This window comes from Pantherophis guttatus, chromosome 2, assembly GCF_059756535.1.
Source record: "Pantherophis guttatus breed Tessera chromosome 2, ASM5975653v1, whole genome shotgun sequence".
NCBI lineage: Eukaryota > Metazoa > Chordata > Lepidosauria > Squamata > Colubridae > Pantherophis > Pantherophis guttatus.
Genome location: NC_142064.1, coordinates 279,218,851 through 279,363,029, shown reverse-complemented (window position 1 = coordinate 279,363,029; position 144,179 = coordinate 279,218,851). Strand labels below are relative to the sequence as shown.

Here is a 144,179-nt window from a genome sequence, read left to right as displayed (position 1 = left end):
GAGAGAGAAAGAGCGAGAGGGAGAGACAGACAGGTGCTATCCTGCACTGCTGTTGTTGTCCTATCATTGGGGCAGATGGATTCAATCATGAATGAATATCTTTCCTGCAGTACAAGGGCAGAATCTGGACTCAAGGCAGTAATGAATGCATCTCTACAGTCTAACCGGGATGTTAATGTTAATCCAGATTAGACTGTAGAGATGCATTCATTACTTTTGCAGAATCTTCTCCTCACTGTCCCTGCTCAGGATGTCCCAATGGGATTCAAACTCTGTTAGAGATGGTGCTTGTTTTCCTTAACAATTCTGAACTGCCTAATTCTTTTTCATGTCGGTGATAATGGTTGTGTGTTTGTTTTTGCTTGTTCACTCTCCAGGGGGTTGTGCAAAAATTGTTTTTTCATGAGACTCAAGAGCAACCGGAGGTCAAATCTTGCATCAGAAGATCTGGCTGTATAAGATAAGGCAGAGAATCTGGGCAGGCAAAGATAGGCCACCGCTGTGACACCTTCAATCATGAAGGTAAGAAAAGGCACTGAAACTTCATTGTTATGAAAGCTTTGGGGTTGTTTTTTTTTTAGGGATTTTTCTAGGGTTCAAGAGAAGAAACCACAACATATGAATCAGGTATGCCCAGAAATGCATTTCTTCTTATAGTCTTACTATGGCTTCTGAGGCCCCATGCGGTCAATGGGGGGCTCAAAGACAAATGTTCTCTACGTTTGGGGAAGGACGAATTAAATCCACGGAATCATTACAGGCCAGGAAGTCATCTGTTAAGCGGCATCATCTCTACAGCAGAAACTCAGCATTCAGCGTTCAAGTTCCTCAGCTTTCCCTCTGCTAAAGTTTCCAAGTAAGTCACTGAGTGCTTCGTGGTGTTGATTTCTCCACCCCTTGCCAATTTCTAAAAACTGCAGTTCTCCTTAAAAGATTGTCCTCTTTGGGGGCGGGGGGGGGGCATTTGAATGGGTGATTGTTCTGGTTTCTCTCCATGAGAAGTCATTGGGATTCTTTTGCTCGATGGTAACTGATGGAGCTTCTTCTGAAGTGCAAACTTCAGTGAGATGACAAAGAAGCACAACATCTTCCTGCCATCATGTTAAGAAAATCATCTCTCGATCACATAGGTAGTCAGGCAAGGCATTTTCATTCCCCACTCTCTACCCTCCACCATGGCTATCACTTAGGATGGCAAGATTAGCTTTGAAAACAGGGAATAGAATAGAATAACAGAGTGGGATGGAACCCTGGAGGTCTTCTAGTCCAACCCCTTGCTTAGGCAGGAAACCCTACACCACTTCAGACAAATGGTTATCCAACATCTTCTTAAAAACTTCCAGTGTTGGAACATTCACAACTTCTGGAGGCAAGTTGTTCCACCAATTAATTGTCAGGAAATTTCTCCTTAGTTTTACGTTGCTTCTCTCCTTGATTAGTTTTCACCCATTGCTTCTTGTTCTACCCTCAGGTGCTTTGGAGAAAAGCTTGACCCCCTCTTCTTTGTGGCAGCCCCTGAGATATTAGAACACTGCTATTGTGTCACCCCGAGTCCTTCTTTTAATTAAACTAGACATGTCCAGTTCCTGCAACTGTTATTCATATGTTTTAGCCTACAGTCCCCTAATCATCTTTGTAGAAGATGTTGGAAAGGAGAAGAAGGGAGAAGGAGATGTGTTGACGGATGTGTTTAAATTTAAATTAGAGCAGATGTCTTCTCTCTTGCCACAAAGCATGGCTTAACTCAAATGATGTTTATTTCCATGAGAAATACCTAGTGGATTTTCCAAATACGAGAGACATTGATGTTCTTAGAGGAACAGATCACTAGAGAAAGAGAAAACAAACAAAGTCTCAAGAATGTTCTCACAGCACATTTGTGTAATTCCTTCATTTCATTTAGAGCAAATAGGACCCACTGCCTCACTTCCTTGGAAAAAGGAACATGTCTCAAGAACTGTATCTGATTTACAACAAACTTTGGCCCCTCCTCTCCTCTCTCTCTCCTTCCATCCCCATGCAAGTTTCTTTATGTCCTTGGGGAAAAAAAGTCAACCCAAAAAAAGTTCCAGTTTGAATTTGAGCATGGAGACAAAATTTTTGATAGCTCCTTTTATATGGTATATACAGGTAAGGGATGCGGTGGCTCAGTGGCTAAGACCCTGAGCTTGTCGATCAAAAGGTTGGCAGTTCAGTGGTTCAAATCCCTAGTGCCGCGTAACAAGGTGAGCTCCTGTTACTTGTCTCAGCTTCTGTCAACCAAGCAGTTCGAAAGCACGTAAAAAATGCAAGTAGAAAAATAGGGACCACCTTTGGTGGGAAGGTAACAGTGTTCCATGTGCCTTTGGTATTTACTCATGCCGTCCACATGACCACGGAGACGTCTTCGGACAGCGCTGGCTCTTCGGCTTTGAAACGGAGATAAGCACTGCCCCCTAGAGTCAGGAACGACTAGCACATATGTGTGAGGTGGAACCTTTACTTTTACCTTTATATGGTATAACCTTTGGAAGGGCTGTACAGTTAGGGTCATTTAATTTATTGATGTTATGTGGCATACATATATTGGAAATCTGAGTTTTATGTGCTTGTGATAGAATTTATTTATTTATTGTTTATTTATTGGTTCGATTTATATGCCGCCCTTCTCCTGGAGATTCAGGGCGGTTTACAATGTATTAAGCAATAGCCTTCATACTTTTGTATATACCTGCTTAGTAGGGCTTTCGGCCCCCCCTAAGCGGTGTTCTTTTTTATACAAAGTCAGCTTATTGCCCCCACAATCCAGGTCCTCATTTTACCTACCTCGAAAGGATGGAAGGCTGAGTCAACCTTGAGCCTGGTGAGATTTGAACTTGCAGTAATTGCAGGCAGCTGGTGTTACTTAACAGCACTTTAGTCTGCTGTGCCACCAAGGCTCTTGCAATGAAACAGGGATGTCCTTTTTAAAAAAATTTTTTTTATTGTTATAACATAAAATGACATTACAAGACATACTACATTTATATATACACTCTCTTAACAGCTATTTCGTGATGATCTTCTTCTAATATTTACATTTCCCCCTTTTCCCTTTATACTATTTCAGTTTCTTCTTGTCCCCTTCTCTTTTAATTACAGTATATTTCTCAAAACTCATATTAACTTTGTATTTTCTATACATTGACATTTTTGTTCTTTCCTTTTTGACAATTCACCCTTATTTTTCTTCTCCATTATTCCTATTCTCCAGCCCCGTATACCATTTGTGCCAGATTATATAATATTCCGTGCCCTCTTTTTCTTTAAGGTCTTTTGTTCATTTATCCACCTCGACACACTCTAAGATTTTGTTAATCAACTATTCTTCTGTTGGTATATTTTCTTTTTTCCAATTTTGTGTGTATACTATACGGGCAGCTGTTATAATATGTAAGATCAAATATATTATTTCCTTGGTGTATTTTTCAGTAAATATCCCTAATAAGAATGTCTCTGGTTTTCCGCTCATAGGTTGTTCTATTATTTTCTCTAGTCATTCTTTAATCTTAGCCCAAAACTTCTTTGCTACTGGACATGTCCACCAAAGATGGTAATATGTTCCGTAGCTCTTGTTACATTTCCAGCACACTGGAGATTTACTCGGAAACATCTTTGCAAGTCTAGCTGGTGGTAGATGCCATCTATGAAACATCTTCAACTGGTTTTCCTTGTATGCCATGGACATTGTTAATTTTGTATTTATTTGCCACATTTTTTTCCCATTTCTCCAATTCTATTGTGTGATTAAAGTTTTTTGCCCATTTAATCATTGCATCTTTAACTATTTCTTCTTCCATATTATATCGCAACAAAAATTTGTATATTCTATTAATTAATTTCTCTTCCATCCCTTGTATAATTTTGTCCAATTCAGTTTGTTCAGTCTTTATCACATTTAATTTTGTGTCTTCTATATATTTCGACCGAATTTGCGTATATGTCCACCAATCGATTTCTCCGTTTAGATCTTGTTCCAATTCCTGTTTTGATTTCAGATTTCCTTGTTCTTTTAATATATCTTATTATCTTGTTCCACTCGGTTAAATTTGGATGTTTTAATGTTTCTGTAGGTGAAATCCAAATTGGTATTTTTGTGTAATGTTGTTTTTTTTATCTTGATCCAAATTTGTAGCAATGCGTTCCTTAGTATGTGTCTTCTAAAGTAACCATGTGTTTTGTATTTTTCGTCCCAAAGGAATGCATGCCATCACACTTGCAAATCATGCCCTTCAATCACTAATGTTCTTTTGTCCCTTAACTCCATCCACTCTTTCAGCCACATTATACAAGATGCTTGATAATATATTTCCCATTCTGGGAGTGCTCTTCCTCTTCTATCTTTTGTGTCATGCAATGTTTTTAATCTAATTCTCGGTCTTTTTCCTTGCCATATAAATTCGGTAATTTTTCTATTTAATGTTTCAAAGAAAGTTTTCTCTAATTTTACTGGTATCACTTGGAAGAGAAATAGTATTCTGGGCAAAATATTCATTTTGATCGTGGCGATCCTTCCCATAAATGAAATTTGTAAATTTTTCCAATTATCTAAATCTTTTTAAATTTGCAGTAATAATTTGTCATAGTTCTCTTCCTTAATTGAGGAGCATCTTGCAGTGAGCCAAATCCCTAAGTATTTTATTTTCTTGGTTATTTGAATTAACAAAAATAAATCCAAATTATTAACCAAAAATCTTACAAAGAAACAAGAGAATGAATTAGAATGCAGTACAAAATTTCAAGAAACAGGGATGTCTTTCAAGTGATTTTTTTTTCTGTTCTGCTTCAAAATTCCAGAATTTGGTCATTTGCCCAGATCATTTGAATGATGAGAAAAGTCATCATTTGTTAGGAACATTTACCAAGATCAACAACCAATGGCAACCATGCCTTAGCTTTAATCAATGGATAAATGTTAGCTTTGCATGGAAGAGGAAGGGGCATTTTAAAAAGTGGAAGAGATACAATCATGTTCTTGACTGTGATATGATGCACATCTATTGACAGGAAAGGATACAAACAACAGTGGAAAATTCTGTCCTTCCTTTTTGCCATTCAGGAGATCCACCAGGATCCCCATTTCTTACCCAACCTCACCCTGGGCTACACTATCAATGACAATTATTTCCATGGAAGAATCACCTCAGATGCCTTGCTAGACTTGCTTTCGACTGGGGAAGCCAATGTTCCCAACTATAGATGTGCAAAGGAGAGAAATATATTGGCTGTCCTCGAAGGGGATGTAGTTGACACTTCCACCCATATTTCAACCCTACTGAGCCATTACAAAATCCCTCAGGTGTGTTTCCTGTGCTTCTGTATGTGTTTGTGCTTAGCAGCTTCTCAGTTTAAATCCACTTATAGTTTTCGCTACAAAATTGAAGGGTTGTTTCTACCTAAAATGTCACACAATCGGGAAGAATTGAAAGCAGCCACTTCTCTCACCATCACTAACCAAGGAGAGAAGCAAGTAAAACTAAGGAGAAATTTCGTATTGGTGAGAGCAATCAATCAATGGAAGAGCTTGCCTTCAGATGTTGTGGGTGCTCTATCACTGAGACTTTCAAAAAGATATTGGACAATGTTTGTCTGAAATGGTATAGGATCTCCTGCTTGAGCAGAGGGTTGGACTAGAAGTCCTGAAAGGACCCTTTCAATACTACTCTGTGCCTACCAACTCGAGCTACTAATATTCAAACACATTTCATTATTTGGTGTTTTATGTTCTATCACAGCCACAGCCTAGATTAGGAGCCAATGCTGGGAATGTTTGAAGGAAAAATCCTACATCAAGGCTCATGCAGAAGGTGTGAGGGATATGAACTGGTCCTAAAGGAAGGCAAGTTGTGTGTAAGGGTAGTTCGTCTGATTTGATCCAAAGTTTACTTTATTTTATTTATTTATTTAGCTTGTCAAATATGTACAAGATAACAGGTATAAGTATAAACATGGGCATGAACACAAGAAATGAGTACAAATAAATGGGGACAGTAGGACAGGGACGGTAGGCACACTGGTGCGCTTATGCACGCCCCTTTTATGGACCTCTTCGGAATGGGGTGACGTCCATGGTAGACAGTTTAACTTTGAAGCTGTGGGGGTTTGAGGATGTAACAACAGAGTCAGGAAGAGCATTCCAGGCGTTGACCACTCTGTTGCTGAAGTCGCATTTTCTGCAGTCGGGTTTGGAGCGGTTTACCTTGAATTTGTATCTATTGTTTGCCAGTGTATTATTGAGGTTGAAGCTGAAGTAGTCATTGACAGGTAGGACATTGTAGTAGACAATTTTGTGTACTACGCTTAGGTCAGACCGTAGGCGGCATAGTTACAGGTTGTCCAAGCCCAAAATTTCGAGCCTGGTGGCATAAGGGATTCTATTGTGAACAGAGGCGTGGAGGACTCTTCTCCTGAAATACCTCTGGACCCACTCAAAAATGTTTGTTGTTTTCTTTTCAGGTCAGTTATGCTTTTGCTTCACAAGTCCTGAGTGATAAAAAACACTTTCCTTTTTTCTACCAAGTGCTCCCCAGGGAAGGCATCCAATATCCAGGGATTATCAAAGTTCTCTTGCATTTTAAGTGGACGTTGATAGGACTTGTTGCTCCAGCTTCTGAGAATGGAGAGAGATTCACAAGAACATTGACTCCTATGCTTACAAAGAGCAGCATTTGTATTGCTTTTTCATTAGGTACCTCCTTTTCTTTCAAGGACTTTGAGAAGACCATTGGCCAGTTGAACAAATGGAAAAAAGTCAACGTTTTTGTTTGTTATGTACATACAGGTTTCTTCCTTGGACAAATATTCTTCTTTCAATTAATGATGCAAATGTTTCTCGAGCTTGAGGTTGGCAAAATCTGGATCACCACAGCTTTATGGGATTTTAGCCTGGAGTTAAAGTCTCAGCAGTACCTCCCCTCCCTCTATGGATTTTTATCCTTCTTTATCCACAGGCATAAGTGGGCAATAGATGACAAATTTCCACTCCTTTACTCTTCCATTCTGAAATTTGTAGATGAAGGCTTTCATTGTTTATACTCAAAGCCATCTGGGTCTGTGAAAGGATGGACAAGGTGCTGTGAAAAAGGAGATTTGAGGATCCCTTCCCCAAAAGTTTATCAAAAAATCCTGTCTCTTGATGGTTATCACATTTACAGCACCCTTTGGGCCGTGGCACATGCCATAAATGCGGCTTATTCCTCCAGCTCTATCAGGAGTGTGAGGAACAGAAATTACCAGTTGGAAGGTCAACTGCTTCAGCCTTGGCAGGTATTCACCATTCTACATTTCTTTTAAATGAGAAACAAATCATTACATCCATACCATGAACGGCTTTCTCCAAGAATTAGTTTATTTTAAGCATGCTAGAAAAGCAACAGGGAGATGAAACAGGAAGACTTAGATGAAGGAAAAGAAGGGGAACTCATCAGATTTGCAGATGACACTAAGCTAGCAAGAATAGCCAAACCCCCAGAAGACAAGCTCAGAATCCAAAAAGATCTCGACAGACTTGAACAATGAGCCCTATCCAACATAGTGAGGTTTAATGTGAAGAAAAGCAAAGTTTTACACATAGGCAGGAAAAAACAAAGGTACAAGTACAGATTAGGTGAAACCTGGCTCGAAAATAGTATTTGTGAGAGAGATCTTGGAGTCCTAGTGGATGATCACTTAAGTATGAGCCCTCATTGTGTGGCAGCAGCCAAAAAAGTTAAAACAATCCTTGGTTGTATAAACAGAGGCATTGAATCAAAATCGCATGAAGAATTAGTACTGCTTTATAAATCCTTAGAAAGACCACACCTGGAATACTGCATCCAGTTTTGGTCACCGCATTGCAAAAAAAGATGTTGAAACTTTTGAAAAAGTGCAGAGAAGAGCAGCTAAGATGATTCAGGGTCTGGAGATTAAAACACACGAAGAACATTTGCAGGAGCTGCATTAGCTAGTTTAGAGAAAAGAAGGATTGGGGTGACATGACAGCAGCATTTTGGTATTTGATAGGCTGCCATAAAGAAGAGGGCATCAACTTATTTTCCACGCCCCTTACAGACCTCTTAGGAATGGGGTGAGGTCAAAATTAGGTTAAAATTTTGGGAGTTTTGGGATGAAACCACAGAGTCAGGTAGTGCATTCCAGGCATTGACCACTCTGTTGCTGAAGTCATATTTTCTGCAATCGAGTTTGAGTGGCTCGCTTTAAGTTTGTATCTATTGTGTGCTCATGTATTGTTGTGGTTGAAGCTGAAGTGGTCATTGACAGGTAGGACATTGTAGCAGATAATTTTATGAGCTATGCTTAGGTCATACTGAAGGCGGTGTAGTTCTAAGTTTTCTAAGCCCAGAATTTCAAGTCTGGTGGCATAAGGTATTTTGTTGCAAGCAGAGGAGTGGAGGACTCTTCTTGTGAAACATTTCTGGACACGTTCAATTGTATTAATGTCCGATATGCAGTGCGGACATTACAGCTCATCTATTCCAGACAGATGAGCTGTATTTGAGAATTGGTCTAGCAAATGTTTTGTATGCTCTTGTTAGTAGTGTGATATTACTGGAGAAGCTACGCAAGATTAGGTTTACAACTCTTAATGCCTTTTGGGTGATGTTGTTACAGTGGGCTTTGGCACGTAGACCATTATATATGAGTACTCCAAGGTCCTTGACAGAGTGAGGGTCATCTACAAGGTTGTGTCCACTCACCTTGTATTTTGTGTTCTGGTTCTTTTTGTCAATGTGTAAGACAGTTCATTTGTTGGTTGAGATTTGGAGTTGCCAATTGTTTGACCATTCCAATACAAAATCAAGATCTTTTTGAAGGGTAGCAGCATTATCTTTAAGAAGCTGGGTTAAGAAGCTGCTTTATAAGGGAGGCCATTAGAGGGCGTGTCTCTCTCTCTCTCTCTCTCTCTCTCTCTCTCTCTCTCTCTCTCTCTCTCTCTCTCTCTCTCTTTCTCTCTCCTCATGTTCTATCTCCTTGTATTTTCTCTCAGTGTATGCTTCCTGTTATAGTTGGAGATTGATTGATTGCCTGGCCTTGCTTAGCACAGGTATGTATATTGTATATAACTTGTAGATAAAGCACTGTTTGAAAAACCTCTGTGTACTGTATTTTGTTCCTGGGTTGTCTCAAAATAGCAGTCACACTGTGCACACTCTGACACATTTCAAACCAAAAAAAGAAAAGAAGTCGAGTTGCCATGAGTCAACCTCCAGATGACTCTACCTGGATGACTGTGAATCTTTATTAACATTCTCTTTTATTGTTGCTCTTCATTCTGCAGTTTTCTCTTCCTTTTCCCTTCTAGCTCCATCCATTCCTGCAAAGCCCTCAGTTTCACAATGGTTCCATGGATGGAGTCTATTTGGATGAAAACAGAGAACTGGCAGCTGACTTGGATATCATGAGCTGGATTATGTTCCGCAACAAGTCCTTCTTCAAACTGAAACTAGGGGATCTAGGGAGACAAGGATCCCCAGATCTCAAGTTTACTCTGGATCAGGATGGTTTTGCACAACTGAAACGGCTCAAGAAGGTAGGAAAAATGGGTCTCTTCCATTTCACGGACTCTAAAAGTTTCAAATTCTGTAATGAACTCTTTGTGCTCTTGAGTACCGAGTGATGGCACCAAATTATTGATTTTTCAAGAGAAAGGATTTTTCATTAGCTCTTCTAGTAAATTGTACAGAAGAAATATGATATTCAAAATCAAGATTCCTTTGACCCTAAAATTGTTGCTTCATCAGGAAAGCACCAGTAAGTTCCCTGGAAGTTCATATATTACAAATAGATAGTGGACATAGTTCCTAAAAACTTGAAGTCTAAAATCAGAATTGAAGAAATTCATGATCTTAATTAGGGCTTTTGGGGGGCGGGGCTTATATAGGGTGCACGTGTAAAAATCAAGCTAGGACTTACTTTCGGGGTAGGTCATGTTTTCAGGGGAATACAAGACATGATGAAAATTCTTTCATTTTACAACATATAGACAGATTTAACCATAGTTTCATTGGGAAAATGTGACCATCCTAGACCAAGGTAAGTCCAAAAATGCCAGGGAATTTCTAGAAGCCTGGCACTCTGACAAATCAGCCATCAATAGGCACATGAACATTAACAACATCTATAACAGGGGTGAAATCCAGCAGGTTCTGACACTTCTGGAGAACCGGTAGCAGAAATTTTGAGTAGTTTGGAGAACTGGCAAATACCACCTCCCGCTGGTCCCAGAGTGGGGTGGGAAAGGAGTTTTTGCAATATCCTTCCCCCAGGAGTGGGGAGAGAATGGAGATTTTGTAGTATCCTTCCCCTGCCACGCCCAAGAAGCCACACCAACTCGATGTCAGTCACAGCAGGGTGCCACCCCACCAAACCACGCCCACAGAACTGATAGTAAAAAAAATTGAATTTCACCACTGATCTATAGACTATGCAAAAGAGACAATCAACCAGTCCAAAAGACTGGTGGCACTTCTCCAATAGTAATCAACACTCAGATCAGCATAGATTAACTCCAAGGTTAACTTCAGACCAACAATCAAGTAAGCAATACCCTAATCTAGAAACTGCCAAAGAGCCATCAGTAAACAGCCCAACCAAAGAATCTCTAAGATCGCCCCCCCCACCCAGACAGCCAAGGCACCAGAATATAAACTGACAACAAACAGCATCCCTTACCAGCACTGATGATGTAATCTAGTTTGGGTAATGAAATGTCTGCAAGGAAACAAGCAAGCTCAGAGAGCACCAGAGCTACAAATATTCTCCTTTATGAATCAGAAAATCAAGTGTTGAAATGGGCTATTGAGGTTTTCAAGTGGCTACTCAATCCTGGAATTCAAAATTGTACAACCATCCCTTCTCAATATAAACTAGGTTCAACCCAAAGCAGAAGATTGACTTTAATTTTTCATATATAGACGAAATCTCATTCGTCATCTTCAGATTGGTGTTTTCGGCTTCGTGCTTCTAGGAGCAAACTATTGCTCCTAGAAGCACGAAGCTCCTAGAAGCATGAAGCTGAAAACACCAGCCTGAAGATGACGAATGAGACTTCGTCGAAACATCGCCAAGACACTTCCAATTTTATGTGGGAGAAAACCCAAATAACCAAAGACCTACATACAAACACCCGCGAAAACCTCAGAAAACATACACACACACAAACACACACACACACACACACACACACACAAATATCTGATTCAGAACACACCTCCGCCCAATCAGAACACAGCCAAGCTCCCACCCAATCAGTTCACACCCCCACTGGCAGTTAAAAGGAAGAAACAGCTGCGATCACACACTTTGCTCCTAGAAGCACGAAGCCGAGAACACCAGCCTGAAGATGACGAATGAGACTTCATCGAAACGTTGCCAAGAAACCTCCAACTTTACACGGGAGAAAACCCGAATAACCAAAGACCTACATACAAACCTCAGAAAACAAATATATATATATATATATATATATATATATATATATATATATATATATATATATATATATATATATATATATATATGTAGGTCTTTGGTTATATATATGTGTGTGTGTGTGTGTGTGTGTGTGTATAAAATTCTGTTTTTGTAGGTCTTTATGTGTATTTTTCTCTCAGCCAGGTTTTTCCTACGTAAATCAAGATCTTTATATATATGAATATATATATGAATTTAGACCTATATATCAAGTTTATATTTCGTTGATAAAGAAATACAGGGAGACTAGTATAGATCTATTTCAAGTTATTTAGCTCTCATCAGCTAGCCATACCCTTACTTGGATTCGAAGTTGGGCTGCCTGCATGTTAGGCAGTTGTATTAACCTCTGAGCCACAAGTTCTCCCCCCGTCATCAGCTTGAGCCAGGGGAGAGATTGTGTTTTTCTATCAAGGCACCTGATCTACCCCAACTTGTGGGAGGGAGCATACTCAATGCGACTGCTTGAGGGCTCCTGGATCTATCTGAAGAAGCCCCTGCAGTTTTCTGGATGAGATTACAGAAGTGGTTTGCCATTGCGTCTTCCTAAGAGCTAAGAAAAAATGATTGGGTAAAAATTATCCCTAAGGCAGGACTAGAAGTCACAATCTCCCACTTTCTAATCAGATGTCTTCACCATAACATCAAACTCGTTCTTGTTCTCTTTCCATATATTACTCTTGACATGTTTCTCCTTTAATGTTCTTACTTTTTTTGCATAGGGCCTCCTTCCTTCCAGGTGTGTGGAAAGTTGTCAACCTGGATTCGCTAAGGCGACTCAGGAAGGAGAACCCATCTGCTGTTACCTCTGCCGTCCCTGTGCAGAAGGAACCATCTCCACTCAGGAAGGTGAGTGAAAACACCTTTGGAGGAAACCAGATGTTTTGGAAGGGTATTTCTAACCTTAAGTCTTTCAGAGTCAGTACAGAAAATACATCCTTTGCCTCCATTGCATGTTTAATGCCCCATGCTACAAATGAAACAGGGCTGACATTTTTTTGTGTATCCTACGACACAATACTGTTTAGGCAAGTTATCCATTTTGGGATTGTTATATTTAATGACATCATGGAGGGCCTTATTTTACCAAAATTGTTTTCACCCAGCTTGGACAATCTGGGGTCCAGTTTCCTTGCCTCCTAGTAAGCATCCAAAGTAGATCTTTGTCAGAACCACCCCTGTAGCTGGCAAGGGTGTTTGTGTGTGTGTGTGTGCAATTTTACAATATCCACATCCATTTCACTACTTCAGTTGTGCAAGTAGAATCTTTAGAACTTCCTCTAATGCAGGTGTCGAGCCTCGGTTGGGTCTCGCCATCACTAGGGAGGACGACGAGGAGGGGGCAAGCTGTTGGACTCTCCGGGGGCGTGTCATCAGCTGTTTGAGAAGTCTTTACCACCCGCACACAAAACGAAGCAAACTCTTTCATCGGAGATGGGGGGGGCATGGTGTTTGCAGATGACGCTGCCTTGTGCTGTAACAGAGGCGCGCTCCTCCTACAGGCCAGCTTGAGGAAGGAGGGATGATATTGACTGTTTGATTGTTAATTGATTTATTGTGCTCCTCCTTCAGGCCAGCTAGGGGAAGGAGGGGTGATGTTAACTGTTTAATTGCCACTTGATTTATTGCTGAGTATATAAAAGGCGCTACACTGCGATTGCGTGTAGCGCTAACTTTAAACCTTGTTTCCGGCTTGTGCCTTTCTCCTGCCTGTGTTTGCTGTGCTGAACCTAATTAAAGGATTGCAACTGCTTTATTCCGTTCTGGTGTTGGCTTGTTTCCAGTGCAGTTGGGTGGACTGGCCGAGAGCAGGGCTGTCAAACTAGCAGCCTGTGAGCCAGATACATCACGTGCTGGACAATCCCACCCCCAGTTTAGCGAAGGGGGAAAAAAAGTTACAATATGTCATATGACGATAACGTGATGCTGCGAATTTGACACCCGTGCTCTAATGAAAGCAGGTCCTCTGCTCAGAGACTGTGAAGGTTCTTTGCTCTCCAAGGACTGGACATAGCAGAGTTTAGCAAATCTGTGTACCAGTGGTGGTATTCAGCTGGTTCTATCTGGATTGGGCAAACCAGTAACGGCGGCTGCGGGAGGCTCTGCCCACCTGCCCGGATGTAATCACATCCCATTTTTGAGGCTCTGCGCATGCGCAGAGGTGGTGCGTGCGAGCAAAGTGTGCGCTTGTGTGCTTGTGCATAAAACTAATTTCTCCTTAGTTCTAAGTTGCTTCTCTTCTTGATCAGTTTCCACCCATTGCTTCTTGTCCTACCTTCAAGCGCTTTGGAGAATAGCTTGATTCCCTTTTCTTTGTGGCAGCCCCTGAGATACTGGAACACTGCTCTCATGTCTCCCCAGTCCTTCTTTTCATTAAACTAGCCATATCCAGTTCCTGCAATGGTTCTTTATCTATTTTAGCCTCCAGCCCCCTCATCATCTTTGTTGCTCTTCTTTGCACTCTTCCTGCAGGTTAAGCTTAAAGGCTGCTCTGATGCAAAGCAAGCAAATGTCAACCCCAATTTCAATCCCTTGCAAGGACATCATCACTTTATCCCAATGATATTGCCTCTTAGGGCACAAGTGTCAAACTGGTGGCTGGATGCATCACATGCAAGCCACACCCACCCTGGCTCTGCATAGGCAAAAACGTCATGATACATTACATGATGTCAAGTGACGTGATCACTTGACATCATGTTTGACACCCGTGTCTTAGGGAGATTTATTCCATCTTGTGTAAACCACTTTTAATGTTAATGTTATTGTTAATGTTAATGTTAATGAGCCTTGGTACTACAGTGGTTTAAAGCACCCTGTTATTAACACAGCTGCCTGCAATTTACTGCTGGTTCGAATCTCTCCAAGGCTCAAGGTTGACTCAGCCTTCCATCCTTTCTAAGGTAGGTTAAATGAGGACCCAGTTTGTGGGGGCAATAAGCTGACTTTGTATAAATATACAAAAGTATGAAGGCTATTGCTTAACGCACTGTAAGCCACCCTGAGTCTCCGGAGAAGGGCGGCATATAAATCAAATTAAAAAAAAAAAATGTTAATTTTCCTATTTTGATGGCTCTAAGCCAGGGGTCAGCAACCTGCAGCTCCAGAGCCACATGAGGCTCTTTGGGCCCTCTGCTGTGGCTCCCTGTCAGGTGATCGCACCACTGGCTGACCCCTCACCCTCCCCTCCCAATCACTCCTTGCCTGACTTGAGAAGGTAAGGGCGACTGTGGGGGATGGGAGAAGCGGCCAGGGCAGAGACAGAGAGATACAGAGAGAGGGGGAGAGAGAGAGACATAGAGAGATATAGAGAAAGAGGGAGGGAGGGGAGAGAGAGGTATGTCAAAAGGATTTTGTGGTTCCTGGTGTTTTTTAACAACTGGTCCTCTGCCCTAATGACCGGCTGGGTAGACGTGACTAGAGGGTCATGTGACTGGTGGAAGTGAGTGACATTGAGTTGGCCAAGCCCACCCAGGTTTTGTGGCTCCCGGTGTTTTCTTTTCTGTGGGAAACGGGTCCAAATGGCTCTTTTGAGTATTTAAGGTTGCAGATCCCTGCTCTAAGCCAAACAAGAGTAAGCAATAAAGGGTATATCCTTTTTTTTTTTCAGATGCAGAAAAATGCACGAGGTGTCCAGAAGATCAGTATCCAAATCAGGAACAAATCCAATGTATCCACAAGGTCACCACATATCTGTCCTATGAAGAAACATTGGGGATCATTTTGATTTCCTTTACCCTATTCCTCTCCTTCATTACCTGTGTAATATTAGCCATCTTCATTAAACATCTAGAAACTCCAATAGTCAAGGCCAATAACCGTGACCTCTCCTATATTATCCTTTTGTCCCTCCTTCTTTCTTTCTTAACCTCCTTCCTCTTCATTGGTCCTCCAAGGAAAACAACATGCCTTCTCCGACAGTCAGTCTTCAGCATCATCTTCTCAGTTGCTGTCTCTTGTGTCTTGGCCAAAACGATCATGGTGGTGCTGGCCTTCTTGGCTACAAAGCCAGGAAACAAAATGAGAAGATGGCTTGGGAAGAGCTTGGCCAACTGCATCATCCTTTCTTGTTCCAGTGTCCAAGTTGCCATCTGTATTTTTTGGCTGTGGAATTCTCCACCCTTCCCTGACTCTGATATGCACTCTCAGCATGGAGAGATCACATTACAATGCAATGAAGGATCTGTTGCCATGTTTTATATTGCTCTTGGCTACATGGGCTTCTTGTCTGTCATCTGCTTCACGGTAGCTTTCATGGCCAAGAACCTCCCTGGAGCCTTCAATGAAGCCAAGCTGATCACTTTCAGCATGCTGGTCTTCTGCAGTGTCTGGATCTCCTTTGTGCCCACCTATCTCAGTACCAAGGGGAAGTACATGGTGGCTGTGCAGGTCTTCTCCATTTTGGCCTCCAGCGCTGGTCTTCTGGGCTGTATCTTCATCCCTAAGTGCTACATTATTTTATTAAGACCAGATCTGAACACAAAGGAACATCTAATGATAAAAGTAAAATAGAAAGAAATATTCTAATAAATCTTTCTTCAAGGAGAGTCCTCTTGTATCTTGGACACAAAGGATCAAGTCAAAGTGTTGTCAAAGGATCATCTCTTCCCCTGTGTTGATCCATTAGACCATTTTAACTATTATCTATGTGGTTAAGACACAATTTTATTTAACTAATTTTACTCCCAACAGGAGTCATCTCATGAGATTTGCAGAGTGAGATTGATAAAGCACATTAGAATATTCAGAACGGAGACTATCCAATCCTATATTATGTCAGATTATTCATAAACTGGCAGAGACGTGGTACAAGATCAGCCAATGAAGAGGAATAACCACTAGGTCAGCCAATTGGGAGCTGAGAGAGACTGGAGCCAGGGCATGTCTTAGTCTGCAGTTTCTGAATGTGTGCAGAGAATTGAAACTGAAACTGAGCAGTCTGTCTGAGCTTGTCTGCTCTGCTGAAATGAAACTAACTGATCTCTCTACTTGCTACCACATTGAAAGAACTCTGCTATTGGTATTGTACATTTATCTTCATGAATTGTTATGTATATAAAGAAGTTAATGAATCCGTCTGCATCAGTCTGCCTGTGTGTGCTTTCTGGATTTGATTTTTGCAACAAACTCTGATATATTACAAGTTATTTTATTATTACAAGAACCAGACAACTCTCCAGAGACTCAAAAAAACTCCCTATCTCAAACCTGTCAGAAACCTGTCATTCCTCTATTAACTATTAATTCCCTTTGGGATTCTAAGATGGGGTTGTTCCTTAAAAGGCCATCTTCTTCCCACTGCCCTTCTTTTATCTCTTTGGCAGAGGGGCCATTGCCATTATGGTCCCTCTGCCAATATCCTATCCATTGTAATTTCTACATAAAGCCATAGGGTTACATCATCAGTCACCATGGGTCGAGGTATCATCAGTATGCAAATGATACTCAATTTTATATCTCCACCTGTGGTGACCCATGTGATGGCTTTAGTTTAAAGCCTCCTTTGTGAGGTGCAGTCCATCTCTTGCTAGAAGCCCTTCATGTAGGTAGTGCAACCCATAGTTTAGAAAGCCAAAGTTCTCATAATGGCACTATCCTTTGAGCCAATTATTTACTTCTAAAGTCTTGTTGGGATTGGTAGTTGTAAAAATCAAACAAATTTTTTTAAAAAGCCGTTAGTAGACACATAGACCTAAAACACATTTACACACCATTCAAAAGAGACAAACAAACAAACAAAGCACACTGTCAAGTTTCCGAAAGATGCGCTAATTAATTCATGAGCCATGTTCCAAACTTCAAAGGAAATATAGTCATTTATTAGGAGCACCATTCCGGCAATACTGGGATGCAGTTAGGACTGATCCTGCGTAGATTTACGTTCCCCTATGACCCTGTCTCTCCCCTCCTCTCTGGCCATGTCATAAATCACATTCTCCAATTAACCACTTTGGCTGGCTGTGAACCCTAACACCCTCCTTCTGATTGCGGTCAGGAAGAATGTATGGAATTCATTTCAGTTCTCCCTCCCTCCTACTCATGGCAACTTGAAAGCTTTGCAAGTTGACACACACCTTTTTCCAGCAACCAATACTCAGATAAGCAAGGATTAACATCAGTCAAAAAATTCAGCAGGAAACAAGATCTTAATCAAAGAATTTATTTTAATTTATTTTAATTTTTAATTAATTTTAATTTTGATAAATTAATTAATTAAAATCAATGCCCCCCCCTGAGGTCAACCACAGCCCTGATGCGGCCCTCAATGAAATTAATTTTGATACCCCTGATGTAAAGGAATGTAAGAAATGTTCTTGGAGGACAGAACCACATCCAAGGGTTTTAGCTCAAGCCAAGAAACTGATTTGAGCTATTTTGCCAGTGGTTTTATGTTGAAGACAAATGAATTGAGCTTTGAGCCCCATAGAAACTCATACTTAAGGGGTTTAATTTGGTCTTTACTTCCCCACAACCAATGGCTGCCTCTGCCCCCCTCAAGAATTATGAGCACCAATCTTCAAAGGTAATCCAGAAGGAAATCATGATTGATGGTTTTAAAAGCCCTTAAAAGATCAAAAAAATACCACGAGTGTCACACTTCACTATTCTGATCCAACCACTGGCAGTCTTAATCCAAGGCCCAAATTCCACTTAGAAAACACCCAAACATTCAACTTCATCCAGGGCTTTCCGTAGCTGACATGGAGAGACTTCTTATTGCAAAGTAAGTTAGCTGTTAGGCTTGCATTTGGAATATTTCACGGCAAGGCCATCGTCCTGATGTTGTATGGGACTGAGATCTGTGAGTGGGAAGAGTAGGTTATTTACCTGATTGGAAGTAGTCCAAAAAAACTTTATAATGAAGATTTTGGGACTCCCCAGGGAAGTCCTGATGCTTATGTAGGTATGGTTTCCTTTCATCACTATTATTTATTTATTTTATTTTATTTTATTTTATTTTATTTTATTTTATTTTATTATTTTATTTTATTTTATTTTATTTTATTTTATTTTATTTTATTTTATTTTATTTTATTTTATTTTATTTTATTTTATTTTATTTCTATACCGCCCTTCTCCTGCGGGACTCAGGGTGGTGTATAGCCAAGATAAAACATTGCATATAAAATTTAAAAACAATTTAAAAAACAATTAAATAAATTCGGCCCAAGATATTAAAAACAACCCAATTAAAACCAAATTCAATTTAAAACTGAGAGGATGGGATCAAGCCAGCCTGGCTAGATGGAATAGGTGTGTTTTCAGGGCCCGATGAAAAATCCGGAGGTCTGATATCGTGCGTATCTCAGGGTGTAGGTCATTCCAGAGGGCGGGTGCTGCCACAGAGAAGGCTCTCCTCCTGCAGGTCACCAGCCGACACTGTCTGGCCGACGGCACCCTGAGGAGGCCCTCTCTGTGCGAGTGAACTGGTCGGTGGGAGGCTATTGGTGGCAGAAGGCGGTCTCGCAGATACCCCAGCCCTAAGCCATGGAGTGCTTTAAAGGTGGTCACCAACACCTTGAAGCGCACCCGGAAGACCACAGGAAGCCAGTGCAGCTCGCACAGGAGAGGTGTCATATGTGAGTGCCCCGTCGCTCCCATAATCCCTTGCGCGGCCGCATTCTGGACTAACTGTAGCCTCCAGGTGGCACCCCAAGGGGAGCCCCATGTAGAGAGCATTGCAGTAGTCCAGGCGGGAAGTGACGAGTGCTTGAGTGACCGTGCGTAGGGAGTCCCGATCCAGAAAAGGGCGCAATGTATTAGAGCATACATTGTGTTGTTCAGCACAAGAAGCCTTCAAGATGTATCTTCCCAAACTTTATTTTCTCCATTTTACAGCTGGGAATCAATGGACCAAACCCAACCTTCTTTGCGGGAACTCTGGTATTGGAAAAGGGAAGCCCTTAGGGACAAGCTTTTTGAAAGAGATGCCAATAAAGTTGCTACTATAGTATAGTACAATACAACCACTCAAATGTACATGTTGGTTTCAACAAAATAGCTCTACCTGCACTGGGTTAATATGAACAGTGGCCAATTGCCACATCATTTGCTTGCAGATGGAAAGGAGATTTTGGTCATTATCCACTATTTCCTCCACTGGCCCATTTATGATGGGATCAATGCCTACGTATTGAAGGTAGGTGAATTCAAGCACTTCGATTTTGAATACTTTAATTATTTTCTTGCAGATATACTTTCAACTGTTCATTCCAAGGTTCCTATTTTTGCTTTGTTGCCGTTTAAATTTTAAAATATTTAAATTCGTTTTTTAAAAGGTTTTTTTATTTTTTAAAACATGAAACATAAAATACATCTTTTTAGAGCAAGGATTTGATCCGGTATAAAGTAAATACAATTACTCATATTCCCTCAACCAATTTTGTTCCAAATTTTGTCCATTTATCTCTTTAAAAAAAAAAGAAAAAAAAAGAAAAAGAGATCTTATTCTAAACATTTAAATTTTAAACAATTTACTATATCACCCTAAATTCTAAACCATTATTTCCAACTAGACATCATTCCAAATTTTTGTCATTTTAACAATCAATATTTCATATATATTCCTCATTTCTAAGACCCATTGCATCGAGTCTATATTGTACCTTTTTTAAATGGCAATTAGTATCCATAATCTTGACAAAGAATATTTTCCTCCTCTCTTAATTGTTTCTAAATCAATCAACATTTCCATCTAAAATTCATCACTCCCAAAATACTTTATTTTAAAGTCTAATATTTAACCGATTCATAATTTAAATAGCTATTTCCCAACAGTGTTTTCCGCTACTTCTATCTCTATTTATTTAACTGGTTCACAGTTTGGCTTAACTATTCTCCAGTATTGTCTCCTCCACTTCCTCTTGAGTTTATTTTTTGGCTGGTTCACATCTTAATCAGTTGCTTTCCAGCGATGCTTTCCTCCACTCCTAACCTTACTTATTTGAGCTTGTTCACAGTATAATTTTAACTGCATACCAACGTTATCTCCTTCAATCCTCCTAAATCTATTATGAAACTGGTTCACAACTCAAATAGTTGCTTCCCAGCAATGCTTTCCTCAAAATATTTAAATTCTTTATCATAGTACTGGCTTTATTTTGTTTCAACCTCTTTGTATATAACCTACTTTTTATTATTGTATTGCATTGTATTTTCTGCTATGCTACATTGTTATGACTTCTGTCTACAACAATCAAACCTATTTACATGGAGAAAATAGTGTTTTTGGGATGTTACAATCAGTATAACCATTATTAGTTTCAGTAATCCATATAATTGCTTCAATTTTTTTAAAAATTATATTTAAATTTATATATATATTATTTATAAGTATAAACTAAACAGAAAAATGAAATGCTTCAATTTTGGAGAAACTAGAAAACTGCTCATTGCAATCTGCCCAATGGCAGGGTCTTTCCACACATTCATACACACCTGTGTAATTATTTATATGCTCAGCAGCAAAAAGAGAGAGAAAAAAAAAGGGGAGGGGAGGATTCTAGTAATTGCAAGTGATGGTCTGTTTTTCTGCTAACTTGAAAAAAAGGATTTGGTGGTTTCCTTGTTTGTTTAAGAAACACTACATTATAAAACATATACCTAAAAATTATTTCATTTTTTTCTTTTGACATCAAATGTTCTTTTGTGTTCAAGTCTGGTTTTAGTAAAATAATGTAACATTTTGGGATAAAGATGAAGCCTAGCAAGCTAGAAGTGGAGGCCAAGATGGAGAGACCTGCACAGCCATCATGTATTTCCCCTTGGTGCTCAGGTAGGCAGGCACAAAGGATACCCAGACACTGCAGAAGACCAGCATGCTGAAGGTGATCGGCTTGGCTTCGTTATGGTTATCCACAAATCTAAATCCTTTGGTTCCTGTTTCATAACCCATAAATCTCAATCTCCTTGACACCTTTTATCCCTTATGTCTCAATTGTTTTGGTATGAGCACATCTGCCGTTATTCCAAAAATGTGTAAGTGAGCTATTTGAGGTTTTTTATTATACATTACCTCGTAAGGTATTTTATCCAATATGCTAGACCAAGATCTATTAAGTGTATAATTTGAATATATAAGTGCTTTGGCCCAAAATGTTTGTCCTAGTCCTGCGTCATCTAAAACGCATCTCATCATTGTCTGTAGGGTGTAATTTCTACGTTCAACCACTCCATTTTGAAAAGCTGAAAACGGTGAAGAAGAGAAATGTAATATTCCGTGTTCCTTTAGCCAGATTGAAAATTTTTTGGATAGGAATTCTGACCCGTGGTCAGTCATAATTTGTTTGATTTTAATGTTATTCTGTACTTCTATTCTTTTATAAAATTCTTTAAATTTTTGAAATGCCTCACTTTTGTGATTAAGGGTATATACAAAACCGTAGCGACTGAAGTCATCTACAATAGTTAAGAAAAATCTTTTTTTATATTTTATGGAAGGTTTTAGGGGACCTACTATGTCCATGTGTATTAATTGGAAAGTGGAACTGGTTGTGTGTGTTGCTTTTCTTGGTCTGGGTTTGGATTTGATTTTAGAAGACATATACACAGAACACTCCAGGTAATTTTTACAATCTTTTACTTTTAGTCCTTCAGAACAATCAGCCATCTTTTGAATAACAGGAAAACTAAGGTGTCCCAGCTTTCTGTGTAGTAAATGTGCGCATTCATCGTGCAAAGGTTTCCCTATTAGAACTTTATTCTTTTTTGGTGTATTATAATTGTGAGAATCTTCTTGGGTTTCATTTGAGTCTAAATGGGCATTAATGCTAGATTGATTGTGGCTTTCTGTGTCAAGATATGATAGGTTTCCGCTAATTGTAATTCCCTTTATGTCTACTTTGTCTTTTGTCATGTATACCTTCCCTTCTTTTATGGTGATTTCTATGCCTAAATCCCTGCTCAGCTTCAATGCTGCAAGTATGTTATGGGGTATTTTGGGGACAAGAAGTACCCCCTCTATTTCACCTATCCCATGTATATGTATGTTTCCTTTCCCAGTTACCAAAACATTATTTTGATTGGCTACTTTAAGTATAAAGTTTTCTTTTGTAAAAGATGTGAGCAATCTCCTGTCATAAGTAGTGTGATTAGTGGCTGCTGAATCTATAAGCCAATGATTCTCCTTTTTTATTGGATTGATGTAGAATTTCTGATTCCCTAGCCCATAAAGAGTTCCTGACTGATTTTTTTTGGAATTATCTCTGTATTTTCTCTTATCCCTTGGTATGGGAGAATCATTTCATCTGTATCTGTAATCTGAGTGTCTATGTCTATTTTCTTGTCTGTCTCTATTTTGGTAATGATCTCTTCCTCTAACGTTTTTTGGACAATCTCTTTTGTAATGACTCTTGGAGCCACATATGTAGCATTCAGGCATGTCCCTATCTCTGCTATGGAATTATATCCTTTAAATAATTCTACTATCTCTGTGGTGTAGTGATCTATCTTTTCTTAAATTATCTTCAGCAATTAATTTGTTCGTTAGTGTCTCTATTGATAGATGCCCTATTGTAATACTGTCTAGTTGAGCTATGAAATTATCCCAACTAGGGTCTAGTGAATTTATAATAATGCTCTTCATGCTTTCTTCTGTTATAATTTCTCCTCTTTGTAGTAAATTTGCCCTGGTAGCCTTTAAATTCAATATGTGTTCGCTCATTGAAGTCCCTGCTCTAAGTCTAGCAGAATGGAAATTTCTAGAGATTCGAGTTGTTGTTGCCACACTTTTGCTGTAGAATAGGTCAAACATACATTGTATTAGTTCTGGTACAGTTAAATAATGGTTAATACTAGGGGAAATACTGGGGGAAATACTAGCTATTAGTAGGTAAAATGCTTTGTGATGTAGGCAGTCCAATTCAAGTGTCCAAGGTTTTTTTGGAGGGTCAGTAATCATGAAAAGTAAGTTTTCTCTCAGAAAAGTGACTTGGAGTTGTTGATTCCATTCTTGGAAATTGGTTCCATCTAATTTTAAAATAGGGAAGTTGATGGGTAAAGTCCCTGAGTTGTGTGAGGTGTTACTTACTGAGAGTGGCTGTCTATGGTTCTGAATCATAGGAAAGCAGCAGTATGGTAATGGAATACTTGCAGGCAATTTAAAAAGACAGGCTTGAACTTTTTTTTTCTTCTCTTTCCTTTAGGTCGTTCTGCACATGTGCGAAGTTCATTTTTATTCTGAAGTCATCAAAAGAGGTTCCTGTCGCCGCTGCTCCTGGGCGTGGGCCGGTTTCGACTGGATGAGGTTCAGGTTCAGTCTTGGGGTGCCGGCTGTGGTCAGCTGGGAATCGAGTCGTCCTCTGGATCATCGATGGATTGTCTGGGTAGATGTCCTGGTCAATCGGGCGATGCCGTTGTGATGGTAAGTATTTGTCGCGGTCCCTCGGTATTGGGGATTGCGTTAGCGGTGGAAAGCTGTAGTTAATGTCCGGATTGAATAGTGTCAGTGATTTTTCGGTGGTGATGTCTGCGCCCTTTGTATAGTGTTTGTTTATTTTTTCTTCAATGTCTGTAATTTCTCCAGACATTTTTAGTGTGTTAGGGTAATGTAGTGGTAATTTTACTTCCGATCCAAAAGCCGTGGTGAGAGTTTTAATAGCATTATTTATTTTGGCTTCAGTGGGTTGATTTTATGAGTGAGGTATTGTTTTTATTTTTTTATTTTTAAATAGGTTTGAGTCTGTGTCGGCCATTTTGATTCGGGTCATCCCTTAGTATACGATCGGCCATCTTTGTTGTTTGTTCGATTAAAGATGGCCACCGTTCGAAAATGGGCACCAACATTTTCCCACCAGTTTCATACTGGCCTTTGTCGTTCGGTTCGTCTCTCACCGGGCTGGTTTCTGTGGCCTTCATGTTCAATTTTTTGAGCTCCATCTGCTGCTTTGTGTTGTTTAATTAGTTGTCCAAGATTTTCGATGAGTCCTTTGTTGTCGGTAGGTGAGTTTAGTATTTTTAATATGTTTTTTCTTAGTTCGTTTGAATCTGCTGTGGCATCTGTCTCTTCTTCAATTCTCCTGTCATTGTTTTCTGGCATAGTTTTGGAATTTGGTGCTGGTTTTCTTTTGTTTGTTGTTCCCTCTGGGATTGTTTCGGGTGGTGACAGTTGCGCTGCCATTAATTTTGAATATTCTCTGGTATTCATTCTCTTTTTGCTTTCAATCATGTTTCAGAGTTATGGGCATAAAACCGACCTCTGCTACCAATATGTTATGTAGATTCAAGGATCAAGCCCAATAACTCATAGAAGTCCTTCCTTTTCTATTAAATATATTTATTGTTTCTATTAAACATCTTAACAGGTATCATGACAGGAGAGAGAGCACAGGGATGAAGGAGTGGGATGGGGCTTATATACTAAGGAGGCGGAGTCAAGGTAAGGAGGAGTTGTGAGGGGATGGTTATTGGAAAAGGGAATTAATATTTACATTTTTAAGATATATATATCAATCAATCACAAGGTTAATCATTTACATATGACAATTAACAATTTCAGTCATTTCCCTACTTTTATCATTAGATGTTCCTTAGTGTTTAGATCTGGCCTTAGGGTAATAATGTAGCACTTTGGGAAGAAGATGCAGCCCAGCAAACCAGCACTGGAGGTCAAGATGGAGAAGACCTGCACAATCACCATGGACTTTCCTTTGGTGCTTAGGTAAGTTGGCAGGAAGGACACCCAGACACTGCAGAAGACCAGCATGCTGAAGGTGATCAGCTTGGCTTCATTGAAGGCCCCAGGCAGATTCCTGGCTAGGAAAGCTACAGTGAAGCAAATGGCAGCTAGGAAACACATGTAGCCAAGGACAAGATAAAACATGGTGACAGAGCCTTCATTGCATTGCAGGATGATCACTCCAAGCTGGGAGTTTAAGTCAGAGTCAGGGAATGGGGGAGAAATTCCCAGCCATAAGGCACAGATGAAAATTTGGCCAGCAGAACCAGAAAGGATGATGGAGTTGGCCAAGCTCTTCCCCAACCATCTTCTCACACTGTTCCCTGGTTTTGAGGCTAGGAAAGCCAGTACCACTGTGATCGTTTTGGCCAACACAGAAGACACGGCTATTGAGAAGACAATGCTGAACACTGTTTGTCGGAGAAGACAGGTGGCTTTCCTTGGCTGTCCAATGAAGAGAAATGAGGACAAAAAGCAAAGCAGAAGGGAGACCAGGAGGATGAAGGAGATGTCCCGGTTGTTGGCTTTGACAATGGGAGTTTCTAGGTATTTAAGGAATATGATTAAAATAAATCCTGTGGTTAGGAACAAGAGTAAGGCAAAAGAGACCAGGATGATGCCCAGATGCTCTTCATAGGACAGAAAGGTTATTCTTTTTGGGATACATTGGACTCTGTTCTCGGTTGGATATTGATCATATGGGCACTTTGTGCATTTTTCAGTATCTGAGAAAACAAAAAGTAATATTTTTTTATATATGTCTTTTCACCTTTCAAGAAAGATCTTCTTTGGATTTCAGATGATACTGACCAAGCATGGCAGGTGCCAATATTCAAAATACAAATGGGGGCTGGTTGATAATACTAACTGTGACTGTGGGAACATCCCACAAACTTTATACAGTAACATATTGCGACAAAATGCCCCCTCAGAAGGTTCCCTGGATCCCGGCATTAAATACACCATCTTGAGGGCATTGTTGCCCAATGGCTAAACAGTCTAGATATTCAGCCACAGGTTTAGTCACTCTGGTAACTGTTCATACATAATTTAATTTTATTCATAATTGTACCTATCATTTCTATTATACATTGTTGAAATAATTCACCATTCTGGTATTTTATATTTTGATACACATTTTTATATCCTGTTTCTTCTAATTTTATGTAATAATTTTGTATTCTTTTACACCATACAAAATAAATATAATTGATTAGGGTATTTTTTGGACTCTAAGATGCACTGGAATATAAGACACACCTTAGGGCGGAAAATAAGAAAAAAGCTGATTGGCGGGTGGATCATCCTCCCAGAATACTTCCAATCAGCTGTTCCCAGAGATGAACTTCAGCAACAGGTTCATTGGTTGTGAGCTCTGCACGTTGCTTTTTTTTCCCAGCCTCTGAAACCTCCCTTTAAGAGGCTTTTTTCAGTGGGGCTACATTCAGTGTATAAGACACACCCAAATTTTCACCCTCTTTTAGGGGGGGAAAGGTGCGTCTTATACTCCGAAAAATATGGTAGTTGGTTTTCTTTTCTCACTCAGATTCCTTTTAATCCCAATAGTGGAAGTAAGGCTCCCCCCACTTTTAGAACCACAACTGCATCAGAGGCAGAGATGGAGTCAGGGCCGTCTGACTATTGTCAGCTGCCTTCGGAGTCGGACATCAGTGGGGCTGAAGAACAGCCGGAGCCTGTTCCCAGTGTGAGCATGCGCAGAGTTGCCAGGAGAAGGGAACAGCTAAGGAACAAGGGTCAACTCAGGAGTAAAGCCACAGATGGATGGTGAATGGCTCCTCCCATAGGGAATAAAGAGGAGCAAAGGGGAGAGGAGTTTGCAGGAGACAATTAGTTCAATTCATTAGAGTGAAGATCTGTTCCTGACTTCTTGCCAAGTATTGCCTGCTTCAGAATGGCGTTTGGAAGATATCGGCCTGGCAGCTCTCCAAGCCTGATAAAGGTCTGAAGTTGTGAAATCTCTTAAAAGACTATTGGCTGGGACTTTGCTGGAGATGAATTCACTTTAAACTAAATAAAAGGAATTTTATCGGGATGAGGAGTTGGCTTCGTGCTTTTGGGAAGCCTAGGTCAGAACAGTATTTCTCTCATCCCTTGAACCCAAACACTCTCCCTCCATGGTTCCCCGAATTAGATCTTTCTGCTTAGGGGGTTCCGTGATCTTAATAAAGATTGACTGATTAATGAATTGATTGATTCATATATCTTTTGGGCTGTAATATAAACTTGGTTTGGGGGAGCAAAGGCCATTGATCTGCAACCATTTCTCAATTTCAAAGAATGCAGATGTTCCTAAGAACGGTCAACATGTGAGGACAGTTCCAAACTGACAAGAAAAGAGAAGTTTCCTCTGAGGCAAATGATCTTGCACAATCCACTGTGTCCTTCTATCTCTTCCGACCTCATCCCTCAAGATCTTTTTCTTATCCCTCCCATTATGGAAGAAATTAGGCACCTTGAAAATAAAGAACCACAAAACTATCAACCGTCGATGTGTCTTTTTTAAAATGCACATTGATCAAAATGCTCTAGATGAATCTAGTACCCTTTCCTCTGGTGTGACCCACCTTCCTGAGTGGAGATAGTCCCTTCTGGACAAGGAACACAATCATAGCAACAAACTGGCTCTCCTTCTCAAGCCCGCTTGAAAAATCCAGGATGACAATTTTCCACACATCTGGACTGAGGCAGAGACTAAGGAAAAAACAAGGAATGCCAAACGAAGTTTGTTAGAAATAATCATCATTGAAAAATGGAGGTAGACATGAATATTAGTCAAGTAGTTGCTTGGGTAAGTAAATAAGAAGGTAAATAATGTAAATAAGAAATTTTGAACTAACTCTGAATGTTGCAGGGGATCTAACTACCGACAGATTCTTCACTTAGTTCCTCCCTTTTGCTTCTAGAATATCTCATTGTAATACAGGACACTTCTATTTAATAAATTCTGTAGAGAAGCAATTGAAAAAAGATTTAAGCATGAAATGACAATTAGTGGTTCCTCTACACGGTTATATTAGCATGCATTCCTCCTTTCTTCATCTATGAGTTTAAAGTATGATGCTTCAGTCATATTAAAATTTAGAATGAAATTTATTCTGAAAGCTTTGTGAATATTTTATTTTACTAGATTTATTGAAACAGAATAAAAATGTGATGAAGAAACTTCTGGCCAATGGGATCTGGGAAGGTTTCCTCTAGACCACATGTATCATTGTATCATCATTCTTCTTCTGTCATATTCGTCATCGGACATTGGCCAACATGATCACCAACGTCCGATGACGGATATGGCACAACAAGAAGAAGACATATATCATTGCAAACTCACCCCCATTTGTAAGTGGACCAGGACAACCTTCCATTTACGATAAAAAGGAAAACATTGTTACAGATTAGGTTGGATTTGGTGCAGTGATTAGAAGGCAGAATCGCAGGTTGACTCTGTCCACTGCCAGGAGTTTGATCCTCACTATCTCAAGGTTAACTCAGCTTTCCAGCTTTCCGAGACTGGTAAAATAAGGATGAGATTGTTGGGGGCAATATGCTGAGCAGAAGGCCTATTCGTCTGTCCCCATGGCATGAAAGACAAGTATGGAAAATTCTGACATATATGGCCTGTTTAAGAAGATAAGCTTGCCCAACCATGGCAAACTAAATCTGAATTCCCAATGGTATCAACAGGAATTGCATCCAGTCTTGATTAGCGTTATCCTTGCCTCTTTCACTCCACCAGGAACGTGGGTAGTGGCCAAAAGACTTGCATTCTATTTTGCTAATTTTAAGCAAGGAAAGAAGACAAGTTGGTGCTCTGAGCACCAAAATCCCCATCCCTTGATGTCCCCTTTCAGCAGTTTTATACAGATACTAGTTTGCACAGGGGACACAAAATAGCCATCATCACCCAGCATCCCAAGTTGGACATGGCTGAATCAATTTAAAACCATGTTTCATATCACGGCATCTAAAGGACACCTTGCCAATTATGTTGACGCCCCCTAAAACATTTTTTAAAAATTAGAAGGATTCTACTCTCCAAATTCAATTTTCACTGAAGCCTATTTGGTGAATAGGCTTAGCTACTTGAAATGTGCCCTAAGGCTTTGGAAAACAGAGAAAAGACACCAATATTTAATTCACCTTGTTGAGCAGCTTTAGCTGTGAAATAGCATCTTGATCGATAGTAACTCTCTGTCTTATAAAAACCCCTAGTTGCTCGTTAATGGGATCCTCCCTGGAGAGAACTATCAAGCTTATGATGTCCAGATCTGCCGCCACATCACCATTTTGGTCCAAGTATATTTTCATGTGGGAAAGATTGCAAAACTCATTCTTCTTCAAAAATGAATGGAACTAGAACAAAAATATCCAGGAATGTTAAAAGCAGAAATACTAGTCTGAAGTAGCCTTCAAAAGTTGTAGGTGCTCTGACTTCCGGTTGGCGCCGTGGCAATTCAGTTGGGGAAATGGCGGGGCTCTTACGAGCTCCGCAAAAACCCCAACTGTCGAGCTGCTGCCGACAGGTCTGTGGACCTACCCTGTCCTGGAGGGACAGGGGAAGAGAGAGGGACCCCTTGGATGGCCGAGAGGAACGGGCAAGTTCCTCGGGGCTGCAGGAAGCCCTCTGAGCCGGGAGTGGGGGATTGGCAGCCATGGCAGCTGCCTCGAAGCCCGGGCCAACCGGAGAAAGCACTGTGCTGGAGGAAGAAGGAAGAGAGAGAGCGAGGTGTTCGGATGCCAGGTAAGCGAGATGAAACCCAGGCGGGAACAGTGCTTAAACTGTGGGTATTTACAAGTGTGTCCCAGCCTTAATTAGCGGCTACGGTGTATTGGGGCAAGAAGATCTGCAAAATACTTTTTAAAAGGGAAAGACCCACTAAAGAATTATGGATTTTATTGTCTGACTTGGAATGACTGCCTTTCTGGAAAGTTATAAAACTTTGAAAATTGTTTTTTTAAAACAGGAATGGATTACTCTTGGAACAGAGAAAGAGGAAAGAGGCGATAAATAGGACTTTTCTAAAACAAAGGGAAAAGACAAATGGATAGTTTTGCAATACAGAAAATGGAGACTGTGATGAAGTGAAAGTGTAATTGTGGATTGCTAGTCGTTTGGAAGAGAAACTATGTGTCTTGCTATTTTAATTGGAATACTGTGGCAACAAATAAGGAGCTTTGACTCTGGAGATACTCAATTTGTTTATTGGAAGCATTATTGATGGAAAGAAAGAAGAAATAAAATGGAATAACTATAATTGAATTAAAAGACGCAGCAAGAAAAGAAAAAAAAGTGTGGCACCAAAAGAAGAGATGATAATATTATATATGGAATGATACAAAGAACTAAACTTTATAGAACTTTTAACTTTGACAATATTGAAATTGAAAAGGAACAATTTTGGACAGATTGGAAAAAGACTAAATGGAATATAGTAGGTTGCAAGATAAGAAAAATAATGGTTTGATTAAAATGGAAATGTAATGCCTAATGCATATTTGAAGTTTGAATATTGATATGAGGTATTATACCTCTTTTTTTCCCTTCCCTTTGCTATTTCTCTGATCTTTTTCTTTCTTTTGTTATTTTCTTTTTTCCTCTTTATTTCTACGTTCCCTCTTTCCTCCCTTTCTGCTTTTTTTTCCTTTTTTCCTCTTTATTTCTATTCATTCTAAATTGGACTATATAAATATATATATATTTGGTAATGAAATAAGACTATAAATGATTGAAGGAGAATATGATTTTTTAAAAAATGTTCTAAATGCTTAAATGAATCTTTGAGTTTTAAAATAAATATGAAGAGAGATGATTTTAAAGGGAATTTATAACCCAGGAGAAAATATGTGAGAAGATATGTGTTAAAATTTATGCTGAGTCAAAACTGTGGGATTGTGTTGAAAAAGCAATCTATGTAATATGATGTGAATTAGTTAAAAGAAAATAGCTAAAATAACAGATGTAGGTGTGGAGGAAAATATGTTGGTAACACCAGCCAAATAAGAGAAGGAGACTCGGAGGAGAATACGCTGGAAATCAGCCAAAATAAAACATGCTGGAAATCAGCCAAATAATAGTGGGAGGTTTGGAGGAGATTATGCTGGAAATCAGCCAAAACACAATATGCTGGAAATCAGCCAATAACAGGTGGAGGTGACTATGCTGGAAATCAGCCAAAATAAAGCATGCTGGAAATCAGCCAAACAAAAACTGGAGGTATGGAGGAGAATATGCTGTTAATCAGCCAAACAATAATATGCTGGAAATCAGCCAACAAAAGGAGGAGATATGGAGGAGATATGGAGGAATATCCATGATTTTGAGATAAATTTGAATAATATGAAATATGTAAAATTAAAGGTAAATTGATAAAGATTTACGGTTTAAAGACCTGATGAAGGGGTCAAGAGATTAAGAAATATGGATTGAATTTTGATTTAAAAATTGAAGTAAAAAATAGAGCTGTAGTTAAATTGAAATTAAGATGTATGGTGAGAAATTATAAGGTAAATAATTAGACTAAGAGGTTAGAATATTTTTTTCTTTTTTTTAATGTTTTAATATTGATGTTAAAAGGTGTAATGAAGAGAGCTTGGAAAAGAAGCAGAAATAATTGAATTTACAAATGGGTATAACAATGAATTAAACGTGTATTTGGAAATTAAATCGATGGTGATATAATAGAATGGTTCTGATCAAGATATTAGAATTTATGACTAAAAATTTCTCTACGTTTTGATTATTAATTTTAAAAGATATAATGGGAAATTGTGAATGGAGTTTTTAAAAATGTAAGTGATTGTACCTATCTATGACCAGATCAAGACTTCGCTCACGAAAGAGATATATTTTATTTGTCATGTTGGAAAAAATAAAAAATATTTTGCAAAAAAAAAAAAGTTGTAGGTGCTCCATCACTGGTGGCTTTCAAAAAGAGACTGGAAAACCATATGTCTGAAATGGAATAGAGTCTCCTGCTTGAGTAGGGGGTTGGACTATATTCTGCCCCAGCTACGGACCCCAAAGAACGCAGCACACACAAAGTCTGTACAAACCTTAGTTTACGAAATTAAATCAGTCTTTTTCAAACAAAGGCTGTTAATTAACTTTCTTAACAAGCCTACAAAAATCCAAAGAATAAATAATCGTAATCTTACTATGGTTGGCAGAAAGCCCAGAAACAATTTGCAGGAAGCTGATAAGAGAACTAAGATCAAGACGAAGGAGAGTGAACGAAGTTGTTCCCTGCAAATTGCCTCAGACGTTGTCCTTCCTTAAATAGGCTAAGGGAATGGCCAATTAGCCCCAAGCCTTACTCTCAAGGAGACCTCCTCCTGAGGAGCCAATTCTGCCTTTTGGCAGCTCTGCATGCCCGTGCATTGAGAAGAGGCTCCTCCTCTTCTTCCTCTTCACTTATAGGAGCTTCTGGAGGTTCTGAAGGCCCTGGCTGAATCCCCACCTCTGGCACCACATCTTCTCCAGCCTCCTCATTGTCTGACTCGAGTGCCAGCTGCACAGGCTACTGGGGCAGCACCACACCAGCCTCCTTGCTGTCGGAATCAGCTACTAGCTGCACAGGCCGCTGACGGGCCACAACAGAGTAGAAGACCTCCAAAGTCCATTTCAACTCTATAATTCTATGTCTATGTCCACATCTGTGTAAATATTTGTGGAAATGATCTCAAAATAGTAGATTGCAAACCAAATGTGAGTTGGCCATGTGATGCTCATGGAAAGAAGACAAATGCATCCATAAAAATATTAGAAGTAAATGTGCTGGTTTGGAGAGAAATTGACTCAAGTACAAAGTTCCCTTGCAGGCACCCCCCCTTTGAGAAGACATTGTACAACTACTGGATCAGCTTTAGAGATGGGCAATGAAATCAAGGAAGAGATCAAAGGAGCTGGTCTTAGCTTGGCGGAAAGGCAACAAGGAAAGGAGTCATGTTGGTCTATGGGGATGAAAATCAGAAGGAATCTGGGAGCACCTTTTACAATGGACAAAATCTCTTGGTTGGAGAAAGGAGAATACAGCACTCTTCCAATAGCTGAAAGATGTTACATGTCAGGTTCCAAGTAACGCATCCCTCACAAATCAAACTCCAGGGCATTTACTTTCCTCAAAGGAAAAATAACAGATGTTTACTGTATTCCAGAGCAGGGGTGTCAAACTTGATTTCATGGAGGGCTGCATCAGGGTTGTGTTTGACTTCGGAGGGGGGGCGGCAGCTGGACAAGGGTGGTGTGCTGTTAAGATGGTGAATTATAGTGAATTAGTTACCCTAAGAATTAAGAGCTGTCTCCTTAAGAGATAGCATTGTGGAAGATATAGAGAGAGATTGCATTGTGGGAAATGTAGTCCATGATATGTGACCACATCTGTGTGTCTGATTGGCCACTGAGGCTCTCTGCCTGAAGTGTAGAACAAAGCCCGGTCATTATGAATTGCCATGGAGGAAAGAAGCATGCTTTCTGAACAGGGGTACAGATCTACCATCATTTTACACTAGGAAATGGGACAGATTATGAAATATAAGGATGAATCTCACCATGACTGTAAGTCTATATTTTGAGGATACCCAAATAAATGATCTGTATGAAAACCTGTTTGCTAGAGTTTAACTGCTTGTTCGCAGTGGAGCCAGATGCCTGGGGAACAGAACAGGTGGGATGGCCAGGGTGGGCATGGCCAGCTTGATGTAACTTGTGTTGGGGGCACTTGTGGTGGCCTGGGCAGGGCTGGGGGATCCAAAAATGGAGCTGGCAGAGGGCTGTAGGAGGCTATTGCTGCCAAAAATGGAGCCCAGGAGGGTCATGTGCAGTGCTCCCGAGCTCCATTTTCACTGGTAGAGGTACTGCGGGCAAGTCCTTTACTATTTCCAGGGCAGCCCCGGAGGCCAGATCAAAAGACCCCACAGGCCAGATCTGGCCTGCAGGCCTGTCTCAGAGTGTTGGACATGGTAAAAATGAGCTTCTTCACAAGAGAAGAGATTCTGGCTGAATGAGATGAAAAACATCCTAAAAGGAGGAACAATTTTAGAGCTGATCTAGTGAATCGAAGAAGCTCAAGTTTCTTCTTCACTGATTGCTTTAACGCAAAGATCCAGCAGCCATTACTTAAAGAAGTTTTAACTGGAATTTTGGCAGATAGGAAGGGTTGTACTAGATGGCCTCAGGGACTCCTTCAAATTTATGAACATAAAATTCCAAAATGCTAATCGCAAATTCATAAGGACAGGAAATTATTTAAAAATGCATACATACATTGTAAACTTAACACTGTCTTAATATCAAAACGTATATGTCACGATACCCACTCTTTGGAAAATTATCCGCAAGTGATTAGGTTGGTCAAATGTGTTGGCTTTTTGAAGCACAAAACGGTTGAAATAGTTCCCTGCCTCCTTTGTATTCCTTCTCCAAAGAAAATAAGTTTCATGGATCTTTGTCGGGACCCCATACCTGCCATGGCTTCAGCCTTCGAGTCCCCAGCCTCTCTTCTCCCTCTTTCCTTCTCCTCTTGAATATGGAGGAATAAGCAGCATTCAAGGCATGGGCCAGAGTATTCATCATAGCATAAACATGGCGGTTATACAGGATCCACATCCTGTTCCTTTCCACTTTGGTGTTCAGTGGTGATGTCTGAGTGCATCTTGTCCGGCCTTTGACAGAAATGTTGTCTTTTGAAAAAGAACACCGAAAAGACTGATTTGTAAACTGTGGTTCCAGAAAAAAATCTGGTTCGAAGGAACCATCATTTGGCCTTTTTTTCCACTGAAAACCATAGTTCCAAACACTATGGACATATCTGAGAAATGTGTGTCTTCCCATTTGCATTTCCCCATAGCCTGCATATAGCCAGACTTTTCCTTCAATGGGTTCTGGCAAATCTTGAAGTGTTGAATGGAAAAGAAGAATTCTGTCCAAAAGCAAAAAATATTCTGCAAAGTGAACAAAGACATTGACTTGTTTCCATTTGGAGATGGCATCCCTGAGGGCTGCTGTACGTGCAGGGGTTGATAAAAGTTGTGATATAACAATACAAATCCCATTCCTGACAAGCAGAGGTGTCAAAGTCCTCATGAAGTTCGCTCCACTCTCTGTGTCTGAAGCAAAGAGACCAATCAAAGACCATCCAAAATGGAGGAGTATTTGGACACTTCCTGGGTAGAGAATCCCTAATTTGGGGAGCATCCGGTAGAAAAAAGGGAATTGACTTTTATCATTCAGAGGTTCTGGAGCAGTTGCACGGATCTGGGAAAAAATAGAAGAATGCTGTATTTAGTGGTCAGTTATTGGCTTTAAATAAATCCAACTCAACCAACTGATGACCATAACTTTTCAGCTTGCTTTATTAATAAATAATAAGGTTTATGGAGACAGCAAACCTTTATTTCCCAAATGATAGATGAAGGATGGACATAATAGAAAGGTAAATGATGGAGAGATCAAAAAAGAAATAAAAATCTAGAGGACACCAGAGAAAATGGAAAAGGGGGAGGGGGCAATGAAAGAAGAGTATAAGTATAAATATACAATTACAATGATAAAAGTAAATGATAAATATTGATTGCAATGATAAAAATTGGGTAAAAATGAAAAGAAATTGAAAAGAAAATATATATCATTAGAATACTGGAGTTGCTTGGATACCAAAGAGCGAATATATTCCACAACAAAGAAGAAAGAAAGAAGAGAGGAATTGAGGGTATGAAGAGGAGAGGGAGTGAGAGGAAGGGAGGAAAGGGGAAAGGAGGGAAAGAAAGGACAGGGGAGAGAAGTAGGAGAGAAGGGGGGAAAAGAGGGGAGGAGTGGGGAGAAGGAAGGGGAAATAGGAAAGAGGAAGGAGAGGAGGAGGAAGATAGGAGAGAAGAGGAGGGAGGGAAGGGAAAGAAAGAAGAAGGAGAAGAAAGTTTGTTGTCAAATGAGGGAAAAGAAAGGGTAGAAGAGCAACACCGAATGCAATAAAAATGTCTTATTTGTATGCTCTCTTTAAGAAAATATGTATATGTACGATTAATTATTATAAACTATTGTAAAAATACGAGTTCCAGGTATATTAGTAAAGAAAGAAGCAGACATCCTGCGAGCTCCGGAACTTAAAATTTTAAAATTTTAAAAGAATTAAAAATTTTATTTTACTAAACTTTCGTCAGCCATCTGCTGACATCATCAGCATTAATGATTAATGATGTATAAGAGAATGTACATTTACATTATTTGTATAAGAAATAAAAATTCAAAAAAAATTCAAAAAACCCCCCACCTTTATTTCCCCTGACTGACATATTGTGGGATTACACGCAGGGGTGGTATCCACTTACTTTCCCTACCGGTTCGCAAATATGAGCACCCATGCCACTTCAGCGCATGCACACGGCCTCAAAAACATGCCTAAATAGGACTTCATACAGCCAGGGTGGGCCCACCTGCGATTTCCACTACCGGTTTACCCGAACCAGTCCGAACCAGCTAAATACCACCTCTGATTACGCAGTTCATGACAAAGCAGTTGTCAATAATGGATTACCTGGAACGGATGGTTTAACTGCGGTGTATTACAAAACTTTGCAAGCAGAAATGGTTGAACATCTTATAGATTTATTTTGTAACATACAACAAGGGGGTAAAATACCCCCATCATGGAAAACAGCTTACATTTCTTTGATACCAAAAGAGCAATCAGGTCCTAAAAAACCTGAGAATTTTAGACCAATATCTCTTCTGAATAATGACTATAAAATATATGCAAAAGTATTAGCCAACAGGTTGATGCCAGTAATCCAAGAGGTGATTCATGATGATCAAGCGGGATTTATAGAAGTCAGATATATGAAGGACAATGTAAGGCAAGTTATAGATTTACTGGAATATCTTGAGAAGAACAAACAGATCCCTGCAGTGCTGGTTTTCTTGGATGCGGAGAAGGCCTTTGATAGAGTGGACTGGAATTTTCTATTAAAGACTTTAAAAAAGATGGACTTTGGGGATCAATTTATACAGGCGGTTTCAGCAATTTATCAAGAACAAAAGGCACAGATTATTATTAATGGAAGTTTGACAACAGATTTTAATATTGAGAAAGGAACAAGACAAGGTTGTCCGTTATCCCCATTGTTATTTATTTTAACACTAGAAGTCTTGTTGAATACAATACGGGACTCGAGTACCTTGAAAGGAATAGTGATAAGGCAAGAGGACTACAGAACAAGGGCATTTGCAGACGATCTGGTTGTTACCCTATCACATCCGATGGAATCAATAATCCAGATGAAAGACATTATAAAAGACTATGGTACAGTATCAGGATTTAGACTGAACCAGAAAAAAACTAAGATGATAGTTAAAAATATGACACAAGATCGAAAACACGAACTTGAAAGGAGGGCAGGTTTTGAGATTGTACCAAAGGTTAAATATCTAGGAGTTCAGGTTGCAGAATCAAATATGAAATTGTTTCAAAATAATTATGAGGTGTTGTGGCGAGATGTACAGAAAGATATGGAGACTTGGAAAAAACTGCAGCTGTCTTTACTTGGAAGAATAGCAGCAGTTAAAATGAACATTTTGCCAAGATTTCTTTTTTTGTTTCAAATGATCCCGGTGCTTAAAAGTGATAAACAATTGAAAGAATGGCAAAGTGGACTGAATAAGTTTGTCTGGAACGAGAAAAAACCGAGAGTGAAACTGAAAATTATGCAAGATGTTCCAGAAAGGGGAGGTCTTAAACTTCCAAACCTACAATTATATTATGAAGCAGCAGCTTTGACTCAAGCAAGTGATTGGTTTGGAAGGAAAAAGACTGGAATATTGAATATAGAAAGCTTTGATCTTGAATTTGGTTGGCATGCTTGCTTATTTTATGAAAACAAAGTGGATAAAGTATTTAAAAGCCATATACTTAGAGACTCTTTGATGAGAGTTTGGAAGAAGCACCGACTCAAATGGGATTACAAAATACCTCTATGGCTGGATCTTGGTCATATCATGTGGAATACAAATATAATGTCACTCGGGGGGGGTTTATATAAAGAAGTTCTTTTTACAGATGCGGGCAGATGGCAACTGAAGACATTAGAAACACTGTTGGATGAAGGGATTAATCTAACTTGGTTACAGTATAATCAACTTCAATTGAGGTGGAAAGAGGACCAAAAAACTGGTATAATGATGCATGAGGAGGAATTGGTTAGACATATAAAAGAGAAAGGTCCAATGCATATTAAAAGGCTTTATAATGTTTTGTTAGAAAGGGACTCAGAAACTGAACTGGTTAAAGATTGTATGATTAAGTGGGCACAAAATTTTGCAGAACCAGTGATGTTGGAAACATGGGAAAAAATTTGGGTTCAGAATGTTAAATTCACACAGTTGCAGAATTTGAGGGAAAATTTTTATAAAATGTTTTATAGATGGCATTTAGATCCTAAGAAATTGTTGTGCATGTACCCTAATGTTCAACCAAAATGCTGGAGATGTGACTGCCTAGATGCCACATATTATCATGTGTGGTGGACTTGTAAGAAAGTGAAGGCTTTTTGGATAAAAATTTGGTGGGTTATGCAGAATGTTTTGAAGAAAAAAATTCAGTTTTCTCCACAATTGTTTTTATTGGGTATAGTTAAGGGTTTTACATTGGGTGAAACAAAGTTGATATTGTATATGATTACAGCAGCGAGATTACTGATAGGTCAATATTGGAAAAATGATGCTATGCCCACTATTGAAGAATGGACTTTGAAGATGGCTGGTTTTGCAGAGATGGCGAAGATTTCAGCATATCTAAAAGATCGAAAACAAGAGACTTATGTAAGGGAGTGGAAAAAGTGGATAGATTATGTGCAGAATAAATATCAAACTAGGAAATACTTGGATTGTGAAAATGTGAAGAATATATAGTGGGTGGAGGGGTTCAAGTTTTATAAAATATGTCTTTGATTTGGATTATACTCTGTGGAAGTCCGGGGGGGAGGGGAGTGTTGGGGTGGGGGTTGGGAGGGTTAGAGGGGTGAAACTGGGGAGAAAATGTATTTGTAAAACTTTTTCAATTAAAAAAAAAAGAAAATATCATTTTGGCTAAGCTGAAATAAGAACCCCCCAAAAACTATTAAACCACATGGCATCACTGTAGCGCACAAACCATGTAAAGCCCTGCAAAATATCCTAAGTAAACCAAAAGATGCAGCAGCCCCAGAAGAAAAAACCAGGAGTCATCTGCAACATACAATTTAAGGACTGTAACAGCCGCTATGTAGCACAAACAGGCAGAAGACTAGCGGAAGGGATCCATGAACACCAACTATCAGTCAGAAGACCCTTTGTTTGGACACAAAGCCCCTCCTCATCTTCACAAGTGTGCAGGAGAAGCCCCCAAAGCAATGGGGATGTTGTCATGAAATTATATGGCTGCTTGGGTGCTACACACACACACACACACAATATCAATCCCATCCCTAGACAACACACCTAGAGTGGCCATGGAGAAAACCAGCTCTTGAATTCACATGACGTATTGGTAAAGTCTTACAAATCCTTAGTAAGGCCACACCTAGAATACTGCATCCAGTTTTGTTACAAAAAAGATGTTGAGACTTTGGAAAAAATGCAGAGAAGAGCAACTAAGGTGAATAAAGACCTACAGACTAAAACATACAGTTTTATGAACGGTGGCAGGAGTTGGGTTTGGCTAGTCTAGAGTAAAGAAGGAGTAGGGCTGACATGATAACAGTGTTCCAGTATTTGAGAAGTTGCTACAAAGAAGTGGGGTCCAACTTATTTTCCAAAGCACCAGAAGGCAAAGCAAGAAACAATAGATAGAAACTAATCAAAGAGAGAAGCAACCTGATATTTAGGAGAAACTTCCTAACAGTGAAAACAATTAACCAGCGGAACTGCTTTCAGAAGTTGTGGAGGCTTCTGGAAATCTTAAAAATCTCACCAGAGATTTTAAAGAAGAGACTGGACATCCAGTTGTCTGAAATGTTGTAGGGTCTCCTGCTTGAGAAGGGGATTGGACCCTTCCAGCTCTATTCTGATTGATTGATTGATTGAATTCCACAGAGGAGATATAGTTGGATTTATCACTTACCCATCCTACCAATCCACCCAATTTATTAGATAGAGAGGCACACATACAAACCTGTGGGATTTTGTAGGGGGCTATTAATGTTGATATCTGGATGGAGATGTCCCTGTCAGTTCGATCAAAAAGAGCCAAATGGTTGTCCTCCTTTCCACAGCTGTAGTTGGGAACATTGGCTTCTCCTGTAGAGAGGATGTCCAGCAAGGCATCTGATGTGCCAAGAGTGCTGAAATAGTTGTCATGGATGTTGTAGCCAAGTGTGAGATTGTGCAGGAGCGGGGAATTCTTACTGACCATTTGAATAGCGAAAATATGGCGTAGGATTCTAGACTGATCAGAGGATATTCTAGTGTAAAAAATGTTCATTTTATCATCATCACCACCACCATCATCAATCTTAAAACATATTTTATATTTTTTAATATATCTTTGCTTGACTAGTGAAAATGAAGCATTGCACTTCTGAATGAGCAATAGATAAAGTCCTGTAAAAATGACCACATTATTATCATCACTTCTGCTGTTCACCAGCTGCCAGCAGTTTGGCAGTTCGGGTCTCACTGGCTTAGGGTTGGCTCAGCCTTCCATCCTTCCAAGGTCGGTAAAATGAGGAGCCAGATTGTTGGGGGCAATCTGCCAACTCTGTAAACCGCTTAGAGAGGGCTGTAAAAGCACCGTGAAGTGGTATATAAGTCTAAGTGCTATTGCTATGGACACCCAACATCAAAAACATCATCAAAAAAGTAGAACAAAGAATGATCTTTCTTTGCTAACTCAGAAAGCTCAAACTGCCCAAGGAGCTGCTGATCCAGTTCTATAAAGGAATTATTGAGTCTGTCACCTGCACCTCTATAACTGTCTGGTTTGGTTCTGCAACCCAATGAGACAAACACAGACTTCAGAGGATAATTAGAAGTGCAGAAAAAACCATGGCTACCAACCTGCCTTCCATTGAGAACCTGTATACTGCACGAGTCAAAAAGAGGGCTGTGAAAAAAGTTACAGACCCCTCATATCCTGGATATCAACTATTTCAACTCCTACACTCAAAACAACGCTATAGAGCACTGCACAACAGAACAACTAGACACAAGAACAGTTTTTTCTCAAATGCCATCCCAATCACACTTGGCCAATAAAGAATTCTATTCTACTCTACTCTGCTCTACTCTACTCTACTCTACTCTACTCTACTCTACTCTACTCTACTCTACTCTACTCTACTCTACTCTATCATCATCAACAGAACCAACAACATATTTGTTTTTCAATCTAATCCACTTTGTCTCTTGAAGCCTACAGAATCTTAAGCCAACACTGACTCCAAACCCGGAGCCAAATGATACTCACCCATCTCCATTTAATTTTAATGAATGTTGGGGAGATGGAATTGATACAGGTCCCCTCCTGGGTTAAGAATCGCAAATGCACCATTATTTGTAACAATACTAATTTTCATCTGGCCAGTAACCAAGGTCCGAAATAAATGAATGATTAAAGTGGAATCACCATAGAAGGAAGAGGATGTTTCAAAATGACTCAGAAATCAATTGTAAAAAATAAGTCATCCTGTATTTCTATAAGAATCGGGAAGTAAATATCAATGAGTAGTTGTATTTGAAATGAGCTGGGCAGGAAGAAACCACAATAATCACTAATTTAAACAAAAGTCAGCACAGTATTCAAATCACGAATTCAAGACTGAACGGGGAGAGGAAAATAATGTGGACTTTTTTTCTGTCCCATCTTTGGACTTGAGTCCTTTCCTCAAAATAAGACAAAGAAAGCATGGAAATCAACATGATTCAGGAAAGTAGATAGGACATGTGCTGTAATATAGGAGCCAGTGGAATAAGGAGAACAAAATGAGAGTGTTTGAATTATAAATGGAGGGTATGCAACTGTATTATCCTGGATGACTTACGAGTGAAACTGATTAGAAGGCTCTGCATTGAAAGGGAGAGTTATATGCACCAGTTTTGATGTAGCGATGATTATGTTAATGAAATGGTCTCCTGGTCTGTAATAACTCCATGGTTTCTTCGCACCCTGGTGCTCTAAACTCAGCGGGCATTTCGTTATCAGCTTTCCCGAGACAGGCTGGGACAACAGCAGCATCAAAAGCAGAAGCAGGAGGGCCATCATTCGTAGGGCTGAATCAGTTACTTTCCTGTTTCTTAACAAGAACAGGAAGAATTAAAAGCCCTCTCATAAAAGCCAGTGACTTTCCTGATTCAGACAGAGACAAACCAAGTTTCACCTGGAAAAGAGAGAAAGGTACATTTAACAGCATAGCCCCTACCTGTCCTAAAATTCAGATAACACAGAGTGTGACCTAAAGCCTTTATCCTTTCCTTGAGGCAACCTCCCTCCATGTTGCTTCAGTCTGCTGTTTACATCAGTTACTGGAGAAGTAGAAGACATCTCAAAGAGCAGGATGGTGATAATTACAGTGGGAAGCAACTTTTCCTCTGGGGATGATGAACTCCTTCCTTGGCTCCATTTGCAGAAAAGAAGCCAGAGTACAGCATGTTAGTGAAAAATTACAGATACGCCCCTGAGGGCAGGGTTCTCTATCGGTTGTGGTCTTTCCTGTCAGGACGCGTCCAGAAAATGATGCTGGAGGAAGACACAGTGTTGTTGTTGACTTCTGTTGCTCTTCAACATGGTTTCTTTTCTCCAGGGGCTGCTAGGTACAATCACCCAGAGCTATGGAGTTTGGTGCCACTCTAGGTTGAAAACATGGAATGTTTTTAAATTTTAATATGGAGAAAGAAATGGTGAAATGTAAATGTTTTTGCTACCGGTTCTGTGTGCGTGGCTTTGTGGGTAAGGCTTTGTGGGGGGTTATGTGACTGGGTGGGCATGGCCAACATATTTTTTTTTTACTTTTTCAAGCACTTTTTTACTATTGGTTCACCTGAACTGGTAATTTTTATCACTACTGGTTCACCAGATCCGGAGGGAACCAGTAGCATTTCATCCCTCGGAGAAAGATTGAGGGTGAATAGATTTTTTTTCTTGACATCAATTCGTTGCCATGCCCACCAAAAAACTGGTTTGAAGCAGGGGTGGGCTGATGGGGGTTCGCAGGGGTTTGGGAGAACCTCTAGCTATGATTCTATGCAGTTCAGAGAACCTCCAAATCCCACACCTGGCTGGTCCAGCCCACCCCACCCCTCCCAGGAGTCCCCACATAGCCCGCTTTGGATGCAGGTAAGTGTAGGGCACACACTCGGGCCTACAAATGGGCCTACCGGAATTTTGGGAAGGCTGGAAACGGGCCCGTTTCTAGCCTCCAGAGGGCCTCGAGACCCGGGGGAGGCTGTTTTCGCCCTCCTGGAGGCCCGAGAAAAGCCTCCAGAGCCCAGGGAGGGCAAAAACACCCCCCCCCAGCCATGGTGCAGGAGGCCTACTAGGCCATGCCCACCGTGGCCATGCCCACTCAGCAACCAGGCAGAGAAACCTTGCTAAAATTTTTGAAGCCCACCCCTGGTTTGAAGAGACATGATTTCCCTTCTTCTGGTTGTGTGGATGCACTCTATGGTGATGGGGCTTTTTGACCTCCAGATCTCTGAGACTGTTTAGGGAAAAGAAGGACTAGAGGGAACATGATAGCAATCTTTCAGTATTTGAGGGACTGCCACAAAGAGGAGAGGGTCCACTTATTTTCCAAAACATCAAAAGTCAAGTCAAGAAACAATGGGTGGAAACTAATCAAGGAGAGAAGCAACCTGAAATTAAGCAGAAAGTTCCTAACAGTGAGGACAATTAATCAGTGGAATCAGAAGTTGTGTGTGCTTAGAGCCTTCCGGTTTAGCATCGAGGCAAGGCAGTCGGGGAAATAGCGGGTTCTGATGAGCCAATGAGTTAATGCTAGATTGATTGTGGCTTTCTGTGTCAAGATATGATAGGTTTCTGCTAATTGTAATTCCCTTTATGTCTACTTTGTCTTTTGTCATGTATACCTTCCCTTCTTTAATGGTGATTTCTATGCCTAAATCCCTGCTCATCTTCAATGCTGCAAGTATGTTATGGGGTATTTTGGGGACAAGAAGTACCCCCTCTATTTCACCTATCCCATGTATATGTATGTTTCCTTTCCCAGTTACCAAAACATTATTTTGATTGGCTACTTTAATTATAAAGTTTTCTTTTGTAAAAGATGTGAGCAATCTCCTGTCATAAGTAGTGTGATTAGTGGCTCCTGAATCTATAAGCCAAGGATTCTCCTTTTTTATTGGATTGATGTAGAATTTCTGATTCCCTAGCCCATAAAGAGTTCCTGACTGATTTTTTTTTGGAATTATCTCTGTATTTTCTCTTATCCCTTGGTATGGGAGAGTCATTTTGTCTGTATCTGTAATCTGAGTGTCTATGTCTATTTTCTTGTCTGTCTCTATTTTGGTAATGATCTCTTCCTCTAACGTTTTTTGGACAATCTCTTTTGTAATGACTCTTGTAGCCACATATGTAGCATTCAGGCATGTCCCTATCTCTGCTATGGAATTCTATCCTTTTAATAATTCTACTATCTCTGTGGTGTAGTGATCTATCTTTTCTTAAATTATCTTCGGCAATTAATTTGTTCGTTAGTGTCTCTATTGATAGATGCCCTATTGTAATACTGTCTAGTTGAGCTATGAAATTATCCCAACTAGGGTCTAGTGAATTTATAATAATGCTCTTCATGCTTTCTTCTGTTATAATTTCTCCTCTCTGTAGTAAATCTGCCCTGGTAGACTTTAAATTCAATATGTGTTCGCTCATTGAAGTCCCTGCTCTAAGTCTAGCAGAATGGAAATTTCTAGAGATTCGAGTTGTTGTTACCACATTTTTGCTGTAGAATAGGTCAAACATACATTGTATTAGTTCTGGTACAATTAAATAATGGTTAATATTAGGGTAAATACTGGGGGAAATACTAGCTATTAGTAGGTAAAATGCTTTGTGATGTAGGCAGTCCAATTCAAGTGTCCAAGGTTTTTTTGGAGGGTCAGTAATCATGAAAAGTAAGTTTTCTCTCAGAAAAGTGACTTGGAGTTGTTGATTCCATTCTTGCAAATTGGTTCCATCTAATTTTAAAATAGGGAAGTTGATGGGTAAAGCCCCTGAGATGTGTGAGGTGTTACTTACTGAGAGTGGCTGTCCATGGTTCTGAATCATAGGAAAGCAGCAGTATGGTAATGGAATACTTGCAGGCAATTTAAAAAGACAGGCTTGAACTTTTTTTTCTTCTCTTTCCTTTAGGTCATTCTGTGCATGTGCGAAGTTCATTTTTATTCTGAAGTTGTCAAGAGAGGTTCCTGTTGCTGCTGCTCCTGGGCGTGGGCCTACCTCGACTGGATGAGGCCCATGTTCAGTCTTGGGGTGCCGGTCATGGTCAGCTGGGAATCGAGTCATCCTCTGGATCATCGATGGATCGTCTGGGTAGATGTCCTGGTCAATCGGGCGATGTCGTTGTGATGGTAAGTATTTTTCACAGTCCTTCGGTATTGGGGATTGCGTTAGCGGTGGAAGGCTGTAGTTAGTGTCCGGATTGAATAGTGTCAGCGGTTTTTATGTGGTAATGTCTGCGCCCTTTGTGTAGTGTTTGTTTATTTTTTCTTCAATATCTGTAATTTCTTCAGACATTTTTAGTGCGTTAGGGTAATGTAGTGGTAATTTTATTTCCGATCCAAAAGCTGGGGTGAGAGTTTTAATAACGTTATCTATTTCGGCTTCGGTGGGTTGATTTTGTGAGTGGGGTATTGTTTTTATTTCTTTTATTTTTAAATAGGTTTGAGTCTGTGTCGGCCATTTTGGATTCGGGTCATCCCTTAGTATACGATCGGCCATCTTTGTTGTTTGTTCGACTAAAGATGGCCACCGTTCGAAAATGGGCACCAAAATTTTCCCGCCAGTTTCATACTGGCCATTGTTGTTTGGGTCGTCTCCCACCAGGCTGGTTTCTGTGGCCTTCATGTTCAATTTTTGAGCTCCATCTGCGGCTTCGTGTTGTTTAATTAGTTGTCCAAGGTTTTTGATGAGTTCTTTGTTGTGGGTAGGTGAGTTTAGTATTTTCAATATGTTTTTTCTCAGTTTGTTTGAATCTGCTGTGGCATCTGTCTTTTCTTCGATTCTCCTGTCATTGTTTTCTGGCGTAATTTTGGAATTTAGTGCTGGTTTTCTTTCGTTTGTTGTTCCCTCTGGGATTGCTTCCGGTGGTGACAGTTGCGCTGCCATTAATTTTGAATATTCTCTGATATTCATTCTCTTTTTGCTTTCAGTCATGTTTCAGAGTTATGGGCATAAAACCGACCTCTGCTACCAATTTGTTACGTAGATTCAAGGATCAAGCCAAATAACTCATAGAAGTCATTCCTTTTCTAATAAATATATTTACTGTTTCTATTAAACATCTTAACAGGTATCATGACAGAGAGAGAGCACAGGGATGAAGGAGCGGGATGGGGCTTATATACTAAGGAGGCGGAGCAAAGGTAAGGAGCAGTTATGAGGGGATGGTTATTGGAAAAGGGAATTAATATTTACATCCTTTTGATATATACATCAATCAATCACAGGGTTAGTCATTTACATGTGACAATAAATGAATAAATAAATAAAATAAAATAAAATAAAATAAAATAAATAAATAAATAAATAAATAAAATAGATAAATTTACAACAGATGGTTTTTGCTTGAATGTTGCAGAATTAAAAATTTTCTTCTCAGCAAAGACATACCTGAGGGATTTTGTAGGTGCTCAACATGGTTGAAATCTGGATGGAGAGGCCAGTCTCAGCCCCTTCCAGAACAGCCACTGTATTCCTCTGCCTTCCCCACCTATAGTTGGGGATATTGGCCTCCCCGTTGGAAAGCAGGTCCAGAAAAAGCCTCAGAAGTCATTTGTGGTTTGGAATAATGTTCATAGCAGTGGTGGGTTCCTCCCGGTTCGGTCCGGTTTGGCCGAGCCAGTAGCGGTGACGATATGACGTCACTGAACCGGTTCTCTCCCCTCGCCCTCCCACCCCCCTACCCCCCCATGTTATTCTTACCTTTTATTTGGTCCCACCCCCAATCTACTGCTGCCTCCTGAGTCCCAATTGATGACTAGAGGGAGAAAAACTATTTAAACTCTTGCCGCGGAGCTTCAAAGGGCCGTCCTACAGCTGATCAGTGTTAAAAGCAAACAAATGAGTTGGGTCGAAAGTGCGAGGACTGGTCATAACTGCGAGGACCTTCCAGAAATGACTCTGACCAGCTAGCCACGCCCACCTAGTCACATGACCTCCAAGCCACACCCACAAAATAAGCCATGCCCACAGAACCGGTAGTAAAAATATTTAGAACCCACCCCTGGTTCATAGATACTGTAACCGAGGGTGACAATGGGTAAGAGGCGGGAATCCTGCTTGATTTCCTGAATAGCAAAAAGGAAAGACAGCATTTTCCAGGATTCTGTTGATGACAATGTTCTGTTGAACACAATGTAACATAGTCAAAGAAAACAGCATTTTATTTAACCTTTTTTTTTTGGTCAGAAAATATTTCTAATCCATTTTAGGCCAGGTGTTCTTTTGAATGATAGTTTTAAAGAAATACTATAAAATAATAATAATAATAATAATAATAATAATAATAATAATAATAATAATAAAATAAGAGCCGTGGTGGCCCAGTGGTTAAAATGCAGTATTGCAGGCTAATTCTGCTGACTGCCAGCATTTCAGCAGTTCGATCCTGATTGGCTCAAGGTTGGCTCAGCCTTTTATCCTTCTGAGGTTGCTAAAATGAGGACCCAGATTGTTGGGGGCAAGATGCTGACTCTGTAAATCACTTAGAGAGGATTGTAAAGGACTGTAAAGCGGTATGTAATCTAAACACTAGTGCTAGTACTATGCTAATGCTATAATCCCTAATAATAAAAGACATGAGATTTCAAAAGATCATGTCAGTTTATGACAGGAACAAAACAGCTGAGCAGGTTTTGAGCATTTTATGCTAATTTTGGATAGTTTGTTTCATCTCTCCTGTATTTTAATGGGACTCTTGGGTTCCTTCAGTTTATATTTCATTTCAAGATACTGCATCTTATTTCAATATTTTTTATCATTATTCCATTTAGCTGATTCTTAATGTTGTATTTTGAGACAAAGAATGACTAATCATTCTTTGTCTCTCTCCCCCATAGTTCTTCTCCACTAATTAATATTGAAGTTAGATGTTTACCCTCTTAAATGTAGAATAATTAAAGCACATTTGGAAAAGGTTATTTCCAAAGTAGGTTTATCTGGTGGGGACACAATATGACATTTCTGCATTTTTGTGTCCTTGTTGAATCTTTTATGGGGCAAGGAAGATAGACGGGAAGAATCTCCCCGTTTTCTCATCAGGCTTTGCTCAGAGGTTTTCAAGAAATACTGATATTTCTTATTCAAACGAAAGAAAAAAATTGCTACTGATGATTTATTCAAGAATTTCAAAGGAGCCTTATCAATTGCAGGATGGAAAATGGATCTCCCAGGGTGAAAGAGATAGAAAGAGAGTAAAGCTAGCAAATCAAAGGGACTATTCAGTGTACAAGAGGAGAATGCAACAGAGCAGAATGGAATCGTTTTAATGCCGTGCAGGAAAATGGACTTACCCAATGGATTGAGTTGAAGGGGATGTCTTGAAGCTTAGAGGTTGAAATCTAGTCACTGTGGTAGAGACTATGCCACCAATGAAAAAATCTCCTGGCCTGTAATGATTCATTGGGTCCATCTCGTCTGTCTTCAGAGTTAAGAGGCATTTGGCTTTGAGCCTCCCCAAGACTGCCTGAGGAAACAGAAGCAGCAGAAGTAGCAACATGGCTTGATAGAGTCTCTAGCCCTGTGTCTGCTTTAAAGAAACAATGATATGAAGTGGTGGAAGAAACCAAAGCCCTTTCCAAGTCAGAAGCTTCCTAGTGCAGATGGAGTCCAGCTAAGACTAGACATCTGAAGTGGGGAAACAAATGTAATCCCTGCTTACCCTAAAAGTCTTCCCAGTCTCTCTCTCTCTTTCGCCAGAGCCATTTATGTCCCCAAGAATTTCCTGTGCAAGGATATTAGCCAACAAATTGAAAGCATATGATGGTTGGATTTGTGTGAAATCTGAAAATTGTCCACAAAGCCTTTAGAGGTTTGGTACCAAGACAACAAATAAATCACTATGATTTGGATAATGGCAACAAGCAAAGGGAAATGTCATACATGGGATCCAAGCATCAATATATGGCAGCGGTTCTCAACCTGGGGGTCCCGATCCCTTTGGGGGTCGAATGGCCATTTCACAGGAGTCGCCAAAGCCCTCTCTCGCCCCCCCCACGCCTTCACTCACCCCCACCCTCTGCTTCTGTTGGATCGCCGATCGCCGTTCTCTTACCCCGCCCACTCCCAATCTATTGCTGCCTCCTGAGTCCCAGCTGATGGCTAGAGGGAAAAAAACTGTTTAAATTCTTGCCGCGGGGCTTCAAAGGGCCGCCCTACAGCTGATCAGTGTTAAAAAAAAACAAATGAGAAGACCGGTGCCTGCAAAAATAGAAAAAACCAGCCTCTTTCAGCTTCAGCATAGGTTAATAAGCACGATTAGATCGGCCTCCGACTCTCAGCTGATTCGCTCTCAGATGTTTTGCACAGGCTCTTTTGCAAGCTTTGTTTTGCAAGCTGCTGGAGTAGATTTTTTTTCCCCTAGCTAAAAGGAAACTGAAAGTAAAGCAGGCTCTGCTGCAACGTGACAAAATGAGGCACGGAGAGAGATTTCTTTTTCTTTCTCCTCACCAAAAAAGGTAGGTGCAAACAATGGGAAATTTAGGGCAAAAGAGGAGAGTTCAAGATTTTAAAACACAAAAGAAAAAAAAGCTCTATTTAACTAGGGAATTGTAATAATTGAGATACTATTAATTGTATATTGTGTTGAAAGCAGAAATGGTTAAGTTGTGGATTGGAGGAATATATGGGGGAAATTATTTGGTTTATTATTATTGGTAAATATAATTAATTGATCTGTAAGAAATTGGATTGCATGGAAATAATTGGAATATTCATGTTCATATTGATTGATATACAAAAAAGATAGTTATATAACTAATTGATTTATATTAAAATGTTGAATTTGTATTAAACAACTGTATTACATAATTACATAATTAACCAATGTGAGGATGGATATAAAAATAGATGACAATGGGAAGGGGTATAATATAGAATAGAAGGGAAAAATTGAATTTGATTAAGATTAGAGATGAGGATGAAAGGTAATATTGTTTTTTTTTAAAAAAATAGATGAGGAATAAATATGGCAAAAAGAAAATATAGAAATTGTAAATTTAATTGAAATGACTAAACACTGGTTAAATTTCTGAACCGGCCAAATACTCTGTTCAAAGAAAATACATCGTATGTTTGTATGTGTGTTTCTAATTATTGCTATTTATTCACATTTGTTCTCTTTTATTCTTTAAAGTTTAACAATTCATTCTTTATCTTAATATCTTTATATTTGTTTGGGGTTGGTTTTCTTCCTTTTCATCTTTTTTATTGTACAGCAATCTTTCTCCTCAAACCTACCACCTCTCTCTTTTCTTTCCTTCTTACTTTCTCTTCCCCCCCTCTTCTTCTCCTTCCTACTTCCCCTTCCTTTCTCCTTCTCCTCCTCTCTTCCTCCCTCTCTTACCCTCACTCCTACTCTAATTTCCCTTCCCTTCCTTCATCCCTCTCTATTGCTGTATCCTTTTATGCATATGGACTACTCAGAGGGCTGAAAAAGTTATTTTTGACTGGTCCTCGCACTTTTGACCAGTCTTCGAATTTACGACTGTCCTCACATTTTACGTTTTTGCCCTATCTTGTCACCATGGTGAAGAGAAGCAGTTGTGAAATGAGTGACACGGTTGTTAAGAATGCTACAATGGGCATGATGACCAGTCATAAGTGCGAGGACTGGTCAAAAGTGCGAGGACCTGTCAGAAATCACTTTTTTCAGCCCTCTGGGTAGTCCTTTTGTGAACTTGGACTACTCAGAGGGCTGAAAAAGTTATTTTTGACTGGTGCTCACACTTTTGACCAGTCCTCGAATTTATGACTGTCCTCACATTTTATGTTTTTGCCCTATCTTATCACCATGGTGAAGAGAAGCAGTTGTGAAATGAGTGACATGGTTGTTAAGAATGCTGCACGGGCATAAATGTGAGGATGGTCATAAGTGTGAGGACCAGTCAAAAGTGTGAGGATCTGTCAGAAATGACTTTTTTCAGCCCTCTGAGTAGTCCCTATATACATAGCCATGGCCACCCGGTCACATGACCAGCTAGCCACGCCCACCCAGTCACATAACCTCCAAGCCACGCCCACAAAATAAGCCACACCCACAGAACCGATAGTAAAAAATTTTAGAACCCACCCCTGGTTGGGGGTCACCACAACACGAGGAACTGTATTAATGGGTCGCGGCATTAGGAAGGTTGAGAACCACTGATATATGGATTTAGTTGGTTTTGATTACTGTTGAACTTTGGCTGTATATGCAGCTTAGCCAAGTTGGGGTTCACTCCTCGTTTGAATGCAGACAAAGCTGGAAACCAGAAACCTGTTTCTTTAACTACTTCTTGTTTCATATTATTTACCACATCCGAGCTGAAGTCTAATGAAAGAGAATGTTTGTGTGGGTTATAGTCATACATAGTATTATGATTCAGATCCTACTGTTGAGTTGTTCCCATTAAATACAAATAAAAAGAAATCTTTATTGCAGAAAAGAACTGTTCTTTGTGAAGTTTGAATTGAACAATATAGTATGGCTGTCAGCGTTCCAGAAAAAAACCCCAACTCCAAGTAAAGACTCTGAAGCAAGCATTTTTCAAAGTTCTATTTACTAGAATAGGTAAACTGGCACAACTGGGAAAACCCGAATCTGAGAGGTCCAAATTTTCCCTCAGTAAGTCAAACCCCCCCAAACCATCCCCTCACTCCTCAGTCGATCACATGCTCCAATCACCATCTGTCCCATCTCGAGACATCACTCCGACCACTCCTTCTCCAGATGCAGGATCGCCCTGACCTTGACCGACAGGAAGAATGCTATTATGTCTACAGACAACCCCTCTACTAAATCCCCCCTCCTACTTTCCCACACAAGAGAAGGTGGCAGCGTGGAAGCTTCCTGCCTAATATGGCTTCCAAAGCTGACATATAGATTTAGTATCTAGTACAGGGATGTCAAACTTGTGGCCTGTGGGCTGCATGCGTCATGTACTGGCCATGCCCAACCCAGTTTACCAAAGGGGAAAAATTACGATGCATCATGTGACGACCACGTGACACCGCGAGTCTGACACCCCTAATCTAGCACTTTAATATCTAGCACTCTAAGAGCTGTGGTGTCACAGTGACTAGAATGCAGTATTGCAGGCTAGCTCTGCCCATAGCCTTAAGACTGCAAAACAGAGAAAAGAAGATAATAGTTTCCAAACCATCTTGAGTAACTTCAGCTGTGATAGAGTATCTTGCTTTTGAAGTATAATCAGTTCTATTTTATTAAAGTAGTTGATCACTCAAGGTTGTTCAAGGTATACTCAGCCTTCCATCCAGGGGTGGGTTCTACTTACCTTTACTACTGGTTCACAACAGGAGCGCACTCGTGTGCTCGCTTCACTCGTGCACTTCTGTGCATGCGGAGAAGCTTCTGCATAACCGCAGATCATCGATGATGACGTCCGGGCGCTTTTACTACCGGTTCACAAGAACCGGACAGAACTGGGAGCAACTCACCACTGCTTCCATCCTTCCAAGATTGGTAAAATGAGGACCCAGATTGTTGAGGGCCATAGACTGGCTCTATAAACTGCTTAGAAAGGGCTGTAAAGCACTGGGAAGTAGTATACAAGTGGCATCTAAGTGCTACTACTATTGCTATGTAAACATGATATTAACCACAATTTTGGAGTATGTGTGAATCTGGAGGACTGAGGACTCAGTGCCTTAAACTGAAGGATTTGTGTTGACCATCTTACTCAGAACTTAGCCAAGCTCAGATAATATTCACCTAGTGCTAGATTTGAGCCAGCTGAAGAAACATAAAAAAAAAAAAAAAAAAAGGAGGGGGATCACAATTCTATCATTTGATATTATTGTAATTTTTCATAATATTAATAGATGGTATGATGTACTGTATATTAGTTTAGACCAATGTGAATTTTATTTATTTATTTATTAAATCGAACCAATAAATTTCCCAAAGACTTAATAAAGCCCTTCATACCATGAGACCAGATTACCTGAGGAATTGTGTCATCCCTAATTCATTGACTGGTCCCACCTGGACCTGTGGTGAGGCCTTTGAACTCTGGTGCTGGAGAAGACTCCTGCGAGTCCCTTGGACTGCAAGGCAATCAAACCAGTCAGTCCTAGGGGAGATCAACTCTGACTGCTCTTTAGAAGGCCAGATCCTGAAGATGAAACTCAAATATTTTGGCCACCTAATGAGAAGGAAGGACTCACTGGAGAAGAGCCTAATGCTGGGAAAGAGTGAGGGCAAAAGAAGAAGGGGATGGCAGAGAATGAGGTGACTGGATGGAATCACTGAAGTAGTTGGTGTGAGCTTTAATGGACTCCAGAGGATGGTAGATGACAGGAAGGCCTGGAGGAACGTGGTCCATGGTGTCACGATGGGTCAGACACAACTTCACAACTAACAACAACAATATAAATCTAAGTCTATTACTATTCTACCCTACTATCAAGAGCAACTGAATCTGACCCTAGAGGATGAACAAGAACCAACTCAATACAATGCAGTCAATCCTCAGTTTCCAGAGTTGGTCCAGAAGTATACATGATTGATGAATTCATGGAGAGGTCAAGAAGAGCTAGGTGGATGCAGTACCTCCATTTTACTCATTCCAGAGGTTATCCAATGTTGTCTCTATCTCATATTTTGGCTTGAATCCCTACTGAAAGGAATCCAGATAATCTTTTTCATCCAGAGTCTATGAACCTTCTCAGCACAGTTACCTTCTCCAAAACCTAAAAAGGGATAATTGGAAACTGGATAAAAAGGCCTTGAGCAGGATCTAGGTAGCCAGAGTAAGAACTACAAGAACCCCAACTGCTTCCTCAGATTCAACAAAATCAAACTCTTCCCAGATAACCATGCAAATTTTGGTCCCGTTTCAAGGCTGGTATCCAATACAGAGCAAATCCAAGTGACTTTATCTGCCAGTTGTAACAACCTGGTAGCCTTGTAGATGAGCCTCAGAATTATTCCCTATAAGGAAGGTCCAGGTTACCTGAAATAGGATGGCTGGGTAACTGTGGATGTAATAACACAAATGATTATGTTTTGCCAACCTTACCATTATGTGGTAGGCTCTAAGAGAAGCTCTAGATCCGTGATGACGAACCTATGACATATTGAGCCATATCGGTGGGCACGTGACCTCAGCTCCAGCCAGCTAATTTTCAGGCCTTCTGGGCCCACTAGAAGTAGGAAACAGGCTGTTTCCTGCCTCTGGAGGGCCTGGGGGAGATGGGGAAGGCCCGTTTTTTGCTCTCCCCAGGCTCCAAAGCCTCTCTAGGAGCCTGGGGAGGGTGAAAATGGCCCACTTGCCAACTTCCGGTGGGACCAGAAGGCCCATTTTTTGCTCTCCCCAGGCTTCAGAGCCTCTCTAAGAGCCTGGGGAGGGGAAAACGGCCTTCCCCCCCAGAGGTCCTCCAGAGGCCAGAAATGGCCCATTTGCCGACTTCCGGTCCCAACAGAACGGGTCTGCGGGCCCACTGTGCCATCATGTGCCAAAAGCGGGGTGAGTGCGGTGGGGGGGTTCATGTGTGCATAGGTGGGGGCAGGGCGCATAGAATTATGGGTGTGGGCACAGGCGCATGCTCTCCCCCACGCTCCCCCGCCGCAAAAAGTTAGCCATCACTGCTCTAGACTATATGGTGAAACAGAAAAAAGAAATAAACCAAGAAGCCAAGTTTTTCCCCCCAAAATGACAAATTGTTTATTCTACTTCTGAAATGTTGTCCTGTCCTTGATTGCCTAAGTTGTATTTTGTGTACCGTATTTATCGGCGTATAACGCGCACTTTTTCATCTTGAAAATAATGTGGAAATCGCATGTGCGCGTTATATGCCGATATGTATTAAAAAATACTGTAAAAAGAACGAATGGTCCAGCTTCCTTACCTTAGTTGCTGATTGCATGACGATCGCAATCCATGCATCAGCAATCAACTGAATATCCCTGGCTGCAATCAAGCTCATCGGTGAGCAGCTCTTTCTGCCTGCCTGACTTGACTTAGGAATTCTGGGAGTTGAAGTCCACAAGTTTTAAAGTTGCCAAGATTGGAGACCCCTGTTCTGTTGTTTTTTTCCCCTTTCGGAGCCTTAAAAAAAATAGTTAATTGGGGTTTTTTTTTAGTTGTTCTTTTTTTAGACTTAGACATTTAAAGTTTAGGAAGTTTTAAATTTAGTTTTCATATAAAAATAAAAATAAAATAATATTTATGCAGCTTTCTGAGATTTAGCGTGTTTCTGTAGTGTTTCACTCTAACTACACAAACACACAAAATCTCACAAAGCTGTATGTGGAATTTTGTGTGTGTAAAGTGTGAAAGTTGTTTTTTTCGGCTTTTTGTGGCTGTGTGAGGTTCCTGCTTGTTGCAGGGGCCATTTTGGGTCTAGCACAGCTGCTTTTACATTGTGGGTGAGCCAGTTGTGTGCAGTGCATTGTGACTGTGGCTGTGATTCAGGTGCCCTAATCACCTGAATCACAGTAATATCAAAGTTTCTTCGGTAAAACAGTAGTTTTTACTTCCATGTTACATTCTTTATCTTTATATGTGCTTAAATATTAATTAAAAAAGTTTTGAACTACCTTTGTTATGCTTCAAAGTTCTTTATTTAAAATTTACTTTTTTTTCCTGAAACTTCCCTCTTAAAATTAAGGTGCGTGTTATACGCCAGTGCGCATTATACGCCGATAAATACGGTATTTTCTTACTCCTTTCCCCCTTCCCCCAAATCTCCTCTCTTCTGCAGAGGGGAGAGATTGCTTGGACAAGCTTCCTAAACTGCAAATCTCTGGGGCAAGTGCAGTTCCCTGAAAGGTGCTAACTGCAAGTTAGCTCAGCTCTGCAACCTTGATTGATAATTAGCACAGGGTCCAGCTTGCTTTGTTATCTGAAATTGGTATGGCCCCAATCAATTTAATCCCAAAGCCTTCCTTTTGAATCCTAAGTGAGCCAGCAGTGTGTGGTGGCAGCCAGAAAAGCCAATGCAATCCTAAATTGCATTAACAGAGGGATACAATCAAGATCAAGGGAGGTACTGATACCACTCTATAAAGCCCTAGTAAGACCACACCTAGAGTACTGCATCCAGTTTTGGTCACCACACTATAAAAAAGATGTTGAGACAAGTGGTGGGTTTCAAATTTTTTTACTTTTGGTTCTGTGGGCGTGGCTTGGTGGGCGTGGCATGGCATGGCATGGCTTGGTGGGCGTGGCTTGATGGGCATGGCAAGGGAAGGATACTATAAAATCTCCATTCCCTCCCCAATCCAGGAGAAGGTTACTGCAAAATACCCATTTCCTCCCGATCAGCTGGGACTTGGGAGGCAGAGAATAGATGGGGGTGGGACCAGTCAGAATTTTTACTACCGGTTCTCCGAACTACTCAAAATTTTCGCTACCGGTTCTCCAAAACTGGTCAGAACCTGCTGAAACCCACCTCTGGTTGAGACTCTAGAAAAAGTGCAGAGGAGAGCAACCAGAATGATTAGGGGACTGGAGGCTAAAACATATGAAGAAAGGCTGCAGGAACTGGGCATGGCTAATCTAGGGAAGAGAAGGACCAGGGGAGACATGATAGCATCTTCCAATATTTGAGGGGCTGCCAGAGAGAGGAAGGGGTCAAGCTATTTTCCAAGGCATCCAAAGGCCAGACAAGGAATAATGGATGGAAACTGATCAAGGAGAGATTCAACCTAGAAATAAGGAGAAATTTTCTGACAGTGAGAACAATCAACTAATGGAATAGAAGTTGCCTTCGGAAGTTGTGGGAGCTTCATCACTGGAGGTTTTTAAGAAGAGATTGGACTGCCATTTGTCAGAGATGGTGTATTTTCCTGCTTGGGTGGCAGGTTGGACTAGATGACCTACAGTACAAGGTCCCTTCCAACTCTGTTAATCTGTTAATATATTCTGTTAAAAGTGCTAGACAGGAACCTGTTAAGCTTGCTGGCACTGAAGGCATTTCTTTCAATGTGTATTCTCCATTGGACGCTTGCTTACTCTCTTGTAATCCCTTCCTCTCCAATGAATGTAAATATAAACATTGATTTCCCCTTGCTAGTTGTTCCAGAACTGAGGTGAGGATTCCAAATGGTGGGGGAATGGAGAAAAGACTATAAGATTTGACCCTTTCCCCCTGCTTCCCTGTGAGTCAAGTTCCAAAACACAAACCTTCCTGCCATTAGGGCTCATCCAGTTGTTTGGGGTTGTATCCTGATATTATAAGTAAAGGTAAATACTACTTGCCTCCAGAAGTTGTGAATGTTCCAACACTGCAAGATTTTAAGAAGAGATTGGACAACCATGGTATAGGGTTTCCTGTCTAAACAGGAAGTTGGACTAGAAGATCTCCAAGGTCCCCTCCAACTCTATTCTATTCTATTCTATTCTATTCTATTCTATTCTATTCTATTCTATTCTATTCTATTCTATTCTATTCTATTCTATTCTATTCTATCCTATCCCATCCCATCCCATCCCATCCCATCCCATCCCATCCCATCCCATCCCATCCCAGATAAGGGATTCCAGTAGCACGGAGATCCCAGCAGATTTCACATCAAAATTGGTTTCCATTTTCAATTTCCCCCCTCAAAGATGGCTTAAGAGTACTTCCATCAATGGTGGGGAAAGACTCTCAGGGGTGATCCAGAAGAACTAAAGATTCACATCTCTTATGTTTTTTTTATTTATTATTTATTATTCGTATTTCTATGCCGCCCAACTCTCCGAGGACTCTGGGCGGCTTACAACAAAGACAGTATGAACAATATACAATAAGAGACGTTAAAAAAACCCATACACACCGCTCGTGGCCGGATCTCACAAGATCGCAGTGGTGGGATCAACGGCCCCAAGCCTGCCGGATGTTGTTCAGCTTTGTGGACTCACACAAAATTCAGGCCATTGAAAAGATGATACTCTGTCTTATAATTATCAGAATTATTGTGATGTTTTATCTTTAAGTCAAATCTCTATGGATTTTTTTCCTCTCAAACTGTTCTAATGACTCAAAAGCAACAACACGAGGCAACAGTTTGCATTAGAAAGCTTGGTCTCACAATTGTTCCCAAGTCCCCAAAGGTCCTAGGAGGAATGATAGGTGGGGCATGTAAAGGACACAGATCTTAAGCTCATTCACTATAGTTGTAAAGCTTGGGCTGAACTCTGTCCTGAGTTAGACAACCCACCAACACTTTAGCATGGTGAGACAGCCAAGGTTTCTCCTCCCAATTCTTTAAACTGTTGCCACACAGGAGATGGACTTAGGCGTTCAAGGAATGCTCCTTTTGTTTCTGCTTCTGCTGCAGCTGCAGCCCCACGGCGCCAATGCGATGCTCCACACCAAGTGCCCCCTAACTTTGGAGCAGGAGGAATTCAACGAAGGGAATCACTACAAGCCGGGGGATCATTTTATTGCTGGACTTCTCTCTATATCACCTGCCCGGTTTCTACTCAACGATTTCCAAAGGCCTCCTTCTGATAACATTTCACGGTAAGTTGTGCTGTGTGAATGAAACCAGGAGGAAGAAAATAACTGAGGCCAGCTCATATTTATTCTATGGCCAGTTTGCAAGCCTAGATGATGTATGCGGATATTCATGCCAACGCAAGGATTTGTCAGTCTTTATTTTTAGGGGAATTCTGTGAAATAACCAGGTTTCCCCCAATAGATAGGAACTCTTCTTAACATTCTCTACTTATTATGGTTTGTTTCATAGGCTGGAAATATTAGCTGCATGAAGTACTAGTACCACTTTATAAAGCCTTAGTAAGGCCACACCTGGAATACTGCATCCAGTTTTAGTCACCACATTACAAAAAAGATGTTGAGACTTTGGGAAAAAAGTGCAGAGAAGAGCAATTTAGATGATTAAAGGCTGGGAGACTAAAACATATGAAGAACGGTGGCAGAACTGGGCATGGCTAGTCTGGTCTAGTGAAGAGAAGGAACAGGGGAGACATGATAGCAGTGTTCCAATATTTGAGGGGCTGCCACAGAGAGGAAGGGATCAAATTATTTTCCAAGGCATCCGAAGGCCAGACAAGGAATAATGGATAGAAACTGATATAAGTAAGGACTGGGATGACATGATAGCAATATTCTACACTAGGATCCCAAGGTCCCTCTCACAGTTACTGTTTTTGAGTCAGGTTTTGCCTAATCTATACTTGTACCTTTGGTTTTCCCTGTCTAGGTGTAAAATCTTGCTTTTTTCCACATTATATATTTCTTTTTTAAAAAAAAATGATTTATATGCCGCCCTTCTCCGGAGACTCAGGGCGGCTGAGCAATAGCCTTCATACTTTTGTATATTTTATACAAAGTCAGTTTATTGCCCCCACAAACTGGGTCCTCAAATTACCTACCGTAGAAAGGATGGAAGGCTGAGTCAACCTTGAGCCTGGCAAGATTCGAACTTACTTTAATTGCAGATAGCTGGTGTTAAATTACAGTGCTTAGTCTGCAGAGCTATCCAGGCTCTGGATACAGACCATATTCAAGTCTGTTAAAATCTTTTTTGATCCTGAGCTTGTCTTCTGGGGCGTTGGCTATTCCTGCCAGCTTAGTATCATCTGCAAATTTGATGAGTTCCCCTTCTATTCCTTCATCTAAGTCATTTATGAAGATATTGTAGAGTACTGGCTCTAAGACGGAGCCTTGTGGTACCCCACTGCTTACTTTCTTCCATGTAGATCTAGTACCATTAAGGACTCTTCATTGAATATGGTTTGTTAGCCAGTTACAAAACCATTTTGTGGTGGTGTTGTCTATCCCACATTTTTCTAGTTTACCAAGAAGTAATTATGGTCTACTTTGTCAAATGCTTTGTTGAAGTCTAAGTATATTATGTCCACAGCATGGTTTGCCATTGTCTCCTTCTTGGGACTGAGAGAGAAGGACTGGCCCAGAGTCACCCAGTTGTCTAGTCCTGTAAGATGACACTAGAACTCATGGTTACCTGGTTTCCAATCTGGTGCCGTAACCACTACGGCAAACTGGCTCTTTAGAAGTTCTATATTTTGAAATGTCTTGAAATAGAGGTAGTCTAAATTCTCTGCATTTAGCCCTTTTGGGAAAAGGTCTCTAGACCCAGGGAAGCCCTCTCCTCCAAATTTATATTTTCGATGCACAACTTTTACAAAATATTTATAACAGGTTTTCTCACAGTTTTTATTGCTTTTAGCAAATCTACCAAGGGAAAGGGTAGATCAGAGGTATGGGCAGGATTGCTTGCTAGCATGCTTGATTAAAACTATTCATATTGCCATACGCACCATCTTAGCAATGGGTAGCAAAGATTAAAATTAAAAAAATCAACAATCCACATCATTAATATCCAAAGTAACAGAAATCATTCCATTTAACAAAAAGAACCAGTAGAGCTCACTCAATCTCTTAGCCCAAACACCTGAGGGAACAGCCAGGTCACTGATGAACATAAGGCTTTAAAAGCCTTATGAATGGCTAACAGGGTTGGGATTTATTAGAACAGAGCATATCCCAAAAAATGGTTTATACAATTCATCCCAGTCTTAGAAGACTGGGGTATCCCTCTGTTATTATTTTTTTTTAATTTGATTTATATGCCGCCCTTCTCCAGAGACTCAGCAATAGCCTTCATCCTTTTTGTATATTTATACAAAGTCAGCTTATTGCCCCCACAACTGGGTCCTCATTTCACCTACCTTAGAAAGGATGGAAGGCTGAGTCAACCTTGAGCCTTGGCAAGATTCGAACCTGCAGTAATCGCAGGCAGCTGGTCTTAATAAGCTTAATAACAGGGTGCCTTAAACCCCTGTACTACCAAGCCTCTTTTATTTGTTAAAGCAACAATCCATTTCCCCCCCAGATGTCTGAGCAAGTGTGAAAAGTGAGGTAGCTCTTAGAATAGAATAGAATAGAATAGAATGGAATGGAATGGAATGGAATGGAATGGAATGGAATGGAATGGAATAGAATAGAATAGAATAGAATAGAATAGAATAGAATAGAATAGAATAGAATAGAATAGAATAGAATAGAATTCTTTATTGACCAAGTGTAATTGGACACACAAGGAATTTGTCTTTGGTGTATATGCTCTCAGTGTACATAAGGAGAATGAAATACATTCATCAAGAATAAAAAAATACAACACTTATTGATAGTCAAGGTTACTAATAAGCTATCAAATCGTACTAGGAAACAAATAAAAACAATATAAATTGAAAGATACAAGCAACATGGTTATAGTAATAAGTGGGAGGAGATAGATAATAGTAAGGAAGAGAAGAATAATAGTAATACATTCTTAGTAAATTATTTGACAGTGTTGTGGGAATTAGTTGTTAATTAGAGTGATGGCATTCGGAAAGAAACTGTCCTTGTGTCTAGTTGTTCTGGTTGTGCAGTGCTCTATAGCGTTGTTTTGAGGGTAGGAGTTGAAATAGTTTATGTCCGGAATGCGAGGGGTCTGTAAATATTTTCGCAGCCCTCTTTTTGACTCGTGCAGTATCCAGGTCCTCAATGGAAGGCAGGTTGGTAGCCATTGTTTTTTCTGCAGTTCTAATTATCCTCTGAAGTCTGTGTCTGTCTTGTTGGGTTGCAGAGCCAAACCAGACAGTTATGGAGGTGCAGATGACAGACTCAATAATTCCTCTGTAGAACTGGATCAGCAGCTCTTCGGGTAGTTTGAGCTTTCTGACTTAAAAAGCACAGTGGACTTTTCATCACAATGGCATCACATTTCTTCCTTAGGCACTCTGGATAAAAGTTTGGCTGCTTTAATTACTTGCTGGATAATGCAGTGCTCATGTCTGCTCCAGATCAATTCTTCTAACTCATTTCTGAAGCATGCACAGCCTTATAAATAGAATAGAATAGAATAGAATAGAATAGAATAGAATAGAATAGAATAGAATAGAATAGAATAGAATAGAATAGAATAACAGAGTTGGAAAGGACCTTAAAGGTTTTCTAGTCCAACCCCCTGCCTAGGCAGGAATCCCTACACCACTTCAGACAAATGGTTATCCAACATCTTATTTATTTATTTATTTATTTATTTATTTATTTATTTATTTATTTATTTATTTATTTATTTATTTATTTATTTATTTATTTATTGGTTCGATTTATATGCCACCCTTCTCCGGAGACTCAGGGCGGCTTACAATGTGTTAAGCAATAGCCTTCATACTTTTTGTATATACCTGCTTAGTAGGGCTTTCGGCCCCCCCTAAGCGGTGTTCTTTTTAATACAAAGTCAGCTTATTGCCCCCACAAGCCGGATCCTCATTTTACCTACCTCGAAAGGATGGAAGGCTGAGTCAACCTTGAGCCTGGTAAGATTTGAACTCGCAGTAATTGCAGGCAACTGACAGTTAAGTGCTACTTAACAGCACTTTAGTCCGCTGCATCACCAAGGCTCCTTCCAGTGATGCTCCAACATCTTCCAGTGTTGGAGCATTCACAACTTCTGGAGGCAAGTTGTTCCACTGCTTAATTGTTCTAACAAGATATTCCAACAATATCTAACAAGCCATTTCCATGAATGGTAATGTGGTGCATATATATTTACAGGAAAGGATCTCCATATTACTGGAAAATTCTGTCCTTCCTTTTTGCCATCCAGGAGATCAACCAGGATCCCAAACTCTTACCCAACATCACCTTGAGCTACAACCTCCACAACAACTTTTTTAACACCAGGATGACTTCAGATGCCTTGATGGACCTGCTTTCTGTTGGAGATGCCAGCATTCCGAACTACAGCTGTGGAAGACAGAAAGATCTCTGGGTTCTCCTGGAAGCAGCTGACTCAGACATCTCCATACAAATTTCAACAATGGCAGCCATCTACAAAATCCCACAGGTAAGGAATGAAAGTGTACACCTCTGTGGTTAGTTACTTTGCAGAATTATTTTAGATTGGGTTTTCCTTCAGAGCATAGAACAACTCAAAGAAGCAGTGGAAGCTTAGAAGATGTGGAGATATGTGGTCCATAGAAATGGTAAGCGTTGGACATGACTGGATAACATCACTATCTTCTTTCTTCTTTCTTGCAAGAAGACCCACTGCTTGGACTCTCTTCAGACAGTCATCATCATCGCCACTATCATCAGCACCACCACCATCATCAGATCAAAATAATTCCTTCAGAGAAATGGCAGATATCTATATGGATGGATCAATGTGTGACTTAGGGTTCATTCATATCCTTTTAGATGCATTAGGTTCAATAGAACCAACCTAGATATCCAAACCAGACAGGTAGATTCTATTTTAGCAATCCTGATATAATGCATTGCACAAGGGGGTATTAAATATTATTAATAAAATATATTAAAAAAAGCTAGCCATCTTTTATCCATTGTTTATTCTTTATTGATTTAGCTGTAATCTCTTTGTTTGATTGTTGTGAGTATTGAGAGTTCGGTGGCATATGAGTTTAGATGATGATGATGATGATAGTGTCTGAACAGAGTCCAAGCAGTGGGTCTTCTTGCAAGAAAGAAGAATCCCATCCATGATTAGGACCAATTAAAAAAAGATGTTGAGACTCTAGAAAGAGTGAAAAGGAGAGCAGCAAAGATGATTAGGGGACTGGAGGCTAAAACATATGAAGAACGGTTGCAAGAAATGGGCATGGCTAGTCTAGTGAAGAGAAGGACCAGGGGTGACATGACAGCAGTCTTCCAATATTTGAGGGGCTGCCACAGAGAGGAGGGGACAACCTATTCTCCAAAGTAGCCAAAGGCCAGACAAGGAACAATGGATAGAAATTCATCAAGGAGAGATTTAACCTAGAAATAAGGAGAATTTTTCTGAAAGTGAGAACAATCAACCAATGGAATAGTGCTTGCCTTCAGAAGTTGTGGGTGCTTCATCACTGGAGGCTTTCAAGAAGAGACTGGACAGCCACTTGTCAGAAATGGTATAGGTCTCCTGTTTGAGCAGGGGGGTTGGACTAGATGACCTACAAGGTCTCTTTCAACTTTGTTATTTTATTCTAAGAAAGTTTGTTAGCTGCATAGCTAATATTTTTACCAAGATCAGCAAACTTTGAACATCTTCATTTTTTTTTAAATTTGATTTATATGCCACCCTTCTCCGGAGACTCAGGGTGGCTTACAATGTGCTCAGCAATAGCCTTCATACTTTTGTATATTTATACAAAGTCAGCTTATTGCCCCCACAACTGGGTCCTCCATTTACCTACCTTAGAAAGGATGGAAGGCTGAGTCAACCTTGAGCCTTGGCGAGATTCGAACCTGCAGTAATTGCAGGCAGCTGGTCTTAATAACCAGCTTAATAACAGGGTGCCTTAGACCACTGTACTACCAAGGCTCTTTTTCATTCCTTTTTCAGATCAGCTTTACTTTTGTTTCCCACGTTCTGAGTGATAAAACTCGGTTCCCTTTTTTCTATCGGATGATCCCCGCAGAAGGAACACAATACCCAGGAATTGTCAAATTGCTTTTGCACTTTGAGTGGAGCTTCATTGGTCTCTTTGCTTTAAACACTGACAATGGAGAACAGTTCCTCAGGACGTTGACTCCTCTACTCTTGAAGAACGGGATTTGTGTCATTATATCAAAAAGCATCTTGGTAACTCACAACGATCTGAAAATCTTTTCTGCTTTCTTCTACACATGGAGGCAGGTCAATGTCTTTGTTTACTGTGCAGAAGGCAATTCCTTCCTAGAAGGAATAGTCATTATACAAGACATAATTAAGAGCTTGACAAAACCCATTGTGGGGAAAATCTGGATCACCACAGCTTTGTGGGACTTCACAATGCAGCTGTTCCAACGTAAGCTGTCTTTTCAAAACATCCATAGCCTTTTCTCCTTCTTCATCCGTACCCAAAAAAAGAGAAAAATCAACAATTTTAAAGCTTTCTATGATTACATGCAGGAGTTTAAAGTCAACGCTTTTCGTTGTTTTTCTACAAGGCACGTCTTGGCTGTGAAAAGCTGGAGAAGATGCCAAGAGAATCAGGAAATAAAGATTCTCCCCCAAGATAAGGTGGAAATAATTTTCTCCCTAGACAAGTACTTCATTTACAATACTGTCTGGGCTGTGGCATGGGCCTTAAATGCTGCTTTTTCATCCAGATCCAAAAAGGAAAGAAAGATGAGTGGAGAAAGGTTGAAAACTCCAAGTTTACAACCTTGGCAGGTATCTTGATGGCCATTGTAGAGATTGTTTTTGTGCATGATAATCAAATATAAAAATATGCATGTTTGGTAATTGGGTGCTACTTTTCTTTTATCCTCTTGCCCTTTTTTATAATGTTGTGGAAAAACAGGAGAGCATATCTTTCTCCTTCATTCCTGGCCACTTTGGCACGATGGAGAGCGTTTTAACAAACAGCATCACTGTTTGGTTTGGTGACAGCAGTGCCTCAGATTGAAAGTCCATACAGCGAGTGGTAAGGACAACTGAGAAGATTATAGGAAGCTCGCTTCCTGTCATTCAGGATCCTGCTTATAATAGCTATGGGCTTAGAGCTCAAAGCATTGTTAGAGACCCCACGCACCCACTTTAGGGTTTGTTTCTGTTGCTCCTCCTCTGGGAGGAGATTTCAAAGTATTTGTAGCAGGACTACCCGATTCTATAACAGCTTTGTTCCCTATGCCATCCGTCTGGTAAACTCACAAGATTCATTTTTCTCTCCATGTACATGGATACATCCGAACTAGATTGTGTTGTTTCTGTGTGATATAATATATGTGGGTATATGCATAATTCTTGATTGATTGATTGATTGATCCATTCATTCATGTTTATATAGTGTATATTGGAGGTGGTGACCCTTTGAGAGCTGTATGTGATGAAATTTCATTTTAATGTATGCCGATCAGTGTACATGCGAAGTGACAATAAAATTATTCTATTACTCTCTATTATTAATCCATTTAAAACATCACTCCAACCAATGGAGATCTGAAGCAAAATTTCATAAAATATCCTACAATAGTATTGCTTGGTTTCCTGGCAATAGTGCTGAGGCAAAGTGCTGAGGCAAAGTGCTGAGGCAAAGTGCTGAGAGATCCAACTGTAAATTGGTAAAGGATTATACAGAGATAGAAAAGGTGTATCAGCAGTCAGGAATCATTAATTATATTACTCCAACAAGAAAGTCACCAACGTTTGCAAAAACAAAACAAAACAAAATAGTTATCATCCAGAGCTTACTTTGCCGATTGTCCTGTCAACCCTGATCCACATTTTTTTTTTATTTTTTTATTTATTTTTAAATTTATATACCGCACTTCTCCCTGAGGACTCAGGGCGGTGTACAGCCAGAATTAAAAAACATGAAATACAAATATTAAAAACAATTAATATATATATATAAATTTGGCCCAAAATTAAAAATACAAACCAATTAAAACATTTAAAATTTCTTCTTAAGCCAGCCTGGCTTGCTGGAAAAAGTGGGTTTTAAGGGCACGGCGGAAGGCACTAAGGTCTTGGATTCTCCTTACCTCTGGGGGCAACTGATTCCAGAGGGTAGGTGCACCCACAGAGAAGGCCCTCCCCCTGGGGGTCACCAGCCTACATTGATTGGCTGATGGCACCCTGAGGAGGCCCTCTCTGTGGGAGCGCACGGGACGATGGGAAGTCGTCGGTAGCAGCAGGCGGTCTCGAAGATAGCTAGGCCCGATGCCATGGAGCGCTTTAAAGGTGATAACCAACACCTTGAAGCACACCCAGAAGACCACTGGGAGCCAGTGCAGCTCGCGCAGGAGCGGTGTTACACGGGAGCGCCATGCTGCTCCCATCACTACCCGCGCTGCTGCATTCTGGACCAGTTGGAGCCTTCTGGACCAGCTGGAGCCTTCTAAGGACAAACATTTCTTTCTATTTATGATATGATGATCCTTTTTCATATCTCACCTCAAAATGCAAGTCAGTTCTTACTATCTGCTCTGCATGTCTTCCTTAAGATTATTTTCAAAGTATATTACAGTATCAAAATCAGGTATTCTGAGTTCCAGCAATGTTCTTACCTCTGACTGTGTTGTTTCTCCGTGTCCTATAATATATGTAGTTATATGCATAATTTTGTATTTATTTATTTACTCATGTTTATGTAGTGTATGCCGGAGGTGGAGACCCTTTGAGATCTGCAGGCAATGAAATTTCATTTTAATGTATGCCAATTAGTGTACATTCAAAGTGACAATAAAGCTATGCTAAGTCTACGCCTAAGTCTATCTACACTGTAAACATGATTTAATCAGAAAGAATAAAAACTAAGAAAAACTATTTGAAACATGAATAACTTTTAAACTCTACAGTGGGTATTGTTGCATGGACTTATTCTTGATGTGGAGTATGGCTTTTACGGGTTTGAGATTTTGGACGAAATTCAAAGCAGCGTATAAGTGTTGATAAAAATCAGTGGAAAGAAAGAAAGAGAAACAAGGTGATTGTTTTCTTGCAGAGTTTCATTACCCAAACTAGGTATCTTCATCAACAACATCATAGCACTGATGAGGTTACCTAGTTTGGTTAATGAAATTCTGCAAGAAAATAATGAAGCTCAGAGAGCACCAAGGACCTCTCATTTCAACCCTGAGCTACCAGTATTCTCCTCTATTGGTACCCAGATGTGGGCATCAAAATGCTTCCGGAAGCATGCAAATTGGAAAAAAATTGCCTGCAGGCACACTAGCCCTGATGATGTTATTTAGTATGGATAATGAAATTCTGCAAAAACAAAAACCAACTAAGTTCAGAGACCAAGGAACCCTCATTTCAATCTTGAGCTACACTGCGAGGTGGTGCAGTGGTTAGAGTGTAGTACTGCAGCTACTTCAGCTGACTGCTAGTTCACCGGCTCAAGGTTGACTCAGCCTTCCATCCTTCCGAGGTGGGTAAAATGAGGACCCAGATTGTTGGGGGCAATATGCTAATGCAATATGTTAATATGCAATATGCTATATGATAACTTAGTAAACCGCTTAGAGAAGCACTATGAAGCGGTATAGAATTCTAAATAATAATAATAATAATAATAATAATAATAATAATAATAATAATAATAATATTTAGGATTCAGACTGACAGGCACTTGGTCCACAACACACCTGACATAACAATAGTTGAAAAGAAAAAAGTATGGTTCATTGACATTGCAATACCTGGTGATACACGGATTGAAGATAAGCAGCAAGAAAAAATCACAAAGTACCAGGACTTGCAAATTGAAGTTGAATGACTGTGGAAAAAGAAATCATGTGTTGTCCCGATTGTAATTGGAGCCCTTGGAGCAATACCCAAAGGGCTACCCCACTATTTAGAAATTCTAAATTTGACAGACTTGAACATTTTGACTCTACAAAAAACCACCTTACTCGGAACAGCTTACATCCTCCGACGATATCGTAACAGTTCCTAGCTCCTTGGTTAGGACTTGAGCTGCTGAGCTATTAACCGGCCTCAAAGGCTGTGAATCTCACTAAAGATTAACTAATAATAATAATAATAATAATAATAATAATAATAATAATAATATTCTCCTTTATTAGAGAAACAAGGTGAAAAGTAAAAGTTCTGAGTTCACGACCTTTCTATTTTTTTAAAAAAATCAACTTGTACGACTTGATGTCTCTGACCTCACCCAAGGACATATTAATGATCTCATAATATGAATTGGACAACTTCATCAAATATATGCTATGTTTAATAATGAGACTTATTTGTGATGAGATCTTTGAAAGATTCTGGATATTGAGAGATGGTGTATTCCTCTTCACTGAAAGTGTTTCAAAAGAGGCTGGATGACCATCTGTCAGGAGTGTTGCATTCTTGCATATTGTTGGACTAATCAACCTTCCTTCAAAATTTTCCATTTTGGGATCCTACATAGTATATTTTTACATTGGACAGGCCGTTGACATAGATACGTTCCTAGTTTGCTTCCATTCTAGAATTCTTTACTTCCATGGAGGCCTCTACAATGAAGTAGATCTAACGATGAGGGAACTCATCTATGAAAGCTGAAGAGAGAATGAAATATTAGCCTATAAAATGTCACAAGATTTCTGATTTTTTGTGTGTGTTAGAAGACTGAATTAGCTCTCTCTGGACACAGCTACCATATTTTTCGGACTATAAGACACATTTTTTTTTGTCTCCCAAAAGGGGGTGAAAATGTCTGTGCGTCTTATAGACTGAATATTTCCAAAGCCCTGTCCACTTGCCGGCCATTTTTTGGGCTCTGGACCCCCTCTTTTCAGGCCCTTTTTTTGGCCTTTTTCAGAGCTTTTTTCAGCCTGTTTTTGAGGCTTTTTTGAGCCCATTTTTGAGGCTTTTTTCAGCCCTTTTTTTGGCCCAGTTGTGAGGCTTTTTTCAGCCTGTTTTTGAGACTTTTTTGGCCCATTTTTGAGGCTTTTTTCAGCCCGTTTTTCTGAAAAAAACAGGCCAAACAAAAAGCCCTGAAAATGGGTGGAAAAGAGGCTGGAAAAGGCCCCAAAAAAGCCCCCCCAAAAGCCCCGAAAATGGGGCACGTGGAGGCCAAAAACCTTTCTTTGTTGTTTTCCTCTTCTAAATTTAGATGCGTCTTATAGTCCAAAAAAATACAGTATTTGAATCTGGAAAGAAGATTCAACTGTAAGCAATTCAAGTATCAAACAGGCATTCATTCACTCATTCAACGTATAGCCATCAAACTCTGAGCAGCTTTACAACGAAATTTAAATGAAATAGCAAGAGAAAAATGACACATATTGCCAGAGCAAATAGGCTTCTTGTTTGCTAAGAAACATGCTACATTTTGTTGTTTTCTGTTCTGTTCTAGCTTCACCCTTTCCTCCAAAACTCTCAACTGCACAATCGTTCCTTAGATGGAGTACATTTGGATGAAAAAGGAAACCTGGTAGCTGACTTGGACATCATGAACTGGATGGTTTCCCCAAATAACTCTGTCACCCAAGTGACATTTGGGAGTCTAGAAAAACAAAGATCCTCGGATTTCAAATTTTCAATCAATCAGGATGCTCTCGGGCACCTGAAATTACTCAACAAGGTACAGAAACTGAGATCTTTGATTTCACTGTTTCTCAAGTTCTTAATAATAGCAATGATGATTGTGGAGATCTCAGGAAGAGAACCTGCTTTCATTTTTCCTATTCAGTTAAATCTAAAGAGCCAAGGTGGCGCAGTGGTTAGAGTGTAGTACTGCAGCTACTTCAGCTGACTGCTAGTTCAGCAGATCAGCAGATCAAATCTCACCGGCTCAAGGTTGACTCAGCCTTCCATCCTTCCGAGGTGGGTAAAATGAGGACCCAGATTGTTGGGGGAAATATGCTATTTAGTATACTGTCTTTGGTGTAAGCCACCCAGAGTCCTCGGAGAGTGGGCGGCATAGAAATATGACTAATAAATAATAATAATAAATAATAAAGAAGTTTCAGACACAGCTATGTCACTACAGTATATATTGAAATATACAAGTACCATCAGAAATCCCATTGCAGATATTAATCTTGAGGACAATCAATCAGAACAGAGTGGAAGGGACCTTGGAGATCTTCTAGTCCAACCCCCTGTTCAAGGAGGAGTCCCTATACCATTTCAGATAGAAGTCTGTCTGGTCTTTTATTAAAAACTCCCAGCACCACAATTCCTGTTCCATTGGTTAATTGTCCTCACTGTTAGGAAGTTTTTCCTTAATTCTAGGTTGCTTCTCCCCTTGATTATTTTCCATTCATTATTTCTTGTCTTGCCTTCTGGTGCTTTGGAAAATGAGTTGACCTCCTTTCTTTATGGCAGCCCATCAAATACTGGAATACTGCTATCATGTCACCCCTAGTTCTTCTTTTCTCTAGACTAGCCAAATCCAAACCCTGCAACAGTTGCTCATGTGCCTTCGTCTCCAGGCCTTTAATCATCTTAGTTGCTCTTCTTTGCACTTTATCCAAAGTCTCAACATCTGTTTTCAAATGTGGGAACAAAAACTGGATGTAGTATTCCAGGTGTGATCTTACTAAGGCTTTAAAAAGCCTTACTAAGCCTTATTACTAAATAAGTAAGTAAGGCTTACTTACTAAATAAGTAAGTAAGGCTTACTTACCAACCTTACTAAGCCTTACTTACTAACGCTTTATATGGATTTAAAGTTGTCCTAAGACATTTTCCTTCTTTTCCTTGTTTCTATGGTTAGCCGCTGCCTTCTTCCAAATGTGTGGAAAGTTGTCATCCTGGATTCCACAAGATGGCTGAAAGAGGGAGACCCATGTGCTGTTACAATTGTGTTGTTTGCGCAGAAGGGGCCATCTCTGCTCAGGAAGGTGAGTGATTATGAAGAAGTAGCAGTCCTTGAGTAATGAATTCACTAACATTGCCCCATACAACAGCTCTCACTCAGAAGTGGTATTCAGCAGGTTCTGGCCAGTTCTGGAGAACTGGTAGCGGAAATTTTGAGTAGTTCAGAGAACCGGTAAATACCATCTCTGATTGGCCCTGCCCCATCTATTCTCTGCCTCCCAAGTCCCAGTTGATCAGAAGGAAATGGGTGTTTTGCAGTAACCTTCCCCTGGAGTGGGGAGGGAATGGAGATTTTACAGTATCCTTCCCCTGCCACGTCCACCAAGCCACGCCCACCATGCCACACTATGCTCACCAAGCCATGCCCACAGAACTGGTAGTAAAATTATTTTGAATCCCACCACTGCTCTCACTGCATTGTTTCCTCGTCCTTTCCTTTGTTATTTTTATGGACATCTGTATAGCACCCCCTTCTCTAAAGGAAGAAGTAATTTATCTTCCTGTTCCAAACAAATTTGTGTGGTTTTAAAAATTATTTAAATCAAAGCCCGATGACCTCCAAGGTACTGTACAATGCCATGATTCTGTAATGACCATCAATCAGGAATGATAGAGTTGGCAAATGGTTGACTTCAACTATCTTCAATTATATAGAATAAAACCAGCAGAAGCACACTAGACAAAGCATTTTGGAGACAAAATGCAGCTATTAAAGGGATTACACAATTTTTTTAAAAAAAAAACTGCTTAATAATCTCTAATTCAGACCGATGGCATGGTTGTCCCAAAGGTAGTTTTTCAAAAGGAAGTGGACTTTCTGTGTTTTTTCTCTTGAAGACATTTTGCTTCTCATCCAAGAAGCATCTTCAGTTCTGACTGAATGGTGGGGAATGGAGGGTATCCCCACCATTCCATCAGAACTGAAGATGCTTCTTGGATGAGAAGCAAAATGTCTTCAAAAACTTCAAAAACACAGAGCTCTTTTTTCACAGTTGCCTTTTGAAAAAAGCAGCTTTGGATCCAATTCAGATTAGCTGGTATAAGAACATGGAAGCTAACTTTTATTTTGAAGTCTCTGATTCTATAAATTAAAGTCTTGCAATGTGAAAAGAACTTAGCTGCTTCAAATTCATCTTTACTTAGAGATGGTTTTTACTGTATGAGTAACATTCAAATTTCCTGCAGAACAAGTATTTCATTTATATAACGGTCCAACTTAATTTATATAACTGTCCAACTCACACATACAGTAGATGACTTTGAGCAACTTAATTTTTTTTTAAGGAAACCCATAAAATAAGGTAAAGGTAAAGGTTCCCCTCGCACATATGTGCTCATTGTTCCTGACTCTAGGGAGCGATGCTCATCTCCATTTCAAAGCCGAAGAGCCAGCACTGTCCAAAGAAGTCTCCGTGGTCATGTGGCCGGCATGACTAAATGCCAAAGGTGCACGGAACGCTGTTACCTTCCCAACAAAGGTGGTCCCTATTTTTCTACTTGCATTTTTTACGTGCTTTCGAACTGCTAGATTGGCAGAAGCTGGGACAAGTAACGGGAGCTGACCCTGATTTGAACCGCTGAACTGCCGACCTTTCGATCGACAAACTCAGCATCTTAGCCTCTGAGCCATATAATAAAAACCCGTTAAAAAACTCATTCCCCCACCACCATGGCAGAACAGCACAATTAAATCAATCACTTCACCAGCTCCGTATATCCTTTGTTAATGAGCATCTCCTTGTCCTCCATCTCTTTATCATATTTTGCACACTCACATAGACAAACACATATACTCCATCACAAATGGACTTTGGATCTCCTGGCTTTCAACTTCCACCTAAGGAACATACTGGATAGAATGGAAAGTCATAGCAGTGGCAGAGATGCTAATCTTATTATTTTTTTAGATGCAGAAAAGTGCACCAGGTGTCCAGATGATCAGCACCCAAATGAAGAGAAAGACCATTGTGTTCCTAAAATGATAATTTATTTGTCTTATGAAGAACATTTGGGGATTCTTCTGGTTTCCTTTGCTGGGTTCATGATCTTAATCACAAGCTTTGTGCTGGGAATCTTCATTAAATTCCTAGAAACTCCAATAGTGAAGGCCAACAATCGAGACCTTTCCTTCATTCTCCTGGCTTCACTTCTGCTTTCCTTCTTATCCTCCTTCCTATTCATTGGCCGACCAGCGCAAGTGATGTGCTTTTTCCAACAAATGGTCTTCACCACCATATTCACAGCTGCCATTTCTTCAGTGCTAGCCAAAACAATCATAGTGGTGTTGGCGTTTTTGGCTACAAAGCCAGGAAATAAAATGAAGAAGTGGCTGGGGAAGAGCTTGGCCATTGTCCTATCTTGCTCAAGTGTCCAAGTTGTTATTGGTAGCATTTGGTTGGGGACTTGTCCCCCTTTCCTTGAGTCCGACATGCACTCTCAGCTTGAAGAGATTATCTTGAAATGCAATGAGGGTTCTGTCATTATGTTTTACTTTGCTCTTGGTTACATGGGCTTCCTAGCTGTCAGTTGCTTCACAGTGGCTTTCCTGGCCAGGAATCTCCCTGGGGCCTTTAACGAAGCCAAGCTGATTACCTTCAGCATGCTAGTCTTCTGCAGTGTCTGGGTGTCTTTCATTCCTGCTTACCTGAGCACCAAAGGGAAGTACATGGTGGCTGTGCAGGTCTTCTCCATCTTGGTTTCCAGTGCTGGTCTGCTGGTCTGCATCTTCATCCCTAAGTGTTACATTATTGTGCTAAGGCCAATGCTGAATACAAAAGAACAACTTAAGATAAAATAGATTGGGAAGGTGATTGTTATGGAACTGCTTCTCAAAAGATTTATTTAATAGACCCAAGTTTATGTTTCTAAATTTTCAATTTTCAAATCCCTTCCTTTTTGTTCTTAATGTCTCTCCCTCATGCTTAAGATCAGGTTTTAGCCTCCTAGAAATTGGTACATATATCAGCCATGGTATCTTCTGGCCTTCAGTCAGTGATTTTTGCTGTGTCTTTAATCTGTTTATTAAATCTGAGGGGACCACGTATGACTATGTGAGTACAAGTTTCTTACTCTAATTATCTTCAACATGGAAGGTATTTGAAGGAAAAACTAGTGCTGAAATTGTTGGGCATAATATTTGAAGTAAATGGATCAGGGGTGGGTTGTACTTACCTTTACTACTGGTTCGCAAGTGGGCCGCGCACACACACTCACTTTGCTTGATTGTTGGCCTTCCTGATGACGTCGGGGTCGGTGGGTGGAGCCTCCCGCCGGTTTTACTACCGGTTCTTGCGAACCAGTCCGAACCGGGGTCAACCCACCACTGAAATGGATGATGGGAGATTGTGTCACCTTACTCTCAGAAATATGGTACTTGTGTATGCCTATGTTCATATCAGGTGAACATCTGTGTTTGCTTGAAGAGAAGAAGTTTGAAAAACAAAAACAGAAACAAAGTGAGCATGTCTCTGTAAAAGCTGAATCTCTCCACAGTATTTGTCAACATTGGTTGGACAACTTCCCCTCTAGGAATCTGCTTGATAGTTTTAACCCCAAGGAAGCCAAGCCAAAGTTTACTAGTTGCTGCCGTTAAGAAGAAGAGAGGAGAAACAGATTAACAGAGTTGGAAGGGACCTTGTAGGTCATCTAATCCAACCCTCCCACCCAAGCAGGAGACCCTACACCATTTCTAACAGATGGCAGTCCAGTCACTTCTTGAAAGCCTCCAGTGATGAAGCTCCCAGGACAATATCATATAAAACAATAAATTAAGATTTGCTGGCATATCAAGCAATTCACAATCAGAACACATCAATGAATAAAATAGCTTTGCATACATAAGCAGAATTTGCAAATTGCAAACACAAGGGGAAGTTGCAAATAACCTCACTAAACATAAACGTAACTCAAAATATATCATGGGAGAAGGCAAAAGGCAGGATGTAAAGCTAGCTATAAATAAGGAAAAGGAAATTGGATACAACTTGAGTAAGCAAATGATCAACTGTGGCCTATGGACAAGAACATGGCTATTGCTGATATTTCATCAATTTTGTTGAAAGTTATAAAATGTTTGCTGAGATTTCTATAATAATGTCCCTATGATTCTATGATGTAGGGGGTTGTCGTTTTTGCCTATAAAGACTCTGAGCATTAGGGGCGGATACAAAATCTTTGAGGGAAACTTCCCTAAGTCCTGCACAGAATAAAGTTGTGTAAATCAAATATTCACCTTGGTGTGTTCAATTGGCCTTCAGCACCCTGGGCAAGAACTCAGTCTTTGGTTGGACAACATCTGGACCCATAACTCCTAGTTCTAGGAGAGACATTCAAATTAGTCACCTCTGTTTGGATTATTGCAATGACTTCCTGAGTCTACTACCATGTTTCCCCAAAAATAAGACCTTGTCTTGATGTCAGTGTCCCAGCACTGACATATATAAGGAGAGGAGAAGCTTGAACTTTTGCCTACTTAATCTCTTTGAAGATTCTGTCTCCTCAGAGATGGGAGGAGGGAGACATTCCTGTGATCTGACTGAGAAGGGATGAGCAAAGTGGCTTGGAAGATAGCCAATGAGACGCAGAGAATTGGGGATCGGAAAGGGAGGGATTGGGGGGCAAAGGTCAGTACTGACCGCGAAAGAGCCAGGGACAGATCACTATGCTCAATAAAGAGAAAATTTCCTCAAAGATCGGCAGTTTGGAAATTCATTTATTTTGAGATAGCATCGAAACCTGATACTTATATTTTTTTGAACCCTAAAATAAGCACTTGGCCTAATTTTTGGGGAGGTCTTATTATTTTGGGGCATGTGGAACAAGACGGGGCTTCTCTTGCCATATTACCTGATTTCCAGATCTGTCTCTCTAATCCTAACCAGAAGACATGGTGGGGATCGGCTGCGCATGTGTTTAAATATTTTCAGGGGGGGCTTATTTTCAGGGAGGGCTTATTTTCAAGGGGGGGGCTTATTTTAGCGCATGCACTCAAAAGCCCGATTGGGCTTATTATTAAGGTATGTCTTATTTTTGGGGAAACAGGGTAAATTTGGTAACTTGTGTGCCACTTATTGTTATATTGTTATGGAATGGAGTGTAGGGGTTTTTAATGTTCTTTTTTAAAAAATTTACAGGATATTGTTCACATTGTTTTTTGCTGTAAGCCACCCAGAGTCCCTAGGGAGTTGGGCAGCATAGAAATGCGACTAATTATTATTATTATTATTATTATTATTATTATTAATAATAATAATAATAATAATAATAATAATAATTTTATCACTGCATTAACCATTTGCTTTTTTTCTTCTTCTTATCCTTTTTTCCAAAATTGTGAAAATGTCACGTTTAAGCAATAAATGCATGCTATATGGTTTTGTTCATTATCATAAGCAAAGCAAAACTTTATTTCTCAATATAGAACAATAATTCTAAAAGACAGAAACTAAACTGAATAGGAAAACCTGAAGTCAAACTATTGATCAATATGTATTTTTTTCTGGTGAGACCAGTCTATCAGGGCAACCTTTATATTGATCAATATAATGAATAAAAGTTCTCTTTCCCAGGATATTTGATAATGTGATTTGGTAAACTACAAGAAAGAAATTAAAAAATAGATAAATAAAAGGGACCTAAAATAACTCTATAATGATGTATGGGTGAGAGAATTGGACACAAAGAAGAGCTGATCAAAGAAGAATGATGCCTTTGAATTGTGGTGCTGGCATAAATTACAGGTAGTCCTTGTCTTACAACAGTTCATTTAGTGACCATTCACTAAAGTTATAACAGCACTGAAAAAAGTGTTTTATGACCATTCTTCACAGTTACAACCTTTCCAGCATCCCCATGATCATGTGATCATAATTCAGATGCTTGCCAATTTGTTCATGTTTATGACGGTTGCAGTACCCTAGGTTCATGGGATCCCCTTTTGCAACCTTCTGACAAGCAAAGTCAATGGAGAAGCCAGATTCACTTAACAACCGTGTTACTAATTTAACAACTGCTGTGATTCACTTAACAAATGTGGCATGAAAAGTCATAATATGGGGCAAAACTCACTTAACAAATTTCTCGCTTAGCAACATAAATTCTGGACTCAATTGTGGCTATAAATCAAGGACTACTGTATTGCCTATACCATGGACAGCCAGAGCAACCAACAGAGAGGTGCTGAATCATATAAAACCAGACACATCACTAGAAGCAAAAAATTACATCTGATTTACTTTGGCCATGTCATCCTTGCAAATTCATTAGAGAAGTCAATGTTGCTTGGGATGGTTAGTGCAGGGGTGTCAAACTTGATTTCATTGAGGGTTGTGTTTGATCTCAGGGGTCCAGAGTATCCTGGTCCTGTTAGACCTCTCAGCGGCTTTTGATACCATCGACCATGGTATCATGTTGCGCCAGCTGGAGGGACTGGGAGTGGGGGGCACCGTTTTGCAGTGGTTCTCCTCCTATCTCTCCGACCGGTCGCAATCCGTGTTGACAGGGGGGCAGCGGTCGACCCCGAGGCGCCTTGTTTGTGGGGTGCCACAAGGGTCGGTCCTCTCGCCCCTCCTGTTCAACATTTATGTGAAGCCACTGGGTGAGATCATCCGTGGTTTTGGGGTGGAGTTCCATCAGTACGCTGATGATACTCAGCTGTACATCTCCACCCCAGACCATCCCAACGATGCCTTGGAAGTGATGTCCCAGTGCCTGGAGACCGTGCGGGTCTGGATGGGGAGAAACAGGCTTCGACTCAACCCTTCCAAGACCGAGTGGCTGTGGCTGCTGGCGTCCCGGTATGGCCAGCTGATGCCATTGCTGGTTATTGGGGGCGAATCACTGGCCCCCACGGAAAGGGCCCGCAACTTGGGCGTCCTCCTGGACGCACGGCTGTCTTTAGAAGGGCATATGACGGCCGTGGCCAGGGGGGCTTTTTATTAGGTTCGCCTGATACGCCAGTTGCGCCCCTTTCTGGATCGGGACTCCCTACGCACAGTCACTCAAGCACTCGTCACCTCTCGTCTGGACTATTGTAATGCTCTCTACATGGGGCTCCCCTTGGGGTACACCCGGAGGTTCCAGCTGGTGCAGAATGCGGCTGCACGGGGGATTATGGGAGCGACGGGGCGCTCCCATGTGACTCCTCTCCTGCGCGAGCTGCATTGGCTTCCGGGTGCGCTTCAAGGTGTTGGTGATCACCTTTAAAGCGCTCCATGGCTTAGGGCCAGGGTACTTACGGGACCGCCTTCTGCCACCAATAGCCTCCCACCGGCCAGTTCGCTCCCAAAGAGAGGGCCTCCTCAGGGTGCCGTCGGCTAGACAATGCTGGCTGGTGACCCCCAGGAGGAGAGCCTTCTCTGTGGTGGCACCTACCCTTTGGAACAATCTACCCCCAGAGATACGAGTGATCTCCGACCTCCGGACTTTTCATCGGGCCCTAAAAACTCATCTCTTTCAGTTAGCCGGTCTCTCTTGATTTTATGATTTTATGGTTGATTTTAAATTTTGATATGGATTTTAAATTGATAAATTTTAAACTATGGGCCAAATTTAATTATTTTAAATCTATTTTTAATCGTACTTTATGTATAAATGTTTTATTTTGGCTGTTCACCGCCCTGAGTCCAAAAGGAGAAGGGCGGTATAGAAATTTGAATAATAAATAAATAAATAAAGTGTGGCCAGGGTGGGCATGGCCACCTTGACATCCATCTTGTCGCGGATGCGTGTGATGAACTGAGTTCTCTGCCAGAGAAAACAGGCTCCTGAGCTCTGTTTTCGGCGCGAAAGCCTCCTGTAACCCTCTGCCAGTGAAACTGGAGCTCTGTTTTCATTGACAGAGGCACTGCGGGTCATCCTTCACAGTTTCCAGGAATGCCCTGTGGCCCAGATCTAAGCACCGTATGGGCCAGCTCCGGCTCCCAGGCCTTGAGTTTGACGTCCCTCGGTTAGTAGATCAAGAAGAAGGGGCAAGCAAAGAACTCGCTATCTTGATATAATCAAAACTGATACAAAGATGAACATCCAACAACTGAAAGAAACTGCACTTGACAGGGTAGCATGGAGAGCATTTTCTATAAAGTCATCAAGAATCAGACATGACTGAACTGTTAAAACTGCTATTACAAAAGGGACCCGTTTCCCATATTTGTCTGCATTCAAAAGAAGAGCCACCACTTATCTCAGCAGATCAGTTGTGGGTGCTCCATCCGTGGAGGTTTTTAAAAAGAGATTGGACAGCCATTTGTCTGAAATGGTATAGGATCTCCTTTTTAAGCAGGGAGTGGACTAGAAGACCTCCAAGGTCCCTTCTAACCAGTGGTGGGATCCTGCCGGATTAACAACCGGTTCGGTGATCGCGTGCACATGTGCCTGACGCTCGCTGCGCGCACATGCACAGTTTTACAAAAACTTACCTTCCGCGTTACTGGTGGTGGGGAGTAATATAGCTGAGGTGCAACAGAGTGAATCAGCTGAGAAGATATAGGTCAGTAAAGTGCAGGGGCAGGCGGGTGGACCCACCTGATCATCAGAGCGGACCGGTTCACTCTCAGCTGAACGTCGGAGCTACTGGTTCGCCTGAACTAGTCCGAACCGGTAAAATCCCACCCCTGATTCTAACTCATTCTGTTACTCTGTTATGTCATGATTACCATATAGAGATCCTTGGATAAGGGTGCAGCCAAAGTCCACCACGAATGAAAACCAAATAAATTGGGAGCCAAATGTTCATACCTATGAAAATTGTTTCTGCTGCTACTAGATTTTCTTAGAGATGTTTGGGGCCAAATTCTTCTCTTTCATTCACACGACGTCTGTACCCCATCAGTGACTTGTCCCTTTGCACAAATGCTTGTTGATTCAGAGTTCAAAGTGTTGGTGTCTCTCTTCCTTGCCATTATCCAAATCATAGTGATTTATTTGTCTCCCTTGATGCTACATCTCCAGAGATTTGTCTGCACGTTTTCAGAAGATTTGACAGCAAGATGTCAATAACATGTTTTCACCCCAATACCACAGTGATGTTTTGTTGACTGAGCTCATAGCATTGGAAAGACATGAATGCATAATTGGGTCTGGAGAAAGAGAGAGCTGGGAGGTCTTTTTGAACAGTCAGGAGCTGCACTTAGTCCCCTCTCCTTGAGATGTGAGGCCTTGGCAAGACTTTCTTACCTGGCTAAGGAAATACTCTGAAACTTCTCTCTCAGAAGAGGGCTTGGCTTTCTTCTGTCTTTTTCTTGTGTTCTTTGTTCAAAAGTGACATAGTTCTGGAGGCTCAGTCAAGGATACAAGTTGTGTTGCTGCTTCTGCTGCTTTTGTGGCCACAGGAAATCTGGGGGATGCCCAAAGCTAAATGCCTCCTGACTTTGAACAGGGATGAGCTGGGTCCACAGAATTATTACCGGCCAGGAGAGCTTTCAATTGGGGGCATCATCTCTGCAACCAAGAGTAGGTTTCGACTTTTAAGCTTCCATACAAGTCCTTCAAGTCAGTTATCTGGGTAAGTCAATCTTCCTGCACTGCATTCCAGGCTCCCTCTCCTATCTTCGCAGGGATTGTCCTCATGATCTCCTACTTTTGCTAACTTTCATTCACATCTCAATTTCCTTAACGTCCTTTGAACAGAGCTACACTGTGGATGGAAGAAATAAGATAATGTCCCTTGTCCCAGAAAGAGATCAAGATGGACAGAAAAATGCAGGAATACTATGTTTCCTCTAAGTTAAAAATGAGATAACCTCCAGATTCTTTTTTATGGACCTAAATTCATGGATAATCTTCAGGAATCACTGAGCTGAATGTATTTAGTCACTGACTTTCCAAAAAATTATGAGTTCCTTTTTTAATTGATGCCAGATAATGATTCCAATGTAGGATATGTCTCCACTCAACGGAATTCAAAATTAAAACATATACAGAAAATGATAACATATAGGCTTTGTTAACAATCACAGCTGCTAATTGTATTCATGTGTTTCTATGCATCTGAGTCTGGACATATCAATATTTTCAGGAATATTGTAATCCATTCAGAGGAACTCTTGGGCTTCAGCATATTAGTATTATTTTTTAACAATGTTACATAAAATGTTCTAATGTATTTATATTTCCAGGATACTAATGATACAGTACTGGAAAATGCTATCCTTCCTTTTTGCCATCCAGGAGATAAATCAGGATTCCCATCTCTTACCCAACATCACTCTGGGTTATAATATCTATAACAATTATTACAGTGCACAGATGACTTCAGAAGCTTTGCTGGACCTGCTTTCAGATGGGGAGGCCAATGTGCCCAACTACAGCTGTGGAAGGCAGAGAAACACGGTGGCTGTTCTTGAAGGGGCCGAGACTGGCATCTCCATCCAGATGTCAACCATGTTGGGCACCTACAAAATCCCTCAGGTGTGTCTTTCTCGGAGAGGCAGTTTTCAGTCATACATCTTTGAACTGGACATCCTCTGCTATAAAGGCAAAACATTTTCTTCTGGGTATGGGAGGAATCGAATTTTGCTTTTTCAATCTAAAATGTTACCACCTTCCATTCTTTTCAGATCAGTTACAGTTTTGCTTTCCAGATTCTGAGGGATAAAACTCGGTTTCCTTTCTTCTACCCGATGCTCCCTGCTGAAGGAGTCCAGTACCCAGGGATGGTCAAGCTGCTTCTCCATTTCAAGTGGACCTTGGTAGCTCTGATGGCTACAGACACTGAGAAGGGACAGAGGTTCATGAGGACGTTGACCTCCATGCTGATTAGGAGTGGGATTTGTCCTGTTATAGCCCAAGCCTTTTCCACAATTATAGAGAAAGTGGTGATAGATCCTGAACCATACCGAAATTGGAGACAAGTGAATGTCTTTCTTTACGGTGCAGAGTCTCATTCGGTTGACATGGGGATGATGATTACACATCAGCTACTTAAATACTTTAAGGAACCTTTCACAGGAAAAATCCTGGTGACAACAATCCTGCGTGACGTATCCTTATATTTGAAGGACATGGGGTTCACTCGGAGCATCCATAGCATTTTTTCCTTTCTTATGAAAACAAACCAAGCAGCAAACCATGATTTGTCTCTGCCCTTTTATTCTGCCATGCGACGCTTTGTAGAGGAATCATTTATGTGCTTGTACACCAAGGATGCCTTCTCTGTGAAAGTCTGGAGACGGTGCAGAGAGAAAAAAGAGCTGGAGGCTCTGCCCAAAGAGAAGATGGATCAGATCTTGTCTCTGGATGACTATTTCATTTACAACACCATCTGGGCTGTGACCCGGGTGTTAAATGCAGCTTTTATATCCAGATCAAAGAGAACAAAAAGCAAACATGATAAGAACACTGAAACTCCACAGGTAACACTAACTCAGGGGCGAAATGTAAAAGTTGTTACTAACGGTTCTGTGGGCGTGGCTTGGTGGGGGGGGTAATGTGTCTGTGTGGGTGTGGCCAACTTTTTTTTTTTTTAACTTTGCAAAGCATTTTTTCTAATGCTTTGAAAAGCCTCTGCTGATCAGGCAACTCAGCTGGGATCGTCAGAGAGGCTTTTTAAAAAATACCTCTCTGCCGATCAGGCAACTCAGCTGGGATCGTCAGAGACTTTTCAAAGCATTTTTTTTTTACCACCTCTTCGGCCAAGAGGTTGCAGAAAAAAACGCTTTGAAAAGCCTCTGATGATCCCAGCTGAGCCGCACGATCATCAGAGGCTTTTTTTTTTTTACTTTTAAAAGCATTTTTTCGTTGGAAGAGGTTGTAGAAAAAATGCTTTTAAAAGTAAAAAAAAAAAAAAGCCTCTGATGATCGTGCGGCTCAGCTGGGCATGGGTGTGTGTGTGTGTGTGTGCAGGGATTTTTGCTACCGGTTCCCCAAACCACCCGCTTCCATCGCAACCAGATCAGGCGATCCGGTCCGAACTGGGAGCATTTCACCCCTGCACTAACCCCATCAAAACCCCATAGGTGAGATACATTAACAGGTACCTCTCCTACAGCTGAATATAAATTTTACAATTCTGGGAACTGAATAGATAATTTAACAAATTCATTTGTTTTGAACACAAAAATTGTCAGCTAGCTTGCTGCCTTGGAAAAGAGGGGATGGGTCTGTGGAGAATTTTTCACTACAGCTTTGCAACTACAGTCTAGGCTTTGCTTATCTCTCCAAGGCCATTTCTTCTAGCTTTGGTATGCAGAAGCCCTCTGGTTGCCTAGCAACAAGGGGGTTGGGCTCTACAGTTTGTTTCAAATGGCTGTTTAGAGCACCTCACCTCAGATCTTGCCTGAAATCTGTTGCTTTTCGGTTCGTTCCTAGTAAAAGTACTTTTCTCTGACTCTATGGAGCCAAGGGTTTTCCTTTCCTAGGAAATGGACAGAGGCAGTCCTGAGAAAAATATACCGTCAGGGTTCCAAGTAACACCCCCAACAAAAGATGCAATGCAAAAGATGGCTTCCAGGGCTGACATATACATTTTTGCTAAGTTTCCATCTCTCTCCCCTTTGCATTTCCTTCCCTTTTTTTTTTGTTTTGTTACTTTGACAACATAAAATCATAGAATCATAGGGCTGGAAGGTACCTCAGAAGTCTTCTAGTCCAATCCGCTGCTCAAGGCAGGAGCCTTATACCATCCCAATCAAATGGTTGTCCAATCTACCATTTGATTGGACAACCAATCAGATTGTCCATCAACCTCCAGTGATGAAGTGTCCACAACTCAAGAAGCAAGCTATTCCACTGATTGCTTGTTCTCACTGTCAGAAAATTTCTTCTTACTTCTAGGTTGCATTTCGCTTTGTCAAGATTCTACCCATTACTTCTTGTCTTGTCCACAGGTCTTTTAGAGAATAAATTGACCTCCTTTCCCTGTGGCAGCCCCTCAAGTATTAGAAACCAGCTATCATGTCTCCCCCAATCCTTCTTTTTGATAGGCCACAAATACCTAGCATTTTCAACTGTTCATCATACAATTTAGCTTCAAGACCTTTTAGCATCTTTTCTACATACCTTCAGGATCTGAATATATTTTTTGTATTATGGTGACCAGAACTGGATGCAGTATTCCATGTGTCGGCTCAGCAGCATAGTGTAAAGCTGTACTATCACAACTCATCTTGACATGATCCCTCTATTGATGCAGTTTAGGATTGCACTGGCGTTGTTTGGCAGCTGCAGCACACTGCTGGCTCATACTTATGTGATGCAATGCTCTCTACATGGGGCTCCCCTTGAGGAGCACCTGGAGGCTCCAACGTGTGGAATGCAGCCGCGCAAGTACTTATGGGGGCGACATGGCGCTCCCATGTAACACCTCTCCTGCGTGAGCTGCATTGACTTCCAGTGGTCTTCCGGGTGCGCTTCAAGGTACTGTTTCTCATCTTCAAAGCGCTCCATGGCTTAGGGCCCGGTTATTAACGAGACCACCTTCTGCCACCGATAACCTCCCACCGGCCAATACACTCCCACAGAGAGGGTCTCCTCAGGGTGCCGTCGGTCAGGCAATGTCGACTGGCGACCCCCCGGGGAACAGCCTTCTCTGTGGGGGCACCCGCCCTCTGGAATGAGCTACCCCCAGGGATATAACTGATCCTGGACCTCCATACCTTTCGCCGGGCTCTGAAAATGTTCCTATTTCGGCAAGCCGGGCTGGCTTAAAATTTTTTATTGTGAATTTTATGGGTAAGGGGTTTTAAATTGGGGAAAGCCATTATGGATTTAATTTTGTTTTAAATGTATTTTAATGTTTATATTGTATGTTTATTAATCTTGGCTGTTCACCGCCCCGAGTCCTTCGGGAGAGGGGGCGGTATAAAAATTTTAAAAATAAATAAATAATAAAATAAAATGGTCTACTAGAACACCTAGATCTCTCTTACAGTTACTATTGCTGAGCCCGATATTATCTATGCACTTGGTTTTTCCTACCTAAGTGCAGGACTTTACTTTTCTCACCATTGAATTGCATTTTGTTGGATAGACCCAATGCTCAAGTCTGCCAATGTCTTTCTGGATCCTGAGCATATCTTCTAAAATATTGGCTGTTCTCCCAACGGTGCAAATTTGATGAGTTCTCCTTCTATTCCCTTATCTACATCATTTGTGAAGATGTTAGAAGAGAATTGGGCCCAAGACAGAACCTTGGAACTCTACTATTTGCTTCCCTCCACCTAGATGTAATTTCATTGAAGTCTACTTACTGAGTGCAGTTGGTTAGTCAATTATGAATCCATCTGGTAGTGGTATTATCTATCCCATATTGTTCTTTCTTACCAAGAAGTAAGCTGTGGTCTACTTTGTCAAATGCCTTGCTGAAGTCCAACATTTTAGTATAAGATGGGTATAAAGTAGTATAAGTCTAAGAGAGAAAGAAAAACCTTGGCAGACTTATCTCTACGATGTAGGACAGGCCAAGAAACAAAACTTGCAACATTCTAGAATTGCTCCTTTATTGATAATGATTTTAAGACCAGAATCGTGAAAGTCTAAGTTTTCCTCTGTCCTATTTCACAGTATTTGTTGTTGAATGTCATGGTTTGATAAGTCAGTAGATGTTACAATTCAAATGTTTGTAGATTCTCTCTAAAAGAATGATAAATGGATCTGAAACATTCATTTTAGGTGTTCAGAGAGAAATTTTCAGTCTACCCTGAAATGATATGGTCTTGCCATACACCTTTGAAAGCCCTGTCTAAATATATTTGTATTCTCTTCTGTTCCAGCTTCATTCCTTCTTTCAAAATTCTCAGTTTTACAATAATTCCATTGAAGGGGTGTATCTGGATGAGAAGGAAGAGCTGGTAGCAGACCTGGACATTGTAAGTTGGGTGTATTCTATCAATAAGTCAGTCAGCCAAGTGAAATTTGGGAGTCTACAAAGAGAACAATCTCTGAATTTCAAGTTGAAGATCCACCCAAATGCTATTGCAAAGATTGAGCAGCTGAACCAGGTGGGGAAAATTATTTTATCTTTCTGAAGCTCTTGCTAACAGGATTTCATTCCTTGGGCAGGGAGTGAATAGCTTTGAATATCATCTAGGTTCACCTAGAGAAATAAGATATTATTTGATTATTTATTTATTTACTATTTATTTATAAAAATGTGTTGGCTGCCCATATTAACACAGGGTAACTCTGGGCAGCCTAGGTTAGATGTCCAGGTGTCTATAAGGTCAACTTCACTGGAATAATTTATGTTAGGAAACATATCCTTAATTATTCCAGTGAAGCTAAATGTATTGCTTAATGCATTGTAAGCCGCCCTGAGTCTCCGGAGAAGGGCGGCATATGAATTAAAGCAAAAAAAAAAAAGAGCTGTTTTTCTCCTCAGTCCCCAATATTGGTTTTAATTATTTTTTTTACTGTTCCTGTGAAATTATTATCCCTCCAAGATAGTCCAGAGAAAAAGCACACCCAGAAGTACTAGCTCTATCTTTATTATAAGGTTATGTTAATCAAATCTTGCACGATGGAAAATCCCAAGATAGCAAACTAGGAAGGACTCCTTCCAAAACAATCACTCTTGTGTGGGCTGAGACATCTTTTACATGGCAGTTGTCTCATCTACAGCTCTCCCTAGACCTGTGATGGCGAACCTATGACATGTGTGCCACAAGTGGCACGCTGAGCCCTTTCTGCGGGCACACGAGCCATTCCCCAGCTCAGCTCCACCCCGCGTGCACATGCCTCCCGCTGGCCAGCTGATTTTTGGGTCTCTGCTGTGCATCCGTGTGAGGGAAGGGTGCATGTGGGAGATGCGCACGCATGCCCAGGGGGTCGCATGTGCATGCGCGGGAGGGCAGGGGGTTGTGTGTGCATGCATGGGGGGTTGGGGGTCATGCACGCATGCACAGGAGGCGAGGGGAGCAGTGCGCCCTCTCCAGAGGCCCGTTTGGGCCTAGCAGGCCTCCCTGCAGCATCCTGGGACCAAAAATGGGCCGTGGGGGGCTGCAGGGAGGCCTACTAGGCCCAAAATGGGGTGGGGTGTCATATGGCATGTGTGGGGGAAGCATGGGGGGTCATGCGCACATTGCACATTGCGCGCGGCCCCGTTACGAACTGGTAGTAACCCACCCCTGATGCAGTCCTTACTTAACAATGGTAATTGTCAGAATTTCTGTTGCTAAGCAGCATGCCACATGGTATCACATTTTACAACTGCATCACTTAGTGACTGAACTTCCATCGAATTATCATTGTTAATTAAGGACTCCCTGCACAAAGGATTTCATAAGTATTTATTAGTCCTCTATGAAAGGATATGGTCAGGTCGCCTTTGGGGCACTGCCATTCCGATGGAGGAGTGGGGAGAAGGCCATCAGGGTTGCATTCTTTCCATGCTTTTGCTTTTGCTATAACCACGTGGGATTTCGGGAGAGGGACCATCTTCCTCCCAGCCGGTTCAAGGTCCTTGGCACCAAGGTCACTGTGTTTTGGGGATGATCTGCTATCAAGCTAACACCTCAGAGTTCTCAAAACAACTTTGCGGCATTGCATTGGCTACTGGTGATCAAAGGGGTTGGGTTTTGAAGTGGGAAGAATAGCTTAATGGTTTGCGCAGGAACATTAGATTCCACCTGAGTTCCCTGCAATCACTATCTCTCAGTAAAAGTTCCTTTTGATAACTATCTGGTTTCAAGAGTCATGCTTTCCTGAGAGGGTTAGCTGAGGCAGGTCTTTAGATTTAACCCAAGACGTAATGTGATATCGGAGAAAAAATCTGTTCTTAGAAGAGTGGAATTGATTACATCAAGTAGATATATATATAGAGAGAGAGATAAGGGCACAGTCTGATATCTTAACCTGATAGATTTGCAATGAGAACTTTTTTGGGGGGGAGTAAAGGTAATGGTTCCCCTCGCACATATGTGCTAGTTGTTCCTGACTCTAGGGGGCAGTGCTCATCTCCGTTTCAAAGCTGAAGAGCCAGCGCTGTCTGAAGATGTCTCCGTAGTCATGTGGCATGACTAAACATCAAAGGTGCAGGGAATGCTGTCACCTTCCCACCAAAGGTGGTCCCTATTTTTCTACTTGCATTTTTGCTTTTGAACTGCTATGTTGGCAGAAGCTGGAACAAGTAATGGGAGCTCACCCCGTTACACAGCACTAGGGATTCGAACCGCTGAACTGCCAATCTTTCAATCATCAAGCTCAGCGTCTTAGCCACTGAGCCACTACGTCCCCGGGGCGGGGGGCAGGGGGGAGCACCTGGCATTTCCTAACTTCCACCTCCTCTTGATTTAAGGGAGATGATTTCCTCTTCGTTGTATTACTTTATTCCTCCCTTTTGGTTTCTTAAGGAAAACAAGAGCAGCACTAACATAAGCTAGAGTAACTTGTTATCCTTTACCTAGGAATGCGTACATTTACATCATCTATTGCTTATGTATCAATTTCTCTCACCTTTCTGAGATGTATAAATATGAGTGCATTCTTTTGTTGGATGTAGCCTTTCTCAATATTCTTTGGAGGGAGATCAGTGGTGGGTTGCTACTGGTTCGCCCCAGATTGGGCAAACCGGTAGCGGTGGCAGCAGGAGGCTCCGCCCACCCATCCGGACGCTTCTGCACATGTGCAGAAGCATTGCATGTGCACACAAGTGTGCACACACCCATGAACAAACCGGTAGCGATGGGTTTTGAAACCCGCCCCCGAGGGAGATCTATTAGTATGTGTTGTTTAACAAACTCTGAAGTAGTTAAAATGCTAGGCTTGTCAATTGGAAGGTTGACAGTTCGAGACCCAAGCACACGTGATGGAGTGAGCTCCCATTCTTATCCCAGCTCCTTCCCAACTTAGCAGTTCGAAAACTTGCAAATGCAAGTAGATAAATAGGATTCACTTTGGTGGGAAGCTAACACCATTCCATGCCCCTCAGTGTATAATCATGCTGGCCACATGACCATGGAAGCATCTTCGGACAATGCTAGCTCCCTCAGCTAAGAAATGGAAATGAACACTGTGCCCTAAAATTGGACATTACTGGACAGGGAAACTTACCTTTTTAAGCTTTAATTATTTGCTTTGTTTTCTGAGTTTGATTTCACAAAAATTCATTTTACTAAAGCAAAGTATCCATCCTCTTGTGCAATTTAGTACAAAAATTCAGATTCTAAATTAAACACTGTGGTCTGTGAGAAATATAGAAGACAAGATGAAAAGGGAAGTAACGTTCAATCAAATCAGTTTGATGAGCTCCATTTTTTAAAAAAATTTAAAAAAATAGGTCTTCAACTGGAGATCCACATCTCTTTTTCTTTTGGCCCTTTCTGGACATAAATTCAGGATTCATATTCTGGATGTTTTCCCTCTCTCTGCTCAGCCCCTGCCTCTTTCTAAGTGTGTAAAGAGTTGTCGTCCTGGATTTAGGAAGGTGGCTCAAGAAGGGAGGCCCATCTGCTGCTACGACTGTCTTCCTTGTGCAGAAGGAACCATCTCTACCATGGAAGGTGGGTGACACCAGAGAAATGGACAGACTTTGGAGAAGACTATACCATAACATTTTTTTAAATGAATGGACATTTGACAGGCATTTCCGAAACTGGCTTTTTAAATATTTATATCGTTATAATTAGTTCATCATAAAATCTAAGTAATAATCTTGGAGTTTAAACGGGGTAGGACATTAAAAGACACTGGATGCCTATGGAGATTCTCAGTCAACCAGGTCATGATTGTCCCAAAGATGTTTTTTCAAAAGGCAACAGGACTTTGTTTTTCCTTGAAGATGTTTTGCTTCTTCTCCAAGAAGCTTCTTCAGTTACTGGATACTGGATGAATGGGGGTTGTACATTATTCTTTATCATGCACAAATACGCTTCATGTTTCATTTTATTATTTACCCTTTTCCTCTGAACAGTAATAATCTCTAGGGTGCCAGGGCATAAAGACATTCATTGGGTCTTAAGCAGGGGTGAAATCTAAAATTTGTTACTACCAGTTCTGTGGGTGTGGCTTGGTGGGGGCGGGGTAATGTAAGTCCTTTGGGAGAGGGGGCGGTATAAAAATCTAATAAATAAATAAATAAAATAAATAAAACTGGGTGGGAGTGGCCAACTTTTTTTTTTTACTTTTAAAAGCATTTTTTCTACGACCTCTTCAGCCGAAGAGGCTGCAGAAAAAAATGCTTTTAGAAGCCTCTGATGATCAGGCAATTCAGCTGGGATCATCAGAGGCTTTTAAAGGCAATTTTTTCCCTACAATCTCTTCGGCCAAAGATGTTGCAGAAAAACATGCTTTTAGAAGCCTCTGACGATCAGTGTGAGAAATAAAGAAATTAGGATTATTCCTGTAAAACAATATAGCCTAAGTTACGCCATTTTAAAATCATGTTAAGGCTTTATTTTACTCTGTATAACCTGATTATATAATTTAGCTGACAGTTTAAGGAGCATGAGAACGGAATGTGTGGTTCCTGTGTTTTTAGAGGAAGTTGTGTTCTTGAGATTATTTTGGAGGAAGTATGTTCAGGTCAGCTTGACCTCGTTAAGAAAGGGAAGTGCGCATATGCTGATATTACATGTATCAGCAATATTTTTAAGTGGGGTATTTTTATATACTGGAGTTATGGGGACTTTCCATAATGGGAATATCATGTGTTTATCTGTTACATAAAGTCTGAAATTGTACTCAAGGGACATGCTTGTATCCTGTAAGGTGTAACCTGAAATTGTATAAAAGACGGCGAGAACGAATGGTAATTCGCTCTCTCACTTTGAGGGGGACCTTTGCAAAGAAATAATTAATAAATTGTATTCTTGTCTTATCTCTCAACTCTCTGTCAATTATTTTCTGGGTGACAGGCATTTCCTGTGTATCACAATCAGGCAACTCAGCTGGGATCGTCAGAGGCTTTTAAAAGCATTTTTTCCCCTAGAACATCTTCGGCCGAAGAGATTGTAGAAAAAATACTTTTAAAAGCTTCTGACGATCCCAGTTGAGCCGCACGATCATCAGAGACTTTTTTTTTTTACCTTTAAAAGTATTTTTTTGGCCAAAGAGGTTGTAGAAAAAAATGCTTTTAAAAGTAAAAAAAACAGCCTATGATGATCGCGTGGCTCAGCTGGGAATGGGGAGGGGGCGCAGGGATTTTTGCTACCAGTTCTCCGAACCACCCGCCACCATCGCTACTGGATCAGGTGATCCGGTCCAAACCGGGAGCATTTCACCCCTGATCTTAAGAGAAAATCAGGTATTCTTGCAGTTCGTCAACCCTAAATGGAACCATTTCTATGGATAACTAACATTCATGGCTACAAATTTCCTGAGAAACTAAGAAGCAGGGAAGTCTCTTGGATTAGAAATTGTAGAGAATATTCGTAGCTCAGGTTGTAGATAAAGGCAGGGATTTGCCCTTCAAACTTGCTGCTTGACTCCTGGACGTTTTGTTACCAAACTGGGTAACATCTTCAGCAGAGTTTTTAGGTGAAGTGTCTTGTTCATTTATATAGGTCCCGGATGGTTGGTTGGTTGGTTGGTTGGTCTTGTGACTGGTTGAATCACAAGACTGACTGAATCACAAGGCTGATTGAATCACGAGACTGGTTGAATCACGAGAGTGATTCTGGTCTTGTGACTTCTGACTGGTTTAATTAATCTTGTGATTCAACCAGTCACAAGATCACACAACCACCCAGAACCGACATAAACAAAAAGACACTTCACCCAAAACCCCATTTATGATGTTACCTAGTTTGGTAACAAAATGTGTGGGAGCCAAGTAGCAAGCTCAGATGGCAAACCTCTGCCTAAAACTGTCTTGGATGTTTTCAGAGCCCAGTGACATGCTTCTATCCCTCATTCATTTTCCAATCTCCTTTACAATATTCAATATCCATCTTAGAGCACCCAAAATTTTGTTCCCTATGTTTAATAGTTTAGACCTGATGAACTAAAACTACCTTTCAGCACATGGATTGACTAAAGAGCCTGGTGGCTCAACGGACTAAAGTGCTGTTAAGTAGCACCAGCTGCCTGCAATTACTACAAGTTCAAATCTCACCAGGCTCAAGGTTGACTCAGCCTTCCATCCTTTCGAGGTAGGTAAAATGAGGACCCGGATTGTGGGAGCAATAAACTGACTTTGTATAAAAAAAAAGAACACCACTTAGGCGGAGCCGAAAGCCCTACTAAGCAGGTATTTACAAAAGTATGAAGGCTATTGCTTAATGCATTGTAAACTGCCCTGAGTCTCCGGAGAAGGGTGGCATATAAATCAAACTAATAAATAAATAAATAAAATAATTACTGAATGGAGATGAGGAGGGGAGGAGATGGAGAAATCAAAAGTTAGGACCAAGCCAATCTTCCTTCTTGCTGTTAAGGGGGGATGACCCTCAAATTATTTGTACAAAATACAGGATGTCCTTAACTCATATTCAACTCAACATGAAGGCCAACTCAACCTATCTTTTCTTGCTCTGTGACAAATTTGGTGTTCTTCCATTTCTTCTGATAGAAGCTGTACTAAAAAGTCCAGTGTCTGCATTTGAGTCTATTGCAGGCCCATGTCTCTTTGATCCCCTGAAGCATTGATGTGGAATGGTAAATGGTGATCCTCCCTCCCTCCCTCCCTCCCTCCTCCCTAATTATGAAATGGTGACATTAACAAAAGAAAAGCAAAATTAAGATCTAGCTGGACAACAAGAACAATTTCACCCAATCAGTGCATTTGATAAAAAGGATATGATTAATATGAGATCCCATTCTTGCTGTTTTCAGATGCAGAAAAATGCACCAAATGTACACCAGATCAGCATTCAAACATCGATCAAGTTCACTGTATTCCCAAGCTTGAAAACTACCTTTCTTATAAGGAAAATCTGGGGATCATCCTGACTTCCATTGCCTTTTTCCTGTCTTTAACCACAGGCTTTGTCTTGGGGATCTTCATTAAATTCCTGGAAACACCAATTGTCAAAGCCAACAACCGGGACCTCTCCTACATCCTCCTTTCTTCTCTCCTGCTTTCCTTCTTAACTTCCTTCCTGTTCATTGGCCGGCCAACAAAACCAACTTGCCTTCTCCGACAAATGGCCTTCAGCATCATCTTCTCCATTGCCATTTCTTCAGTCTTGGCCAAAACAGTCACTGTGGTGTTAGCCTTCTTGGCCACAAAACCAGGGAATAAAGTTCAGAGATGGTTAGGGAAGAGCCTGGCCAACTTCCTCATCCTTTGTTGTTCTGCTGTCCAAGTTGTCATCTGCAGCATTTGGTTGGGTACTTATCCCCCTTTTCCTGACACTGACGTGCATTCTCAATCCAAAGAGATCATCCTACAATGCAACGAAGGGTCTGTCATCATGTTTTACTCTGCCCTTGGTTACATGGGTTTCCTGGCTGCCATCTGCTTCACAGTGGCTTTCCTGGCCAGGAATCTTCCTGCAGCCTTCAATGAAGCCAAGTTAATCACCTTCAGCATGCTGGTCTTCTGCAGTGTTTGGGTGTCCTTTGTGCCCACCTACCTGAGCACCAAGGGGAAGTACATGGTGGCTGTGCAGGTCTTCTCCATCTTAACCTCCAGTGCTGGATTGCTGGGCTTCATCTTTTTTCCCAAATGCTACATTATTTTCCTCAGGCCAGATCTGAATACAAAAGAACATGTGATGTCAAAATAACAGTAAAGTGAATTTTGGATAGGTGTTCTCCAATATCAGTTACTAATTCTTGAAATAGTATTTGATACTTTAGCATTCTTTACAAAAAAATTTTTAAAGCACCAAGTCCATTTTTTCAACCTTGTTTTTTTTTAATTAATAGAAATGGATGAATGTTTTATAATAAATATATTTTCCTCTTTCCTGTTTGCTCCTGATTATATAGAGTGTATAGAAAAGGAGGGAAGTGTACATACTTAAGGTGAACAGATTGTGATATGAGGTTTCCAGTTAATGCATGTTCCAAAATTCTGGCAGCATATTGAGATTAGAGAAATGTTTGGCTTTTTTAAACAGAAAATGTCATTCAGTAAGTACATAACAACATTTGACATTGCACGATCGTATCTGAGTCAATCACTGGGACTAGAGTTTCAGCCCTGGAAGACATCTTTTTCTCTGGAGCTTCAGGGCTGCCACCTTTAGTGCCTGGGAAACTGGGAGGGGGGATTTCAATGAGTCGGTGGAGAATTAGCCATAACAACATTCCTTTCTCTGGGAGACAAGGACACTCAGCCTGCACCTGGATGGGAGTGACTGGGAGTGGTGTCCAGTTGGGATGATGCGATGATTGGACCATGTGATGGACTTCTTCATTTGTTTGTTTTGTATTGTTGAGGTTGTTTTTTTTTTGCTGATCATATATTTCTCAAATAAATAAATAAGATTCAGTGCTCCTGATACAATCCAAAATCCATGAAGCATTTTTATTTTCAAGTCTTGATAGAGACATACCACCACTTTTTAATACATCATGGAAAGGGAAAATCAAACCTTCCACCATTCAACTATTCTCCCCATGACCTTTTGGTTGAATTCCAGGCAAAAGATTAAAGATTTCACCAACATTGAAATTAACAAGACATATTTATAAAAGATTGAAAAAAGACATCAGCCTACTCAAACAAGGGCAATGGTGGCTCAGCAGCTAAGATTGCTTAACGCATTGTAAGCTGCCCTGAGTCTCCGGAGAAGGGCGGCATATAAATCAAATTAAAAAAAAAAAAAAGATGCTGGGCTTGGCAGCCCAAGTTCAAGACCCGAGCATCAGGTGACAGGATGAGCTCCCGTCCTCACCTCAGTTCCTGCCAACCTAGCAGTTAAAAAATATGTAAATGTGAGTAGATAAATAGGTACCATTTTGGTGGGAATGTAACAGTATTTCATGATGTCATGCTGGCCATATGATCACAGAAATTTCTTTAAAGAGCACTGGCTCAATGGCCTTGAAATGGAGGTGAGCACCACCCCCTGTAGTTGGCAACAACTAGCGGAGAAAAATCTGCAGGGACTCCTTAGCTACTCAATTTTTTAAAAATCTCTTCAGGATTTTCCTCTTTCCACAATAAAGTCCTTCACTCCCAATGTCATCACCCTGACTCATAAATGATAAGATCTCAAGTTCCATAGCACGACTAACTGCCAAGTCCTGTTTCTTCTGCCTTCCAGCTGACCGCATTCTCCAGGAATCCTTAGAAGCTGGGCTCTTGTTAAACACAGGAAAATCAGGAAGTTTAAGTAGTTCAAATGAATATAAAGGTTTATTGCAAGCTTATGCTCTCTACAAGAATCTGAACTACTAACAGTCAAAGCAAATAGGCAGTAGGTAAGAATCAATGGAATTCAAGGCGGGCTGGACTTAGATCTCTTGTGGATGTGAAGGGACTTGAGATTGATGATGTGTCTGACCACTCCCTCGGATTCAGCCAAGTCATCTCCTACAGCTCTGTTGCTGTGCTTTCTAAGATCAACAGAAGAGTATTCCTATAAAAAAAGCATCTCTGGGAAATTGATAGGGAAATTGATCTGCCATGCAGCCTGCATTTAAAAATAAATAAATACAGAAATAAACTCTTCCACTTCAAGCGATGGCCTACATCCTGCCTTCTTTAGTTTGGGCTTGCAATGGCGAATTGACCGAGGTTCGTTGGCAGTGGAGAGTTGGGTACAACGAGTTGTCCCATTCGGCTCTGGTGGCTTACAACAGTAAAAATGAAAAAAAAAGATTAAAAAATATAAATATAACAATAGCAAAAGAATAAAACAGTAAAAATAAACAGTGGAAGTACCATCATAGCAACCATGGTGGTTAGAATGCAGTATCGCAGGTTAATTCTGCTGACTGCTAGGGGTTTGATCCTCACCAGCTCAAGATTGAGTTAGCCTTTCATCCATTCAAAGTCAGTAAAATGAGGACCCAGATTGTTGGGGGTAATATGCTGACTCTGTAAACTGCTTAGAGAGAGAGCTGTAAAGCATGGTGAAGTGGTATATAAGTCTAGGTGCTATTGCTATATGAAATTAAAATGATGAGCAGGAAGGGAGCAGGAAGGCCAGAGGAGGGGAGGGGAAGGCTCAGCTAGTTAGCCCAGCAGCTACTTCCCCACTCCAGGGGAAGGTTACTGCAAAATTCCCATTTCCTTCCAATCAGCTGGGAGTCGGGTGGAAGAGAATAGATGGGGGTGGGGCTGGGCCAGTCAGAGGTGGTATTTACCAGTTCTCCGAACTACTCAAAATTTCCACTACCGGTTTTCCAGAACTGGTCAGAACCTGCTGAATACCACCTGTGCAGTGGAAGTACTGTTTTAAAATGGAGAACAATTAGAACAGAAGTTAAGGCTAGAAATTAAAGAATAAAATGGTTAGAACAGTTTCTAGGAAGATGAAGAAAGAAAATATTTTTGTATATAATCTATGTTTTGTCATTAGATTTTAAGAAAACCTCAGAAAGTGGATTTTGTAACTTCCTGCTTCTGACCAGTGCTGGTTCAAAGACTAGATTGTAGGAAATCTTTTGATAGATTCCATCATCAAGAGAGGTTTTCAACATAAGCATGAATGCTCAAGCTCCCATATACAATTGATATATGATATATGATAGAGAATAGATGATAGACTATACATGCTATATATGTACACACACATATATAAACATATACATATGTGTACAGTATATGTGCGTGTGTATATATGTCTGTGTGTGTATCAATCAATCAATCAGAATAGAGCTGGAAGGGGCCTTTGAAAATATATATAATATATAGTTTATACTTAGAGTATAAACTATATGATCAAAGGCTTTAGCATAGTCAATGAAGCAAAAGTAGATGTTTTTCTCGAACTCCCTAGCTTTCTCCATGATCCAGCATATGTTGGCAATTTGATCTCTAGTTCTTCTGCCTCTCCGAAATCCTGCCTGTACTTCTGGTAGTTCTCAATCTACATACTGCTGGAGCCTAGCTTGTAGGATTTTAAGCATAACTTTACTAGCATGTGAAATGAGTGCAATGGTGCGATAGTTTGAACATTCTTTGGCATTGCCTTTCTTTGGAATTGGAATGTAAACTGACCTTTTCCAATCCTGTGGCCACTGTTAAGTTTTCCAAATTTGCTGGCAAATTGAGTATAGCACATTTATTGCATCGTCTTTTAAGATTTTGAATAGCTCAGCTGGAATACTATCTCCTCCACTAGCTTTGTTGTTGCTCAGATTTCCTAAGGCACATTTGACTTCACATTCTAGGATGTCTGGCTAGCGGTCAGTGACCACCCCATTGTGGTTATCAGGGATGTTAAGCTCGTTCTTGTAGAGTTCTTCTGTGTAATTTTGCCACCTGTTCTTAATCTCTTCTGCCTCTGTTAGGTCCCTGCCATTTTGGTCCTTTATCATGCCCATCTTTCCATGAAACATTCCCTTCATATCTCCAATTTTCTTGAAGAGATCTCTGGTCCTCCCTATTCTATTGTTTTCTTCTATTTCTTTGCACTGTTCATTTAAGAAGGCATTCTTATCTCTTCTAGCTATTCTCTGGAATTCAGCATTCAACTGGGTGTATCTTTCTCCTTCTCCCTTGCCTTTCACTTCCCTTCTTTCCTCAGCTATTTGCAAAGCTTCCTCAGATAGCCATTTTGCTTTTTTGCCTTTCTTTTTCTTTGAGATGGTTTTAGTTGCTACCTCTTGTACAATGTTGCGAACCTCCGTCCATAGTTCCTCAGGCACTCTGTCTATCAGATCTAATTCCTTAATTGTATTTGTCATCTCTACTGTATATTCATCAGGGATATGATTTAGTTCATACCTGAGTGGCCTAGTGCTTTCCCCTACTTTCTTTCATTTAAGCCTATAGAGCCTTGGTAGTACAGTGGTCTAAGGCACCCTGTTATTAAGCTGGTTATTAAGACCAGCTGCCTGCAATTACTGCAGGTTCGAATCTCGTCAAGGCTCAAGGTTGACTCAGCCTTCCATCCTTTCTAAGGTAGGTAAATTGAGGACCCAGTTGTGGGGGCAATAAGCTGATTTTGTATAAATATACAAAAGGATGAAGGCTATTGCTTAGCGCATTGTAAGCCGCCCTGAGTCTCTGGAGAAGGGTGGCATATAAATCAAATTTAAAAAAAAAAGCCTAAATTTTGCAAGGGGAAGCTCATAATCTGAGCCACAGTCAGCTCCATCTTTGGCTGCAGAGCACATAGTCAATCTGATTTCTGTGTTGACCATCTGGTGATGTCCATGTGTAGAGTTGTCTCTTGGGTTGTTGGAAAAGAGTTTTTGGTATGACCATCATTTTCTCTTGACAAAATTCTATCAGCCTGTGCCCTGCTTCATTTTGTTCTCCAAGGCCAAATTTGCCTGTTATTCCAGTTATCTTTTGGCTTCCTACTTAACATTCCGTTCTCAGGTAGGTGGCCACAAAGGACACCAAAACACTGCAGAAGACTAGCATGCTGAAGGTGATCAACTTGGCTTCATGATTTATGAATAAACAAATAGACTTTTGGTTTTTTAATTGCTCTTTTATTTCATTTCTTTACATCATTTGTAATGAAAATATTCATTACAAATGATAGTCCATTACATTTATCTATCACTGTGATTTCTACCTATCTATTCCTACAAGGCTACCTAGTTGGGTTAATATATCATCTCATGGTACTTTGCAATTACTAAATAGAGAATAGAAAAAAAGAATTCTATAAAGTCATTTATATTTTATTTCAACATCATTTGTTCTTTTGTATTCAGATCTGGCTTGAGCACAATGATGTAGCACTTGGGGATAAAGATGCAGCCCAGCAGGCCAGCACTCGAAGCCAAGATGGAGAAGACCTGCACGGCCACCATATACTTCCCCTTGGTGCTCAGGTAAGCAGGCACAAAGGACACCCAAACACTGCAGAAGACCAGCATGCTGAAGGTGATCAACTTGGCTTCATTAAAAGCTCCAGGTAGATTCCTGGCCAGGAAAGCCACTGTGAAACAGACAGTAGCCAGAAAAGCCATGTACCCAAGGGCGGAGTAGAACATGGTGACACTGCCTTCATTGCACTGTATGATGATCTCTCTAGGTTGGGAGTGCATGTCAGCATCAGGAAATGGAGGAAAGATGCTCAACCAGATGGTGCAGATGACAACTTGGAGACCAGAGCAAGAAAGGATGATGGTATTAGCAAAGCTCTTCCCCAGCCATCTTTGCATTTTATTCCCTGGTTTTGTGGCCAAGAAAGCAAATACCACTGTGATTGTTTTGGCCAAGATTGAAGAAATGGCTATTGTGAAGATGACACTGAAAGCTGTTTGTCGGAGGAGGCAGGTCACTCTCTGTGGATGGCCAATAAAGAAGAAAGTGGTCGATATGGAAAGCATGAGGGAGACCAGGAGGATGTAAGAAAGGTCCCGGTTGTTGGCTTTGACAATTGGTGTTTCCAGGAATTTAATGAAGATCCCCAAGACAAAGCCTGTGGTTAAAGAGAGGAACAAGGCAATGGAAGTCAGGATGATCCCCAGATTTTCCTTATAAGAAAGGTAGTTTATAATTTTTGGAATACAGTGATCCCGATTGCTGTTTGGGTGTTGATCTTCTGGACATTTGGCACATTTTTCTGCATCTGAAAAAGAACAAGAGTAGAATCTACCATAAAACATGTCCTTCAATGAAATGCATTTTATGGGTGAAACTATTATTGGTGTGAATGATTTTGTGTGGATGAAGTCAATATGTTTCTTCATTTTCTTCCAGCTAAGAGTTCTTAATGCTGTAATTCTTTTCTTTTTTTTAATGTCGTAATTTAATCTGTGAATTTGTTGAGAGAGAAGGAGGGAGGGAGGGAGATTTTGGTTTTACACTGCTGGACCTGTTGAAAATTGAAGTTCAGCCTTTTATCAGTGCTTCAGACAATGAAGGAGCCAGCCCCCTTTCTACAATGGAATAAAGTACTTCTGTCAGCAGAAGTGAAAAACACTACTTTTTCCATGCAACATACAAAGGTAGTTGGAGCTGCTTTTCGGGATGAGCTGGATGTGGAGTGAGGATATCAAATGGTGTTCCTGCATTTTGCTTGTCTAGGGCTCAGTGTCCAAATCTTTCAAGTTCCTTCTGGATCTTGAGCCTCTGTTTCATTGAAAGTTTCATTGTAAATGATAAAGAACAAGAGATGCCACATCTTTCATGATAGTCAAGCCTCACTTGTACTGTATCATTTAATGTCCCACTTCAGTAGGACATTAAATGATTTTTCCATATGAAAAAAATCTATGAAATAAATTTATAATTTATGAAGATATTTTTTTTAAAAAGCCAAGTCTTTCAAAATGCACTTTCATGGGTCAGGGTATCTGGTCCTCCTGAAAGTCTGCTTTTTCTTCTTCTGTCACCCACCTTCCATGGTGGAGATGGTTCCTTCTGCACAAAGATGACAGTTGTAGCAGCAGATGGGCTTCCCCTCCTGAGCCACCTTCATGAATCCCTGAGGACAACTTTCCACACACCTGGAAGGAGGCAGGGGCTGAAAAGAGAGAGGAAAGGAACACTGAAAATGAGCTTATTTTGGAAAGATAGCAAAGGAAGAAGGGTTTGGGAATCTACATTTCAAGGCTTAGCTTTACTAAGTGTGAAGCCTTTGAACAACCTGGAACTCATCAAACCTCTTGTTGTTCTCCTATTTATTTTCTCTTGTAATTTTTCCCACAGTACAAATTTACTTTAAATTTTCTATTTGAATACTCAAGGGAAATTTGGAGGGATTCTCTGGCTTGGTGAAACGAATCATGTTGCCTTGTGATTTAATTCACAGATAAACAATTCACTGGAATAGTTAAGGAACATATTTCTCATGGATCATTGAACCAAAGTTGTTGACTGCTTTGGAAAATAGAGATGACATCTGCAAATGGTGACCACTGTGAGGATTGTACTTGCCAATCTCTTGAAAGGCAATGAGATGACGGCTGTTGAAGGATGGATTTTAAAATTGAATTAGCAGAGATGGTGAAATTATTTACTTTGATGAGAGACAACGGACTAGTTAGCTTAACTGGGGACTTTCTACATGTTAAATACAATAACAGATGGTTAACAGAGGGATTTGAAAATTATTGTAATATTTGTGCTAACCTATTGACTGTTTTTTATTATCTTTTACATATATATTATGATCAGATGTTGGATCAATTTGAATATCGGATAAATATTCCCTCACCTGGAATATCTGTTTATTTAATATAGTATTTTTGTTAAATAGGGATAGGAAAGCTTACAATTTTCATAGACACATTATGTAAAGGGGAGGAGAATTTATCAGTTGTTTTTTTTCAGCATCTAGCTGGGATAGCAATAACACTGAGACTTATATACTGCTTTACAAAGCTTTTACAGCCCTCTCTAAGCAGTTTACAGAGTCATCATATTGCCCCCAACAATCTGGGTCCTCATTTTACCAACTTCGGAAGGATTGGAAGGCTGTCATCTTTGGGATGGATTCTTTATGTTTAATGTTAAATTTATTTGATGTTAGGGTCATTCCCCCCCGTTTTCTACACATTTTTTGTTGTAGTAGTAGCATTAGTGTTAGATGTATGTCTTTCTGTTTTTCCATTTTGCATTTTATTCTTCTTGATAAAACAAAATAAATATACATATATATATAATAGGAAAGTTATTTCTGTCCCTGCCCCAACAGTGGAATCCTCTTGGTAAGACTTTAAAAAAGAGCTGAATGAAGTCATTTCCCCCACCTTCTTCAACAGTTCCATCTTTGGAAGAGCTGTTTCCTTGATTGTAAACTTCACATCCAAGAATCCCGGTCTTTCTAGATCCCCAAATATTACTCTGCTGACAGACTTATTAGCTAATATCATCCAATTTATCATGGCAAGGTCTGCTACCAGCTCTCCTTTCTCATTCAAATATACCCCATTGATGCAATTATTATAAAACTGAGAAGTTTGAAGGAAAGAATGAAGCTGGAATAGAAGAGAAAATGAGTGATGTTTAGAAAGAACTCTCTACAACAAGGATCCTTACATTTGCACACAGGAATGAAGCAAATATACTGAGGAACACAGAATAAAAACTATGAAAAATATCCCAAGAAACTTGCAATTCCTTTCAAAACCAGTAGGGTGAACAGATATGCTTTGTCTCTTCCTGTTCATAATTCTCACGGCTGAGTTTGGGAAACCAATGGGAAATCTAGCAAAGGAGGTTTAGGTTAGGTTTAGGTTTATTTGATTTGTATACCGCCCTACTCCCGAAGGACTCAGGGCGGTGAACAGCCAACAATAAAATACATAAATACACAAAATTTAAAAACCCGATAAAATCAAATTAAATTATTTGGCCCAGACAAATTAAAATGCCCCAATAATTTAAAAACAGATTAAAATTTACGTATTTAAAAAGGGAAGAGATCAGGCCAAGCCCGCTTGATGGAATAAAAAGGTTTTCACAGCACGGCGGAAGGAGCGCAGATCCGGGATCCTCCGTATCTCCGGGGGGAGCTCATTCCAGATGGTAGGTGCCCCCACAGAGAAGGCTCTCCCCCTAGGGGCCGCCAGTCGACACTGTTTGGCTGACGGCACCCGGAGGAGTCCCTCTCTATGAGAGCGTACTGGCCGGTGGGAGGCTATTGGTGGTAGTAGGCGGTCCCGTAAATAACCAGGCCCTAAGCCATGGAGCGCTTTAAAGGTGGTAACCAAAACCTTGAAGCGCACCCGGAAGACCACCGGGAGCCAGTGCAGCTCGCGCAGGAGAGGTGTTACATGGGAGCGCCATGTCGCTCCCATTACCACCCGCGCGGCCGTACTCTGCGCCAGTTGGAGCCTCCGGGTGCTCCTCAAGGGGAGCCCCATGTAGAGAGCATTACAATAGTCCAGGCGGGAGGTGACGAGGGCATGAGTGACCGTGCGTAACGAGTCCCGATCCAGAAAGGGACGCAACTGGCGAATCAGGCGGACCTGATAAAAAATCCTCCCGGTCACGGCCGTCAAGTGCTCTTCTAAAGACAGCCGTGAATCCAGGAGGACGCCCAAGTTGCGAGCCCTCTCCGTGGGGGCCAGTGATTCGCCCCCAATAGTCAGTGATGGTGTCAACTGGCTATATCGGGACGTCGGAAACCACAGCCACTCGGTCTTGGATGGGTTGAGCCTGAGCCTGTTCCTCCCCATCCAGATCCGTACGGCCTCCAGGCACCGGGACATCACTTCAAGGGCATCGTTGGGGTGATCCGGGGTGGAGATGTACAGCTGGGTGTCGTCAGCGTACTGATGGTACTCCATCCCGAAACCACGGATGATCTCGCCCAGCGGCTTCACATAAATGTTGAACAGGAGAGGTGAGAGGACCGACCCTTGCGGCACCCCACATATGAGGGGCCTCGGGGTCGACCTCTGTCCCCCTGTCAACACAGACTGCGACCGGTCAGAGAGAAAAGAGGAGAACCACCGCAACACAGTGCCTCCCACCCCTAACTCTTCCAACCGGTGCAGCATGATACCATGGTCGATGGTATCAAAAGCCGCTGAGAGATCTAACAGGACCAGGACAGAGGAGCACCCCCTGTCCCGAGCCCTCCAGAGATCATCAACCAACGCGACCAATGCAGTTTCCGTGCTGTACCCGGGCCTGAAGCCCAACTGGAACGGATCCAGATACGTCGTTTCATCCAGGTGCTGGGGGAGCTGTTGCGCAACCACACTCTCAACAACCTTCGCCACAAAATGAAGGTTGGAGACCGGATGATAATTTACCAACATTGCCGGGTCCAGGGAAGGCTTCTTGAGGAGAGGCCTCACCACCGCCTCTTTCAAGGCGGCAGGAAAGACACCCTCACCCAGCGAAGCATTTATAATCCCCTGGAACCAGCCTCGTGTCACCTCCCGAGAAGCCAGCACTAACCAGAGGGACACGGGTCCAATAAACAAGTGGTCGCGTTCAGTCTACCCAGAATCCTGTCCATGTCCTCAGGGGTCACAGGATCAAACTCATCCCAGATAACATTCTCAAGACCTGCCCCAGTCCCTCCCCCTGAGACTATCCAGTCGGAGTCCAGATCTTCCCAAATCTGAGCGATTTTGTCATACAGATATTGAACAAAATCCTCGGCTCTACCCTCTAAGGGGTCCTCCCGCGCTTCCTGGTGGAGCAGGGAGCGGGTCACCCTAAACAGGGCGGCCGGGCGATTATCTGATGACGTAATAAGAGCAGCAAAATAGCTACATTTCGCTGCTTTTATCGCCACTAGGTAATTCCTAATATGAGATCTTACCAGTGTCCGGTCAGATTCAGAACGGCTGGCCCTCCAACTACTCTCTAGGCGTCTTTTCCGGCGCTTCAACTCCCTCAGCTCCTCAGTGAACCAAGGAGCTAAATGAGATCGGCGCTGGGTCAGAGGCCGCAAAGGCACGACCCGATCCAGAGCTCCAGCGGCCGCCCTATCCCAGGCGGCTGCTAGGTCTCCAGTCGAGGCGTGTGCCAGATCCTCAGGGAATGGCCCAAGCTCCATCTGGAACATATCCGGTTCCATCAGGCGCCTGGGGCGGAACTATCTTACCGGCTTCGCCTCCCTGCGGCGGGGTGTAGCGGTTCGAAGGTCGAGACGAAGGAGAGAGTGATCAGACCATGACAAGGGCTCGGTGACTATATCTCCTATCTCGAGATCACTCAACCACTGTCCAGAGACAAAAACCAGATCCAGCGTGTTTCCCCCCGTGTGGGTAGGGCCATGAATTAACTGGGTCAGGTCCATGGCTGTCATGGAAGCCATGAACTCCCGAGCCACCTCAGATGCCTCACCAACGGACGGCAACTTGAAATCCCCCATGACCATAAGCCTAGGGGTCTCAACCGCCACCGTGGCGATGACACTGAGTAGCTCGGGCAGGGCTGCTGCCACATGGCAGGGAGCCAGGTATGTGATCAGCAAACCCAGCTGAACCCCGTGGCCCCATTTCACAAGGAGGGATTCACAGCCGGCCGTCTGAGGAACAGTGGCCTCCCTCGGTCTCAGACCTTCGTTAATAATAACCGCTACCCCCCCGCCCCTATCCTGCAACCTCGGCTGATGGAATGCGCGGAAACCTGGTGGGCACATTTCAACAAGAGGGACCCCCCCCTCTTGGCCCAACCAGGTTTCCGTAATACCTGCCAGGTCCGCTCCCCCCTCCTGAACAAGATCACAAATGAGGGGGGCTTTATTTACTACAGACCTGGCATTGCATAACATCAGACGGAGGCCAGGGCCCTGAGGGTCTGTGCAACCTGGAAAACGAGTGGAGCTTTGGGGGCCGGAGCGCGCCACCGCTCGAAGACAGCGGGCGCGCGCTCCCCTAACACGATATGGCCCCCTGCTCCCGCCATATCTACCCCTCCCACCCACAGTACTGATGGTAAAAACCTTATCTGGATGAACTTTATCCCCCCTCTTGACCCCGGGCCCCCCACCCCCCATGCCATGCTCACAGCCTTACCTGGCCCTCCCCTTAGTGGGTTATCCCCCATACCCACGGCCTTACTTCTGATCCAACCCTCCCCCCCCGGAACCCCTTAAGACATTTGCTAAAACTTTATATAAAAAACCCCTCAATCCCCTCTTCGTGACATGCCAGGAGACATGCAGATGTGCTACTGGGGTCCAAATTTAAAACCCTAAAGAAAATGTGCACAAGCACACAGAAAAACATCTGCCACTGAAGCCAAAATGAAATAGAATTTCCTGCAAAGAACCAATACCGTAAACAACAGATTTCCAGATCAATGGACAGCACATTATGAGAAGCATCTTGGCTTGCTTTGAGGATTACTATGGGTGCCTTTCTTCTATTAGTATGTTATCCTTATTAAATTCATTGAGGTAGTAGTTGGGTCACTTGGCATGGAGGATAGACCTCGGATCTTCACTGTAAAGGATTGTTTATTTTACCAGTTAAGGTCACCTGCTTGCAGTTTTATGGAACATTCTTCATTCTCGGTTCTTCTATACTTATTCCCAGTCCAACCCTTTACCTTCAGATCCTTTACCTTCACTATTCTCCAAAGTACCAGAGGGCAGGACAAGAAGCAATGGGTGGAAACTAATTAAGGAGAGAAGCAACCCAGAACTAAGGAGAAATTTCCTGACAGTTAGAACAATTAATCAGTGGAACAACTTGCCTGCAGAAGTTGTGAATGCTCCAACACTGGAAGTTTTTAAGAAGATGTTGGATAACCATTTGTCTGAAGTGGTGTAGGGTTTCCTGCCTAAGCAGAGGGTTGGACTAGATGACCTCCAATGTCTCTTCCAACTCTGTTATTCTATTCTAGATTGCCTCTTTGACCCCCTCTTTCAAACCATTGGACAGCCATGACCTGAATGACTGAGAATCTCCATAGACATCTGGGGCAAACGCTACCTTAGGGCAGAGTGGTAGTACAAAGAAAGAGGGGGTCAGAAGGACAGGTAATCCTCAACTTACAACAGTTCACTTAGTGACCATTCACAGTTACAATGGCACTGAAAGAAATGACTTATGACCATTTTTCACACTTCTGGCCATTGAAGCATCCCCTGTACTACCTGGTCATGTGATTTACATTCAGATGCTTGACAACTGACTCATATTTATGACGGTTGCAGTGTCCTGAGTTCTTGGGATCACCTTTTACCATTTTCTAACAAGCAAAGTCAATGGGGAAGCCAGATTCACAACAACTGTATGACTAATTTAACAACTGCAGCGATTCACTTAACAAATATGAGCAAGAGGACTTCCGGTTTGGCATCGCAGTGATGCAGTCAGGGAAATAGTTCTGATGAGCCCCGCGAAAACCCCGACTGACGAACAGCTGCCGATGGGTCTTCGGACTGAACTCATCCTGCAGGGATGGGGGAGAGGTGCCTTGGACGGCTGAGAGGAAAGGCAAGTTCCTCGGAAGCCAGAGGGAACCCTCTGAGTCAGCAGCGGGGGGCGGCAGCCATGGCAGCTGCCATGAAGCCACAACAAGCCGAGAAAAGAATTGTGCAGGAGGAAAGAAGAAAGAACAAGGTACTTCGAAGCTGGGTGAGTGACACCAACCCTGGCGGGAAGCAACACTTGAGTATGAACTTTTATCAATAAGACCCCCAGCTTCAAATAGCAGCTGTAGATTTGTGGGGCATGAAGATCTGACAAAGTAATAAGAGGAAACAAAGACCCATTAAGAAATTTGCTTTGGTAAAGGCTGACTTGGTAGAATTGATTATTAATATACTAGAAAATTGGGTTTTTCTTTAAATTGGAATTGATTTGATTCTTGTAAAAAGAAACAGAAAAAAGTAAAAAGTGATAATTATGGACTTAACACCTTTAAAAGTTAAAAGAAAAGAGATAAATGGATGGTTACATAATGGATACAAAATGGAGATTGCTGTGACTAAGTGAAAGTGTGGATTGTGGAAACTCACCTTCTGTTTGAAAAAGAAATATTTTGACTTGCTATTTAGTTTGGATTTTTGAAAATAACTATGGACTTTTGGATTTTGGAGATTCCTATTCTGGCTATGGGTGATTTGATAAATAAAGAAGAAATATAATGGAACTATTAAAATCAAAACTAATTGGTGCAGGAACAAAAGAAGTGGCTCAGGAACAAAAGAAGGGAAGGATGGACTTTATATGGAACAGATGTTACAAAAGAATTAAAGTGATTTATAGAGTTTTAAACATGGAAACATGGATTTTGAAGTGGAATGCTTATGGACAGATAGGAAAATGAAGAAATAAAATAGAAAAAATTAAAAATGTGATGTTTAAATGTTCAAATGTTTAAATGATTTTTAAATATAAACAGGAGGTGCTTATAGAATAATAAAGATGGAGAATAACAGAAGGTAATTAAAATAAAAAATTGATGCAAAGGTGGTAAAAAATGAGATCTTTATAAAAATACAAGAGTATATATTAATACGAGATAAACCTAAGTTTTCTTAGGTTTCTCTCATAATCTAAGAGAACAAGAAGAGAATATGTCTGATATAATATGTTTTAATTTTAAATTGTAAACAAAGTTGAGAATGATAAATATGATTAAATTTGAATGATTAATGTATTATTGGATGATAAAACAAGATATACAATTGTGATTGAATTCAATGTATGCTAGAAATATTAAGAAATATGGTGGGAGTCATTCTGGAAGAGTATGTTAGGAAAAAGTTAAATAACAGATTAAATATATTGAAAAGAAAACAGTTAAAATAAGATATGCTGGATATCAGCCAAACAAGAATTGGAGAGGTGGAGGAGAATATGCTGGAAATCAGCCAAAACAAAATATGCTAGAAATCAGCGAAACAACAGTTGGAGGTATGGAGGAGAATACACTGGAAATCAGCCAAAACAAAACATGCTGGAAATCAGCCAAACAATATTTGGAGGTATGGAAGAGAATATTCTGGAAATCAGCCAAAACAAAATATGCTGGAAATCAGCCAAAAAATAGGTGGAGATATGGAGGAGATTATGCTGGAAATCAGCCAAACAAATAGTTGGAGATATAGAGGAGAATATATTGGATAATCCCTAAAATAATACGGGATGAAAAAGAATATGTTGAAAGATAACTAAAATGAAGTGAAACGAGTGTGAGATAAATCTGTGTAAATTGAAATGTATATTAAATGACAAATTAAAAAAAAAGAATTAAGTGTAATTGTTAAAGTCTAAGACTTAAAGATTTGTTGAAATGGGTCTAGAGATTAAGGAATATAGATAAAATTTTGATTTATAAATTGAAATAAAAATAGAGTTGTACATATTTGGGAATTAAGATTTGTGGTGATAAAATGTAAGGTAAATATTTAGATCAAGATGTTAGAACATTTTTAAAATTTGTGTTTTTGATTTTTATGTTAAAAGATGCAAGGGAGGGAATTAAGCTAGATAGAATTTTGCTTGATAATTGGATGTAAAAAATGAGTAGAGTTTATTTGGAAATTAAGGTTTTGGTAATACAACAGACTGGTTTAGAATAAGATGTTAGAATTTGTGTTAAAAATCTGAGTTTTGATTTTTAATTTTAAAAGATGTAATGGGGAAATTGGGAATAGAGCTTGCTAAAGGAATGTAAGTGATTGTACCTATCTATGACCGGATCAAGACTTCGTTCTTAAATGATTTATTTTATGTTTATGTTTGGAAAAAACAATAAAAATATTTTTCAAAAAACAAACAAACAAATGTGAGCAAGAAAAGTCATAAAATGGGGCAACATAAAGTTTGGGCTCAATTGTGGTCATAAGTCGAGGACTACCTGTATTAGATGTCCTAAGTCAGGCAATACTTTTTGTTAGACTGTGTTGGCCACATTAGTATTCTTGTAAAAAAAAAAAGTCAAAGGAAAAAATAGAAATATATATATTCATTAAGAAGGTGTTAAGAAAGAATATACTGCAAGAGAAATGAGCTGAGTGAAACAGATGCAAAAGGGAGAGCAAGAAATTGAAACAAAATACCTGCCATGACTTCAATATTGGAGTTTTCAGCTTTTTATCATCTTTGAATATTGTCCTCCTGGATCTGGATCTGGATAAATAAGCTGCATTCAAGGCTCGTGCCACAGCCCAAATTGTGTTGTAAATGAAATAGTTATCCAGAGTCAGGATCTGGTCAATCTCCTCTTTCCTCATTGCCTCCAGTTCTTTTTTCTGTCTACACCGTTGAAAATCTTTCACCGAAAAGGCATCCTTGGTGTAGGAACACAGGAAGGTGTTCCTTGCGAAGCGTCTTGCAGAAAAATACAACTTCCAAAATGTACGATAGTCTAGCAGTTTAATGTTGCTCATCAGAAAGGAAAAAGTGCTATGGATGTATCGAAGGGGAAAGTCCTCTTCCATCAAATAAATAGTGAAGTCCCAGCGGATGGTGGTGAGCAGGACTTTTCCTCTAAGTGATTCAGTAAAGGATTCATAGATCATAATTAAAATATCAAATCCTGTTTTGATTGAAGTATAGTCTGCATTGAAAATAAAGATGTTGACTTTTCTCCAATTGTGGAATGACTCATAATTTAAAATCAGGTTCTGAAACGTTCTGGGAAAGGTCTGAAATAAAACTGGACAAATGCCATTCCGTATCAGCATGGCAGTCAAGGTCCTCATGAAACTTTGTCCATTCTCAGTGTCTGGAGCAATCAGACCAACCAAGGTCCACCTGAAATGGAGAAGCAGTTTGACCATCCCTGGGTATAAGGTCCCTTCAGCAGGGAGCACTGAGTAAAAGAAAGGAAACTGAGTTTTGTCACTCAAAATCTGGGAAAAATAACTGTAGCTGATCTAAAAAGGACAAAAAGGGAGATGCTATTTTATTTGAGACCCATCAATCCAAACATCTGGTCCTAATGAAAAAAATTATTCTACTCCCTGCAATGAAGAAGCTTTTGTAGGGCCATGTCTGGTCATTATGGTCTTTCATTGCTTTCTACTCACTTCAGTGGAGTATTGTGTTCTTGTATACAGGTACAGAGATACACAGTATGGAAATTTGCCAGGAAGGAGATGTGTCTGCTTGGATTATTCTCTCCCGCTAGATAGAACCTTCATAATGAGAAGAGAAGAGAAGAGAAGAGAAGAGAAGAGAGGAGAGGAGAGGAGAGGAGAGGAGAGGAGAGGAGAGGAGAGGAGAGGAGAGAAGAGAAGAGAAGAGAAGAGAAGAGAAGAGAAGAGAAGAGAAGAGAAGAGAAGAGAAGAGAAGAGAAGAGAAGGGTAGAAACGAAACAAAACGAAATGAAATGAAACAGAGTTGGAAGGGATATTGGAGGTCTTCTAGTCCAACCCCCTGCATAGGCAGGAAACCTTATACCATTTCAGACAAATGGTTATCCAATCTCTTCTTAAAAACTTCCAGTGTTGGAGCATTCACAACTTCTGGAGGCAAGTTGTTCCACTGATTAATTGTTCTAACTCTCAGGAAATTTCTCCTTAGTTCTAAGTTGCTTCTCTCCTTGATTAGTTTCCACCCATTGCTTCTTGTCCTGTCCGTCAGGTGCTTTGGAGAATAGTTTGACTCCCTCTTCTTTGTAGCAGCTCCTGAGATATTGGAACATTGCTATCATGTCTCCCCTAGTCCTTCTTTTCATTAAACTAGACATACCCAGTTCCTGCAACTCTTCTCTATATGTTTTAGCCTCCAGTCCCTTAATCATCTTTGTTCCTCTTCTCTGCACTCTAATAATAATAATTAATTAACTAATCCTTAATTCATACAATTCAGATGATAAAACTTTGTTCTTCATTTATAGCAGAGGATAGTTGAAAGTTGACTAAAATTGTCTTCTCAGCAAAGACACACCTGTGGGATTTTGTAGGTGCCCAACATGGTTGAAATCTGGTTGGAGATGCCAGTCTCTGCCCCTTCAAGGACGGCCATGGTGTTTCTCTGCCTTCCACAGCTGTAGTTGGGAACATTGGCCTCCCCATCTGAAAGCAGGTCCAGCAAAACCTCTGAAGTCATTTGTACCCTGAAATAATTTTCATAGATATTATAACCCAGCGTGATATTGGATGAAGTTTTGGGATTCTGGTTGATCTCTTGGATGGCAAAGAAGAAGGATAACATTTTTGAATATTCTGAATCTGTCATCCTGAAAGTGTGAATGTATTAGGACATAATCCAATATATTAGAACCCATAATCCAATTTACAATCTTTTTTATAACAATATTTTCAATGCAGCTTGGCTGGAAATTTTGGGGTATTTCATTATATATTTGGATGGATTGTTTCAAATCTCGAAAGAACTGATGTATTTTTTATTATTATTATTATTATTATTATTATTATTATTATTATTATTATTATGCCGCCCACTCTCCGAGAACTCTGGGTGGCTTACACCAAAGACAGTATACTAAATAGCATATTGGCCCCAACAATCTGGGTCCTCATTTTACCCACCTCGGAAGGATGGAAGGCTGAGTCAACCTTGAGCCAGTGAGATTTGATCTGCTGATCTGCTGAACTAGCAGTCAGCTGAAGTAGCTGCAGTACAGCACTCTAACCACTGCGCCACCTCGACTCTTATTTGAAGAGAACTCTTGGATACTTTCAATTTATATTTTATTTTTAAAAAATTGAATGCATCTTATGTCTTAGTGAATCTAGTTATTATTAGCTTTGGTTAAATTGCTATTTATTAATAATGTTTGCATACAATAAAATGCTAATCAGAAGAAGAAAAGGAAGGAAGGAAGGAAGGAAGGAAGGAAGGAAGGAAGGAAGGAGCAAGAAACGAGAGAGAAAAAACAAAAAAATCCTAATTTTTAGCAACCGTTAAGCTGTTCTTCTGTTTCAAAATCTTTAAAACAGTTTATACATTTTACTATTATATGTTCAATTCAATATAATTCCATTTTGAATTCTTTCTGTTTTTCAACCCCAATTGTCTTCTGATCTCTCTTTTACCTGTGTAGATGTGAATGAACCATTGAAAACTGTGTTTTTCTGCAAACAATTATTCTCAACTTCATCTTAATTTCTTCATCCTACTTTATTAATAAGTCTGAATTTGTTAACCATTTTTTCCTATCTGTTGTTTCTATTCTATCAAATGTTTCTTATGCTGAGACCCATAAAAGTAACTCCAGTTCTACTTATTCCACACTCTCAATGTAGCAATTTTCACATCATGATTTTTAAAATCCACATTAGCTTTAAGTTTATTCTGCCATATGCTTTGCCTTATTCTTGATGTTGTCGGTAGTTCTGTAGCTGGATTAAGATTTTAGACTGATTTTCATTTTCGTTCTCCATCCCTTTGGCTATTTATCTTCTCAAATATTGAATCATCATCAAAGAACACACAAATACACTCGTGCAATGAGCAGCTTTGACTACCAGTGATATAAAAAAGATATTGAGACTCTAGAACGAGTACAGAGAAGAGTAAGAAAGATGATTAGAGGACTAGAGTTTAAAACAGATGAAGAACTCTTTCAGAAATCGGGTATGTCTAGTTTAATGAAAAGTAGGGGCTAGGGGTGACATGATAGCACTCTTCCAATATTTGAGGGGTGCAAAGAAGAGAGGGTCAACCTATTTTCCAAAGCACCTGAAGGCAGGGCAAGAAACAAAGGATGGAAACTAATCAAGGAGCAAATCAAACTAGAATTAAGAAGAAATTTCCTATCAGTTAGAATAATTATTCGGTGGAATAACATGTCTCTAGAAGTTGTAGGTACTCCAACACTGGAGTTTTAAAGAAGAGATTGGAGAACCATTTATCTGAAATGGTAAAGGGTTTCCTGCCTGGGTAGGAGTTGGACTAAAAAACCTCCAAGATCACTTCCAACTCAGCTATTCTGTTCTGTTCTGTTCTGTTACGTTCTATTCTATTCTATTTTATTCTATTCTATGATTAATTTCTGGAGATGCTTAAATTGCCATTTCTGGAATGGAGACTTAAGTGATATTTAAATCACTGTATGATTAGAGTGCCTGGCCTCCACCTAAATTGGATTCACATATGTAAGAAAAATCCATTATGATCTGAGATTCTTTCACTTAATTTGTGAATTTTGGTATGGAATAAACATTGTGGAGGTTATTTCATTCTTTCCACAGAGAAAAATGCAACTTTTACACAATAGCCTTGACATGATAACTGTGTTTCAATATCCATGGGGCTGTCACAAAAAATAGGGGGTCAACCTTTTTCCAAAGCACCTGAAGACATGATAAGAAGCAATGGATGGAAACTAATCAAGGAGAGAACCAACCTAGAATTTATCAGGAATTTCCTGACAGTTAGAACAATCAATCAGTGGAATGACTTGCCTCCAAAAGTTGTGGGTGCTTCAATACTGGAGGTTTTTTTTTAAGGAGAACAATTTGTCTCCTGCTTGAGCATGGGGTTGGATTAGAAGACCTCCAAGGTTCTTCCAACTCTGTTGTCCTGCTCTGCTCTGTTCAACTTTCTTTCCTTTTTGTAGATCTAGCAAAGGAGAGAGGTAGAAGAGAAGAACTCAGAGGATGTCAAGGAAATCTGATGCTTCTTCTTCAAAATCAAGAAAAACAGAAGATCTTTATTGATTATTGTTTTGGAGAATTTCAAAGGAGGCTACTTCAACTACAGGATGGACAATGGATCCCCAAGCATGAAATGAGACAGAAATAGAGAAAGAATAGCAGATCACGGAGACCATCCATGGTAAGAGAAGAGGTTGGAACTTGAGAAATCAGAGTGGAATAGACTGGCTCTAAAGCAGTGCAGGAAGATCGACTTACTGTTTTGATTGAATCACAGGTATTGTGTTGAAGCTTAGCGGACGAAAGGTAGCCTGTGTTGCAAAGATGATGCCCCCAATGAGAAACTCTCCTGGACTGTAATGGTTTTTTGGATCCACCTGGTCCCTCTTCAGAGTCAGGAGGCATTTGGCTCTGAGACTGCCCCAGGCTGCCGGAGGCCACAGAAGGAGCAGAAGCAGCAACATGACTTGTGTTCCTGATCGAGTCTCCAGCCCTGTGTCTCTTTTGAAAAAGAACTGTAGGAAAAAAAAAAACCCAAAGCCCTCTTCCAAAACAGAAACTTCCAATTCTGGTTTCCGAATCCAGACAGAGCCCAGCAAGATTTAACGTCTTAAGTGGGGGAGCAAATGCAGCCTTTGCCTATCCCAAAAGCCTCCAAACGTTCTCTCTTTCTGCATTTATGTCCCCCAAGATTTTCCAATGCAAAGACATTAAGTAACAAAGCTGATATGATCTGATGGCTGAGTTTGTGTGAAATCTGAAAGTTTTGGGGAAAAAAAAACATCTGTAGAGATTTAGTACCAAAACAACAAATAAATCACTATGATTTGGATAATGGCAACAGGGAGAGGCACCGTCTCTCTTAACTGTGAGTGACTCAACAGGCAGCTGCCCATTGGGAGAAGTCACAGATGAGGTGGAAAGTTTGAGGACGAGCCAAGAAGTGAGACAGGAGAAAGTGCTCCAAAGCTTCCCTTAGGAAATCTTTTGATACATTCCACCATCAAGAGAGGTTTCCAATGTAAGCATGAACCCTCAAGCCCCCATATACAATTGAAACATGATATATGATAGACAATGGAGGATAGACTATAAAAAGTCTGTGTTGATCCAAGGTTGCCAGTGCAGTGCATTGTACTGCAGTCCTATTCTATTCTATTCTATTCTATTCTATTCTATTCTATTCTATTCTATTCTATTCTATTCTATTCTAGTCTAGTCTAGTCTAGTCTAGTCTAGTCTATTCTAGTCTAGTCTAGTCTAGTCTAGTCTAGTCTAGTCTAGTCTATTCTAGTCTAGTCTAGTCTAGTCTAGTCTAGTCTAGTCTAGTCTAGTCTAGTCTACAGATTTCCCTAGAAAAGAAGCCTCCCATATTTTTTGGACTATTAGATGCACTTTTTTGTCTCCCAAAAGGGGGTGAAAAAGTCTGCCCATCTTATAGACCAAATATTGCCGAAGTCCCGCCCACCCACCAGCCATTTTTTTGGCCTCCACACATCCTGTTTTCAGGCCTTTTTTCAGCATTTTCCAGGCCTTTTTTTGGCCCATTTTTCAGGCTTTTGGGGCCCATGTTTGAGGCTTTGTAGGCCTGTTTTGGGGGCTTTTGGGGACTGTTTTTGAGGCTTGTTTGGGCCCATTTTCAGGGTGCTTTTTGGCCTGTTTTTGAGGCTTTTTATGTCCTGTTTTTCTGGAAAACAAATGGGCCAAAAAGCCTCAAAAATGGCCCCCAAAAGCCTCAAAAATGGGCCGAAAAAAGCCTTGAAAATGGGCCGAAAAAAGCCTTGAAAATGGGCTGAAAAAGCCTTGAAAATGGGCTGAAAAAAGCCTTGAAAATGGGCTGAAAAAAGCCTTGAAAATGGGCTGAAAAAAGCCTTGAAAATGGGCTGAAAAAAGCATTGAAAATAGGCCGAAAAAAGCCTTGAAAATGGGCTGAAAAAGCATTGAAAATGGGCTGAAAAAAGCCTTGAAAATGGGCCGAAAAAAGCCTTGAAAATGGGCTGAAAAAAAGCCCCAAAAATGGGTGAAAAAAGTCTCAAAAACAGGCCAAAAAAAAAAAAAAGACTGGAAAAGGCCCGGAAAAAGATAGGCCAAACCTTTTTTGTTGTTGTTGTTTTCCTCTTCTAAATTTAGGTGTGTCTTATAGTCCGAAAAATACGTTAATTAAATTCATATTATGATGTCACTCTTTGTGGCCATTCTAAAAAATCTACTGATCCAAGGTTTTCAAAATATTTTATTGGAAAGATTTGGGGCCAAATTCTCCATTCTCCCTCACTGGCCCATGTTCAAAGTTTGGAGTCATTGTATTTGGACAACATTGGAAAAGTGGGGAGATTCCCATTGAATATATTAGAATGCGCAGAAATGAACAGATTAACGTTAGCAATTAAGGAGAAATAGCAAACTGAATATTATATGATATGGGAAGTATTTTATCAATGGTTGGAGAATAAAAATGGAGTTTGGAAATGAAGAAGACTAAAGAATAAGTAGAAAATATATTAAGATAGAGATATAAATAAGATGAAAATTGTTAGTAAGTGTATGAAGAGAATAATAATATTTGATGTCAATATGGTATTATTACTAAAAGATACTAAGAAGAAAACGGAGAGTTTTACAATATTTAAATGTTTTAATATATTATAATATTAATGTTAAGATGAAGGTGAAAGCTGTGATAAATGAGGAACGATGTAGCACAGAGATGTTTGTACCAGTGGTGGGTTCCTCCCGGTTCGGTCCGGTTCGGTCGAGTCGGTAGCGGTGACGATATGACGTCACCAAACCGGTTCTCCCCCCTGCCCCCCCCACGTAATACTTACCTTTTATTTGGTCCCACCCCCAATCTATTGCTGCCTCCTGAGTCCCAGCTGATGACTAGAGGGAAAAAAACTGTTTAAATTCTTGCCGCGGGACTTCAAAGGGCCGTCCTACAGCTGATCAGTGTTAAAAGCAAACAAATGAGTCGGGTCGTAAGTGCGAGGACTGGTCGTAAGTGCGAGGACCTTCCAGAAATGACTCTGACCAGCTAGCCACGCCCACACCCACCTAGTCACATGACCTCCAAGCCACACCCACAAAATAAGCCACGCCCACGGAACCGGTAGTAAAAAAATTTAGAACCCACCCCTGGTTTGTACCCAGACGATACACTGCATAAGGAAAGATGGAAGGTTTTATCTTTGTATTTAAAAAATGAAAAACTTTTTACAAAAAGAAAAAAAAAAGTCTGGAGTCACATATTGCAAGTTCTCCCTTTGGGCACCTGCCTGTTGACTTGTTCAGGGTTCACAAAGGTGACAGTTCTCCTCCTTACCATTATCTGAATCATAGTAATTCATTTGTTGACTTTACCTTAAATCCCTAAGGATGAGTTGTAAAACTCGTAAAAACATTAACACCAACATGTCAAAAATGTTTTGATGTTGATATCAGACTCAAAAGCATTGTTGGGTGGAGTCTATCTCAGAAATGCTTCAACTATAAATGGCTCAAGAGACAGAGTTAGAATCTGGGGGTGGTTTCAGGACAAGCAGAGGCTGTGTGTATTTCCATTAGCTGGTCCCTGTCTTGATCTGAAGCTTCTGCCTTTCCAGAAGTTTCAATTTCTTCCACCACTTCTTCTCATTCTTTGTTCAAAAGCAGATGCAACATAGAAGGCTCATTCAGGAGTGCAAGTCATGTTGCTGTTAATTCTACTTGTGCTGCTTCTGTGGCCACAGGGGGCCTGTGGGATTCTCAAAGCCAAATGCCTCCTCACTCTAGAGCAGGGTGAGATGGATGCACATAATCTTTACAAGCCAGGAGATTATTTTATTAGTGGCATAGTCTCTGCAATGGATGTTAGGTTTCAATCATTGACCTTCGACAAAAGTCCTTCAACAAAATTCATTGAGTAAGTCCGTCTTCCTGCACCGCATTAGAGCCACTCCATGTCCAATGAATGTCTACAATCCCAGCTCTCTAACAATAGAAGCTGCTCTCCCTTTGGTCTGCTCGTTTTACAGCCCTAGTTTCCACTTTCACCTTGGGTCCCCTATTGCGCACTTCAGGTGATGAAACTCATTTTGAACTGTCAAGTCTTGGAAAACAATCAAGATATTTATCTTTCCTTTATCTGCTATGACCAGAGCAAGAGTCTGGTAACAAAGAAACAGACTGATCTTTTTCTTTCAATCAAATTTTCTTCCATTGGTGTATTATTATTTTTCCAATTTTGTGCATATATTATTTTTGTCACAGTTGTATTAGGTATAATTGAATATTGTATTTTTTTGTCATATGTCCCTGGAAGTATTTCTAACAAAAATATTTCTGGCTTCATCTCTATACGCTATCTGGTTATCTCTTCTAAATATATTCTAATTTTACTCCAATATTGTTTTGCCTTGGGGCACGTCCACCACATGTGGTAGTATGTTCCCTGATTTTGTTTACATTTCCAACAGGTTGATGAGGTATTGGGGAACATTTTGGCCAGTCTCACCGGTAGTAGGTGCCACCTATAAACTGTTTTATACATATTTTCCTTGTAGGCTACAGACATTGTCAATTTGTAATTTTTATTCCATAATTTCTGCCATTTCTCCAATTCAATGTTATAACCAAAATTTTTGGCCCAGATTATCATGTTTTCTTTGACTACCTTCTCCTCCATTTTGTATTTCAATAAATAATTATAACTTTTTTTATCAATTTATCGTCTGTGAAGGAAATGAATAATAAATTACTCTTTTATAAAAGTATTAAATGTATTAAAAAGCTATGATGTTCTTATTGTTGGAAACTGACCACAAATTGTAATTAGTAGAGACAATGTGTTATGACTTGCTAAAAGCTCCCTTGGAGACAGGAACCTACGCCTTCAGCAAAACCATTATCAGTAAACAGGAACATCCACCCAAGGTGAAGTTAAAAGTAAACATGATACAATAGTTGTTGTTAGGCAGAAAATGTCAAGATGACCCTTTAAAGTGTAAAACAACTTGAAGAATGATTTAGGAGAATAAAGGGGAGTTGGGAGGGCTTCTTAGGCGTGGCGTGCATTGTATAGGAGTATAAAATGTGTAGCTTGAAAACTGCTTTTTGCGCTCTTTGAACTCAATCCATTCAGGAAGGATCTAAGAGCCCGCGCTGGCAACCGCTTTTTATTTTTCTTCATTTTATCTCCAATAAACCTTTGATTTTGTGAACCAGACTTGTTTATGAATTGTGAGGATTAAAATATTTGGGTCTTATATCTCACAAGATGAGATATAAGATGCCTTGAAGGATCTTGTCTAATTCGTGTGTTTCTTTTTGAAATCCATATAGACTGATCTCTTCCTTCCATTCACCCCTGAGCTGAGCTGGATTCTGGGAGATGCCTGTCTAAGCATAGGCGGATGCTATATTTTCTGTCTTCAATAGGAGATGAGATGAATCCTAGGTTGTGTCAGGGTATTTTTTTCACACCAAAATTAACTGCTGGGATGAAAGAGTCCCAGGTAACAACCTAGGTATTCATGGAGTTTGCAACTGCCTCTTGTTGTGAGAGATCAATCAATCAAAATAGAGCTGGAAGGGATCTTGGAGGTCTTCTAGTCCAACCTCCTGCTCAAACAGGAGACCCTATACCATTTCAGACAAGTGATTGTCCAGTCTTTTCTTAAAAACCTCCGGTGATGAAGCACCCACAACCTCTGAAGGCAAACTGGTCCACTGGTGAATTTCCCTCACTATTAGGAAGTTTCTCCTTAATTTCAGGTTGGTTCTTTCCTTGATTAGTTTCCATTGTTTCTTTTCCTTCCCTCTGGTGCTTTGGAAAATAAGTTGACTCCTTCCTCTTTGTGGAAGCCTCTGTAATACTGGAATATTGCTATCATGTCCCCATAGTCCTTCTTTTCACTCAACTAGACATACACAGTTTCTGCAACCGTTCTTCATATGTTTTAGCCTCCAGCCCCCTAATAATTTTTGTTGCTCTTTTCCTAATTACTTAAGAAATTTTAGGAACTGGTACATTCCAGCTCACTGAAGAAACTGCCATGACTCAGCTTCCAGACAAATCTACCTGGATGACTGAGAATCTTCATAATCAATCTGAAATCTTAATCCAATAGCATGAATAATGACAATGTCTAGAATAACTACATACAATCTCTACATGGGGCTCCCCTTGAGGAGCACTCGGAAGCTTCAGCTGGTCCAGAATGCGGCCGCGCGGGTAATTATGGGAGCAACTTGGCGCTCCCATGTGACACCTTGCCTGCGCGAGCTGCACTGGCTTCCGGTGGTCTTCCGGGTGCGCTTCAAGGTATTGGTTCTCACCTTTAAAGCGCTCCATGGCTTAGGGCCCAGCTATTTGCGAGACCACCTTCTGCCACCGATAACCTCCCACCGGCCAATTCAGTCCCACAGAGAGGGCCTCCTTAGGGTGCCGTCGGTCAAGCAATGCCGACTGACAACCCCCAGGGGGAGAGTCTTCTCTGTGGGGGCACCCGCCCTCTGGAACGAGCTACCCCCAGGAATACGACTAATCCTGGACCTCCGTACCTTCCGTCGAGCTTTGAAGATCTTCCTATTCCAGCAAGCTGGGCTGGCTTAAAATTTTAAAAGGGTTATTTTAAGGGTAATGGGTTTTAATATTTTGGGAAGCCAATTTGATTTAATTCTGCTTTTAAATTATTTTAAATTTTGTATTGTATGTATTTTAATTTTGGCTGTGCACCGCCCTGAGTCCTTCGGGAGAAGGGTGGTATACAAATTTAAATAATAAATAAATAAATAAACTACTTCAAACTCGACTGCAGAAAATACGACATCAGCAACAGAGTGGTCAATGCTTGGAATGCTCTACCTGAGTCGGTTGTTACATCCTCAGACGCCCCACAGCTTCAACCTTAAACTGTCTACCATGGACCTCACCCCATTCCTAAGAGGTCCGTAAAGGGGGCCTAAGTGCACCAGTGTGCCTACCGTCCCTGTCTTACTGTCCCCATTTTTTTGTATTCATTTCTTTCATTCATAGCCATGTTTATATTTATACCTGCAATCTTGTACATGTTTGACAAACTAATAAATGCTAATACAAATATAACCCACCAAGAATAACCTACCCATACCCAAGTTCTGCAACCGTTCTTCATATGTTTTAGTCTCCAGGCCTTTAATCATCTTAGTTGCTCCTCTTGGCACTTTTTCACAAGTCTCAACATCTTTTTTGTAATGCGGTGACCAAAACTGGATGCAATATTTCAGATGTGTCCTTAATACGGCTTTATAAAGCGGTACTAATATTACATGTGATTTTGATTCTATAATAGTAATTACTTTATTTTAGCCATCTTAAAATTTAATATAATTTAAAATAATCTTAGAACTGAAACATAGAAGTCATGTGCAGATATCTCGTATCTTTATTAAAAGATCTCAAATGTGGGATGAAATGCTTGAAAACCACCTCAGGAAATCAACGTTCTGTTAGTGTAACCAACTTTTAGTGCGCCTTTACACTAAGATCCAAATGGACTGAAGGGGTTTTTAAAGGGGATTGTATTGGTTTTTATATTTGAATACTGAATTTTTATGTGTTTTTTATCGTTGTGAGCCTCCCTGAGTCCTTTGGGAGAGAGGGCGGCATACAAGTTTAATAAAATAAATAAATAAATAAATAAATAAATAAATAAATAAATAAATAAATAAATGTTTTTGTTTGTTTTATTCTTTTTCTATGGCCACAGTTTGGAATGTTGCAAACTTTTTGCAAGGATAATTGTGACTGATCCTTGTAGTAGAAAAGTTAAATGTTATTTTTGTTTATATGTTCATATCTGCAGAAAGGGATATAAATATTTTTGGAAATTTTTGCCCTTCCTTTTTGCTATCAAGGACATCAACCAGAATGCTGATTTCTTACCTAACATCACCCTGGGCTATAACATCTATGAAAATTTCTTCAAGATAGAAATGACTTCAGATCCTTTATTGGACGTGCTTTCTGATGGGGAGGCCAATGTTCCCAACTACAGGTGTGGAAGGCAGAGAAACACAGTGGCCTTTCTGGAAACGGCTGAGACTGACATCTCCATCCAGATGTCAACTTTGTTGGAAACCTACAAAATCCCTCAGGTGTGTCTTTCTCAGAAGACAGTTTCCAATCATGTATCTTTGAATCAGAAGTCAGCAAGGAAAAATATGTGTTTGTTATGTAAATGATAGAACTAGTATTTCACTTGTTCAAATTAAAACACTACCATCTTCCATTCTTTTCAGATAAGTTACAGTTTTGCTTCCCAAATTCTGAGGGATAAAACTCAGTTTCCTTTCTTCTACCCAATGCTCCCTGCTGAAGGAGTCCAGTACCCAGGAATGGTCAAGCTGCTCCTTCATTTCAAGTGGACCTTGGTTGGTCTCCTTGCTCCAGAAACTGACCAGGGGGAGAGGTTCATGAGGACAATGTCTTCTTTAATGTTAAGGAATGGCATTTGCACAGTTATCTATCAAAGTGTTCCACTAAGTGTGCACCACATAATTTTAGCATTTGAACAATATTACAAATGGAGGCAAGTCAATGTCTTTGTTTACGGTTCAGAGACTAGTTCATTCTGGATTGGAATGCTGATTGTAGAAGCAGCAATTCAAGGTTTTCAACAAGATTTTTTAGAAAAGGTCTGGATCACCACAGCTCACTGGGATCTTACTTTTAACTTAATGTTTGCTAATCTTTCCTTTAAATACTTTGGCGCCATTTTTTCCTTTTTGATACAGAAAAGGAAATGGGCAAACTATGATGCTCTTAATCTCTTTCTCAAATCTATATCTGATTTTTGGAAAAACACCTTTACATGTTCATCCGCTAAGGATGCCTTTTCAGTAAAAGTCTGGAGACGGTGTAAACAGAGAGAAGATCTGGTGCCTCTGAGGAAGGAGGAGATCGACTGGATCCTGACCTTGGACAGCTACCTCATTTACAACACCATCTGGGCTGTGGGAAGGGTTTTAAAGTCAGCTTATTTATCCACATCCAAAAGATCAGGGAGAAGTAGAGGCATGAAGACAGAATCTCAGAGACTGAAGGCTTGGCAGGTATTTCTTTTCTTTTTAGAAAAGTTTCATTGGTGGCAGTTTTTTCTTTTTGGATACAGAGAGCAAATGGGCAAACTATGATGAGTAAGAATTAGTTCTTTCCCTTTAACAGTTGTATATTAATATTAGTATGATGCAGCATTGGGAATAGTAACATGCCCAGATGTTAAAATCTTTATTCCTTTATAGTCATTGTTCTAATCTACATATTTAAACATTATCTTAGCACCTATTATTCCTGAGCTTATTAATAGCCTGCTCTCCAAGTTGGAAACTCAAAACAGAACCTTGTTTTCAAACAGGGAGGGACAAATGTTCATAACTCTCCCAGCACAGACCAAGGATCTTTTCAATGAATGTCTGAAGTCCTTTATAATTCCACTTTTTCAGCTTCACTCCTTTCTTCAAAGCTCTCAATTTCCCAATAATTCCATAGATGGGGTACATTTTGAAAAGAAAGGAGATCTCACTGCTGATCTGGATATTGTGAACTGGATCATTTTCCCTAATAGATCCGTCAAGAGAATGAAATTTGGGAGTTTAGAAAAAGGAGCATCACATATTTTGAAATTTACCATTGACCAGAAGAGTACTGCACAGATAGAAATGCTGAATAAGGTGGGAATCATATTTATTTTATTCTACTGAAGGTGGTGAAATCAGGACTGAAGTTCTTTGGGGAGGATGCTGTCTTTTGGTTTTTATTTCAACTGATCCTTGACAATTAGAACTTAAAGAGCTTTTTCAACTATTCAGGTGGCCATGAAAAATACAGTCTTCAATTTTCATTTAACTCTTCCTTGAATTTGAGGAAATAGAAATAGATTGAGCAAGCCATGCAGATAATAATAGTTAACTTATCCAAACCAAAGAATCCATCCAATATTTCTCTCTTGAGTCCAAACAACATTTTCCTGAGGAATGTAATATCTAAATTTAAAATGAAAGCATACATTTGTAATATGTATGAAGCATGAGGAGGGAAGAGAAACAGAGAAGGAATATACAATGTTTTTGCTGCTCAAATTTGTCTGCTTTTAATTAGTTGCACTAAAGATCACCAACCTCTTATTTCATTTGCCAGTTTTATAAACATAATTTCATTTTCTGTATAATTTTTTTCTCTCTTTCTTCAGCCCTTGCCTCCTTCCAGGTGTGTGGAAAGCTGTCGTCCTGGATTCATGAAGGTGGCTCAGGAAGGGAGGCCCATCTGCTGCTATGACTGTCTTCCTTGTGCAGAAGGAACCATCTCCACCATGGAAGGTGGGTGACACCAAAGTAAAAGATCTAGAATTCGGGAGGACCATAGACCCTGACCTTTTCAGGATGGGATGCTTTGGTTGACATCTTAAAGCTGGGATTAAAAAAAACAATTTATTTTAATATTTATTACATAATGAGTTATAAAAATAATATTGGAATTTAAATTGGGTGCAGGTTATTAAATGGCAATGGCTCAAGAAAGCTTGGTATTACTAGGGAGGTGGCATTTCCTGCACTTCGTCTTCTTTACTGGTCAACTTTTGTCAGTTTTTCTTGGCATCTCAAACTTTTGATCCTTTCTTTTCCTGTACTTTCTTAAATATACTAATGAGTGACTAAAAGACTGAAGTTTTTTTTTAAATAGATCCAACTATACCTCTGCCACTGAACCCTTCCTCCCTCCCTCCCTCCCTCCCGCCTTCCCTCCCCCTGCTGATATATAAGTCTAAATGCTATTGCTAACATTAGAAACTTCCTTCCTTCCTTCCTTCCTTCCTCCCTCCCTCCCTCCCTCCCTCCCTCCCTCCCTCAAAGAAGAAAAGAGGGAGGGTTTTTTTTTTAGATAGGTGAAACATATAAGAATTTCCCTAGAAGACATAGCCATCTCCTAGGTTCAATTGGAGGAGATCCTTTGTCAGGTATGCTTCCTTCAAAATCCAGGAAAGAAAGACCCAAACTCCATATTTTATAGAGATTAGTACTTTTACTGAATCTGAAATGATCGCAACCCAGGTAAAGCTGGAAGTGAGCAAAACGCGTGAAATAGCATCTAGATAGCAACCCCCCCCCGTGTTCATCATCCATCATCCAATCCAAAGGTCTCCCAAAGGTCAGGTGGAATCACGTCTGGCAACGTCATCCATCAGGACTTTGTGATGGTTGGTCTAATGCCTCCTTTGGAGAATAGGTTTCGTTTCTTTGCAAGACACCTCCTGCGCTCTTCCCCCCCTCGCCCCCCTGACTGGTTCCCCCCCTCCGTTTCTTATGGCAGCTGAAGCAGTGAAAGCGGAGGCTGACATCCTTGCTATTTGTAAAGATAATTCAATAAAGGAGCTTCCTCAACAGCCTGTTTACACATGAAGATCAGCAGTTGAGTTTATTTTATTTATTTATTTATTTTATTGAATTTCTATACCGCCCTTCTCCCGAAGGACTCAGGGCGGTGCACAGCCACATTAAAATAACCTAGTATACAAAATTTAAAAGACAGTTAAAACAAATTAAATACTTTGGCTCCCCAATTTTAAAAACCCAAGAATTTAAAACACCCAATCCGGATTCTTGTCAAGCTAGTCCAGCTTGTTGGAAAAGTAGGGTCTTAAGGGCACGGCGGAAGGTACGCAGGTCGGGGATCATGCGTATCCCAGGGGGCAGTTCATTCCAGAGGGCAGGTGCCCCCACAGAGAAGGCTCTCCCCCTAGGGGTCACCAGTTGACATTGCTTGGCCGACGGCACCCTGAGGAGCCCCTCTCTGTGGGAGCGTATTGGTCGATGGGAGGCCGTCGGTGGCAGAAGGCGGTCTCGTAGATATCCGGGTCCTAAGCCATGGAGCGCTTTAAAGGTGGTGACCAGCACCTTGAATCGCACTCGGAAGACCACTGGGAGCCAGTGCAGCTCGCGCAGGAGAGGTGTCACATGGGAGAAATGTCTTCCTTCTTAAGTGAGTCAGAGCTTGAAGGAGCCATTGAGGCCTTGAGTCCAACCTTCCACTCCTTCCTGTGTTTGAAATAGTACAGTATAGATGATCACAATGACAATATTTTCATTAGTTCTTGAACAGCTGAGGAGTCCTTTAGATTTTTTCTCTAAAACCTGGTTCATGTTATCTGGAACACAAATCATGCAATCTGTAAAAACAGACACAGTTCACGCTCGGAATGGGTGGCAGTGGTTTTTTATTTCCCTTTGGCACTTGTCTTTCTGCATTTTGCTTTTTAACATTCTTAACCATTGCTGCATGCTACCTTTCTCTCTTTTTTTAATTGAAAAGTTTTAAAATGTTTTACAAACAAAGTCCCCCCCTTCCCCCACCCCTTCCCCTCTCCCTCCCCCCCCCGACTTCCTAGAGCAAAATACAGGGTATTGCATTTAACAAACATAATCTAACTCTCAGACCCTGCTACGAATCCTGGGCACTCACAAACCACGCTGCACGAAATCTGCTTTAAACAGGTGTCTGGTTTATTCTTCGCCAGGTTCACAGGGATCAAAGCTGAGTTCAAGGATTGATAACACAAAGTCGGCGTTAGAGCTTCCAGGAAACAGCTCTGTTTAAATATGCGCGCCGTACAATTATCCAATCCCCACAACCACTCCCTGCAGCCCGTCTCATCATCCAGACGTCTTAAAGGGCCCTATCCCGGCCGCGTGGTGACCGCCCGCCTACTGAAACCTAACACCCCCTCCACCGTGTATACATTATTCACGCCCCCTCCCTCTCGCAGCCCACAATCATGGTTTCCAGAACGCGATGGCCCATCTGGTGAGTTCTGCTTGATTCCCCATGGTGGCGAGCGGGGAACGGCTCGACAGGCGGCTCCCTCTACCAGGAGTCCTCCTGTAAAGAGAAAGGGAAAGGTTAGCGGTAATCTGACACAATTACTTTCTAACGTTACCCGGCTTGAGGGGATGTTTTCTGTGATACTTTTTCCGTAATCGTTCTGCCTGTATATTCTCCGCCGGAACCCAGGATGCCTCCTCCAACGGATAACCTTTCCACTGGACTAAATATTTTAGCCTTCCCCTCTGTATCTTGGAATCCAGAATGTTTACGATTTCATATTGGTTATCACTTGATGGCCCTGGGCGTTCTAGGGGTTCACGTATCTCATTCGCCGGTTTCAGCAGACTGCTATGGAACACCGGGTATATCTTACCTAACAATGGAGGCAACCTTAATTCCACTGTTACCGGATTTATGACCTTGGTGATAGGGAATGGCCCGATGTATTTGGGACCTAATTTCTTACTAGGTACTCTCAATTTGATATACTTAGTAGATACATACACCTGCTCCCCCACCCGAAAAGGTTTATGATCTGCCCGCTTTCTGTCGGCATATAGTTTGTATTCTTTCGCAGCTTTCTGCAACGACTGTTTAACTACTGGCCATAGACGCCCAATCCGAGCCCCCCACTCCTTCGGGGTAACCTGTGCGTGGTCTTGTACCCCAAGTTCTGGTATCGCAGCAATATCCCGGCCATACACCGCCTGAAACGGTGTAATTCCAATGCTTCGGTGTACCGCGTTGTTGTACGCTACTTCCGCAAATGGTATGAGCTCTGACCAATCAGATTGCTGATAGGAAACATAACAACGAAGATACCTTTCTATCATTGCATTAGTCCTTTCCGCAGCCCCATTAGTGCTGGGGTGATAGGCTGAGCTCAACCCTTGAGACGATCCTATCAGTGTGAGGAATTCACGCCAAAATCGCGCTGTGAATTGTACTCCTCTATCGGAGATAATCCTTTTGGGAACTCCATGCAGCCGATATACATGACGTATGAACAATTGCGCTAGTTTTCTGGCTGATGGTAATCCCTTACACGGAACAAAATGGGCCTGTTTAGAGAACAGGTCAATTATCGTCCAGATGACCGTATGGCCTTTGCTATCAGGTAGATCTACGATAAAATCCATTCCTATTTCGTCCCACGGTCTATTAGGACATGCTACCGATTGTAGGAGACCGAGCGGCTTGCCAACCTTTGGTTTTGAGATGGCACACACCTGACAGCTCTTTACATACTGTTCAACATCCTTCCGCATACGGGGCCACCACCACTGTCGACGGGTGAGATGTAAGGTTTTGAGAAAACCAAAGTGACCCGCTGTTTTGGCGTCATGGCATCTGGTTAAGATTGTTGACCGTAACGCAGTCGGGGCGTACAGTTTCGTTCCTCTCCAGGCTAGATTGTTCCGAATTGTGACAGCTGCTTTGTTTTTCTTTATCCACGGATCATCTACCACAGCCTTCCTTACTTCATCTGCCCAGGTCGACGAGGTAGGTGTTCTACGCACTCGGCCCACCCGTTGGGCTTTTGGGTTGTTGGGCAGTATGGCCTGTATCACATCCTCTCTTTTGCTGTTGAATTGAGGCATCCTTGACAACGCATCGGCCAAAAAGTTCTTTCCTCCAGGAACATATTTCAAATCAAAATTGAATCGTTGAAAGTACTGTGCCCAACGGACTTGCTTGGGGGACAGTTTCCTTGGTGTTTGGAGAGCCTCTAAGTTTTTATGATCTGTCCAAACTTCAAACTTGATGTCAACACCTTCCAACAGATGCCGCCAGGTAAGCAACGCCCACCTGACCGCGAAAGCCTCTTTTTCCCATATAGCCCAGCCTCGTTCTGTGGGACTTAGCTTGCGGGATGTATATGCGCAGGGACATAAGGTCCCATCTTTTGCCCTCTGTAGTAATACAGCCCCTACAGCCACATCACTCGCATCTGCTTGAACTATGAACTGTAACAGGGGGTCTGCATGTTTCAAGACAGGCTCCCGAGAAAACAACTGTTTCAACTCCTCAAATGCCTGTTGGCACTCTGGTGTCCACAGCAATGGCTGTCCTGGCCTCACTTTACCTACTACATGTTTCGTTTTCAAGAGGTCAGTTAAAGGCAGAGCTACCTGCGCAAAAGATGGAATAAACTGCCGATAGAAGTTTGCGAAGCCAAGAAAACTCTGCAATTGCTTTCTGGTCTTGGGCGCTTGCCACTCCAAGACGGCTGTTACTTTCCTCGGGTCCATTTCTATCCCTTTACCCGAAATACGATATCCCAAGTAATCTAACTGTGTGCGATGGAATTCACATTTAGATAACTTTACAAAGAGTCGTGCCTTTAACAATTTAGTCAAAACTTGTCGTACCAGACAGACATGTTCCTCCAGAGTGTCTGAATAGATCAGAATATCGTCAAGATAGACGAGGACACCACGATACAAATGCTCATGCAAAACCTCGTTTATGACTTGCATGAAGACGGCTGGAGCACCTTGTAACCCAAAGGGCATGACTCTGAATTTGTAGCTACCTAAAGGGCAATTGAAGGTAGTCTTCCATTCGTCGCCTGGACGTATACGTACCCTGTAATAGGCCTCTCGCAAATCAAGCTTAGTAAATATTTTCCCTGTTGCTAACGTGGTTAACAGGTCTTTCATTAGAGGTAAAGGGTATAGATGTTCAACGCATACGGCGTTCAGGCCCCGAAAATCCACACACAAACGTAGACCGCCATCCTTCTTTTCACGGAATAGGACAGGAGCAGCCATACGAGCCCGACTGGGCTGGATGAAACCCCTAGCTAGGTTCCTGTCTATATACTGACGAAGCTCATTCAATTCCTTTTGTGTCATGGCGTACATACGAGGCTTCGGCAATCGAGCTCCAGGAATTAATTCTATAGCGCAATCAGTCGCTCTGTGTGGGGGTAATGTTTCGCACTCTGCTTCATCGAATACAGCAGCCAGATCCCCATACACGTCTGGATAACCCACACTAGTATCCGTTTTCTCATCACATGCCTGGATTTGTGCAATATCCTCAGGGAGCGGTTCCGGACCCCTACTGAGACGCAACTTTCGATAGCCACCCTCCCACCAGATTAGGGGACGCCATTTATCGAGCCAGGCGAGTCCCAATATGACGGGTTCAATCATACGGTCCACCACTACAAAACGGAGTTGTTCTTGATGTTCCCCAATTTCCAATTGTACACTCTCCGTGACATATGCGGCCGCCCCCCCCCTAACAGGGACCCATCCATTTGTTCAAACCGAATAGGTGTTTTCAAAACTAAGGTGCGGAGCCCTAGGCTCTCCACCACTGTCCTTTGCATCAGACAACGGGTGCATCCGGAATCGATTAGGGCGCTTTGCTGAACTGTTAGGGAGGCGTGTACGTTACGTAACGTTATAGGTATAACAAATGGCTGAATCGGGTCACTTACCATCGGATCCTCTGGAGCGCTCTCCTCGCTGTTATCTGACAACACCGGCAGCCCCTCTCCGCCGACCGGGCTGTTGCTACCCCTTAATGTGGACCGGGTACTGCTGGACGGCGTCGGTGTAGAAGCCTTCGGACGTTCAGCTGTTGACCGCGCACGTTCCCGCCCTTTACTTCCGGATGTCGGACCTCGCACTGGTGTAGGTTGTAAGGGCTGCATAGCACATTCGGCTGCGCGGTGGCCTTCCTGATTGCAGCGGAAACAACGGAATGCTCCCCTGCTTGCAGCCACCACAGGTCGAAAAGGTGTGGCTCCACTGGACCCTGACTCTTTCTGCGGTGGGCCTCTGAATGCTGGATATCGTGGCCCTTGCGAGGGACGGGGTCGGAACTCCCTCAACCCCACCTCCAGCTCCACCGCTGCCTTAAACCATTCTGTGAGTCTCGGTGGCAACCCACGATACACACACGCTTGCCTCACCTCTCTATCTAGGCCAGCCCTGAACTGGTGTACCAGTAATCGTTCTGGCCACGCCCTAAGTCTTCCAGCCAGAGTACGGAACTCCTTCACGAACTCCTTGACCGGTCGACCTCGCTGTCTTAACGCTAACAGCTCTCCCTCTGTCACCTGGACCCTTGCATTATCCTCAAAACGGCCCCGCAAGGCGTCCAGAAACAAACCAACATCGCCCAGTTCCCTTGCATGATCGCTATGGAGGTCTGCCACCCAATTAGCAGCCTCTCCATGTAGAACAGCAGTGATGGCGATTATTATAGCCCACTGCGAGGGATACATATGACCATATAGGTCCATGTGACTCAATATCTGACTCAAAAAGATAGAGACCCTATCCGGGCTTCCATCAAAGGAGGCTTGGATGGGAGGGGGACCCCACAGATGTTGCTGCTGCTGGGGAAACCACGGCCCGGCCGCCCAAGGAGGTGGATTGCTCTCGACCTGTGGGCCCCGTATATCCCTCCCATCACCTCTACGTTGACCCACGACAGCTCGTGGGTCTGATTGGCTCCCCATACCACGGGGCCGCCCGCGCTCTGCCTGACGGGGACCCTCAGGGGTAGCGAGGTCTGGGGGTTGTTGTTCTGGGGACCGGGGCCTGCGACTGCCCCGTTCCACCCTAAACTTAGGGCTTGCCAATTTGAAACGGGAATCAGAGTCACCACCGCTTCCCCTCCACGACGCAGCAGACCCAGCTCCACTCAACCAGGGTTGCCAGGAAGCCGCGTCTCGAAAGCTGGCCTCCCCGAACTTCTCCCGCAAAACATCCAACGTGGAGGCTCCGAGTCCAGAGGAGCGGCTCCACTCGTTCTCGTCGTCGTCAACCCACTTCCGTTCTCTCCAACCTTGGAAAGGGGTTGGAGCTTTGAGAGGGGGTTGTGAGCCGGGGGTAACTGAGCCGGTAATAGCCGAGCTCTGCCACCAGTCACCTGCCACACTCTTCGTACCGCCCGGCAACTCGGGGTCTTGCGCCTCACCCGAGCTCACCGACTGCGGCTTCACCTCCTTCGGACGGACTACCGGCGTCCCGCTGCTGCTCTGCACGCCCAGCGTCTCCAGGACGGCAGTGGTATCCTCTCCTTCAGCCGCGGCGACCGGCACCTCCGCCGTTACACCCTCCGCCATCCCGTCTGCGTCGTGGCTACTCAGGGCGGCGGAAAGTAGGGAAACGCCGACTTTCTCTCAGACCCTGCTACGAATCCTGGGCACTCACAAACCACGCTGCACGAAATCTGCTTTAAACAGGTGTCTGGTTTATTCTTCGCCAGGTTCACAGGGATCAAAGCTGAGTTCAAGGATTGATAACACAAAGTCGGCGTTAGAGCTTCCAGGAAACAGCTCTGTTTAAATATGCGCGCCGTACAATTATCCAATCCCCACAACCACTCCCTGCAGCCCGTCTCATCATCCAGACGTCTTAAAGGGCCCTATCCCGGCCGCGTGGTGACCGCCCGCCTACTGAAACCTAACACCCCCTCCACCGTGTATACATTATTCACGCCCCCTCCCTCTCGCAGCCCACAATCATGGTTTCCAGAACGCGATGGCCCATCTGGTGAGTTCTGCTTGATTCCCCATGGTGGCGAGCGGGGAACGGCTCGACACTAACATAAGCAAACTAACTATAAACTCTTAACTTCCCCTTACTCTTTAACTCCGCCATAGGTACTAAAGTATCAAAGTGAAAAGAAAAATCATCTAAATATTTCATTCATAAGCTATTTGCAACTTTTTAGTCCCATATTTGTTTTGTATATAATCAATCCATCTTCTCCATTCCAGTACATATCTTTCATTCGAACGGTCCTTCAAATATGCAGAAATTTTAGCCATCTCCTTTCTCCACAACCATTCAACGAGAACATCACCAGTTTCATTCCAACTATGCATTGGATAGCAGAACTTGTTTATGATAGATGTTAATTTTACTTTTTACAGATGCTGAAAAATGCACCAAATGTCCAGCAGATCAGCATCCAAATATCAACCAAAATGACTGTATACCTAAGATTGAAATTTTCCTATCCTATGAAGAACATTTAGGGATCGTCTTAGCTTCCCTTGCCTTGTTCCTGTCTTTGATAACCAGCTTAATTTTGGGAATCTTCATTAAATTCCAAGAAACTCCCATAGTCAAAGCCAACAATCGGGATCTCTCCTACATCCTCCTTATCTCCCTCCTGCTTTCCTTCTTGACCTCCTTCCTATTTCTTGGCCAGCCACAGACTGTTACTTGCCTTCTCCAAGAAACAGCATTCAGCAATATATTCTCAGTTGCCATTTCGACTGTCTTAGCCAAAACAATCATGGTGGTGTTGGCATTTTTGGCCACAAAACCTGGGAATAAAGTACAGAGATGGCTAAGGAAGAGCCTGGCCAACTCCATCATCATTTCTTGTTCTGTTGTGCAAATAGTGCTTTGCAGCATCTGGTTGGGCAGTTTTCCCCCATTCCCTGAGTCAGACATGTACTCACAATCTGCAGAGATCATCCTGCAATGTAATCAAGGCTCTGTTCTGATGTTCTACCTTGTCCTTAGCTACATGGGCTTCCTGGCTATCATCTGCTTCACGGTGGCTTTCCTGGCCAGGAATCTCCCTGGGGCCTTCAATGAAGCCAAGCTGATCACCTTCAGCATGCTGGTCTTCTGCAGCGTCTGGATCTCCTTTGTTCCCACCTACCTGAGCACCAAAGGGAAGTACATGGTGGCCGTGCAGATCTTCTCCATCCTGGCCTCAAGTACTGGTTTGCTAGGCTGCATCTTCATCCCCAAGTGCTACATTATTTTTTTAAGACCAGACCTGAATACAAAAGAACACTTGTTGACAAAATAAAATATTAATTAACTTTAGGTACATCTTTTGAAAATTGACAGTTATTATTTATTGCATTGATGTTCATAAGAAAGTACACAGATACAAATAACTGTTTTTGAAAGATGTTTTTTTTTACATTCCAATAGAAGTAAACCCGCAGTTTTTAAACATATTTCCCTTTTTTCTTTATGTTTAATTATATAGAAAACAGTGCTGGAGTTTTCTCACCCTTCTCCCATCTCTCTGTCTCTCTCACTTTCTCTCCAAAATATTGGTCAGTCAGCTGAAGGTATCAGACTCACTCTGAGTTGTCACAGTTACAGAACTCAGAGGGCTCGCCTGCCACCCACACATTTTGATGTGCAAGAGGTTCCTCTAGCTCTGAGCCTTCTAGTGACCCCATACATACAACATTGCAAGGTCTTCTAATTAAAAATCCAAGGCATCTGTATTCCCCTCAACATGAATATCCAGTGTGGAATCAAAATCCAGGACTCAAAACAAATTATCAAATTTTAGTAGACAATACCAGAAGTGGTATTCAGCTGGTTCATACTGGTTTGGGTGAACCGCTAGCGACTACTGTGGCAGTAGTGAGTTTCAAAACTCATCACTACTGGTTTGCTCATGGGCACATGCGCAGAAGTAACCGGGTGGGTGGGCATGTGGGCGAAGCCTGCCGCCACTGCTACTGGTTCGCTTGATCTGGGGCGAACCGGTAGCAACCCACCACTGGATTGTGGGTAGGTCCACCCCCGTCCACCCACCTCGGCATTATGCCATCCTATTTAGCAACGTTTTTGAGGCCAGGCATATGCGCGGAAGGCCAGGTGCATGCAAGGAAGTTGCACACATGCAGCGAACCAGTGGTAAGAATATGTGAAACCCACTGCTGGACAATACATACTGAAGGGGGTGTCCTCCAAAAAGTAGCATTAGACATTTCCACAGTCCTCCCCATTGGTGAACTCTCAGTGGGCAAAATATGTATATGAAAGGACAAGATTTAACCTTATAATCATCTGGAAACAGTTACCAGAAAGACCTGATGCAAACCAGAAGAGCTAAGCATCTTAGACCCAAATTTGAAAACCTGCCTGTCCCAGGTAACCATGAGGTAAACAAATTCCACAGAGTCCTGGGACTTGTTGTTGCATTAGTCACTTTGTTAGATCCCTTAAATCTTGCACACTCAGTTTGTATGCTGCAGTCATGTCAATTCCTGTCCAAGGAAAGTCATGTCTTGCACTCTTATGACCATAAAAGCAGGGCCACGAAGTCAGGTACCAAGTTTTAAGAAAAACCCTAGTAGCCAATAGAAAAAGCACATAGGCTTATCTACCACTCCATAGTGCTTGACAGCACTCCCTGGGTGGTTTACAATGTCAGCGTATTGCCCCCAAAATTCTGGTTCCTCAGCCTGAGTCAACCTTGAGTTGGTTAGGATCAAACTCCTGGCTGTAGGCAGAGTTAGCCTGCAATACTGCATTCTAGCTACTGGTCTTTAATTTAGGAGGTTTGGCACAGAACCTAGACTGGGCACTGTGGAAATGTGCCACCTTTGGGGTATCTCTGGTGTCATTATTAAGGAGCTCCTGGCAGCTTTGGGTATCATCTTCCTTGCTATGTATGCTTTTTACACTATAATTTTAAATCTTTTTGCTTGAACTAATAAAACTTAAATATCTATTCACTGGTTTGCTTATTGTCTCTGGATCCAAAAGAAATAATTGTCTTCAACAGTGTTGAGTCTTGATGATTGCCTGGACAAAAGATTATAGCAATAGGAATAGCACTTAAACTTATATATTGCTCCATAGTGTTTTACAGTACACTCTTAGTGATTTACAGTGTCAGCATATTACCCTCAGCAATCTGGATCCTCATTTTACTAACCCCAGAAAGATGGAAGGCTAAGTCAACTTTGAGCCCATCCAGATTGAACTCCAGACTCCTGGTGTGTACTAAAAGTTCTAGAGTTCCAGAGACCCATTGACATATTTCAGTGGGCCTTTGAAGTCTAGGATCAGCCCTGCATTAGTCATTAAGCAATATAAGCATAATGCTTAGGGCATCAAGGGAAAGGGTTATTTTCCAGAGTTATTTTCTCTTAGCTATCATGCCCTTCATTCTTTCACTGCTTGTTAAGCACAGGAAATCAGACACACACAACACACACACACACACACACACACACACACACACGTGCACAGAGACACAAGATCTAAACCTAGAGCACCTTAAATTCCATTGATTCTTATCTAATGCCAACTCACTTTGACTGTTAGTAGTTCAGATCCTTGTAGAGAGCTTTATATATAAACATGTATGAGTATATTTATTTATTTATTTATTTATTTATTTATTTATTTATTTATTTATTTATTAAATTTTTATACCGCCCCCTCTCCCGAAGGACTCGGGGTGGTGAACAGCCAAAATTAAAACACACAATACAAATATTAAAATACAATTAAAACAAAATTAAATTATCTTTGGCTTCTCCAATTTAAAACCCCTTACCCATAAAATTCACCCAATTAAAATTTTTAACCCAGTCCGGCTTGCTGAAATAAAAAAGTCTTCAGGGCCCAGCGGAAGGTCCGGAGGTCCGGGATTAGTCGTATCCCTGGGGGAATATGTACACATTCATACATGTTTATTGTATGCTAAAGCTCTCTACAAGAATTAATATGTAAACGTGTATTTGTGTGTGTGTATATATGGTGGTGTAGGGTTTCCTGCCTAAGCAGAGGGTGGGAGTAGAAGACCTTCCAACTCTGTTATTCTATTCTATTCTATTCTATTCTATTCTATTCTATTCTATTCTATTCTATTCTATTCTATTCTATTCTATTCTATTCTATTCTTCTATTCTATTCTATGGTGAAATCTAATTTTTTTTCCTACCGGTTCTGTGGGCGTGGCTTGGTGGGGTGGTGTCCTGTGACTGAGTGGGCGTGGCCAACTCGATGTCACTCACAGCCATGCCCACTCAGTCACAAGACCCCCTCCCATCAAGCCACGCCCACAGAACCAGTAGGGAAAATTTTTTAAATTTCTATTCTGCAGGTGTGTCCTTACCTTTCTCCTGCGGCTCCGCCCACCCACCCCATTCCCCGGAGTTGGGGAATGCACCATTCCCCAACTCCGGCCTTGCCGCGGAGCTGCTGCCTGCTCGCCCTTCACCATGTGGCTCCGCCCACCCGCCCCATTCCCCGGAGTCGGGGAATGCACCGTTCCCTGACTCCTAATGTTCACCTTTCTCCTGTGGCTGGCTGTCAGGGAAGGCAAACGCCCGAGAGATACCAGAGTCGCTCACTCTCCTTCTTGAATAAGCCGCTCTGGTCCACACGCCAGCTGTGCAAGCGCACACCCAACCTGCCGCTGAATTAAATAAATGGTGTGCGCTTGCGCAGCCGATGCGTGGACCAGAGCGGCTCATTCAAGAAGGAGAGTGAGCGACTCCAGTATCTTTCAGGCGCTTGCCTTCCCTGATAGTCAGCCGCGGGAGAAAGGTGAGCAGTAGGAGTCGGGGAATGGTGCATTCCCCAACTCCGGGAATGGGATGGGTGGGTGGAGCCTCCAGTTGCCATTGCTACTGGTTCTCCGAACCACCGGCCATCATCGCTACCTACTTGCCCGAGCCGGTCCGAACCGGGAGCATTTCACCCCTGAATGGAAGAAATACCAAATCACACTGGGTGAGGGATTTCCTGATACATCCTTGTGCTTACGGATGACAACCAGCACTTTGAATTGTACCAAGAAACCTACTGGTAATTGACGTAGTGACCACATATGACTGTTGTTGTATTGTAATGGATCTAGCCAAGAAGTAGCCTGCTATCAAATTCTATACCAGCTGCAACTTCCAAAGGCACATTCAAGATTGTCCCACCTAGACCATGTTGTAGCAGTCAAGACACAAATTCCTGGGACATGAATCACAATCACCAGGGCATTCTATGTCAAAATATGAAAACAAGTAGAAATTTCTCAAATAGCAGAAGCAAGCTAGAGGTGAGACTAGAAATATTGCAGTGAAAATTCTGAAGAGCACCTGGTCCAGATGAGGTTCACTGCCAAAACCTCTGAGTCAAGATCAGTGAGGCTTGCAAATTTGGAGAATGGATAAGTGGATGCATTCATGCAACCCCAGTCTGGGATTAAACTCACAGATTTTTGCACCAGAGATGATCATACACAATACTTTAGCTTTAGGAGCTACCCAATGCCTGACACACAGTAGAGTTGTAGGAAGGAGTATATAGAATTAATCAGAATGTAAAATCCCATATACAGGGGCATAATATACCACAACCTCTCCATTCTGAGATTTTAAAGGAAGGTAGATTTATTTTATTTATTTATTTTAATTTAATTTGTATACCGCCCTTCTCCCAAAAGGGACTCAGGGCGGTGAACAGCCAAAATTAAAATACATACAATACAAAAGTTAAGATAATTAAAAGATATTAAATCAATCGGCCTCCCAATTTAAAACCCCAAGTCTATAAAATTTAAAAATCCCATTAAAAACCATTTAGGCTAGGCCGGCTTGCTGGAATAAATAAGTCTTCAGGGCCTTATGGAAGGTCCGGAGGTCCAGGATCAGTCGTATTCCAGGAGGTAGCTCATTCCACAGGGCAGGTGCCCCAACAGAGAAGGCTCTCCCCATGGGGGCCACCAGCCGACATTGCTTGACCGATGGCACTCTGAGGAGGCCCTCTCTGTGAGAGCGTATTGGCCAGTGGGAGGTTATCGGTAGCAGCAGACGGTCTCGTAAGTACCCTGGCCCTAAGCCATGGGGCGCTTTAAAGATGAGAACCAACACCTTAAAGTGCACCCAGAAGACCACCGGGAGCCAGTGCAGCTCGTGTAGGAGAGGTGTTAAATGGGAGCGCCACATCGCTCCCATAATCACCCGTGCGGCCGCATTCTGGACCAGTTGGAGCCTCCGGGTGCTCCTCAAGGGGAGCCCCATGTAGAGAGCGTTACATTAGTCCAGGCGAGATGTGACGAGGGCATGGGTGACTGTGCATAAGGAGTCCCGATCCAGAAAGGGGCGCAACTGGCGTATCAGGTGAACCTGATAAAAAGCCCCCCTGGCCACAGCCGTCATATGCTCTTCTAAAGACAGCCGTGTGTCCAGGAGGACACCCAAGTTGCGAGCCCCCTCTGTGGGGGTCAACGACTCGCCCCCAATAGCCAGCGGTGGCACCACCTGGCTATATCGGGATGCCGGCATCCACAGCCACTCGGTCTTGGAAGGGTTGAGTCAAAGCCTGTTCCTCCCCATCCAGACCCGCACGGCCTCCAGACACTGGGACATCACTTTGAGGGCATCATTGGGGTGGTCTGGGGTGGAGATGTACAGCTGAGTGTCATCAGCGTACAGATGGCATTGCACCCCAAAACCATGGATGATCTCACCCAGCGGCTTCACATAAATGTTGAACAGGAGCGGTGAGAGGACCGACCCTTGCAGCACCCCACAACCAAGGCGCCTCGAGGTCGACCTCTGCCTCCCTGCCAACACGGACTGCGACCGGTCAGAGAGATAGGAGGAGAACCACTGCAGCACGGTGCCTCCCACCCCTAATCCCCCCAGCCGGCACAGCATGATACCATGGTCGATGGTATCAAAACCAGCTGAGAGGTCTAACAGGACCAGAACAGAGGAACAACCCCTGTCCTGGGCCCTCCAGAGATCATCCACCAATGCGACCAATGCCGTCTCCATGCTGTACCCAGGCCTGAAGCCGGACTGGCATGGATCTAGATGGTAAATATTATTCTGACACCAAGAATGCTGAATGCCAAAACTAGGATACGTATTGGATTATTGTAATATTGTTCAGGCACCATATGCTTAAAGTGTAAAAGTTCATAATTCAATTCCCTGCAAAGGATTTGAGCTCCATAGAAGAACATGTGGCCGCATACTCCTGATTTCCTTAACAATGTTGCAATTTGCCAGCCACTGCCTTCTGGGGGCCAATGTAACTGCAAATACCACACAGGACAGACACAACAGTGGTGAAATGCTATCGGTTCGCAACAGTTCGGGCGAACCGGTAGCAGCGGTGGCGCGTGGTTCGGTGAATATGCTAATATGCAATATGCTATATGCTAACTTTGTAAACCGCTTTGAGAGGGCTGTAAAGCACTATGAAGCAGTATAGAAGTCTAAATAATAATAATAATAATAATAATAATAATAATAATAATAATAATAATAATAATAATAATGTGACATGCATTTCTTTCTGCTCTGACAGCTTAAGGGAAGATGAACAGCATAAATCATTTAGGTACATCTTGACTTTGTGATTAGTAACTGTGTAACCATAAGAAGGCTGTAGGGATGAATTTACAAGGTCAGCCAAAACTGCACAGGGCTACTACTGCAATCTCCCAAAAATATGTCTCTGGGAATGTGTAACATGAATCACCTTCAGCCCATAGACTCTGAAGTTACACTTGTAGGTAAAGTTTGAGAAGTTGGCAAAGTTTCACTCTCAGCTCGGCTCCCCAGTTGCTCTAAATCCCAGCTCTGGGCCTCAGAGGCCCAGAAGTCACTTCGGTAATAACTTTTCACCAACTTCTTCAAGCTTCATTCAAAATATTTTCTGCTTTTATTGCTTCCTAATGTTTATAGGCCTCAATTACAGGCCTCGGGGGACAGCAGTAGAAACCAGTTTGACCTTTGGAAACAAGCAAAGCAAATGGCTTTTAATTGGATAATTATAAGGAGAAGAGGCGAAGTGTCTGCAATGCACTGATTTCTGTCTAGCTGTCAGGGCAGGTGCAGAGTTTGAGAAAAACATGTTTATGCCAATTCCCCAAAGGGGTTTAACAGCTTAGCAACAGGTCGGCAAAGAGACAATTGAGCTTTGACTGACTTTTTTTTCAAGACGGAGAGTCACAAGAGCAATAAAAAGTTTTGCAGCATGAGATTGAATGCTCATTTTAATGTCTCAGACGTCCCATGAGTTTTGTTGCTATGGAGGAACCTAGGAATTAACTTCCAATTACATTGCCTCTCTAGTCTTTCTTGGAAGCTTGCCAGATTCAGAGTTTTGTAGGACTTTGAATGCTGAGGCTGCCAATCTCTGTACTCCTAATAAAAATATCCCCTGAAAAACTATTTTGGAAATGTTGCAGTATTCCTTGAATGAACCCCAAATGTCTTCAGTGGGGCCTTGAACCATAAAGTAACCATATTAAACTGAGTTCCCTTAATCTAACCAAACTTTAGCCAACCAGAATATTATTTACTATGTCCTATGTCATGATTTTCACAAGAAAATAAAAAATGGACAAAATGCTAAGAGAGTAGTATGATACAAGCCAGTGGTGAAATCTAAAATTTGTTACTACTGGTTCTGTGGGCGTGTCTTGGTGTATGGGGGTGTAATGTGACTGGGTGGGCGTGGCCAATTTTTTTTTAACTTTTAAAACCATTTTTTCTACAACCTCTTCGGCGAAGAGGTTGTAAAAAAGTGCTTTCAAAAGGCTCTGACAATCCCAGCTGAGTTGCCTGATCGGCAGAGGCTTTTTTTTTCTTTTAAATGCCTCTGATGATCAGGCAACTCAGCTTGGATCATCAGAGGCATTTAAAAGAAAAAAAACCTTTTTTTCTTTTAAAAGCCTCTGATGATCCCAGCTGAGCCGCGCGATCATCAGAGGCTTTTTTTTTTACTTTTAAAAGCATGTTTTTGGCCGAAGAGTTGTAGAAAAAATGCTTTTAAAAGTTAAAAAAAAAAGCCTCTGATGATTGTGCAGCTCAGCTGGGCATGGGGGGGGGCGTGGCAGGGATTTTTGCTACCGGTTCTCCGAACCACCCGCCTCCATCGCTACCGGATCAGGCGATCCGGTCCGAACCAGGAGCATTTCACCCCTGGATACAATTATATGAAAAAGTAAGCACACCATTTTTGAGTTCTATGGTTTTTACATATCAGGACACAGTAAAAATCACCTGTCCTTAGCAGTTCTTAAAAGTAGGTAAATACAACCTCAGATGAACAAAACACATGATATATGACGCCATGTCATCATTTCTTTTACAAAAAGAAAGCCAAAAGAAAGCCTTGAAAAGCCTTGAAGAGGTATGTTCGAATCCCTAGTGCCGTGTAATGGGGTGAGCTCCCGTTACTTGTCCCAGCTTCTGCCAAGCATTCGAAAGCATGTAAAAAGTGCAAGTAGAAAAATAGGGACCACCTTTGGTGGGAAGGTAACAGCGTTCTGTGCGCTTTTGGTGTTTAGTCATGCCGGCCACATGACCACAGAGATGTCTTCGGACAGCGCTGGATCTTCAGTTTTGAAATGGAGATGAGCAGCACCCCCTAGAGTTGGGAACGACTAGCATATATGTGCGAGGGGAACCTTTACCTTTAACTCTAAACAACAGGTCTGCTGATAACACTCTACAGATGCAATGAGTCAAAAATATTGACATTTTATTTTATTTATTTATTTTATTGCAATTTATATGCCACCCTTCTCTCGAAGGAGAAGGGCGGCATATAAATTGCTACTCTTATTGCCATGAGGTAGTCCTTATTAGTGGCTCCAACTTGTGAACCATTTCTTGTCTTTCTCCAGCAATGCTCTAGACCAGGGGTGTCAAACTCTCTATGACACGTTGTCGACATGTGACGTATCACAACTTTTTTCCCCCTTCGCTAAAACGGGGATGGGCATGACCATTGTGTGACACATCTGGCCCACAGGCCGCAAATTTGACACTCCTGCCCTAGACCAGTGTTTTTCAATGGCAACTTTAAGATGTCTGGACTTCAACTCCCAGAATTCCCCAGTCAGCTAGTGGAATTCTGGGAGTTGAAGTCTAGACATCTTAAAGTTGCTAAGATTGAGAAACTGCTCTAGACATTTGAGAAACCCTGCTCTAGACATTTCTTGTTCCTTTTCAGCTTCCTGAACTCCTCCATGAACCTTGGGAGTGCCAGGAGTGACGGGCCAAGAAAGGTTGCACAGACACAATCCTGTCCAAAGCTCTTATGACCTCTCTTTTCCATGCAGCGGCCAAGACCCCGGCAGGAACAGGCAGCAGTGCTCCACGAACACCCCACATTTCTCTTTGGAGTCCTACTGGACCCATCAGTCACTGGGGAGGGAGCAATTATTTTTTATTTATTCGTGTCCCACCCTTATTATTTTTACAAACAGCTCAAGGTGGCAAACAGCCTTGCAAAGTGGGTTGGGCTGAGAGACAGTGACTGGTCCATTGTCACCCAGCTGGCTTTCATGGCTAAGACAGAAATTGAACTCATGATCTCCCGCTTTCTAGCCTGGTGTCTTAACCACTAGACCAAACCGAATAGGTTTCCCCCCCGCCCCTTCAAAAGGGGGTAGCATAGGAGAATTCTACAGAGTGGTGTGGTGGCCTAGGCGGCTGTGAGTTCAATCCTTGGTAGAGGCAGATATTTCTCTCTGAAAATATATCTGCAGAAAAAAACCCTGCATTGGCAACAGGAAGGGCATCAGCCAGTAAACTCCTCCCAGCAAGGGGATCATTAAAAGAATAAAAAACAATAACAGAGTTGGAAGGGACCTTGGAGGTCTTCTAGTTCAACCCCCTGCCCAGGCAGGAAACCCTACACCACTTCAGACAAATGGTTATCCAACATCTTCTTTAAAACTTCCAATGTTGGAGCATTCACAACTTCTAGAGGCAAGTTGTTCTACTGATTAATTGTTCTAACTCTCAGGAAATTTCTCCTTAGTTCTAAGTGGCTTCTCTCCTTGATTAGTTTCCACCTATTGCTTCTTGTTCTACCCTCAGGTGCTTTGAAGAATAGTTTGACTCACTCTTTCT

General features: G+C 41.4%; 4 protein-coding genes across 4 annotated transcripts; 2 read left to right on the top strand and 2 right to left on the bottom strand.

The window, feature by feature from the left end:
• The first annotated feature begins 82,069 nt into the window (after window positions 1-82,069).
• On the top strand, window positions 82,070-94,425 carry LOC148115993 (vomeronasal type-2 receptor 26-like). Its single transcript, XM_087885351.1, has 5 exons — window positions 82,070-82,231; window positions 82,381-83,175; window positions 86,533-86,628; window positions 90,036-90,258; window positions 93,530-94,425. Exons 1-5 carry the CDS (start codon window positions 82,070-82,072, stop codon window positions 94,423-94,425), a joined length of 2,172 nt encoding a protein of 723 aa, XP_087741477.1.
• A 4,978-nt stretch (window positions 94,426-99,403) lies between these two features.
• Window positions 99,404-100,387, bottom strand: LOC148115992 (vomeronasal type-2 receptor 26-like). The gene has a single exon (XM_087885349.1). It carries the CDS (start codon window positions 100,385-100,387, stop codon window positions 99,455-99,457), a length of 933 nt encoding a protein of 310 aa, XP_087741475.1. The 3' UTR covers window positions 99,404-99,454.
• A 19,148-nt stretch (window positions 100,388-119,535) lies between these two features.
• Window positions 119,536-134,350, top strand: LOC148115990 (vomeronasal type-2 receptor 26-like). The gene is made up of 6 exons (XM_087885348.1): window positions 119,536-119,625; window positions 122,590-122,829; window positions 123,562-123,687; window positions 123,806-123,870; window positions 124,940-125,049; window positions 133,455-134,350. The coding sequence occupies exons 1-6, from the start codon at window positions 119,536-119,538 to the stop codon at window positions 134,348-134,350; spliced, it is 1,527 nt and encodes a 508-aa protein (XP_087741474.1).
• LOC148115991 (uncharacterized) lies at window positions 127,213-133,114 on the bottom strand. Its single transcript, XM_087888187.1, has 2 exons — window positions 131,004-133,114; window positions 127,213-127,606 (listed from the first exon to the last, which is right to left on the bottom strand). The coding sequence occupies exons 1-2, from the start codon at window positions 132,639-132,641 to the stop codon at window positions 127,592-127,594; spliced, it is 1,653 nt and encodes a 550-aa protein (XP_087744313.1). The 5' UTR covers window positions 132,642-133,114; the 3' UTR covers window positions 127,213-127,591.
• Window positions 134,351-144,179: the final 9,829 nt, after the last annotated feature.

Bases quoted from the DNA above. Each gene is read 5' to 3' on its own strand.
- LOC148115993 (XM_087885351.1), top strand. From the start codon at position 82,070: ATGACTTCAGAAGCTTTGCTGGACCTGCTTTCAGATGGGGAGGCCAAT. The intron at 82,232-82,380 runs GTGTGTCTTTCT...CATTCTTTTCAG, and splicing joins GCACCTACAAAATCCCTCAG to ATCAGTTACAGTTTTGCTTT. The intron at 90,259-93,529 runs GTGGGTGACACC...TGCTGTTTTCAG, and splicing joins AACCATCTCTACCATGGAAG to ATGCAGAAAAATGCACCAAA.
- LOC148115992 (XM_087885349.1), bottom strand. From the start codon at position 100,387: ATGTTTTATGGTAGATTCTACTCTTGTTCTTTTTCAGATGCAGAAAAA.
- LOC148115990 (XM_087885348.1), top strand. From the start codon at position 119,536: ATGTGTTATGACTTGCTAAAAGCTCCCTTGGAGACAGGAACCTACGCC. The intron at 119,626-122,589 runs GTGAAGTTAAAA...TTTGCTATCAAG, and splicing joins AACAGGAACATCCACCCAAG to GACATCAACCAGAATGCTGA. The intron at 123,688-123,805 runs GTGGGAAGGGTT...TTTTCTTTTTAG, and splicing joins TTTACAACACCATCTGGGCT to AAAAGTTTCATTGGTGGCAG.
- LOC148115991 (XM_087888187.1), bottom strand. From the start codon at position 132,641: ATGGCGGAGGGTGTAACGGCGGAGGTGCCGGTCGCCGCGGCTGAAGGA.